The following is a 112,012-nucleotide window of genomic DNA, read 5'->3' on the forward strand; positions in this document are numbered from 1 at the left end:
TGCCTTTAGGCGCCAATGAATTGTCACACAATATGGCTAACCCAGGTCCCACAGGAACTGCACAGTGTCTACTCAGCTTCCAAGAGATCAGCCGAACCAGGCAGAGAGCAGAGAGGAGTGAGACAGACTAGGAGGAGTGACAGAGACGCAGAGAGTGACAGAGACAAAAAGTGAGTGACACACAAAAAAGAAAAGAGGGACGGACACCAAAAGAGCAAGTTATTGAGACGGACACAGAAAGTAAGGGGGAAAACTAGGTGGGGATGTGATGAAGGGATGAGGGAGGGTTGACAGGATGGAGGAGGAAGTGTAGACAGTAGAGAGGAGGAAGGGGGAGTGGAGGAGAAGAGGAGGATCTCCTGTACAGCATGCTGTCATCCACGGACAGCTCCTGGGACTGTAAGAGTACAGTGAATAATGGAGTCAAGGTTCTTTCAGCTTTGTCTTTATCTCTCAATATGGTGCTACACACTGGAGCATTAAATTTAAGAAAATGATATAAGATACATAAATAGTATGCACCAAATCACCACTCCACCTGTTTGTCTGTCACTTGTGTTATTCATTTTGCCCGGGTGGATTTCAGATTTGTTTGTGTTATGGTGAACAAATCCCCCTCCGACCACCCTTATTCACTGAGAGGGAACATAGACGTGCTTTTTAAATACAAATGTATGCAAAAGTATTTTAAAGCTATTAAATATGATTAGATAGTTAATGAGTACTAAAACCAGACTAAAATTTGTCTCAGAATCACAAAGTACAGGTAATGTGAACATGACCACACTGTATGTTCATGTTTGTGTACACTCTACTTCAAGAAAGTAGTTCAGCCCATGACGTCATGATAGAGGCAACAGCCTTAAAGCAAAGCTCCCAACTGAATACATAAGTGCCATAAGATGAGCTCATCCAGCAGGCACGCCCAAAGTAGTAGCAACGCAACAGCGTAAGGATGGATACCGAGAGCAGATCGCAACCATGCTAAGGCTAACTGCAAGGACTATATGGAGCTTAACGAAATCCTTGGTGAGCTAAAAAGGATTAGATGTGAAAACCAAGAGGGACACACTCAAACCAAAGCCTCCCTTGACAGACTAGAACGGTCTATAGAGAACGTAAAAGGTCAAATCGTGAAACATGAGAAAAGACTGAATGAGGTGCAAAACAGAATCGGTGCAGCAGAGGATGAGGACATGAGACAGGGGCAGGCTCTCCGATATCTGCTGCGCTGCGAGATGGAGATAACTTCAGCGTAGTTTCTTGACTTCACTGCTGAAGATGCTGTGTGCCACATGGCTTGGAGCCAGAAACAGACGGTGTTCAAAAACAAACCGATATGATGATTAAAATTAATTAAAATGATTAGCTGGAGAAAGAATGTAGAGACGACAGGTGGCCATTCAATAATGGCAGCACGGGCGCTCTGCCTTATTTCCATCCCAGAGTTAACTTGTCACACATCTCTGCCATGTTGTTATCGGGAACTGGTCATAATATGGTCAAGAAAGTCTCATCTGTTCCTACATTTGATTCGTTAAGTTACTTTGTTCATTTTCCTACAGTATATTCTGGGCATAGAGACAACTCATCGTGGTGTCCTTTAGTATTAATTTAAGTTTCTCACCAACATCAGCAGTCAACCACGCATCTTTGCTCACATCATTTGGCAGCATGGACTGTCTGTGTATGTATGTCATTAATTGAGGCTGCTTGCTGTTATTCATTTGTTTGTGCTGCTCTGTGGTTCAGTAGCTCCTGATGCTAAAGTGGTTCTGGTAACCAGCGATTGGCGACTTTGAAGAAAGGACTGCAAATAGCTCTGGCTTTATATACTTCAGCTCAGACGAACATTACCATTGCTTTGTACAGTATGGGATATGTTGTATGTGACTGATGAAGTACAGCGAGTGAAAGTGAGACAAATCTTCACTTCCCAACGTGTGACCAACACACTCAGAAAAGACACAGCACCAGTGACTTCTATACAATAAACAATAAACCTTGCCCCCCAGTTAAAAATACTTCATAAAAGCAAGCAGCGGCTCTTAAAACCAAATATATGACCGTGAAACAGACAGTGCTGCACTAAGTAGATCTCTTTCAACTACATTAAACTGAGTTTCTTTGAATCGTTGAACCCTCTGTACTGTACAGAACATTAACAAAATTTAATAAAAGAAAACACATTAACTGTGTCAGTATTTCCAATTGATCCCCTCAGCTGCACTGTGAAATGTTAACACTGTTGAAAAACAGACCTGCACATTGCAACGGTCTTTAAAAGACACTCACTGAGAGAAAAAAGCTTTTTGGTTTATTCAGGTGAAGGCAGAGAATCCAAACGGTCTTTATCATACACATCCCCCATGTGCCAAACATAATATTTCCCCTCTGCTGAGTAAATGCTACACACAAGCACGGGTTTGTGCAGCTATTCTTTTAACTTCACATTGACTTCCATTCATTAGGACAACCTAACCATAGAATATCCCACTAGGGACGCTATCGATATCAGCCTGATACTGGTCAAAAATCACTGAATTACAAACATTACAACATTACAAGCACAGACTGTAAAAATGAAAATAAAAAGCAGTAATAACACTTCAAACTTAACAAATTTTGTCTTTGGAAGCAAAATAATGGTTACATTTTGTTTTTAAAATAGTGATTATGGCTAGATGGTAAACTCATACACATTAGTTACACTAATAAACTTAAGTTATTTAAAAGATGTAAAAAGACTGTATCGGACTGATGTTGGTATTGGAAGACTCTTAAGACTGTGATATCAGTATTAGTATCGAACATCCTTAATTGTTAACCTTAACCATAACCAGTTATTGCAGAGTGTATTGATATGTTAAGGACTATTTTTGTTTTATATATATATTCACATATACCCTTGCATAGATACATTCAAACCATGTGGACCCAATACTTAAATGCTTCTTTTTTCGTCATTTATGGTGTGCAAGCATTACATGTTTGTGTGTGATTCTCCCACCCTGGGTGGAGGCCAGAAGTGATGATTGTCTGTTGACCACGGGGCTATTTTAAGGCACTGTTTAATTTGTGGTGATTGATTGTGATAATTAATTTGCCGTAGGTAGATGATTGTGGTAATTAATTTGCTGCGGCTTGATGATTAAGGGTTGCTGGTGTCCCATTGTGACCAGCGCAGTTTGGCCGATTAGCACCTTTTGCTGCCACACTCATTTATTGTTAAGAGTACAACCTTGTTCACAGCTGTGGCTCCGTGCCACGGTCTCCCAAAGCATGTGACCTCAACAAGAAAAACTAGTAACTGAACCTAGACTTGCAAACTGTATGTTCTCAAAAATATTTGCAAAAAACTTTATGATCATGATCATTCACAACAATTTAACCTGCAGTTGAAAACGTTTCCACAAACACATTTGAAGTAACGTCAGTATATTTGAAGCCAGACTTTAAATCTATTAAGCACCTGCAGATACCCTGTGTCTGCCATATTATACACATCGTGTCACATGCTCCTTTTTCGCATTATAGCAATAAAGTACTTCGAATCAAATTAGACCGCTAATATCTTTAGTGTTTTACACATTTTACAATGTTCTCCCAAATATTGGATACCGCTATAGTTGTCCACAATGGGAGACAATGTAGTTTTAATCTATTTTCCATAAAGTCCTCAATACATTTTATTTCATATACACAGAGCTGGCATAAATATTGCAGCTTCCATCCTTTATTTGGTTCTTATTCCCCGTAGTCTCAGCAGGATTGGTGCGGTGGAGAGCTACTCCATCCAACCAAATGAGACTTGCTGCTCAAATGAGAATGAATGGCTTTTCTAACAACGATATTATTAAACACACAGCAGTGGTGTTTCAGAAGCATTAGTGGGACTGATATGAAGTTGTTAGGCTGACTGGTGGAAACAATGAACTCTGGCTAACATTATTAATCGTAATCATAAATCTATTTCTCATCTGGTCTATCAAACAATGAGTTAGGGGAAACCATGCAAGGTTTTCCATTAAATCGTGCAACGCCACACAATGGGAGACACACAATTGCACACACTGACAATACAAAACGAGGAGGCAAAATGGCAACGTTTTTATGTAAGAAATTCATTTAAGCATGGCCCCAGATGGACTTAGATTTATTGGTTTCTTTATCCTCAAATGGAAAGCAATGCAAAGAGGAAGAGTGAAAAGAGTGTTCTCTGTTCACAACGCATGTGGGGCATATTTAAAATGCTGTAATGAAATTAGAGCAGGGATTTTGATTATCAGTGCTTTCAGGCTACATCTCCAACAACAAATGAATCATTAGAGGGGGTAGAAAGAAAATAACAATTTACCGGGCTTACAAGCACTGTATCGCTTTCTGAGAAACAAGCATGCATTCATAAGCATCCACTGCTATTTGCTTATGGTTTGGAGAGACTGTTAAAAGTTCTCATGCTGAAACAGTCCAGTGCATATCCAAATGAGATTTACATGAGGTGTGTAAGTATGTGTGGTGGGTAGGTGGAGGGGGAGACTTTCTTTAAAAATGATCAAACACCACTTTGAATTAATACAATTGAAAATCCAGTGCTCACTCAGGAAGAAAATGGAACCCTATGAAACTATCTTTTGTATCATTTCATCCTTGAAGCCACTCAAATTGCATGACCTCATACTAAAGACTAACCGAATGTAAACTACTTTCCACATACACAACATTTAAAGGCTTATCTATTATGTTATATTCATCGTACTGTCCATAAAGTACAGTATTTTTGGAAAGCACATTTCCTATGTTATGTACATTTATGGTGATAGAAACAAAAATTATGCCATCAAATTTGAAATGTATACTCATGCAGTACAATTTTTGTGATGTCCTAATCCTCCTTCTAGCACCACCATATGGCCAGAAAGTGACCATGCTTTGAGTGTTTTAGAGTCACACTTTTCTTGCTTAGAATTAAAAAAAAAAAAAATCATTACACGTTACATAACTCAAACAGAAGGAAATTCAAGAAAATATGGTGCTTGGCAGTCATTTAAACTTAGGAGACCAAAGAGGAAGCTCATGTCTTTATAAATTATCAAATGTAACAGCTTTATAAAAACGATGGCTTTCAGTCTTGTGTCTTCATTCACAACCTTTGAATAAGTATGTTTCTCTGCATATTCTGTGTTCAAAATTATGAGGACAGAGTCCATTTAGATTATTTTTGCAGTTTGTAACTTGTTCTTTCACAGCCGTTCTCTAAAGGTGCTGTTTGCTGGTTTGTCTTTGTCACTTTCACTGACTATTTCTAAATGTTGAAGGTTTTTCATTACTGTTGCTACGACCAAGGAAAATGCATTGTTTACCTATTTTGCCAACACTGAATACAAAGAAAGCAAAACAGCTCCTGTATCCACATCTGCTCCACAAACAGCACCAAAAACAGAACCTTTTGGTGGAGGTAGTACAATTTCATGAATGTCCTATGATATCACGACTTTAATACAAATAATCATGCAGCCCTGGAGTTTGACTGATGATCATAACTAGCGGCAACATTTCCATCAGATACAAAAACATTTAATAGGTAGATATATAAGTTAACCCATTCATTTTCATATTACTTGCCAACATCAGGCCATCATGTCACCATATGGTGAAGACCATGCAATGGCAGACAGCCACAAACCTTTCAAAGCAAATTAATATTCTCAAGGGCAAAATGTAAATGGTTACTTAAACCTCTAAGAATGGAACACATACCATGTAATTACTTGCAAAACACACACTCAAAAGGCATGCAGTGACAACTTATTTTGCTAACACTTTTTGCTTTAGCGTCACTGATGTTGAATCAAATAGAAAATATACTATATTGCACAGGTACCGTGTCACAGACAGGTTTATTGTTCCGTTTTGAAACTGAGAGGCCGCTCGACGACCAAAGCCTGAAAATGGTATCACTTCAAACAAAACTCTCCTCACCTGTTTTTGAGAATTCCTCATTAGCCATGTTCATGAAGCCATTCCAATTACTTTGCTAAAGTTGTTCCAGCGTTTTAAACTGACTCTGGATTATGGACTAGCATTTAAACTTGAAACTGGCCTTTGTTTGACAGCAGAGGTTTGCAGTGATTCAGGTGAAAAATGTCAGACTCAGATATGTGCAAAATACCATCTGTTCAATGTCATTTTAAGACCGTGTGGGGAAAAAAATACACTGCTGAATGTAATGCACATGCACATGAAAGTATGGACACTGCCACACACACACACCCTCATACCTCCCATTACTTGATGAGGTTGTTATGATTAATAGGGGTGAAAATCACTTGCAATCTAAGAGGCCCATTTGACTCTGCTAACTCGTTCAACGCACTCATCACATGCAGAGAGTCCAGCCTTTGGTGCTTAATGGAGCCCTCATATGGGTTATTGATCAGGCGGACCGCAGCTAGATTAATTTATTCTTCCAATCAAGCTTTAATTAATAGCAGGACACTTGTAAGACCCCCATTAAAAACCGTGGTCATTACTCACCGCAGGAACAGGGGAAACCAATAATCAAAACATGGCTGATGCTCCCATATTCAGGTTTCAGCCCAATAACCAAGCCCATCAGTTACGTTGTTAAACATTAAAAAAACATATTACAAAGAACAATTAGAATTAAACTATTTGTTTTGATGGGGAAAAAAATACAAACACAGAAGAATTTGGGATACATAAAATAAAGCCGAAAATGCATACAGACTGCAAGAATGAATGGAAAGATGGGGGTGGAGAACAGAGATAGCTGGGGGAAAAGACAGCTAAGAGGTTGCAGCGTGAACCCTGGAAGGCCATAAATATCTCATGTTGCTGTCCATGCTCAGAATGATATGCTAAAAGTGGATATTGGAAGTTGATGCCATTAGCAGGCAGGAAATAATACCGTACTTACACACAAAGGAAGAGAGAGAGAGAGAGATAGGCCTTTAGTCCTAGCAAGGAACGGAAAAGAGAATGAGAGGAGGGAGAGCTTAACAATTAGCGCTCATAATGAGATCAGGGTTATCAGATGGCTCGCTGGTCACGGCTTATGAAAAGAACACTAATTCAGTTTGTCTCTTCCACTCTTCTGCCTGCCCTCGCTACTTGCTAAGGGGATGAAGAGGGAGAGGACGAGGAAGTGTGAGGAAATGTTCATATTAATAATAACTCCTATCGCATATGCCAAATTATTTCTGCAGTGCAGGTTAATTGCTTACATTGGTTATGGTAACTGCAGGCTTAAGGGAATGATCACGGCAATCTTATTCTCACCTACTATATCTGCAGCTGTGAGACGGCATCTAGATTCATATCTCTCTGTTGTTTCTGCCCATCGCACGCTATTCCTCTAGATTATGTCAACATAATTTCCCTGCTCTTTTCTTTTGTTTCCTGTTTACTTACATACTCTCCTGCTGCCTATAAATACATCGAGCTAAGGTTCTGGGTGCACCTCAGTTGGAGCTAAATGAGTGTAAACAGCAATGACAGGGCCTGAGACAGATGAGTGGCATCACTGAGGGAGGAGGGCAAGAGATGGATGGAGACACAGACAGAGGAGGTAAGGACAGAAGAAGACGTCCACACACTCCTCTTCATAGAGTCCCCGGTGACAAACAGCAGCCTGAGCTGAAGCCAGATGATAAACTGAGCACATACAAACACTCCGATATGAACACACAAATCAGTGGCATGTGTGGAAACACACACACACACAGTGTAGTGCATTTCCATTTCAGACTTCTTCAGATTCTGAAGAGGACAGGATAATGTTGGGGTGTTGCCACGCCCTACACCCACAATCCTATTCTCATCAACGCACCTCATCAATGGAGACCAATCATTAAGACTGATTAGGAGACATCTCAGTGTGAAAGGACCACCACACAACCCATTTATCACCGAAGCACACACAGACTAACACACACAGCAGAAAGAACACACAAACACACACACACACACACACACACACACACACACAGTGTGAGAGAGAGAGAGGAAGAGGCTTCATCCATCACCCCCTGTGGCTGGTCTATCTGAGGTCTCTGTGATTAGTTGTCCTGCCTGCCTGAATTATGATGTTAATAAGTCACCATTAGTTCTTGTGTGTCCACACCCACTTCACACGTGTGAATGAGAGTGCATGCACACACACGCACACACACACACAGACGCACACACATACCGCACTGGCCGTCGCATTTACGATTGTGAAAATTACAAAAACAATCACCCCTGTTGACTGCTTACATTATTTCTTCAATTACAAAAATCTTTGAAAGCTAAATGAAATTGATTGTAGGTATCACATTAAGAGTGAGTAAAGAAAAATGATTCATCATAAACCTGAAAACTAACAACATCATTTTGAAATACTATTTTATTATCCCAAAGACCTTTTCTGTTGCAGAGATTTGAGCTTGTCCTGAAGCAAAACAGTCAAAAAGCTACTATATAATTAGATGAGCGACTTTCAAGGCTCTGGTTGTGCGTATGCTGGTGTACTGCGTCACCCAGAGTAACTTTGTTGAGACATTGTTAGTTGATTACAAATGAAATGACAAGATTAGCCACAATTATGCATGATAAACCTTGTTGATGACAATGTTTTTGTTCACCTGCAGCAGTACAAAGCAGTATTGACCACAAGAGAATAGCTGACAACACTTAATAAGACACAGCAATCATGAAAGTAAAAGTTGTCACTGTGGGTGTGAGAGGGGAAAAACAACAGCAACCTATTCAATGTAGAGTACAGTGATTCCAAAAATTGTAAGAAGGTCATTAGAATAAAGTCATATTCTATTCCAGAATTACACAAAAACTGCAACCTACAGCCAAAACAAGTACAATGTTACTCCGCAAGGTGCTGACACAGCTGTGTAAAAACACTGCAAAAAAAGTGCAAAACACCAACAGGTCTGAGCTAAAACCTTGCACATACAGAGATTCACAAGCATTAATACATGGTGGCCGTATAGAAGCCATCATCATCAGCCAGATTTGTCTTTCTCCAAAATCAAGACTATACAATTGATAACTTCATTTATATGAATATAGCTAATGAGAGCAATGCAGCCAAAGTTAAACTGAGGCCAATGTCTGTTCACAACAAACTTTTTAGCAGACTGAACATATCCTCCAACAAACAAACACTGCCACAGATCCAACACTGCCACACCAGCCAACACACACAAAAGAAACTAAATAAAAATACAACTGACTGACTTTTACTTACAGTTTGTTGTTGTGTGCCATGTTTTGGCACTGTAGACTGCAGAGGTCCTCCATTTTCAGTTTCACCTGCACCAGTCTGACCTTAAATTACAATAATCATGTAATGTAAATGCAGAAATGCAATGTAAATACAGTTGTGAAATAAATAATTCAATAATTCGGCTGCACTCATACAGTTAGTATTTCAACGGCAGCCAGTTGAATCGCCTCAAAGATACGACGGTTTTGGGGTTAAAAAAAAAAAGTTTACTATTGTGGTTAGCTTAGTCTGCAGATAATGCTTCATATTAGCAAAAGGTTTCTAACAAAGATAACACACATTCTTCCCCCAAAGCCGCTTCCACAGAGGACACACTTACTTATCACGACACTTGTCTCCAAAGTTGTATCCTGTCCTGTGGAATTTGGAGTGGGAAACTTGTTGTGTTTGTTGCTTTATTGATATAGTAGTTAGCTAAATTAGCTGGCTCCAAAACGTGACAAGACTCCTCTTTTTGACTCGACGTCAACAAACCTTGTGGTTGTGATTCAAATCTGTGTGGCTCAGATGTTGTAAGTCGATGGGGAATGGGATTCTGTCGACTCTCGGTGCCGAGGTTTACCCCCGAATGGACGCATGGACTTTCAAATGAGGTTGCGGTGGATGCAGTAAGCTACACTTGCAGCCCCGTGTTTAGTCCGCACTTGTTTACATCTTGGAAAATTAACTGTGCCGAAGTGTCTCTTGACAGCTCTTGTTTGCTGTGCAGCGTGATGTGTGATGACAGCTGTCTCTGAATTGTTTTTAGAATGACAAAAACCTTAAAGTGCAGTGATTCTCGGGCAAGTTTTGTTCTTATGGTGAGCTTCTCTTTTCTGGCTTTTTTACAGACTGGTTTCAGACAGCAAAATAATGCAATCTGTCTGTGAAGATCCTCTGTCACCCAGGCCATCTTTGGTGATGAATTTAACTTAATTAATATTAACACTAATATTAATACTAATATTATTTTTTGGCTATGATACAAATCCAACAGAAGAGGCCAGAATGACAGTTATGGCCATTGGTGGCTATAAAATATGATGATGATGTGGCCTTGGTCCTATAGGGCTGAATATTTGAGCAGGATGGGTCAATAGTGATATGTATCGTTGTTGTTTGATAGCACATCTGAAGATAGCCCCAGAGAAAATCTATAGGTAAGGGCAGTCTATTGATCAGCACATATCTTATTAAGTGTTGTGCTGATGACAACTAAATATGTGTCACTGAAATATAGACAATAATGTTACTCATCTGAGTAAATCAATGGGTAATTCTCTTGTGCCTTTTTCAGTTTGGTCAAATTCTTAATTATGTATCTTTAAGCTAAGTAAACCAAGTTCACAGTACATTGACTCTAGGATAGTTCAGGAGCATTTTTATTTTGAGATTTCTGTAGGGAAAACTGCTTATTTGCACATCAATTCCTTATTGTACACGTGGGATAATCTGACTAAACTCTTTTTGTAAAATAAATGTTTTGTTTAAGAAAAAAAAAAGGAAATAGAATTGGCTTTCCAGTTTTGACTCGTCCTTAGAGCATCAAACTTTTTCTTTCAGATTCAGATTTTGATTACGTGCCTATTTGAGCTGATTGACCGTGATACAATGCAACAACTTATTCATAATCAACAAAATGCTATTTGAATTAAATTGAACATATTGCTTTTCGAGTGAAGATTAATTTCATCTGTTTAGCTTTTCCGGACCCAAGGGTCATTAGCCACCAAAGTAATTTGGGGAAAATATTACAGTCATTACGTTCTAGTGGAGATTGTAAAAGGCACATAAGGTGATTGCAGGAGGCAAATTTGGTCATAAGGTTGCTCTCCAACGCATATACTCACTGTGTTGGACATTATATTTGCAGAATAATTTAGCATAATACTAAAGGTGCATTATGTGCTTATATAATATAGTGTTTATTGCTTTCAGCTCTTTTGAAAACAAAAAGAAGAATCTGGACTGAAGTATACACTCACCAGCCACTTCACTGGGTATTTTGATCAGCACCTGCTAAACATGGCAGCAACCCAATGCATTAAGGCGTGCAGACATGGTCAAGACAACCTGCTGGAGTTCAAACTGAGCATCAGAATGGGAAAGAAATATGATTTAAGTGACTTTAAAAGTGGCATGTCTGTTGAGGCCAGATGGACTGGTTTAAGTATTTCAGAAACTGCTGATCTACTCGAATTTTTACACTAAACCATCTGTAGGGTTTAGAGAGAACGGTCTGAAAAACAGGAAATGTCCAGTGAGTGGCAGTTTTTCTTGATGCCATAGGTCAACGCAGAATAGCCATAGAGTGTTTCGAAGTGATAGAAAGGCAATAACTCAAGTAAGCACTTATTACAATCAAGATATGCAGAACAATGCATGCACCACACATCAAACCTGGAAGCAGATGGGGCACAGCAGCAGCAGACAACCACACCGTGTGCCACTTCTGCCATTTTATATGTGTCATGTATACCCAACAGAGAGGCAGGTGAGTGTATGAATAGTTTTCTCATCTGGTATAAGACAAGCACCTCCACTTGTTTCTCCATCTAGGTTTCTTTCTCACCTCAACTCAACGGAGCATCTGGATCTTTGGAGTTTGAGCAAGGTGTTGAAATTTCAGCAAACCTGTGAAGCCTAAAGGTAAAACGAGTGTGTCACTGTAAAAGGAAGCTGCAATTTCATTATCGTGCCTTGATGCAGTGTTTGCAAGTTCTGCTGACATTGTTAAGTCACATATACGAAAACACACAGTACAAAAAAACATCCATTATTCAGTTTCAGGGTTTTTTTTCTCTGGCACACAGAATTAGCCAAGGTTAATGTGTGTGCTTTAGCTTCGAAAGAAAATGGATAGCACTGTGCACGGCTGTGTGTGGAGGAGCACGGTAGGGTTGACCATTTTCTCCTCTTCTGTAACTTCATTAAAGAAATATAAAATGGCAGGCCATTAGGGCAAAGGCATTCGCCAGCCTCTTATTGAGAGATGCTTTTAGAACAATCTAATCCTCCACAAATTGTATGGCACTCACACTGCACACACACACACACTCACACACACACACACACACTAATCTTCTGAATATGACTGAAGATCTGTTAGCTCAGTGAGGGCTGCAGGAGGAGGAGAAGGGTGGCACCACATTTGCACAGTGATAAAGTGGCACCTCAAACGTGGCCGTCTGCTCTCCCTGCCTTCTTATTAAACAAAAAGAAGGAGAATGAGGGATCAGCAGACCAGCACAGCCTGTAAACCAGAACTTTTTTTATATCAACCTCCCTCTCACCCCCCCTCCCCCCGCCTCTCTCCTCTAACAGCTTTTACTGTATATTCTCACCTCTGTCTCGATGCATGCCTACATTTCTCTTCTCCTCCGCGAGAGGAAGTCATTCTCTGTATGTGGTTATTAGTATTGATCTAAACGCCACGCAACAGCTTTTTCCTGCTGATTTTCTCTCATTCCCCCGCCCTCCTTCCCCTTTGTACTATACATGCTTTAATAGCCCCACCACCACCACTGCCCTGCCCCACCCATTCATGTCAGCTCTCTGGCTGCTCTGCAGCGGCGTTTTTGTCGTGCTTTCTCTGCCATATCTGACTGATTTACTGGATATTGTGGTTTTAATACTGCCACACACACACTTGTGCACTCAAAGTCACCACAGAAAAAAATAAATTTACACTCGAGTGCTGGCCTGAACATTTTATTGACCAATATACACACACGTACACACACACACACCATGGAAACAAACAATCTATTATTAAGGCCATATCATGAGGTCTGCTGGCTTGCTGTTGCCGAGTCTGTTGTTTGCAAAATTATAGTAAAAAGACCTTTTTCAAGATTGACAGATAAAAAATAAATCTGCTATTTTTACGTGACCTTGCGGCTACAAACCCCAATGCATTTGAATGAACTCACACATTTGCACAGTCACTACAGCACAGTGTACAACTGTAGGGAAGCTGTACGAGTCAAAAAGCTCATGATCAGCCCCTTTTATTATTAATGAAGCATTTAAATAACACAGGTTGAGGCAGGTGTATTATTCATGGGATTAATCACTTTATCACTTACTGTAATCACTTCTCAGTCCAGACAATGCAGCATGCACGCACACGTGTGAGCTGTGTCAAAATCCATGAGTTTAACAACAAGATTCCGTGTGTTGTGATTGGTCACTGCCTCATTGGATTTTTCCCTTTTTAATTCCAGTAAAGAGCTCAGAGGGGTCATTATAGGGTAATTAAACACTTTGAATTTCTATCAATTTCACTAGAGATAAACTGTTACTACCCTGAAGCTATGATGTTAATCCTGCCACCAATGCAATACATCCTTAGGCTTTTGCATATTTAGTGCTATATGCATGTCTGTCCTCTGTGGCCCCGTCTATTAGTTTTGGCAGCCATCAGTAATGAAGACACACTACATAGTACCTAATGGCTTGTGGAAGGGATGTAAACAAGGTCAGAAGAAACAAAAAAAACAAAGAAAGAAGAAAAACAGCACATCATAATGAGGGCAAAATAAAAGAAAACCACCATCATGGCCAGGCACTAACTTGGCACACAGCAGCAGTGACAAACAAAGTTATTTGTAAAAAAGAAAAATGGAGCGTGTGGCTTGTTCTGGGGGGAAATCATTTTTAGAGGTACGTCGTCTGCGGCTCAAGCTTGGCCTGGTCTCTGTTGTTGAGAGAACATTGTGACTGTCTCGCCCAAGCTTTTGTGCCACACAGGAGGACCAGGAGGACACATTGAAAGAACAACTTATAAATAGAGGGCAGCAGCTTCTGGGGGACACAAACAAGGACAGTCACTCTAACAGGACATACTGACACAGTCGGGACCAGAAGAGAACAGAGAGTACCACTGTCTTGAGTGTCTCAAACAACTAATAGAAATGTTCTACTTAAGGTAGTTAAATCGATAAATGCCTTATTAACAGTTTACATGTTTCTAGTAATCACGCAATCATCATCATTTCCTCAGTGACACTGGAACATTGTGGCAGCAGTAGAGAGGTTTGACTCACAGAGGTCATAATATAATATGATCGATTTTGCGTGTATGATTTAAAAAAAAAAGTCTTAAATTCCCTCAGGTGATTTTTATTTATTCATTTATTTATCGATTGATTGCGGATTTCAATTTCATATCTAGCTCATCTAAAAACGGTAACATCTTAGTGAATCCACCACCAGTTCTCTCATTTTGAATTTAAAAGCATTTAGTGAGATGAACTCACTTAGTGTAAAGTCCTTCTGCAGCTCATTCAGTGCTGCAGGTGTATAATTTCAAAAAGTTCTTTTTGTCCCAGTTTCTGTGCAGACTTTTGAACGCAAAAAGACACACCGAGCTGAAAGACGGGACACAAAGATCCACGATACAATAGATACAGAGAGAGAGAAATGATTATGATGGCATAATTGTGGCAATGAATGACGAAGAATAAAGAGCACAGATTGGAGTCAAGTCGTAATTGTACAAGCCAGTTTCTAGCCTCAAGGCTTTTTACAGTCTGCCCAGCATATGACACTCTGTCCTCAGACAGTGGAGTGAAATTGAAGTGAAAATGTGTGGAGCTCATGGTTCCTCAAAATCAAAATGTCTCCATGAGAACAACCTGGTCAAAGGACATTTTCTGATCAATACCACTGACAACCAAGTGGAAGGAGGAGAGCAGAGGCCCATTAACATTCAGAACGTTCAGTTTTCACATGAGGAGATGTTGGAGTCAAGTCTTGCTTTGCATTTTTGCTCTATATATTATGCATTGTACTTATTACTAACAGCTACACAAGACATGCAAAAGCTAATTACTAATGTGGGAGGTTAGGGTTATTTTAAATGATTAATGCGGGATTACTTGTTACAGTGTAATTTGTGAACAGTTGAAGTAGTTCACCTATGGCCTGAAGCCTTTGAGTAAATATTCTTGCAAGGAAAGGAACGTGGTTTTGTGGACCTTTGATGTTATTAAAACTTCTAGGGGCGTGAGGCGTTCCCTAACCCTGACGCTGAAACACTATTTTTCGAAAACGCCTCCCAGAGTGGGAAAATCTAAAAATGTAACCTGGATGAACGGCAAGTGGAAATAAATGTGCAAAACCTTTACATGACTCTTCCTTGCCTTTTATTACAACTAATAAAATACATGCATTCTGCTTGCATGGTTCACTACTATCATATACAGAGAAACGTCGGCACTAAGAAAAACTGTACCGTGACCGATTGTGGCAGCCTACCACACAGCAAAATGCTGAGTTACATATTATCGGTGTCTCATTTGTACTTGTTCTCGCTCTCAGCATCTCCCCCCTCTCTGTTATGGATATTCAGTTGCAGGTTAATCTGCGCTGGATATTAATTACCGTCTCCATTAACATTTAATAAATACTTCCCAGGTGGGCTTACTGCTGAGTGAATTGAGAGCCTTATCAAATATTAGGCCTTTAATTGGCCTTTCACTCCAATGAATGGCTTTTTAATTAGCTTGCAGTTATCACCCCTCCACCAACCACAGGGCCAGGATGATCAGCAAGTGCAGATGTGCCAGTTCTGCTGAGTGGGGGCATCTTAATGACCTGAGGTAGGCCACTCGTTGAATACTCTATTCCTGTGGCCAAGGGAGGAATGGAGCAATCTGTGGGTTGCAGGCCGCAGCCAGACAGTAAGTGATTGTCTGGTAATAGAATGGAGATCTGTGGGAATGGAAAGGTTACAGTTTTTCAATAAGAAAGAGATATGGGTGGTTGTGAATGCATTTAATGTGCACATCATGCGTGCACGCACAGGCACGCATACACACACACACACACACACACATAGCGTTTGCACAGAGGAACTGATGTCAAATTTACACAGACATTTACATTAACATCAAATTGACCACTTAAAGAATATAGTCAAAAACGTTCAAGTCCATAAATCATGTGCCCACATGTACATTACACTAGTTTGTGCTTAATGCTGCGCCATTAGAACATTGTGTTAGTGACAGGGGTCTTTATTCAGTCTTTACCGTCCTTATTCTGTGAAAAACCTGTTTTACACGGAACAATTGCCACAGGAAAATGTGCTATAAATATACGTGTGTGTGAGTGCTTTGAATGTAAAGACACCTGACTGTTGTTGTGTCATAATTAAACTACTTTTGCAACAAATGGAATTAGAGTTTGACTTTTTGCCCTGATGGCTCCACTCTAGCATTCTCTTGGATTCACCAAGCAGCATGCTAAACTAAACAGGAAGGGCAATGCAGGGAACCTCATTACACGAGCAAGCCCAAGCAAGACACTGAATAACATTTAAAACTTTTGAGCCTGTTAGACTCTGATCTAGGACGGCAGTGGAGTGAGGCAGCATTAGTATAGCAGGAAATGGGTGAGGGAGGAGTCTAATTTTAAATGGACCGCTTTGGTGAGAGAATGACTGCAGTTGGAGTGTGATTAATAGCCGACTATCAGCTGATTACAGCTGGGCTGTATAACTATAGTGTCTCATATGAACTAACACAAGGCTTTGTTTTCAAAAACCAGAGTTCATATGATGGGCAGCAGGGGGGACAAACCTGAACAGATACCCTGCAGTCCAGTGTACCTGACCTGCATGTATCTGCAACATGGGGGAGAACAGACAAATCCACAGAGCAAATAACTGAGCTGAGCTATTTCTCCCCTCATTAAATTTCATTATTCAAATATTAATCCTTCACTTTGCTCACTATTTAATTGGTGCGGGTAATGTCATTGGTTGAGTACCACCCGAGGAAATATTGAGCTCTCACCATTTTCACCAACGTTAAAATACAGTGATGTAAACAGGTCGAACTAAATCAACTAGACTTTTCATAGGAGGCAGATTTATTATTATTATTATTATTATTATATAAGATAATTTGCTCCCTCATCATCATCCTTTTTCTGACGTATACTTCAGACACTGGTATAGTGAAATAGATCAAGTTGGAGTTTGAGATAAGGTGACTCTAATTATTATTATTATGTTATTTGTTTATTTATTTCGTTATTTGTTTAATTGTCTACCCATTCTGGTCAAAATTCCTCAGCTCCACTCCAATTGCATACCCTGGTATACACAGTGGAACAGGATTTCTGGTTTTCCTTCCAAGTACCACCAACCAGAGGCAGTTCGTGTACCACTTGTGGTACATGTACCGCAGTTTGAGAACCATGGATTGAGCATCTAACAGAGAAAAATTCCACATGTAATTTTGTCAAAATACCACAATTGGCAAACAGGTCTAAAACATACAACAGTCAGAATGTTTTGTAGTATATGGAGATAAAGGTAAATCAAACCCGCCTACATCATTTACAAGCAAAAAAAAAATCACACCACAATCATTTTACCCACTTCACCCCTTTTCCAAAAGCTCTCAAGTGAAGCATTCTTTTTTTTCCCACTTGAAGCAGTAAGGAGACTTCCTCCCTCCCGCTGGGGATGCAAGGTGTGATGCAACGCTGAATCACTGCCACGTCCACACTGCCACCAATTATTATACATACACATACAACCAGACGCAAACACACACATTCACATCACTAGTGGAGACACAGCGTGAGAGAGTGACGGCTGCCACCGACACTTAAAATCACACAGACACCATTTCAAATCTTTGGATGTTTGCAGGAACACTTTCACACGTCTACACCCTCACAGACAGATCAGTCAAAGTCCCCTCCTGCTTTAATTAGCATACGTGAAGCATAATGATGTTAGAAAAAAGGCGTGAGAGACAAAAATCCAGGGGGGAGGACACAACACACAGCACATATCCAGCAACTTCTTTAACCAAGCGAGGATTTGCTGCTTTACCACCACTAATGGGATCATTTGGTTGTATTATCTGGAACCGAAATGAGTGTATCCACTTTATACCCTGTAGGTTGAAACCCATACAGTGCTGCCATTATATTCCTATAAACCCACAAGGACCCTAAATACATTGGCAGATGTTACTTGATGTTCAGGCAATATCACAGTTGGTGAAATAAAGTCCACAGTCACTCTGGTTCTTAAGCAGATGACACTGACTTTAAAACAGTGCCGAACAAACCCCAGAGAAAGAGAGAGGGAGAGAGAGGAGGAGGCTGATGGGTTCCTTTTGGGAGCTCAGGAAACATATCTCACATCTTTTGCCCAAGAGATCACGTCTTGTATAAAAAAAAAACACAGTTGGGATGAGGGAGGTTTGAGCTTTAGGGCTGAATATATAATAAAATATGCAGGCTTGCACTCCAGAATGGTAAGAGCTCCCTCTAGAGGTCACCATGTACCGCATCAGTTTGCTGCTTCCTCCCTCCTTGATTCACTTAGTTCCTTTGTAGCTGTCATAATGATGGAGATTTCCCCTGGTCCGGGAATTTGTCTCGATGCATCTTGTAAACAGCGTCTCACCGCAGCACCGAGTGATGATTTCATTTAATTACAGTGGGTATGAAATGCTGACATCACTTGACACCATGTGCCTCTCGGGGTCCAGTGGCATGATGATCTCACACAATAAGAGAGCATCTGGGGTTTTTTTTGTTGCCATGACCCCTTTCTGGTTCTTCACCTTAACTTTGTCCTCTTTAAAACAAAGACACTCCTTCATTCGCAGTCTTTGTGTCTCCTCCACCCTTCTCTTCACTTCCGTGTCTGGTCTGTCAGTCAAACTCACTGTCTTTTTCCATTCCTTAGACTTAAAGGAAGGGAACATTTTCATTTTCATTAGCCACTCTATGCAGGGGTGCTGAGGCGCACACAGACCAATACAGGTACACACATAAATTATTAACACATCTATCAGCGTTAATAGACTTGTCAGTTACTTTACAGGCTCAGCCTGTACACTTCCTCCTCAAACTTCCTCTTTCCATGAAGAACACCACCATGTATACTATTGTTAACATTTCAGATGGTTTTACTTGTGTGCACTGAGCTAAATCTCTTTTTTCTACTTCACACTCTTGAGATCCAGCGTCGCTGTTGAAACCGTAGCTTCCCACCTACTGCATGTGTTCACTTAGCGGAGAACAGGGGAACAGTGGTCCTTTCCTTTGTCCTCCCTTTGTTGCCCCTCTCACTTCTGCTGCCCTGCTCCGATGCTCTTCCCTCCCTCACTCTGGTCTTTCATATATAATGCATGTTAGACAAACAGACATGTCAGAGCCACTCAGATGCATGGCCGTCCCCTCATTACTGCTCCGTCCAGGGAGGGGGGGGGGGGCAGGGGGTCAGGTCCCGCAGTCCCCCGGTATGCAGCTCGGCTCCAGCTGAGCTACAGTCATATGCGTCAGACAAACAAACTGTGCCTTCAACAGGGAAAAATCAATGCTGCTCCTGCACCAGAGTCTATTAGTTCAAAATCATTTTCTCACATAAACTCAGAGAGAGAGGCCGGCGACGAGAGAAGAAATAATGGATGATTAAATCCAGAAGAAGGTGGGAACACAACTTTATGGATGCCAACAAAACAAACAAAGCACACTAGTTCTTAGAATGGAGTTTGTTTGTTTGTTTTTCTCAACTCAGGTTTAAATTGGATATCTGCAGGTGACTGTTGCTGCTTCATCAAGAATTTGTCTGTCTAAGTTTATTTTGGAGCTTTATATACAGTGGGCTCCACAATTCTACTCCCATCCTGCAAGTGCATTGTTAAAATGCAAACAAAGCACTGCTTGAGTCTTCAGTTCCCTGTGGTTCAGAGAGCTTAAAACTGTCACAGAGTCATTTTCCTTTTAATTCTCCTTTTATTTTACATGTCAAATCTAACTCCTCTGTTCAGACGTGAAGAGAATACACTGCTCCTTTGTGCGTCTCTCTCACACACACACACACACACACACACATGCACCGGGAGACAAGTACACACTACATATTGCAATGTTCCAGGTGCAGTTGTCTGTAGACTGGAGCCACTGCCACATATAAACCTGCGTTATTGCCCATCAGAAGAGGGAAGCGGTCTGATCCTCGCGCACCGCCACTACCACAGAACAAATGGAATATATCACTTGACAGAGAGTGTGATGTGGCCTGAAAAGCTTAGCACTGTGAGTGGGATCACGCCCCCATCGAGTAAGTTCCCTTTCTGCACGCCAAATATGGTCCACTTGTGTGATATAATGCAAAATGACTAAAGTGCTCACTTTACAGTCACATTACATTTGCACTTGAAAACCCACAGACTTTCAGCGTGTGTATAATTAGGAATGCACTCAGTTGCGTTGCACATGTTGCAGTCACAATAAAGATATTCTATTCTATTCTTTTCCTTGGCTTGGGAGGTCAGTGCTCCTCGGGTTTGTAAAACACTATTCACATTGTATATCCCCAAGATCAAATGTCATATAATGCAAATTTATGGCATAATAAAGTCATTAGAAGTACATAAAGGTGGATGAATTGTGCCTACAAAGCAATAGGAATGAACGATGGTACTCTTTCGGGGAAAGTGAAAAACGGGATTTATTCAGACAGCTAATGCACACAGTGACTCAGGGTATACTGGGTGTGGATGAAATGGACTCAAGAGGCTTTTCCCTTCCACAGAACGCAAAATGTCTGTCCAGGAATAAGATATTGATCTGTCATTTCCCAGAGCTGAAGCTGAGTGTACAGGCTAAGCAGACATGTGAGCAGAGGTTGTTGATAATTGTTGTCCAGCAACAGTTGGAGGGCATTTCTCTGAAATGACACAACGGTACATCTACATCATCCACGTCACCTTGCATGTTCCTGTCAATACACCGTCAAAAACCATCAGACTTTACAGCAACACATCCTGCGTGCAGTATTAACTATTATGTCTGAACTTCTTGTTCAGATGAAACAAACCAGGCATTCAGTTTTAACTCTAACAGTAAAGAGTATTACTTTGTTAAAGGGCTCAAATAACTAACAGTAGGCAGTGCCAGTAAGTACATAAGCAATAAGTTATATACAAGATTTAAGGAAATGCATGCAGTTTTTTCATTAAATGTAATGGATTGAATATATTAGACATGATAGTTAGGTTAATGATACTGAATGTGCATAAACTATGGGACAACTCAGCATCTTAAAGTTGAGATATAAACTATAATCATGTTTCTTGTACAGTACAAACTGTTGTTACCTGATTTATACAACCAAATTATAATTATATATGTGTAAATTGCATGAATTACACAGTTTATTGTGCCTCAAAATAAACAGGTGCAAATATATCTACAGGAGCAAAGATCACATGCAGTCAAGGCTGAAGTCAAATATATTTAACAGTAAAAATAATGGAATTATTTCTCAATGTGTCCTCATTAAGCTTTACTGCGCTTCTAAAATGAATGACGCTATCAATCACGATAAAGATAAAATTAAATAAAATAAACCGGCCACATTTCAGAGGTGTACTGCAGGTATAAATCTCAAGTGACGTTTCAACCCAGTTCCAGAAACTGTGACACAAGTTGTCAAAACTCCAAACAAAGCAACAAGATGCCTGGCGAGTGACTGAGGTGCATGCAGTGCTATAGTGAGGCAGATAACACCAGCTGATCAACAGATTATCATGGCACTGATGTCCAGAGAACAAGATTATAATAGTTTGGGATTTTTCATGTAATATGGAGTATTTGCCACGTGCCAAATTCAAAAAGTTCATAATCAGTAGTGTCATACAAAGATGACACTACAAAAAAGAAGTTTGTTAGGACAGATGATCAACAGCCTACAAGAAATGAGACTGAAGTGCAAAATGTGCATCATGCTGCTGAGGTTGGATATAGTTAGTGTGCAGTTGTGTAAAAAATAAAATATATAGCCAACAGACTAAAGACACATATAATAACAATAAAAAAATAACCCTCATGAGACACATCACATTGCTTGTGAGCCAGGAGTCTCAGGAGCTCAGAGGAAAAACATGAACAAAAATAAAAACCAATAAACACAATAAAAGACTAAAGGTTTGATTTACTTAGATGAACCAACTCAACCCAATGAACCACATAACCAACGTTCTGTCATTGCATAGCCTTGTGTCCCACATTGCAAATTATGACATTTGTAAAAAACATTTTTTATTATGAATGAAAGAAAAAGCTGTCTCAAATAAAACCTTTCAAAATTGCCAGCAGAGGAAATGAATAAACACACTTCATGAACCCAAAAGGATTATGTATGAAATTCTGAAGGTGACGTAAAAGAGTATAGTCACTCTGAGTGAACTTGTGCTAGAGCTTCATTAGCTGCACTTACTCGAGCAGAAATGGTGCAAAAATGAAGAATTCGCTGTCACATGAAACAAATACATCATGGAAGCCTTAACCATCAATGGCAATCTTCTGCAGATATTAGACAGCCATCATTTATTTTGTCTGTGTGGGGATATCTTATCTCTTTGACCATGACACTGGTGGTCATGAAGTGTCAGTCATCACCAGCTGCAGTACCTTAGTGAAGTGGAACTGCATGTCTTCAGACATAGAAACACGTCTCAATGGCTATAGAAGAGATCATGTGAAGGTCACCAAGGTCACTGCTATAAAAGGAAAAAAAAAATTCTACTTTAAAAAGTAGGTTAAGAATAAGATGCGTCAGAGCACTGACGGGTAGTACAATACTTCCACCTAGTGGTTATAATTGGTCATGTACACGGTATGCACCCCAGCCATCATGCAACTCCACCTTGTCAGTGATTCATGTAAACTACACATAAAATAATGGGGATTGTGGGCTATGATATCTCGGTGTTGACCCCCTTATTGATTATTGTGATCTAAAACCAAGAGGATGCTGGGTTTTTTTTTTTTAAATCCATCAAAAGGACAAAATTGAAAGTTCTCCACAGAACATCAGATGCAGGTGACCTAACATCAGAGAGTGACAGTGGTCACCACCATCATATGTTAAGGACTCATCATTGCTCATTACAGAAGCCTTTGTGTGTGTACCTGTATTTATATCTTAGACTTAGATTTAGGTAAGGGTCCATGAGGTGTCCTCACTAAAATACTTGTCTAAAAACAAGCTTCCATTACGCCATTTACTTAACTGCAATGAGCAACTTTCACAGACAAATCTGAACTCTGCATGTATCACAGAATGAATCACACATTCACGGGATTGAACCAGCGACCTTGCAGGCACAAAACCAATTCCAGTCAAAGAGTGGGCTCGTCCGGGATTTGAACCCGGGACCTCTCGCACCCGAAGCGGGAATCATACCCCTAGACCAACGAGCCACATTTCATTATCTTTCATTGAAGTATAAACTCGGATCGCTGGATCCAGAGTTCAGAGTGCGGAGTGTAGAGTGCATCGCTAGATGTCACTCAAACCTCACAGCAGGCTCAAATGACTGCAGTGTCATCACCCAGCCACTGGGTGGAAGCACACAGACACAATGCTGCTGCAGCAACAGACATTTGAATGCGATAAAGAAGGAGAAACAAACAGCGGGAGCGGAGGAATGAGAAGATGTAGACCACGAGAAAAAGCGATGTTTTTTCCCCCTTCGTCAGAATAAGCTGTGTTGTTTTTGTCGTAATTTGCTGTTATTGTAACTGGTAAGAGTCTCACGAAGACACTCCGTGTTCGTTGCATTCATGAAGCTAAAAAGAAAACAGATGCAAACATCCACAGTCAGGAAACCAGGAAATGGCGTTTACTTGTCTGTTTAAAACAATGTTATCTCAGTTATCATGAACTAACTTGACATCAACATATACCTCCAAATAATTATCTGGAGCTGAATTAATTAACTGACACATTTTTAAATGATATAACCAAAATTATTTGATTATTAATGATAGAAGGCAACAAAACCAAGCGGAACGGTGACAGATAATGTCATATACACTTAATAATTATTCTGTTATTAAAGTTGCTGTTATGTGTATCGAGAGTGGGGAAAAGTCATTAGTTACAGCTTTGTAAACCACAACAATCAAAATCTCCTTTCTACGCAGCCAGAGATACAAGATGGATAATGTCTCATGTAGTTAATGTTTGTTTTTAGTGGTGCAGTTAAACTGTTAATGGAAAACGAAATATACCTGAAGCCTCTCCCAGGACACTTCAGCCTTTGACCCACTGGGAGGACTGAACTCCTTAAGCTTACATGGACGTAAAATTGAATTTAAACACAATTATCTGTTTTATCTTGTATACAACATGACAGAGGTTTGTGGTTTCACAAGCAATCAGTAATTGTATTTATACACAGCTTCTTGTTCACAATCTCCCAAAAACTGCTGTCAAATTTACTGTAACTGCCTGGCATTTAGATATTTATTTAAATGTTTTGACAGAGAGGCCACTGAGGTCAAATATTATATCTGGACTGCAGTAGCTGCACATTATTCATAGCTACAATAGTAAGAAAACAGCATCCTGGAGGCACTTACTCTTTGGCCTTGGAAGTGTTGCCTCAAATAAGTAAAATGATTTATTAGATTTTACAGCTGCATTAAAAAAAAAACTAGGATGCATTCATCATCAGTGTTGTTTTTTTCTTTTTTCTCAGGAGTTGATTTAAGACGTACCCAGTCATGGCCGAGGAACCTGCTGCGGAAATCCAGTTACTCAGAAAGCACAAGGCCAAGCTGATAGAAATCCTGAGTAGCGATGCCGACTTTGTGCTGCAACATGCAGACTCTCGCTGTCTGCTGTCCCTTCATGGCTATCAGCTGGTGAAAGCTTGTCATATTCCCAGTGTGAAGATGACAGAACTTCTGGACCACGTCATCCAGAGAGGGCCTGAAGCAGCACAGGGACTATTAGAACTACTGAAGGACCAGGCCTTACAGGAAACCTTTCCACTGCTTAATTTTGTTAAGGATCTGCAAGTCACATTGCTGTCCTCAGGTAGGACAAAGTCTGTTTAATAGTTTCAGCAATGTTAACATAATGTACTTTTATGTCTGTTTAATGTTCAACTTTCTGTGCTGTTTATACAAAAAGAAACAACAAGGAAGAAAAAGCCAACAACAGAATTACAAGAACCCATTCCGGCCAAAAAGATCTGCAACAATAGTGAGTGACACCGCAAATAAAAGTGTTCCCCTTAAAACACTGCAAGATCATGACCTGCTTTATCTGCCTCCGTCTCATTGCACAGGCTCCCACATAGTGACAGAGAAGCAGTTGATGACTGCGGCTCGAGCCATTGGCAGATCTTGGCGAGAGATCGGCAGACTGGCTCTGGATGTTCCCTCTGTAAAGCTGGAGCAGATTGAGGAGGATCATCCTATTCATGTGGAGAGAGTATTCGCCATGCTGCGCTACTGGCGAATCAGCCAGAAGGAAAAAGCCACCACAGCTCACCTGCACTTTTGTCTCAGTCAGGACAGCTGGGCACTGCCACCTGAAGGAATTGATTTCCTGTTGGAGACGGACTGATTTTGCTGTCTGGTACCTGCTGAGATTGGCACTCACGTTTTTACAGGAGAGACTGTATATTTCTCAGCACATAGACCGTTGATTCATATCATGAACAACATTAAGAGATTATTGCATGGGATCAATCACTGTTAATATTTGATTTAATCATAATCATAACAATTTCCTGATATTGCTACATTTTCTGTGAATTGTGTCTGCAGTAGTAGTTTTTACATACAGGTAAAAGCAGTGGTCTTGTCACTGTAAGGTAAATATACTGTATGCATTTATTTTATTTTTTTTATAGTTGCACTCAACTTTTTATGAACTGAAGGTTCAGCAGATATGCTTAAAAATAAGTTTTTAAACTGGACACAAGGACACCATTTGAAGGAGTTGCACTTGCTGAGATCTGCTTTGAATTTCATTTAAATCACATTTCTTCCCCATTCTGATGCTTAGAATGGTGCTCAGCTGGTCATCTTGACCATACATTTTTGAGGTGATGCCAAGTGATTGGAGACAACCGACAGTTGAAGTGTTTAGTGTGTGTATATTATAAAATGTACATTCTTCCATAATTTTGTCCATCAATTTCATTGTTCTGCACTGTTAAAAACCATTGAAGTAACCCTGGTGCAGAAATGGGAGGGTTCTTTTAAGTTTTAGTAAGTTTTTACAGAGATGTTGTAATATTGCAACGTTGGGCCTAGATGAGAGCAGAATTTCTGTATTTGCACACACACACACACACGCACACACTGTCAGAACAAATAAACACGACAACTAAGGGATAATTTGCAGTGTGGATTGCTTACAAATCACAAAGTAAATATGAATAATTCTAACACAACAGTCATATTTCTATGAATCATAATTTAATAGGCTAATAAAAAAACTGAACGAAAATTTGGGGGGAAGGCCCAGGACATGCTGGAGGGACCCGGATAAGTGGGAGAAGAAGACGACAACAACTTTGAGTTGTTCTTGCCGTGTCGCAGCGTCTTCACTGGGAAATGTGCGACCATGTCCTTGAGCACATCCACTGATGCTCTGATGCACATGACCTCTTCAGAGCAGTCACGGGTCTCTGTGGTGTGATTGGCCCGAATGTCACTGATGATACTGGGCTCCCACTGCGTGAAGATGGTCGCGCTCTCCTTGGTGTGTTACTGTTTTTTGATTGATTTTGTATGAATAAGATGAGAGAAAGATGAATTGCAATGTCAGACATACAGTAAAAACTGCAATTAGTTAAATATTGAATACAGTAAATAACATAAATGGATTCTTACCAGGAGGAGAGAAGATGCTAGTTGTGCCTGAAATCTCCTGTTCAGAATCTCTTTCTTGGGAATATTGCACGCTTTGCAGTCTTGTTTGTAGAGGAGCCAGGCGTTGATCACGGCAAGGATGCAGGATGGTGTGCCAGAAGATGTAAATGTACCAGTGGCGCGATTTCATCTGGAACTTGTATTTGGCTGCAAATGAAGGTACCCACAATGTAAGGCCTCTAAACCTTCATGTAGGATTTGGTGGCTTTGTTCCAGAGCTGAATCTTTTTCACAGATTCTGGGCCAGCAAAGGATGACACAAGAGTGTCTGCCCCGTTTGCCTCCACTCTGATGTCAAAGCCTTCTCTCCCCCCTTTCTTTAAGCTCTTCTATTAAAACACAATTAGAAATTGTGAATCATTCAATACATTATATTTCTAGTAGTAACAAGTAAGTCTTTCTCCATAATATGGAGGGAATAACACTGTGTTATGTCCCCATGTAATGTGCAATGTGCTGCTATTTTGACTACCATCCTCATCCTTAATAAGCAAACAATAAGACCTACTGACTATGTAAATGTGGTCTGCAGGTCTGCAGCTAATGGTGATGTTGTAATTTTTGTAAGTTTTTGTAATGAGATTCTCAGTCATCCAGGTCAAAGATACCTTCAGTAGTTGCTTGAGTAAAGTTGATGTAATAATAATAATACAATTTATTTATAAGGCACTTCACATCAGCACAAGCAACATATGATGATAAAAGCATGTCATTTCATCTCTCATCCAAAAAGCCTTCTTTAGTTCTGACTAAAATAAGTTATTACAGTATATTAGTGGTAGGTGGGAAAATCCTGGTATTAGGGTCTGTAGGCTGGATACCTGTCTAGACAGGCTAAATACCTGGATTTTCCACTACTTAGTCAGAACTGGGTGAAAATGTAGCAACTATTGAATTTTCAAGTTTTCCTTGCTGACTGTATTTGTAGTTGGTCATAGAAACTGTAAAGTAAAGTAAATCATATATATGTTTGTGTGTTTCCTTCTGCTCTTTAACCTGAACCTGGTGTTAGATAACTTTAATTTTTATCGGGGACAAAGGTTAACTCCCTCCTTCTGTGCCTGTTATTCTGCATTGCTCTCTGCATTTTCACCTCCTATCCAGTTCCAGTATCCAGCTTTGCTACTCTGGACTGGAAGTGTGGATATGGCAGACCTATTTCCACGTAAGTACAGTGTCCTCTAGGGGGGCGGGTCAACCCCCAGTATTGGATCGATACTAGCTTGATGAGGTTGATGCTTTTGTTAAATATTCTTTTCTTAATGAAATCTTCTTGGGCGGTTTATGCGAGAACAGACCCCCTCTCAGTTCTGCTTGCACTCTCTCTGCTCCCCCTCCCGCTCCTGTTTCCATCTGTTTTGTCACATGACTCAGGCGAGCAGAGCTAGTATCAGTTCTAAAGTTGGCTTGGCGGCAGAAGGGAAAAGAAGCATTGTGTGGACATATTAGACCCCACAAAAATGTTAAAAAAAAAGAAAGTTGTTTGGTACTGTGGCGACACAATTAATCTCTATAAGCTACACAAGAAACAGAACTTAAAAGTAAAAAAAATACTATTTACCTCACTAGCTGCATTCAGATAGTGTTGGACAAGTTACTTAATATTATGTAATATGTTACATTATAATATGATTCTCTTTTGTGTTACATTTAACAAGAAACTACCCAAGTGTATGCATGTGTATATAGGTCGGGTTGTGTTTAAAGGGTTCAAGGTCGTTTTAATTCAAGGTTGTGTGTTTTACTTTGTTGTTGTTGTTTCTCCATAGGCGTTTGACCTGAGGGGGTGCTACTGAGCCCTTTTAATTGGTTATTTTGCAAATTACATTACTTGGAACGGAATTATATTATATAATGTTATTTTTGGAATGTTTATATTTTGTTCATACAAAAAGCGTTGTTACACAACTGATATACAGAAGAGCAAAAGATTGTGCTCAAGATTCACAGCCACGTAGCAACATTTCAGAATATGTGTCCGTCAATTTAAAATGTCCTCATGAAGCACGATGACACAACCGAGGTTTGACCAAAGTGCTGGACATTGATCACATCAAGAAAACAGCCAGACATAAAACAATAACCAATAACCATTATTATATTGCACCACATGCTGTACACGACACAATAAAACACACACCCAGACTATAATTCGCATTATACGTTTTTACGAGATAGAATTTGTTCTGAAATTTTACTCCTTTGTAGTAAATCTGAAATTCCATAAGGTAAATTAAGGCTGGTCGGCAGAGAGACATTCCGCTGGTCAGATCTTGTATAATTAGAGTGCCTGATTAAGTCCCTGGTGACAGCAAGCATCCATTGTTATTGTTTCGGCTTTTATTCTTCCTGATATTCCACTTCCACCAAAGGTTTGGTTTGTCTAAGCGTTTCGAGAAACCATGGCGACAAAAATCGCGGAAGATTTCCACAAATATACCACTTTGTCTAAATACTTCAAGTTTTAAAGGTTCCATCCACCCAAATTGGCAGCAAGAAGTAGGCATGGTCTACTTCTAGTTCTCTCTACCACTGTGTTACTGTGGGACGGTTTGTCTTTAATCCACGACGTAGAGCTGACAACAGCAGTTTCAGGAAGAGTTGACTCCATGTCGGGAGTGGGAGTGGTCTGAGAAAGATATGATAAGGTGATCCTTTATTAGTTCCACATTAAGGACATTTACAACACAACTCAAACCACTTCCACTTGAAGACGGTCGTCGTGACTGAGAGGTGAAATGGCACAGGCAGGAGTTCAGCTACAGAGAGAAACCTTCTCTTGTTCCATCTGTTTGGATCTTCTGAAGGATCCCGTGGCTCTTTCCTGTGGACACAGCTTCTGTATGAACTGTATTAAAGACCACTGGGGCTCAGAGGATGAGAAGAGGATCTACAGCTGCCCTCAGTGTGGAGAGGCCTTCACACCGAGGCCTAAACTGAAGAAAAGCACCATATTAGCAGCTTTAGTGGAGGAGCTGAAGAAGACTGGACTCCAAGCTGCTCCTGCTGATCACTGCTATGCTGGAGCTGAAGATGTGGCCTGTGATGTCTGCACTGGCAGGAAACTGAAAGCTCTCAAGTCCTGTTTGGTTTGTTTGGCCGCTTACTGTGAGGAACACCTCCAGCCTCATTATCAATCACCATTAAAGAAACACAAGCTGGTGGAGCCCTCCAAGAACCTCCAGGAGAACATCTGCCCTCGTCACGATGATCACGACACAGTCTCAGCTGCAGCAGAGAGGAAGCAGAAGCAGAGAGAGTTGGATCTGACAAACATCTCACTGGCTGTGGCTGACGTGTTTTTTTTCCTGCCAGTACCAGAACCAGAGACCAGAGCTGAATTCTTCAGATATTCACAGGAAATCACACTGGATCCAAACACAGCTCACAAATATCTGATATTAACTGAGGGAAACAGAAAAGTAAGATTCAAGGCGGAAGATCAGTCTTATTCCAATCACACAGACAGATTTACTAGGGAGTGGCAGGTCCTGAGTAAGGAGAGTCTGACTGGACGTTGTTACTGGGAGGTGGAGTGGAGAGGAGGAGTTTTTGTAGCAGTGACGTACAAGAACATCAGCAGATCAGGGAGTTCAAATGAATGTGGATTTGGATTTAATGAAAAATCTTGGGTTTTAGTTTGTGAACATAAAGGGTTTTTTTTTCTTCACAACAGGAACTGGATTAAAGTCTCAGATGATTTGTCCTCCAGAGTAGGAGTTTACTTGGACCACAGAGCAGGTCTTCTGTCTTTCTACAGAGTCTCTGACACCATGACTCTCCTCCACAGAGTCCAGACCACATTCACTCAGACTTTCTATGCTGGATTTCTTTGTCTTTTTCCTGGAGCCACAGCTGAGTTCTGTAAACTCAAATAGACCTGAGTTCTTTCAGGAGCAGTGAGTTCAACTCTGTATTTAAATCTTTGACTTGTCTGCTCGCGTTGCACTGATCACCTGTCAGTCAAACAGGGTGGTTTTCCTTGTCACTTTGTAAAGACACAAATCTATAATCACATTTAACATTTGTCCTTGTTTTTCTGTATCGATGTCAGATTCTTTGATGTTTGGTCAAATTGTCATGATCATGATGATCATCAATGAGGAAGCCATTTGTTCTTTTCTTTTCTCTCACATTGAGGTGAAACAAAGTCATTCAAATAGAAAACAAACCAACATCAGACTTTGTTTGTGTCTCTGAGTATCCATCCATTGTTGATGATTGTATCATATCATCATGTTGTCATTGTTTTATTCCTTATATCTGTGGAGTATGTTTTAATCAACCAGATTATTGTTATTTTTCTTTGTTTCCATGTTTAAGATTAAGCTGAAACAAAGTGATTCTTTTTTTTCTTCCTAAATAAATAAAACAAATAAATAACAAAGTTTGTTTCTGTCCCTGATTATTAATAAATATAAGATAAGATGTTGCTTTATTCGTCCCACAGTTTCACAGCAGACAAAAATCACAGCAAGTTAGAAAATAGAAGATAATAGAAAGAAGGTAAGAAACTAAGTTTTCAATATATATAATACATACAGTATATACAGGAAGACAACAATAATAATAATAATTAAAGCTGCAAGCAGCGTTGTGCGGACCACCACCGCCCCCGCCAGCAGGCCGGGTAAGCCCTGTGTTCTGGATGGGTCACTTATCTCACATGTGAAGTTTAGTGTAGATTGATCAATTCAGTTTTTGTTTGGACAACTTCTGTGTGCAGGTGATGGTTTATAGACGTGTTCAGGGAGGGTTCCTGGTCTCACATGTGAAGTTTTGATCAGATTAGTCAATGTATGGCAATGTTACGGGTCACTTTCTGCAATTACAATAGGTCCTCGCACCACTGTGTGAGTGCTCGGGCCCTAATAATAATAATGATGATATGCAAGGTAGACAAAACCTGATTAACCACTGAACCCACAGATTTACCATCGTTCACAAGCTGCCACATTCAATTAATTGGCCATAATGCAGATGTGAGTCATAATCTGACTGTATGATCTGTCACATGTAATAAATATTAATTTATCTACGGTTTTAAACATCATGATAAAGTCTCATCCAGAAAATAATAATAATGGAATCCGGAATTGTGCCTATATAAACATTCTCAATGATAATGTAGTCAGGTTAACATCATATTTTAATCCAATGTGGATACTGTATCACTTGACTTTTGCAGACACGCAGGCTAAGGTACCAGCTGATTCCCGTGACCTGAGTGAGCCTCTCATTGACCACGCTGAAGGCCAACTCTTCCTGAATGAAACCTTTAAAATCATAGTGGAGGACGTGCTCCGCAAAGGCACGGATGTCAATGAGAAGGTCCGCCGTGAAGCCAAACTCCACACAGCACTGACAGATTACACTGACTGCCTTGAACACATCTCATCAGCCATGTTTCTTGCTGCAGGTTTGTGAGTGGAAGGAACCAGAGGAGCTGGCTCTGCTGCTGGACCTGGAGCTGAGGTCAACGGGCGAACCCCAACAAAGGCTCCTACAGAGGGTGAAAGATGTTGCCAAGTACAGCGTCAAGACAAGTGAGACTGCTGGTGACAGTTAAAACATTTGAATAGTTTGACCTTTCTATATTTGATATGGGCCTTTTTTTTGTCTTTCTATGCTTCTTTCAGGTCACCCACGTTTTTTAAACCAGCAGTATGCTGGGGTGGACTATCACTCCTTGTCTGGACGATTTCTCAGTGAGGCTCTCAACACTAACCTGTAAGAAACACAAAATACTGTGCGTAATTTAAGTGTAGAAGCACATAATCACACCTGTGATACAAAAATAAAAGATTAAAAAATAAAGCTTAAAAATGATCCTATATTTCCATTGCAGTCACACCTATGAGGTGGCTCCTGTGTTTGTGCTGATGGAGAATGAGGTTCTGAGGGGGCTGCGTCACCTGGTGGGCTGGACAGAAGGTGACGGTCTTTTCTGGCCTGGGGGGTCAGCCTCTAACATGTGTGCCATCAACCTTGCACGCTATCAACTTTTTCCAGAGGTCAAAAGCCAGGGGCTGTTCGGTCTCCCTCGAATGACCATCTTTACATCTCCAGAGGTCAGAATATTCTGTTCAACACTGCACATCCGAGGGAACAAGATTACAGATAGAAAGCTGAGCATTGTAGAGGCTGTTCATGTTTGTTTTACCATCAGTATGCTGGAAAAACTAAAGAGAATTCCTCTTATTTTTCCCAGAGCCATTACTCGGTAAAGAAAGGAGCTGCCTATCTGGGAATTGGGACTGACAATGTTATTATGGTGAAAGTGGATGATAGGTAAAGTATTGCTCATTTTAAGAGCTGAACAACTGATGTGTTAATTAATTTAACAATACATGTGATTGATTGTTGTAACTGATTAATAACTAATTTAAATGGGGGTTAAGTTTCCCAAAATCATCTGATTTGAAATTTAAAAATTTTAGGCTTGACATTTTTATCTCAGCTTTATAGCATTGTGACATTTAATATCTTTAAGATTTTGAATGTTGGTTTAATACAATAACCACTTTAAAGATGACCTTTCCAATCAGATTCCACTGTCTAACATTTGAACCCAAATTTAAGAACAAAATAAAAAATAATCATGTTGCATCCTTTAATTAACTGATTATGAAAATAAAAATTTGCTTTTAATCTTATCACAATGATGCATTGCTGATATTCTTTGTACCTTCTTTCTGCAGAGGGCGTATGATTCCAGGTGACCTGGATGAAAAGATAACGCTGGCAAAATCACAGGTACGTTTGTTTCTTTACAAATCATCCAATCAGTGATGCTTTCTCTTCATTCACTCATGTTGTGTCGCCCAGGGTACAGTGCCCTTGCTTGTTAGCTGCACATCAGGGACCACAGTTCAAGGTGCCTTTGATCCACTGGACCAAATTGCTGATATCTGTGAGAAACATCAGATCTGGATGCACGTAGATGTGAGTCTCCCGTGTGTGTGTGTGTGTGTGTGTGTGTGAGAATCCATGTCTATCGACAAGCCTTGATTTTGTGTAAGCTCGTCTTGTATTCATTAGAATTTCAGAACATGCTGAGGCTTGTTTGTTTTGTCATGTGTTTTAGGCCGCCTGGGGAGGGAGCGTGCTCTTTTCCAAGCAACACAGACATTTAATGAAAGGTGTTGACAGGTATTAATATGCAAAAGATGCATTTTACACAGTAAAGCTAATTAACTATGGATGTTGTCTGACAGAGGGTGTGTGTGTGTGTCTATGTGAGATCAGAGCAAATTCAGTAGGCTGGAATCCACACAAGATGCTGGTGGCTGGCCTGCAGTGCTCTGTCTTGCTGCTAAAGGACACAACGGTCTGTCCTCTCCCTGATACGCATAATAATCTTTTAATAGTTTTTTGCTTGAAACAAAAAGGAACATTTGACAGACATTTATCTGCCTTGTTGTTGTAGAACCTGCTGAGGCAATGCCACACAACCAACGCCACATACCTCTTCCAGCAAGACAAATTCTACGATGTCAGTCTGGACATTGGGGACAAGTCTGTTCAGTGCGGCCGTAAGGTGGACTGCCTTAAGCTGTGGTTGATGTGGAAAGCTGTCGGCACTGATGGCTTGGCACAGCGTATAGACAAGGCTTTTCTGCATGTTGGGTAAAGAAAGCTTGCAGCTGTAATCCCATTGTTTTGTTTCAGCAGAATTTGGCTTGGATGGTTAGGTGTAAAGTGTTTGTATTAGTCTTGCCAAATAGCCAAATAACTCAAATATCATCTTTTTATTTATGTATTTATTTTACAAAGACTTCCAGACTGAAAGAGTGTTATATTCCGCTGCAGGTATCTGGTAGAGCAGATGAAGAAAAGAGAGGGCTTCCATCTTTTGGATGAGGTAAGTAAATGCCACAGGCATATTGAGAAACACAAGTCATTATATGTGAAACAGTGATGAGATTTCTGTATGTGCCTCCATTAAAAGCCAGAGTTTGTGAACGTTTGCTTCTGGTATATACCACCCAGTCTGAGAGGGAAGGAAGGGGATGCAGATTATCAGGACAGGCTGGCTAAAGTAAGTTTCTATTCACACATGACATGCACAAATTCAACCTCCTCATGAGGTGTGTTTTTCAATTTATCTTATATGACAAGTTGGTTGTGTGTGTTTTTTCTCTCAAAGGTGGCTCCTGTTATCAAGGAACGCATGGTGAAACAAGGCACAATGATGGTTGGGTACCAACCTCTGGGAAACAGAGTCAACTTTTTCCGTGTGATTGTGTTCTCGCCCCTCGTTTCCCAGAAAGACATGGACTTCTTTCTCAATGAAATTGAAAGACTTGGGAATGATTTGTGACTGAAATCACAGCCTGATTAGATCATTTCAGGAAGCTGTCATAAAAGAAACTAAAGTCGGTTATGAGTTTTGAAAATCATAGACCAGAATGTTAGTTAGTTCGTTATATATGATTAATGAATTAATTCATAACATTATATGTAGATGGTGCCGGATCCGCTTTTTAACTCAATATCTAGTTTCATATCATTCTCTCCTGGAATGAGCTGACAATTACTATTACCTCTTTCATATGCTGGCTTATCATCTCATCATCACTCATCTTCACTGAATAATAATAAACACCTTCTAAAAAAAAAAAGCAGCGAGTCCTTTTCTACAAACGTTAATTCTATTTGCTCATTTCACAATCTTTATTTCCACTCATTTACGTAAATATGATGTCACTCTATAGTTATTACAATGTTTCAAAATGATTTCATTTTTTTTTTTTTCACTTTTTCCTTCTAGAGTTTCAAAGAAAAATAACATTATATTTCAACAAACAAGGGTTAAACTATCGCATGATATATTTTGTTGTATAAAGAAAAAAGTCTAGATAGATAGATAGATAAATAGACAGACAGACAGACAGAGAGATCGATAGCTAGATCCTCCCTGTAGACTCAGTAGATGGCGCTATGCACTTTTAAACTTGGTGTGGAAACCGCAGCAAAACACGTAGAAGGAGAAAAAGACCCCGCCGCCACGACCTCACAAACATGGCCACCAATGTGAGGAGTCCCTTTGCACACACGTGACCGAGTCTCCGACCAATCACGGCTCCTTTCGCACAGTGCTTCCGGTGGTGTTTCCTGTCAGTGTTTGTAAACTGAGGAAAAAAATTGGAAGTGCGACAAAAAAGAATTATCTACTAAAGTCACAAAATTGGGAGGTAAGTCGTTGGGTTTGCAACACATTTCTACTGGAGACTGTTGATGTATTTTATAGTCGTGCACTCGTGTTTCTAACACGTATAACCGGGGAGAGGGCTGTTTAATTGTGGTCGGTCGGCGCGGAGCCCGCACGCCCTGCCTCCCTGCTGCTGCCTGGCTGTTGTTGTGTTTTTCTGGGGCGGGGGAGGATCCGGTCATACAAGAGTTGTCCCACAACCCATCTGCTAGCCGACCAGCTAGTTAGCTAGCTAGCTAGTTAGCCTTTTCTGTTGCGACTATCTCCGTATTGCACACTCCACAATACTATACCTGTATATATGCGGTGATCCAGTGATACAGTCGTAGCCAGATTAACTGATAAATACCAACGGTTCGTAAATAAACATAGTCTGAATTATTAGCCAGCTCACTGATGCTAAATGTATTATTTAATAAACAGGTCTGTATTACACGGGCACAGGACTGGGCAATGATTCAATCACAATGTCTAGTTTCTTAAATATCAATACAACTAAGTTTCAATATTTATCGGTGTAATGTTTGTTTTTGGACACAACACATAATTGCTGTCACTGGTTTCCCCCCAAAATGTTTCTTTGTTTACAAGTTTTACTTGTTTTCTTTCCCTAACCAAATTTAAAGGCCACAATCAATTGGGTTTACTGTTATCTGACAATTATCGCAGTAATTGTCGATATACATATACAGTATTATCACAATAAGTTGATCGTAATGAATTTCCATCATAGGGATAAAAGGTGGCAGAAGGGAAGCCTCCATCTTTTCACATATTCCAGGACCTTGTTTCACATTTCACCTTTAATGTGATATTTTTAATCCAAAACTAGAAGATGTTCAGTGTTCTGTGCTATTCAAGCAAAGACACCAGAGATTATTTCCACTTAAGGAAGAAAGGACTATGCTTGGAATTTTCAGTTTATTTGTAACATATTTCCTCAGCCTATATCTATAGCATTTAATCTGTTTGTATAAAATAACATATGTTGTTGTATTTAATTTTCAGATGCCTGAAATAGAATTATCAAAATACTGATACTTAGTTACTAATCAATGTAAAACATTTGTATCAGATTAGATACTCATTTGCAATCATTACTAGCAGTGCCAGTCGTCTGTAATGTTAACAGATAGTGTTATTTGTATAACTTAAAATCTCAGATTACAAATATCATTTATTTTAGATATATTTTCCCTGTTTTTTTATCCTTTTTTTTCCCTCTGACTTATGTGTTCTTTTGACTTGAGGTGTGCGTCAAACCACCGGGGCTGTATCACCTATTAAATAATGGATATCACCTGGACTGGATATTAGGTGGACCTACATTTCTAGTCATAATGTTTATCCAGATTTGGTCCTCTGTGAAATCTGTCTGGGTTCCCAGCTCCTGATTCCAGCATGTAAAAAATATTAGGCTTATGTTTTCATGCCTCTACTTTCAGACTTCAGCCCCTGATGATTTGGGTGGGTGGTCTCTTCTATCCCCCTTCATTGTGAGTGAAGCCCCCCAGTTCCCCCAAACACACACGCATTCAAAGCACGGCGATGACACACCATTCCAACAACTCTGTTCGAGACCATATGAAATGGGTCAGTTGAAGTCTTCATGTCCAGAATCACCCCCTTGGATTTAGCGTGTCCTTATGGCAGCTCATTTGTCTGTTAGTCCCATTTCTCAATCTACCCTCCTTCTTCTCCCTGACTCCTTGTCTCTGTCAGGAGTCCGGCATCCCCTCCCTTTCTGCTCTGACATGTTGTTTGTTTGTGTTGCCAGGCTGGGTTGCTGGGCTGTGAGGCGGTGCTGTCCAGCATGGCCCTGATGCAGGCCAACAGCATCCCAGGCCAGAAGAAAATGATGTCAACATTGGGCCAGGGGCACAGATCCAGTGCTGAGAGCCAGCAAACCCACTCGCAACACAGTCCCAACCACCATGGGCACCAGCTTCACCATGGACAACCACACCACAGCCACATGGGCCATCCATCAACTGGGAGCTGTCCACCTCTGGTGAGGAAGATACCAGCCACAGCTCTACGCTCATCACAATAGATTCTTACCTTGTTTAGCATGGAAATGAAAACGGAGGAAGGCACTCAGAAAGTTGTTATTAATATATTGATGTTATGTAGTCTAAGTAAACTTTACCAACTCCAATTCTGTGATAGGACTCAAAAGGAAATAGTTATACGTTTCAGTGGCATTGCAGGATCTGAATAAGATCATATTTGGGGATATTTTAAGTTTAACACTATACAGTAGTCATACTATAAATGAATTATGATTTTACTATACTATATTACATTCCGACAATAATATATAGTTTGTGTTTTGTTGTTGCACTGATTAAAAGAATGTTACAGTGGCAGCTCCAAGCTTACCTTCTAACACTGATGTTTTGCTTCCTCTAAAAGCTAATCCGAAAAGATGGTGATTATCACTCATCAAAATTGCTGGATGGAAAGGATATGCAGGCAAACCAGAACATGCAACCCAAGAAAAAGCACAAGAAAGCATCCAACAAAGTTAAAGAGAAAGTGGAGGTAAAAGCTAAAAGCTACACTTACTTACACATTCAACTATCTAGTTTTAATGTTTTTAATTAACTTTAACAATTGTGTTTTTTGTCATTTTTGCCAGCATTTACTTCCACCAGATTTGGATGACCTCTCTTTGAAAGTTCAGAAGAACTTCATCTGTGACCACTGCTATGGAGCTTTTCGGAGCAGCTACCACCTCAAGCGACATATACTCACACATACAGGTGAGATCTCATGGCACATTTCAGTGTGACCATGCTCCATTATTAAGACCTGTGGCACAATGAGACGGATCTGGGTGAGCTGCCTCCCTCTTGAAGCAACCATCTATGTCTTTGTCCACCACTATATTTGTGTTGCACGTTTGGCCAAAACTCTGAAGAAAAGAAATACAAATCAAACTTATCTTACATCCACTTAAATATGCTTATGAATCTTGATCAATACTGATAAACATTCCATTTGTGGTTGTTCACAGGGGAAAAGCCATATGCCTGTGATGCGTGTGACATGCGCTTCATTCAGCGTTACCACCTGGACCGACACAAGCGGGTGCACAGCGGAGAGAAGCCGTACCAGTGCGATCGCTGCCACCAGGTGAGTCATCCAATCACTTATCACAGTGAATAATATGATTCCAAGATGTACAGAAACAATGTTTACTCACACTAGGCATTTTAGACAACCTGCATTGTCAGAATGTGCAACGTCTGTAGTCATATGTTTGGATCATTAGACCAACAAAGTGATGCTCGTGCTGAAACTAATCACCAATCGATTTCTGTCTTTAAATAAGAGACAAAAAGCTGCAGTTAGTTGGAGTATGCAGAGTCTAAAGTCTAAAAGAAAAAGAAAGAAAGAAAGAAAGTCTGGCCTCCAGACTTAAGTTTTAGCCACAACATTAAAAACTTTACTATTAGAACAAGTTCAATAAAGTTTATAATGGATCTTTCTCACAGCAATCAAGAGGGAAATTGAAGTCAAACTGAAAGACAGCTGAACACACTTTTGACACACTGATCGTCTAAGAGGCAGATGGTTGATCGCTCCGGCAATTAATCTGGCGCTGTGACCCCCCCTCTTCCCAAACTGCAATCAGTCTGTCAGAATTTCTTGCCCAATTTGAAAACGAGTCGGTGCTAAATAAATGCTTCATCCTTGCATCGTGTCTCCTCGGCATTGTGTGTTCTTTGCGTTTTAGTCGGAAGGTTTGCTTTCTTTGCAGGATCAGCATTGTTTTCACTGAAACTCACACCTCTCTCTCTGCCTTCCTTGCAGAACTTCTCGCGGACGGACAGGCTGCTGAGGCACCGACGGCTCTGCACAGTTGGGATGAGCAAAGAGGAAAACCAGTACTCACAGGACGCTTCTGGCCATCCAGCTTCCTGGAGCCCCTTACAGCCTTCCAACAACCGTCTGACTGTATGACCCCCTGACTCAAACAGAGACCCCACAGAAAAAGAGCAGTCTGTTGAACATTGGAGATGAAACAGTACTGTAACCCGAGAACAGATCTGCTTAAACAGAACCCATCTTTAGTCCACTCTCACCAGCTCACTCGGCTTAATAGTGGATTTGAATTTTTGTACTTTTTTTAATTTATGGTTATATTCATGTTACACACAACAAGATTACAATTTATGCTGCCTTTCCATCATGGTACGGTTTGGTATGGTACAATTCAGAATGGTAAAGCCCCAGGTCAGACTTGTGTTTGACTTGAGAACAGTACTTTTAATTTGTAGGCGGGGTGTGAGCTGGGCCCGATGACCGCATAGCGCGACATTGTACCGGCGCGACTACAACGAACTCGACAACAGACGACAATGGAGGAGCTCGGTTTGTGACTGTTTGTCTCAACACGACATCAAGCTTTGTATGAGAATAGACTGCGGGCGTTTGCCTCAACGTCTGATAGCAACAGTGTGTCACAGCTGCCAGTCTCGCTCCATATTGTACCAATTTACTCTGGTACAATAATGGAATGATGATATATGTGCCATACTGTATCAAACTGAACCTTTTCCCTATGGTGGAAACATGGCATTATTCACAATTCTGGACAACAGGTCAAGTCATTATGGCAATAATTGAATGAAACACACACATCTCCTTTTTATCTGAAAGGTTGTAGGGATTTTCTGGCAGTGCGGTCAAGCCATTTCAAGAATGTTTGACTGCATGGACTGTCGAGTAGTGACTGTTCTGTTTATCCTGCTGATGTGCAGTCGGCACGGGCGTTGCCTGCAACTACTTACGGACAGTTCAGTAAAGGACACAAAGAGTCGATCAGTGAAATGTGACAGCAGACTTGTGGTCTGTGCTGCCTCGAGGAAAACGATTCGCCACCTGTCCATCGCCGTGCTGTGTGCTGAACGTAACACCTACAGTATACTACACTAAAAAAGACAGGTGCGAGGACACTAAAAGTTACAGAGATGCTCCTGAAATGTTTAATTTTCAATTAAGTGTTGTGTTAAGTAAAAGGTGTGTGGCTATTATTGGTACACGTCCACTGCTGTACCGTATTTCAAAGGGGCCATGTCGTGACTGTTTTTAGGTGACACCATTGAAACACCGTGAAATTTTGACAGGTTTGTTAGTTATAGCCCAGAATTCTTTGATGCCCTTGAATACATTGAGTGAGCTTGTTTTTTAATCATATTAGCTGGATGTAGGAGCCACCTATCCGTGGCAGTGTACTGTAAATTCAGTGCGTTGACTGTCTCTGTTTTCCTAGAAACCTCCCTCAGTCTTATTTTTTTCCCCTCTGACTGTGAAAGCCTTGCATCCCGTCAGAGGTTTCCGTCACCCTGTGAAATCTCATCATAACTGATTTTTGTAACACTGTTCGCACACAGGTGGATCGAAAGTAGAATTAGAGCCCAAATAATCTTTTCTCCAGATACCTGGAGCTCACCACTTCATTTCCCATACTCATGAAATTAGCCCCGGCCAGTTCAAACTGCTTCAAGTGTAATTTATCTCATCTGAAGATTTTTGGAAGCCGATCTCCGTCTTGACCTGACTGAATGTGATCCGAATACAGTGCCATAACATTTCGCCTCCAGTTTTCACCTTGAGCATCTTCAGTGAAGATGATAATTGTACTTCATGGGAAAAGAAGGTCCACATGGCATTTTCTATGATTACAACCTACAGTGTTGCTGTATGTTAATGCTATGGGCCTCTGTAAGATCAAGTCAGTTTGTAAACACTGGACTGAAGATGGTAGCTCAATTGTAAAGGAAGTGATGAGTTTTAACGCTTGTTTTCTGTTTAGACTAAAATGTGTTTTACAGTAGACTGGTAGTCCTCTCAGACATCCAGATCATGTCAAAGGAGTTTTTTTTATGACCCAACACTGACTCGTCTGCTGTTTATTGAAGTTAATATATATTTAAAATGTATTAGGCGTAGAAAATAGTACATCCAGGACCTACATTCCAGAAGCAAATCAAAGTATTTACAAAGTTATAATCCTTAGTCTGATCATTTTTTATGATGACTGAAAAGGCCCTGATGAGTTAATGTTCAGCTTACTTGTAGGAATAAAGTACGAGCTGACAGTCTTAGTGTAGCAGCCTTGAATAGTCAGCATATTTTTTTACTTTTTTCTTTTGCATGCATTTTAGCAACTTGCATATATGTATATTTTTGTTAAATTCTTTTTTGTTGTTGAATTCTTGTAAGGGTGTAAGGAAAAGACTCAACGAGAGTTTTAAATTTGAAACATTTCAATACAAGGCTTACACTTTTGAAATATTCTTCATCAAATATCTACCTTTCACTCATTTTCTACAACGAAAAAAATTAAGTTCAGTGGGAACTTATATAGATGATGAAATACTCGTAAACCATTGTTCCCATTGAGATTGAAATTGTGTATTTTAGCCTGTCCTCAGTCAGCTTTTGTTACTTGTCCAAGGAGTTTTTGAGACTTTGAGAAACATGTAATGCACCAGTCATGTCAGCAGGTGGCGTCAATGATCATATGGGGCTATATTGTTTTGTTTTTTTCTCCATAGCAAAAGAATGAAGACGTAGAAACAGTTTTATATGTTATGTTTGTTTTTCTCAGATTGGTTGTAATTCAGGATTAGTCACAACGCTCTGAATAAAAATAGCTGCAAGTGATGAACATGGATGAGATAGAAGCATTGTGTTAATGTGTTACAGTATTACTACACAAAGACAGGTATGTATACAATAACCTGTAAGACTGATATCAAGAAAATAATTAGCTGTTATCACCACTATAACTTCGGTCGCCATGCTATAATGAAACAAACAAAAACAACCCAGCGGATTTATGCAGGTTCACAAATCAATACTCATTGTATTAGTGTGCAGACAAACACCAGTATAAATGAACCACGTTTAACAACTCCATATTTCTCACAATGGATTATTTGTGCAAGAACACAAATATTTTTTAAACCACTGTTCAGCAAATACAAAGCTGAGCCAAACAGCATATATTAACACGCTTCTTTGGTTGATAAGAGCGTTAAAATAATGAATAGCCGTTGGAAATGGTCAGTAATGACCTCTCTTTAATCGGGTAACACGAGTGCACAGCAATACTAAAGGCTTTTTGTGTGGTGTTCAGTCTTCTCAGCCACAAGAGGGAGGTGTGTGCCAGGGTACCGTGTGTTTGCAAGCTTCAGTGAGGCAGTAGAAACAGACGGTACTTGTCTGCGAGGCCTTCTTTTGTAATTGTTAAAGCCAAAAAACAACACCTCATCAAGATGCTTCATCTATTAAAGTGTCATTGACATCATGCCTCAGTTATGTACAAAAACTATGAGTGAAAGAAAGGTCTATTTTTAATGAGAGAAAACCCTCAGGAAGCACAAACGTGCCATGGCTGCTCAATCTGCCACACATGGCTCAAAACCAAAGTCACATCATTTCAATCCCCAGAAAATGTTCACAGACGACAGGACAAACACAGCCAAACATGACCTCCTTGGCAAAGGCAATAAAATATCATGAATTCACAACAGTCTGTCCTTTGTTAAGAACATTTGTTTAAATGCTGCTGTGAAGAAGTATTATTGTGAAAGCGGGCAATCACACGGACATAACCATCTGTGTGGTAATCACTGGTACTCACATTCTTCACGCAGGAGCTAAGAATTTCTTCAAGTACGCTCCCTGTCATTTTCCCTGTGAGGGTATTGGCACATTCGTTGTACGTGAGAAGGTGTAGATCGTGCCCTTTAGCACCTTCTCCTTTGCTATTGACCAGTTCTTTAATTAAAGCATTAGGATAGGCAGGATGAGATCAGCCTGAAGGCTGCTGGAAGTGTGCGTTTTCCCCCCCTGGGAGACATCCTCTCCCTCTGCAGCCTGATTTACAGCACCCACCGGCCTCTGGCACTTAACAATGGACCTCCTTAAGTGAGGTAGATGGGGAGGAGATCAGAGAGGGGAAGATAACACTCCATCTTCATACACAAAGTGCTGAAAATTTAGGTTCGAAATCATCTCTGCGAGACAGACTGATCATGGAGTCGGTCCGGAGGTAAAGTGTAGGAGTGCTGCCTTGTGCTCAGTGTGGCTCACTCCATCAGGTTAGGGGAGTGAGCTCTAAGACTGATGGTCACTTCTCTACATCCTCACCTCTCCTGTCAGAGGGACAAAAAGGGCAGAAATCTTCCCCAACAAAGGGTAAATCTCCTCTGACTGTGTGTACTGTGTGACTCTGTCAACACGTGGTTGGTTCAGAGGTTTACAGAAACATTCTGTCTACCTAAAAATGTTTGGATGCCCCCCCCCACGATCAAATACATCACAGGCACATGGCGAATGATTGAAACCCTCCCAACAATAGCTCCTGCTATCTCCTTCTCCCCGAGGTGTGGGAGAGCCTTTTCATCTCAGGCTTTGATTAATAAAGGAATCACTGGTTGGTTGAAAGCAAGCAGCGATCTGCCCCCCCCCCGAACATCCATCATGGCTGTGACAGCCCACCTCTCTGTGTTAATTAGCGGTGATATTTAAGCTGTCTGAGGTGTTCCATGGCCGTCAGCATGGTGGTGCTACTCATTAAAATTTCAATTCATCTGCCCGTGGTTCCTCCCATATCCCCATGTTCTCAAACCTTCACTCAGAAACGGCGTTCACTGCAGACTGGAGATTAAGACGTGGCAATGAGTGAGAACACAACAGCTGCAGTTTCCTTGAGACGGAAAAAACAGGAACACGGCAACCGGCGAGAGATAGCATGGGAATTTGAAATTCAAACAAGGGTTCAACTGTGAACATAACTCCACCGGTGCACCCACTACTCACGAGCATGCATTTTAATGTACGTCCGACTGTGGCAGCGTGATTATAAAAACATCGCTTTGACTTATCACACCTGCTTAATAATTACTTTCTATTACATAATTACTTTACACTGCCATCCATTTAGATTTCCTGTCAAACAATGAGCAGAGAAAGTGTGACAGCATTACTTATTAATGTTCACCAAATACTGTAATATTCTCCAATACTGGGGGCAATTATGCAGAAATAAATGATGCATGAACTGAATTGTGGTCTATGTGGAGACCAAACGGCGCATGAGAACTTCAGTTACAGCAGAGTGAGGCAAAAGGCAGCCATTTTACAGGAGTCTGACTTAAAAAGGTAAAGGGCTTTCAATGTGTACATAAAGTCGGTGTTTAATGTTCTGTTGGTTCCAAGTTGTTGTCAAAATCTACTAAAGCGTGGACGCTCGCACAAAGTGTCTCTGATGGGAGATGTTCTGTCACGTCATGCTTCAACCTGTCCCGCGTTCAGAGGCCTGCCACTATTTTCTAATTAGTGTAACTCAACAAGATTAATGAGCCTGTGCATATCATTCCCAGAACTGAAAACAATAAAACACCAGAGCAAAAGCCATCACCCACTGACTGGTAACACGGGGGGAAAGAAAAGTTTGGCCTACTTTCACGTTTTAATATATTAAAGTCATGAATATTCATACATGAAAATGAACTCCCAGTGAAGTTTGCCTTTTCAAAAGCCTTCAAGAGAGAAACGGGTATTAAGACGATCCTCTTGGTTCAGCCAGAGATTTTATGTGTCTGCAGGCAGCTCAGCAGTAAATAAAAAATGTCTGTATTCACGTAACAATGCAAATTATTATTTCGTAATAGTCCACAAAATTTGCTGTCCATTGATTTACCTGACTGACATGTGTATGTCTGTTTTTTTTGGTTCCGCTGAAATTACCTTTAGATTTTAAGATCGTGGTTTTGTTGCATGCAAGCTCATAGTTAGGCTCATAGTTAAGCTCATAGTTAAGCCCCCGCTCCTTTTACTGTTATTCGTGACATCTGTCCGTTTTTCTGCTATGACGAGTCAGAATAATTGCTGTGAAAAAGAAGAGCAAGACAAGTTTTTAATGCGCAATACCACAACAGACTTAAAGCCTTAAAGACTTTAAGACAAATGTGCAACTTAATCCAGTCCAGGCCGTTTGTAGCTCGTGACCTTGAAGCTGCGGTGCATAGTTTTAAGTTGTTTTTGTTGCTGCTGAAGTTATTATTCTCAGTGTTGTAATGTAACGAAGTACAAATACTATCAATGTTACTCGTTACTAGCAAATACAATAGTTTTGTCATTCACCCATTCACACGCTTTATCATGGGGTTAAGGGTCTTGCTTAAAAACACATACAGACTAGCAGGGCCAGGAAATTGAAGGACAACTCGCCCTACCACTGAGCCACCATGACTCAATCCTTACTCCTCACTTTAATACTTTTACTTGTACATTTTATATCAGAAGTACTAATACTTGTAAATGATGGTGTTCATCTGGAACACATCTGACATTTGAATGTAACTTTCATTTGCTTATATTTAAAGTCATGCACAACAGTTTAAACACAAACCAATGACAACTCTACGTCGTAATCCATCAGCGTTTGTAATACTAACACTATTATTAGTGGACGATTAGTCAACGACGGCCTAAAGGCTGCCGAGTGTGTGTGGGGCTGTAACCCTGCCATCTACACCTTTGTTGAGCATCTCCCGTGTGCATGCATTTACAAAGGATCAAGTTCAGTTGTGTGGGACCTTGTTGCTAAGATTTATTTGGCCCGAGCGTCGTCCGCATTCCCCTTGACAGGATGGACACCCCGCCGTCCTGCCAAATGGATAAAAATCACTTTCCAACAGAGGTGCGTTTAGCCCGGACAGATACATTAACATGTGTTGGCCTCATGCCACACTATTAATCTGCAGCTTGTTGGGGCACATTTGGCCTGAGCTGCTTCTCCCGGGAACAAACCCACTAACTGTGATGTGAGTCATGAGTGGAGGCACCACTTCACCTCAGACTTCATCTGGTTTGCTTATTTGCTTTTCTCTCCGACACGTCATCCTCTTAGCGAGCGACCTGGCATTGCTGATAGTCTTTTAAAAAGGGGGGGGGGGGGCAACATGCAAAGAGGAACGCCCTCAGTTCACTCCCGACAAAACTGCTCTTTGATCTTTTATTGTAGGCGAGGATGCACCGCTGTTAACGTTTTATGTGGTTTGGGATTCATTATCGTCAGCTGATGGATTGTACAGGCTTGGCCGGCGACTCCATGTTGTTTAGCTTGAAATGTTCAGTCAGCTGTTGAATGAATTCTCCCAGGAATCCTTCTTTTTGAGAGCAGTTTTCTGATTGTAGTCACTTTCAGAAAACATACACATTTTTGGGCTATTTTTAGTCATAATATGAGCATCGGCTCTCAGTATCAGTCAGTTTAAAAATAACAACCCCTGTTTGATTGATGTCCATATGATTCTGCACAGATATTTAAGGAGCTCAGAGAATGAAACCCACAGACTTTGACTCCATATGTAACACTGCCAGAAGGTCAAAGTTTGTACTTAGCCTGCACAATATCTCATCTCAGGATCAACGAGGTTGATTAGCACATAATTTGGTACAGATATGCATGTCGAGACTCTATCCCGCTGACCTCAGTGACCCCCTGACTTTTATTATATAGTCAACTTGGGGTTAACATTTCTGGTTTTATGTTGGATGGATTGTCGAGACACTCACTGATGTTCAGGCTCCAAAAGCGTTCAAATAATCTCAGCGATAATGTGACATTGAGCTCGCAGAGTCACAGTCGCTGCACACCTAAAATATAACGTCCAAAATCTGTCTTTTCTCAGAGTCGTCGTTTCGTTGCAGTCTCACTTTCACTGTAAAGAGTCCAAATTTGGACTTCAGATGTGCTCCGTTCTCACTGCAGCCACGACATATTTATGAGGGATCCATTTATGTTCCACAGACCAGAAACAAGCTTTGAAATAAAAACATCAGTTGCCTCTTTTGTATGAGTTAGTCAGAATATTGACTCTCAGCAAAAGCCTTTTTTGCCCCTGACCTCAAAACTGCTGATTTGGTAAAAGGAGCCTCCCTTACAGTACAATTACGCCAGTCAGAATTACATACCGAAGACAGAACAGCAAAGACAAATTATAGACAAAAATTGACCATAATCCTACAGAAAAGGACCTCATTTAAACAGTTAACTCTATACAGGTATATTTGTCTAAACCTCTTCTAACGCGCCGCCAAGCGATCCATCATCCTCCAGAGTTCAGAGGGATCATTTCTCTTTCAGATGTAAAAACCTGTTTTCTTTCTCTTACATGGCACATTGTCAGAGGGCATGCTGTGTGACCCCGAGTTATCAAGTTCACGGGAAGGTCTTTCATGAAATTATGCAATCCCGCTTGACAAGGCAAGCCCAGGGCTTTCCTCTTGTCTCTTCATTTTCAGACAATTTTCCACTTGAGCAGACGACCTCGAGTGTGAAGTGAAAGAGTAAAGAGAAGGATCTGATATCCAAGGGAAACGGTGCATGAATTCACTCGAGGTTGATAGACAAGGCAGGGGCAGCCATGCTATTTACCCTGAGAGATTTCCATGGGTCAAGGTTGTTACAGGACCCACATTCTCACTCTTCATGATCTTGTCAGGACAGACTGTCAGGCTGATAAAGAGATACACTGCAGATAGATGACTGCGTTGCACGAAACGCCGGTGCTGCCACTGCCGCGGCGTGCAGACACACAAGTCAGACCCCAAAGTGACTTTGGCAGTCGGCTGCTGTTGATCAGTCATCAGTCATTTAGGATCCTCTGACCTCAGAGTCAACCAAACAAAAAAACCACAAAAAAAAAACCCTGCGCATCATGATAAATGTGAAATGAGAGGATAAAAGAAAGGCAGCTTAAACTGATGCACATGACACTTTTATGCAGAACATCCTCACTGTGGATGTGCAGTGTGGACGCATACAAGCTTTCCATTTCTCACTCTCTCTCTCTCTCTCTCCGTGGTGCAACTGAATTGTTCTCTTTGGTGTTGACATAATAGTTTTTTTTGGGCCTGAAACCTAAAGTGTTTTATTATTTTTACACATATTCTGTGTTCCTACTCTGCTTGCACAAGAGGGTCTTTTCTCCTCTCATGACGTCAGCACCATTATACTCCAGTGCCACCTCCCTTCAGGGATAAGATTTTACGATTGCAACCTGACACCATTTCTGTGTCCTATAAGCGACAGAGCTGTAACTCACTTCAAAGGCAGGAGGCATCAAATCACAGTGCGCCCATAAATTCACCTGCCAAGTCTTGGCCAATGGGAAGCCAGCATTAAATCTCCGCTGTCACGCTGGCGGCCAATGGAAAGACGATGGCAGTAAATCTGTCAGGCCAGCGTCTGTTAACCAGTGTTGTGGTGAGGCTGGGGAATCCACTGGGAGGGTGGAGAGAAAGTGAGAAAGAATAGATGACAGAGGGAGGAGGGAACCAAACGGAGGGTTCAGAGGTATGCCACAGAAAATGCTTTTCTTTACATTCTTAAGCCCCTGCCACAAAAAACATTAACTCATACTGTAGTAAAACAGCAGAGGGCATGCCGAGGAATTTTTTTTCGTGCAAAGCAAGACTAAACATGGCCCAGGAAAAACGAAAGCAATTTGAGTGATGGGTGCAGAGAGAGTTGAATAACAGCAACAGCAACACTCATTAAGCTGTTTAGCAAGCAGGAATGTGTCTGATGTCGACTCTGTACGATAAAAAAGACAGGTGGCCCTACTTCACTGCTCGTTTGCATTTCTAGACCAACATTTAAGTGCTGACAGCAGTAGCCTCTAACCGTCCTGACACAGCAACAGCCTCAGTGCGGCCAGTAGTAGCAGCAGCAGCAGCAGTGTCAGTGTCAGGCTCCTGGCTACATGCTGCCCTCAGGACTGCAGGCAGGAGGTTAGTGAGGAGGGGTCGACTAGGGTCCAGTTGAGCACATTCAACCAGATGTGACCCAGTTGTGCAGCTTCAGAGGATGATGGAGTTCCCCCTGCGGCACAGCAAACCCGAGCAACCACGCTGCAGGATTTTCTTTTGCCATCCCACCATAAAGAAACAGAATATGGCCCTGCTGCACACAGCCCATGCCAGCTTTGACCAGAGTATTTTCACACCCAGAGCGCTTCCACTATCACTCTTCTAAAGTACGCTTTCAGTAAAGACGAATGCACTGCATTGGTACAGGAGGAACTGCGGGGAAAACAGCAGAGGGAAAACGCATCAGGTAGAATATTTCCCCGATTAACAATGCCCTTGGTGGTGCACTTTCATTATCCTATCAAAGTTGAGCATTTTCATGTAATAAATCTTACAGGTATCATAAAATAAGTGGTCCTGCAAAAGGCAATGCTATTGCAACCGCAAGAAAAAAGCTTTCCCTTAACAAAGCCCACAATTTTTTCACCAACCTGTAACGACATCCAATAAACCAGCCACATTTGTGGTGACGTTTTTATCTTACATCAACAAAAAAATTAAACATTAGCATCAGAATTTACAGTCATCTTATGTGATTACTATGAATGCTTTTTTTCCCCTCTTCAGAAACATAAACAGTGCGTTGAATTATGGCAAAGGCAGGCAGGAGTGCAGTGGTGGAGGTGTTGTTTTTGGCTGGCTTTCCCTGGAGTGGCCATGATTCTCTATTCTATGGGAATCCATAAACAGACCCAGAGAGGGCAACTGGGGCCATAAACCACATCAGACTGTTGAGATGCTGTCGAGGCAAAGGAAGCAGGCCTGGGCCCATACCATCTCCACTCAGCATGCACACACACACACACTCACACTCACACAGCCACATGCACTCTTCTTATCAGCCTTTAATGACCTACTTTAAAAAGCGATGTTTACTATGATTCTGAAGATCTGGTCGTTTAGTTCATTTTCACTGAATTAATACAGGCGCTGATTTGCTTTAAAAACAGACAGCTATTCCACATTTTATATTAATATCATTGTCAAATCTTAGTATCTTCGACTCGGTGGTGGAAATGTGAGAGTGGAAGTAAAATGGCCCCGTTAGCCGTGTAATTTTAACACACTGGGTCATTAAATATCATGTGGGTCTTGGCCTTTGTCCTGCTCAGACAACGTAATGGCACTTCCTGTAATATGTTTACTGTATTGGATCCAACAAACTGTCACTGTTCTCCCCAGCGTTGTTTCTCTTTAAAGGGGCAAGGCATTGGATGGGTTATCAGGCCCATTGACTATGACATAAAGACTCTGTAAGCTTACAGATGATGATAATTTATTGACTCTAATTCACATAGTCCACACACACACACACACACACACACACACACACACACACAGAGAGAGAGCAACTCTTTCACTGTATGCATCGATCAATTACGAGGCTCTAGCCCACATGTCTCTGACAATTTTACTGCATGTTATGTACGGCCTATCAAGGCATGGCGTTTCAAACCGTTATACTCATTCCTGTATAATTAATATAAATTACCTTGCTGGTTTTTATGATGGTGCAAGTGTAATTAGCGGATGAAAGAAAGTCACTGATCTGCCAATGTTGCTGTGGGGGTATATAGATGAAGAGTGAGGGTTTGGGCAGGCGCCTTGGGTGGAATCTATTTTAACCCACTCTCTTCCTCACTGTGCCCTTGCTGGAATCTCATCTAATCACATTTACTGCCGTCTTCCTCTCAAAACCTTGTCCTCTTTAACCTTCATGTTTCTGCCTCGCGCTGACACCACACACCCCTCACACGGGAGCTGTCCTTATTAAACCAGTAAACTGGTGTGATAATCAAGTCCATTTATAGTGATTACCTTCCCCTTCTCTTACTGCTCTTTCTCTTGTAAAAACACGTGACCAGTAGCACCAAAATGGCCTTCGTTCGTGTTATCTCTGCAGCCATAAAGACACAGATTCAAGGGCTGAATCAAACTGAAGCAGAGCCAAGACTAAAGGTCAACGGGGAAGAGCCAGTAACACTTTCATTAACTACACGGCTCCTTATGTACAGTATGTAAAAAAACAAAACAACACAATTGCATATGAATCCAGATACAAACACACTGTTACCTTGTTTTGTATGAACTGCCATCTCCTAGTACGACACTATGATTCAAAGGTCATGTGCTAATCATTCATTTAAATGCTTTAATACATATGGACTTGGTCTGACCTTGAAACATTTGTATTTTGTCAGAATCAGAGTAATGTATTCATCCCCCGGGGGGGGGGAACTGGATACATTGTATATATCTAACTTGAGCTGCTCAAATTGAAATCAATGAATTCCTCTGGCATATAATAACGAAAGCATATTTTCCTTTGACACAATTGGCCACAAAACCTTTAGTATGCACACAATCCTAATTAAATTGCAGTATTTGTGTTGTTCTTCCCCCTCAAAGTGTCTCGGATTGCCATGACTGCGCTTCAACAGCCCATTTTCCTACAAGATTTAACCGACTGTTTGCTAGTGGAAAAAAAAAGTACGAAATTTCCCACAGGGCAAATATAAATGGTCTGCACACCATTTCTGCTGTTGTGTTGGATCCTTTTCACAAACGGCTCCAGGCCATCAACATCTCCACACCAAGAGCTTTCACTTCACCTGGTCCAAACAAAAAGATTAAAAAAAAGGAGCAAAACGTCTTAAATATGGAAATGTGTGCAGAGGCTTTAAACAGTAGAATAATTACATTCAACTGTAGCCAGCAGACACGCCACAACATGCCATATACATCAAGATGAGGTATCTTGATAGTAAAGACAAGGAATTTAAAGACATGATCAGTAACAAGAGCCGCTGTCTAATGTGGTTCAAATTAGGTACGGTTGGATCAATTTACCCTGAAAGCAACACAAATCTCTGCCTGCACAATCTACCCTCGAGTGATAAGCATGAGAACACATGGGGATAACCTCACTGCTAGAAAATATGCAAATGTATCATCTCTTCTCCTGCAATATGCATCAGGTACGAACATGATGTACTGCTTATTCTCACTTCCATTTCTCTCTGGAGTGTATTCTTCATTTGCATTAAAATGAGCACATGACATTTTGTGCGTGGAGGTGGCAGTGAAAACGTGGAAGCCCACAATTCATGCTTCACACAGTGGCGCTCTACAGAAGAGAAACTAATTAAGTATGACTCCATAAAACTTATCTGCACGTGACAGTACACAGTACGGTGAAAGCCGCCGATCACAGCTGCTCAAATGAGTCTCCTCTCCTCTGAGCCTCTTTGTCTGCAGCGTTTGCTCACCTCAACCTCTGCACTGCTCTGGAAAGACCAGGAGATGGAGCCCTTGCTCTACCATCTCCAACTCTTCCAGTTCCTGAAGAACAAAGATGTAACAGCTCTAAAATCGGGGAGGGGAGCACTAAGACTTCGAAACCTACCATTGTAGTAAAACACAACATACACTGTGTGAAAACCAATAAAAACATTGTCCAACATATCACGGCTGATTGTACGAGTGTCAACAAACATTTATTAATGGTGTTGGATGACAGAGATATATAGATGTATAAGAACCAGTGGTCAGTGGTGTGACTACAGTACTAGTTGTTCAATTTTAAGCATAATATTGATGTACATTAAGTGACATAATGACACAGCCTCAATACTGAGTACATTAAACCAGAGGAGGAGACAGGGTCCTATCAAAAGGGAAACAATTCTGGGGATACAAGGAATGTTGTCATAGGTTATGAGGTTTATAAAAGTTTTACACAGCAATACACTGGATTAATAAACACCCAGGTCCTGTAATTAAAAAAAGAAAATACAACAAAACAGTCCTGCCCCCGATACTGGAATGTACAGAACATCCTTTTATCAAGTGGATCATCTGATGCAAGCCAACATGAAACAAAGTAATTGAAAAAAAAAAATCAAACTTTATCAAGCGCAAGTCCTGGGAGTGTGACTGGACCTTCCAGTGATACTCCTCACAGCTTTGATTGAGGAAGTGGAAAAAAAGGGAAAAACAATCAGTGCCATGAAGACTGGGCTGAACAGCGGCTCACTGGTGGACTGATGCGTGAGTGACTCTATCGTAGAAGTGACCACTTGATCTGTTCTTTGGCAGACTGAAGGACCTGTGGAGTACAAATGTGTTATGTGAGGGAAATTCAAAACCCATGATTAGTCTTTAGCGCTATTAGATATTATTTATCACACGCATTGAGCCATTGAGATAATTAAAAGTCCAGATTATTCCACAGTGAGTTTGTCTTCCTGATTCTAATGAAATGTGTCATTGGACAGATGATAATGCGTCCACTTCGGGGGCACTGTTCTTTAGAATTGAGAGTAGCGTCAGACTGTGTACACGTCTGTCTTGATGTTGCCAAGTACATTCAAATAGATGTCCTTCAACTCACAGACTCCAGGGCCTTCTTTGCCTTTCTCAAAGGCGTTAGACCAAGCGGATCTCACAAAAAAACACATCATTTTAAGCGTAGAATACAAAAAACCTTGTTTTCAAAATATACCGTATATTTAAATTTAATTAAAACAAGAAGCATCTTGTTTAGGTAAAAGCAGAGAATGGAAAAAGTTGCATATACTTGCTAAAAAGAATTAATCAAGAAGGATGAGCTGATGATGGAAATGAAGAGAAATATGTAAGGCCTAATTAATCATCTTAATTCATTGAATGAAAGCTGAATCATAACCATAAAGCATGGGGATCGGAGACGGCCATTAATCACAGCCAGAGGAGGGATGGCGGTAGCCAGTCTCAGGCCTCTTAAATGACGAACATTAATCAAGAGGAGCACACACATACACACGCGCACACAAACACACACACAGGGCAGACTATAAGAAGTTAAACTTAGGAAAAACTGTTTTCTGCGACTTCTTTCCCACAAAACAATTAGTAATAATCACGTACACTGTCATGTGTATAGGAGAATGCAATGTATGACAACAGAGAAGTGAGTGATTAAGCAGCGGTGGAGGAGAACGATACTACATCAGTGCCCTTGTATTCACAGGTTGTGAAGTAATGAGTTTTAACAGTCAATAATCTAATGGAGCTTGTAAGCTTTATAGGAGAGAGAAGATCGAGGCAGTGACATTTTTCTTACCTGTGTGACTGTCTGCTCTGTTAAAGGCACATCCTCCCCCTAAAGGAGCAATTATGATATGTTACGTTACAGCTGACACACCCAACATTATGCTTCACTCAGTAATTCAGAGCGGAGAGGAGCTTACTCTGAGAGCCACGCGGTGCACAACTTGCTGAGGGTCACTCTCCAGGATCACCCTGTGGGGGGCAGCAAAGAGTCACACCAATAGTGAGCAAAGGAAGAGGGGACACATCTACACCAGTTCTGTAGTCATTTGAACAAAAGATACATACCCTCCATCCACAATCTCATCCACAGCCAAGAAGAGTCCCTCCATGTTCTCCAACAAAGCCCTCCTCTCTACATTTTTTCTACGGAGAGAGACAAAAGACACTGTCAAACTGAACTTTCTGAAGAAAGAAAAAGTTTTTAGAGATGATTAACAGCTGTTAAAACCTACCTCAACATCTGACTGAGCGAATCAAAGAGGCAATTTAAAACAGCCATAAGCATAAGCTGTGGAAAATCAAACAATACATCAGCATATGTTCTTGGCTAATGAAGCTACACTCCAGTGTCAGTATCACATGAAAAAACAATTTTTCAACAAAAAATAGAAAAAAAAAATAGATTAACAGTTTATATTTGCATCTGTTTGCTTTTCTACAGCCAGATACGGAGTGTCAAAATGATGAGGACATGACAAAAATTGAAACAAGAGGTAAAATTGCTGCACAGCTCCAAAGATAATACATGCATCTTTGCATCTTTCTGATTGACCAATTTACCAAAATTAATTGACTTACTTTTAAAGATGTAAATGGTCTTGAGATCAACAATTTTAATCTTTGTTATGCAATCCTTGTTGTTGTTTTTTTAAATAGAGCTTTTGGCAATTCATGATTTGCCCATATTTAGATTATCTTTTTCATTGCTTTTAAATTGTTTTTCATTTTCACTAATTTTAAGAGAGACCATGTACTTTTAATCAACTGCTTTCTTAGGTTTTATATTGTTTTGTCTTACCACTTCCTGTTAAGCACTTTGTATTTACGTGGTTTTAACCGATAAGCGCTTTGTAACATTGTTGAGTATTATATAAATAAAGATTATCACAAGTAGAAATTACATCACAAGCAGAATTACAGAGGAAGTCATTTTAAAGTCAAGTTAAAATTGACTTGAAAAAAAGACAATATGAAGATATATAATTAATTAAGTCTCATCAGCACAGATGGTTATCCCATTGCAATTATCTGCACTCCTAAGTTGCTTCTTAAATAACTGATAAATCCATAAACTTACCTCATTTTCATGAGAGCTTCCAATCACATAAAAGAAGAGGTCTATGTTGCTCTTGTAGACAACAGTGAGTCCCTCGAGTAATGCTATCTCACCTACGGACACACAAATAGAAAAACGTTTTTTTTCTGTGTCAATAGAAATGTGCAGAGGAAACTAAAGTGACTGTGCATAATGTAATGAACATTTCTTACTGTCAGTCCTGTGTGTTTTGTTAAATATGTTCTTCTCAAACGCCTTCTGCTCCTTCACTGTTGGGTATGTGTCATCGTAGTACTGCAGATTGATTGAAAACAAAGGTGTTATGACTACGATCCGATATCATACTTGAACCAGTTTTAATGCGGCTAATAATCTAGATTTCATTATCAACACACAAAAAAAGTATGTTATTCAGTCTCAGTATTTTTTTTTTTTACATCAAATAAATGCAGTGTCAACTTTTTATGGCATTACAAATCATTTATCCAACTGGGCACTAATCTAACAATACTAGAAGTAAATGGTATCTACAATAGTATTACTTGTAAGGCTCAGACAATTTCAGTTGAATAGCAGACTGCAAATTACAGCTAACTTAAGATCATTACAAATCACACTGTGTGACATCAATCTAATAATCTTGGGTACAACATGAAGTATGGTGTACGTAGAATGTTCAATGGTGAATTGAACTGAAGGATCAATTCAAGTTGGTCAATATTTCAGCTTTTAATTCAAGATATTTGAATCAGAATACGTTAAACAACCTTCCGTTTAAACCAACCCATTTTTAAGTAATCAAAAATATTGAAACATGTGACCTACAGGTGATTTTCTGTTGTCCAGTTGTGTCCAATTATACTTATTACTCAAACAATAAATAGCAGTTAATGTTCACTGAAGCCAACATGAAGACCAGAGAGCCGTCTATGGGAGAGGACATGGGTGAATTTAACACAATCCACCATTTACAGAAGACTTTAGGAACAAATGTACAAAGACTACACTAGAAGACACAAACCACTTATTAACAATAAGACTAGGAATGAGCCAGATTGGAATTTGCCAAAAAGGTTTAATCGTCCTGGGACAAAGTTTTATGGACTGATGAAACAAAGATGAACCTTTACCAAAGTGATGGAGAGAAAAAAGATCTACTCATGATCCCAAACCAACGAACTATCCTGTTTAACATATCATCATTAATGGTGTAACACATGAAAAATTAACTCCAAAGCCTACAAAAACATTTTGTCTGCCAATTTAAAGAGCGATGCAGCAAAACTGATCGATGATCCCTCATTGGCAGCAAGGCAATGAACCAACACACAGCTTACTAAAGAAGAGACTGAAGGAAGAAACTTCCCTGAAACAAACAACTAAAAGAGGCAGGGGTGAAAGCTTACAACGAAGGATGCAGCGTTTGGTGACATAAATAGGTTGTGGGCTTAATGCAGTTATTGCAAGCAAAGGATTGGCAACTAAAAATAAAGTATTGTTCATTTTAATCTTATCTATAATTCCATCTGTTCCTATACTTTTGCTCACTTAAAAAAATGGTGCTTTGTTACAAACAAGGCCATCTTGTAAGTTGTTTAACATACCAGGAAATAAAAGATGAAATGCTGATCTCTGTCTTTCATTCATCCTTTGAATGTTTTTGGTGTACAGCAAAGATAACGGCATTGGTCTTATTGCCACAATACTTTTAGAGGCAACTGAAAGTAAGATAAAAAAAAAATTAATAGCAGTTATAGTAGCTAGTCATAGTGGTGAATTATCACAGCTGCATGAACTCATTGGGACGTCATCCTATATTTCTGACAATGTCAGACATTTTCCTCAAGGCACCTTTGTTTGCAAGACACGTTGGTCATCATCTTTCATCAGGGATGACCCTGATGAAATTGCAAGTGTAAATCGGCTGGTTTAATGTAGATACAGTCTTAATCTAAATTTCAATAACTAGCATTGCCATATTTTGAACATTTTAATATTTTGTTTCTAAGACAAACTGACATGCTCACTAATCAGAAAATGATATTCTCTCTGATTCAAATTCTCATAGCAGAACAGTTCAGTACAACAGTCAAATGCATTACAATAATTTATCTTTTAGAAACACTGGTCACATATTGAGTCTGGCTCATAGTCGGACATGACTTGAAGGGTCAGCGTTGGAAAAGTAATTTTACTGCACAATGGAATAAATCATACCATACCTTGGCATAAAGCCGGTCTCCATCGTTGTCCAGAATCAGAACTGCTTTGACAGTGTATAAGGATGGTTCCTGTGAAAGTAGCAGACACAAGCACACTGTTATTTTAGCTGCTACTAGAACAATTCTACCTTACAGCTTTCCAGTTAACGTATGTAACTGTCACCGTGTTATGACACCTTTATTTGTGTGTTTTGGTTACAAACGGAGATAAATGTAGTGTAAGAATAGGGGGAGCTTGTTGATACTATCATGATTAAAGATTTCATATCTCGGTAGAGAAATGCATTACACCACTCCTCACCCCATGGACACTGTGGAAATATGGGGAGCATAATGGATTACAACTATGTCCAGAGCTGTGAAGTAGCACATATCGATGGGTATCATGAGTTAATAAAACAGCTGTATTGAAATAGCGTCGACTCATGGATCAGATCAGTGACTACAATCAAACATATGTTGTCAAACACTATACATGTTATAACAAAATACAACGGGCAGCGAAAGAGGCTCACAATGTCCGCTCTTCGGTGACACAAATGTAATTATTTCTACATTCAAAAGGCAGACATGACACTTCCACATCACCAACAAGCGCATATACACGGAGCTAACTTTACCGAGGCTAACTGTTTCACCACCACCAGCTAACTCGACAACTAAACTGCCTTATTTATCTACGGTTGAAGAAACCACTCCTAACCAAACTGTCGTGCACAATGTTTTAAGTTAATGTTCGAATGAAATATACACTGTATAGAACAAATACAGGCATAAACATTACCAGTATGGGAGAATCCATCTTGTTTCTTGTTAGCAGGCTAGCAGTGTGGCTACCACAGACATACGCAATACGTAGAGTAAATGAGGCTCTTTCCTATTGGCTGATACAAGTCAATGCGTCATACGTTCAGAGTGCAAAGAGCAGTTTGATGCTTTGACAACTACGACAAATATTTGGTCAATTTGTGGTCAAACATTGTGAAGTGAACTGTAAAATATGTAAATTCTAATTTCTTTACATTTACCAAAACAATACATATTTGGTCTACAATGTTTAAAATTCCTTAAATGATTAAAAATATGTATTATTAATAGATATTATAGTATACTTTTAACCGTTGTACCATGCTCAGTAGAAATATAAGTTATGAGTGCATCTATACATTTTCAAATAAATGTAAATATAAATAAAACAGAGTAAAGTATTTGTCAAACATGATTGCAGTCAGTTAATGTGTATAATATGTATATAATCATCTACCCTCATCACTATAAAGTCCATAAAACATCCTTTTTCATGCTATTTTATGCAAGTATCAAAGTTAAGACATAAACGGTGTGGGCCTTTTTTAATATTCCTTTCAGTAAAGTGTCACATATATCATGCATGGCCAACACAATTACTCAATGTAGTAAAAATGGAAATTAAATGGCACTGAAATATGTGGTTACGTAAAAGTGCATATTGTGCAGCATGGACCATTTCAGAGCAATTGAGTAATTGTTTCATTCTTTATTTTAGTGCCCAAACAAATAAAAAAATATAAAAATGTACAATTGCAGGGGTTCATTAAATACTTTATTACATTTTAATTACTTTCAATACAAAGGAAACAACTAAATTTTTTTGACAAAACTATTCTCTGAATCCACCCTAAAGAAATCAGCATACACAAAGGACATTCTACTAAAAAGTACAGCCTTTATTATCATAAATAGAACCGTGCAACACAAATTAAACTGTAAAAACTGTAATCCTCAATTTGTCTGAATTCACACATCATACACAGTCTGTCTTCCTGTAAAGTATCATTTAATGTGCTGGTGTTCAGGGCTGATTGTAAAGTTCATGAACACCTAATAGCTGAAATGCAGTGGATCAGAATTATAAATGTACATAAGTACTAGATTGTGCCTATACATGTAAGCACAGGACTTCAGTAATTGTACTTACTGCTAGCATCCAAACTCTCCAAACATTTATCACAATAGTAAAACATAACTGGCTTATTTTGCAATTCCCTAACTATTATGTTGCCGATGGGACCGAGTTCTTCTTTTTTTTTCTTTAGTTACAGTAAAAGGTTTTTTGTGGGGGAGTGTTTTCTTTCCCAAAACAAGGCTCTAAGAATAAATGCTCTTGTATACTGTGCAGATTGTAAAGACACACATTTGTGATTGGTCATATTGCGTTTAGTTATTTAAACTTTGATTTCAATCTCCTGCTCTGCAGTTGTTAAAGCCATTATAATGAACAATCATAAATGTGACAACTCAGAGTGGTTGTTGTTTTTGTATAATAACAAAAAAATAACCCTCATTTACAAAGATGTTCTGGCTTTCTGTACTCATCAACATCTTTTTCAGGATCCTCCTACATTTAACCAACTCCAATTATCTCAGTTCCCACTTCTGGGAAGCATTTGGAAATCCGGGCTGATGGGGATTTCCCTCTATCGCCCTCCATAAATGACATCACAGTTTGACCTTACTGTACGCTATTTTTGAGCTTAGGTTTCAAATAATGCCGAAATATATACAGCTTTGAAAGCAAATGGTGTGTAGCAAGTATTCCAACATAATATGGTTTAAGAAATGCAAGCCATTTTCACTTGTATTCATAATAACATGGCAGGCGACTATAACATGTTGCAATACTGTACGATGTTTACACAATTCAGCCAAAAGATTTCGAAATGACCCTGACTGGAGGGGAAACCATATACTGCCTTGAATGACCTCATATGAGGTTTTAAGCTTCTCAGATATAACTGTCATCACTTATCTGTGAAGTCAGACATATTCCTTTATGTGTTTCTTTTTTAAATAATCACCATGATTATGACGACGAGCAGAGCTGACGATGGAGAAGGTGAAAGTTAACAGATAAATCAAAATGCTAAATGACATGTAATGTAATGTAAAAAATGTAGTATATGAACACAACAAAACACACTATTCATTTATGAGTGTTAAAATGTGTGCACACAATATACTTGTGCGGCAAAAATGTTGTGAGTCTAGTGATGTTCTGTACGTGTTTAGCAAGTGTCCTGTGAATTACTCACAAAGATGAAAAAGTTGAATTTCATAACATAAATTGACAGAAAGGATGAAGTAGTGTGAAAGTAACCACAGCAGTTACCAGTTCCCTTCCTCAGAACCAAGTGGTCCTTTTATCAGCATTAAGCAGAACTTCCGCCAGCCAACATCCTCCTTCCCTCTCTGTGTCTCAGCATCATACACAGAACAAAATCTGCTTAAATGTTTAATTCTGTTTCTACATTGGCGTTGCATGAATATAAAATAAACTGACAAATGAAGAGGTTATCAACAATAATGAAGCAATATGTTGCCATTGCAAAACATCTTTATCTAAACATCTTAGCGATAAGATACGGGCCATATTCAGAAGAATGATGCTGCATATTCAGGTTCCTCATTTGCGTTGTTTTGTGTTAAATGTGTTACCATGATAATGAGCAGTTTAAGGAACATCAATGGAAAGGTCCCTCAATCTAATGCCTGCCTATTTCCTGGAACATATTTACCTACAGCTCAGTAAAATTCTACAAATGATTCAACAAATTTGAATGTGCATCATTAATAGTCAGAGAGACATGCTGTAGGTTATGTTAAAGAAATGTAAAAGAGCATCATTGCCTTATATATTGACATTTCAAAATGCATGTTAATGAAAATAAAATAAAAAATAATAATAATAATACTCTATCTGCACTCTCTATTTTTTCTTTCTTTTCCCAGAAACAGACTCCAAAATATCCCCTTTTTGATACCACAACCCAGCACACACACCGACACACACACACACTCATTTTGTTTAGTTGTGAGGTGGTTTTTCCACTCAAAGCTGATACAGCTTTCAGGATGTTAGGACAAACCAAAAATGCCACATTCCTCCATCTTTAATGAACAAATAAAATGCTATGGAAATACATTACAAAAGAGGGTGGGGAAACAAAAACCAATATTAATTTCTGACTGGATCTTACACACTCTACCGGTAAATTCAATGGTCATTAAACTGAAGTGAGTCCAGCAAACATGTCCGATCTATTTTTGATGTGGAGTTGTTCGAGGCACTGAGGTGCAGAACAAGAACCGTCTGACAGCGCGGAGAGGTTCAGGCAAGCTGGAAAGCAGAGATGTCAAAGACTAATTGAAGCAAACAAACACAAACAGGGAACGTGGGCGTTGACCTGGGAACTGTGTCCAGATTCAAAACCACTGTGGTCACAGTAATAACAGGGTGCTCTTTGGCATGCTGTGGCAGTGGTTGAGTCAGGGGCTGGGTGCTAGGAACTTGGGAAGTCCCTTCTTTGATTCCTGGTAGACATTCACCTTTCTTGACTCTGTCAGCCACCTACTTTTCCATCTTAGAACAATGACGGAGAAAACATTTTGATTTATGTCTCCGTGGGATGCGATATTGGATTGGGTCAGACAAACCCTCCATGTTCTCATGTCTTTTGAATATACATAGCCTTGTTTAACTTGGAAATGTACATTTATTTCACAATTTTTTAATAGAGAAAAAGTCAGCGCATTCCTCATATTCCTTGTTTTTTGTTTTTTTTTAAATAAACAAATGCCCAAACTTGTTTTGTTTCATATATTTGTGTTGCTGTTGTCAATCATTCATTATGTGTGCGTGTCTTAACACGCATGCAATGTGCTGGAAATTTGTCATTGACAGCATTAATTATGGCCAGTTCATGAAGAATAAACATTACGCCGTTCCAGGGCGCTTATAAGTTTGTCACCTCTGCAACTGTTTTATGAGCACATGACTGCAGAGGAAATGCCTTTAGAACTTTACATGTTTCTTCATCAGAATAATAAAAAATTGAATGTGCATTGCTTTATGAAACAATAAACGTGCAGCATGTCCACTCTCCATGAAAGGTGTTGCACAATACAGCAGTTCTACATAACACATAGCCTTTGTGAGTTCACTGTGCACAGTGTTTCAGATGAGAGCAATGAGGGGATTTTTTTGTGAAGGATTTTAATGGTCACTTGCTATGTAAGACACGCTCCCCTCCATTCTCCCCCTGCTCCTCTCTCTCCCTTGGTGGTTGCTCTGCCAGATAGAGGAACAATGTAGTCTTTCTTACCTGTCGGAGGGTGTACATTCCATCTTGACTAAACTAAGTCTCAATACAGCCTCCAACCCAACCCTCACGGAACAAGGCCCTCAATGCAAAGCCAGCTCTGACTCCAGGTGCTCCACATCACACTCCTCATACCTTTCGTTTGGGAGGATTTGAAAGGACACAGTTTTTGTACGGTTTGGCCAGGACATAAACAACCATCCGGCTAGTTTTCACTCAGTTTTAGTTCTTTAACCTGACCGTTTTGTTGTCATTTAAAAAACGACGTGCTTATTTTTTAAAGTAAAAGGGTATATACCTACTTTACTGTTGCTTGACAGCATGATTGCCATGGTGAATGCCAAACTGTTGGTTTGTGGTTTGTCATGTGGGGAAAAGGGAAATTTGGAGGTTGGGGTGCAAGTGTGCTATTAAGGATACAAGAGCGCAAAAAACTGTGGTGTGGGTGCTTTACAGGAAGATTGCATTTGTCTTCACAGAGCCATCCCATTTGTGCCGGTGCCTGTATGAGTACATGAGTAGCTGAACAGAGACAGACAGACAGACAGTTGAATAACAGATAGAAGGAGCACAGATCCTGTATCCTATAATCTCATGTTATCTGCTAAACGCGAGCAACAACACATGTTAAGGAAACAAATAGTGTCTTTTTTTTAGTCTTATCACCAGGATTGCACTTCATGTAGTGAATTTGCTGCTCTTTTTTTTTCTCATCACCTGTTGAAGACGCAGAGAATGCTGCTGAGGTATGTTCACTCACATCTTACTGCTACTGATGTGTCAGGTTAAGTCGTAAACCCATACTTTTATTTAAAAACTTGATTATGTTTATGTATATGTAACAGTTTAACACTATATTATTATGTAACAAAGTTAAACTACTGGCAATGTAATTACATTATTGTAAATTAAGTAATACTACTTTTATATAGAACTTTAACACCATATATTTTATATTTCAAATACATTTTAAAAGTACACTTTGCATATTATTATTGAAGTCTTTTTCTTTTTCATCTAAGATACAGCAAACCATCACAGAGTTATAACAGGATATAACAGGCATAACTGCACGTTTAAACATTTAACAATAATTCACATGTGGCAGGTGGCATAGTTCAGTATTATGCAACAGTTGATTTTGCAATCCAGTGGGAGGGAATAAGAAGTGTATTTAAATGTATTAAGAGGACATGGAAACACATCAGTTTTGTCTTAAGATTTCAAGTGAAGTTTAAGTTGCAGTACAATACAGGGCAACACAAAAGTCATCAATTAATAACTACTCTGTGTGACAAAACCTGTTGTAGGAATGGACTATTTATAAACTTTATTTTTAATTCTAATTCTTAAATAAATTCTTCTGCATTGCAATATGACATCATAAGAAAAGCGTAGTCTTATAGTCTCATTAACTCCACCGCTGAATGACATGCTTATTCAAAAATGATTGTATATCATCTTATACATGTACATACATCCTCATTTTTTTAATTAATATTGTTACACAATAGGAAGCAATATAACAGATGTGTGCGGATAGGGCATATACTGTATAGCAGCAGCATCCCTAGTGCCGCTGTTAAATTCAAGTTAATTACATGTTTGTCAATGCAATGACATAAAGGTTCGTTGTCACGTCAATAACAAATGGACCAAATCGGAGCTTTTTCAGCATTCATATTCACTTTGTTTTTTAAGCAAATAAAATATCTTATTTCTGATTCATTATTTGTGTTACATAGGAACAAGTAATTAATAAGAACATTTCCTGACATTCTAAAACTTTATATACTGGTTGACTTCGGCCTGAAGTCTGTGAATATTCACCCATACGCCATATTTTCCATAGCAGCCGTCAAGCCTTAGTCTGCCTTTCAAAGCTGTTTTCCCGTAGATTGTCTTATCAGGGGCTGGCATAGCTGCACAGCGGGACAGCTGATGGGAGGAGTCAACTCAACTGAACTCAAACCTCAATGTATTCCAAAAGAACTTACACAACACCCAAACAGTCATTTATTTAGCACCAGCAGGTCTATAGAAATGTAAAGTATGTATTACAAATAGATGTTATGGGCATGCTCATGACTAAATGGACCATATATCTAGTTTGATATTACTTTTTTTCTTTTTTTTTTTACTGTTGGCTTAAATGTAGGATTTTTTTCTACCCAATGTTTGGTGTCTTCAACAGGTTGACTTTGTCCAGCAAGAGTCTCTCCTGAATGTGTTCAACAAACAGTAGTGTTCTCCCACTGAGGAGAGCCTGTGAGGTAGGTCTGTGTATGTTGGAAACTACAAGACACAACGCAACTTTAAATAGACCTGTAAATGACATGCTAGGATTACTTAATTTGCTTTTTTATTACAAGGTATTACCAACTCCAGGCAGGGTGTGTGGGGGAGGGCCCATGCCACCTACTTTCCCTGGACCCAGGCCTCATGGAGCTCCACAGGACGCAGAAATTGATGTAGCTTGGCAGGAACTGATGGCCATCTCAGAGCTCCAGGTAAATCTAAAGCACTGACACAATTAAGAAACCTGCATGTCTTATGTCTGTGTCTTATACCAGATATGCTAGTTGCTCAGTGTTGTAAAATTGCAGTCAAACATTCAACTATACCATCATGTACAGAAGCATAATAGTTTGTTTGGCTTTCAAATGTTGCCTTTCACAGTAAAACATGTCATAGAAAAATGGATTATGATATAGACGTGGGCTGTGGGTGCTTTTAACACACAAGGATTATTTATAAAACAGATTAAATTAATGTATAGAAAACCTTTTCAATGCCAATGTCATGTTGAACAACTGTGCTATATGATACATATTTTTATATTATCTCTCATGCGATGACTGCTGAAACATTATTACATACTCGGGTGATATGGACAACAATGGCCTGTTTCAGTAATGGCAGGATGAAGAAATTGTGAGAGGGGGCAAGTGCTGTAAATGCTAGTGGGCCCCTGCACCACACAATAGACATCTGTTTCCAGGTGAAAACTGATCACATCTATGAAAGACCTTTATGGACTAGGGGTGGTGTGCTGAAGTGGAAGTAAAATACACTGTTTGACTAATTCATTTTGACAAGTATCTTCAGGCATTTTACTTCCACGTTGATCTTTGTGCAAATTCCTGTCCCTCAAAATCACAATCTAAGGCCTTTAATTTTCTTTTCTTACAGCAGTTTGAAGTCCCTGCAGACGGCTCCTATGTAGCACCACAGTACCAAACTATGGAGCCCATGAACCCGATGGGAGGGTATGAGATGGCTCAGTCCCACTCTGTGCATCCTCCTGCTGCGTGTGATCTCAGTTCCACTGTTCCTTACAATGGATGTTACTCCGAAGAAATGCCCAAGTATCGGCAAAGCAGCCGAGTAGAGTCAATGTTCGGACACTCTGAATATCAGCTCAATCAAAGAATGCATCCGATCTCCTCTCAGGCTCTGCCTTCGCTCATTAGGGAACAGATAAACATGTCAGGTAACAGTCAGGGACACAGGACAGCCAACGCTTGTTTCTCTCAGGGTATAAGTCAGCACATGATATGGACTAATCATAGACCAGATGTTCACTTGACTGATGATCCAGAGTCAGACTCTGGTCTGTCTCTGGGTTCGACTCCACCTCTGGCCTCTCCTGATAATCCTGTTGGTGGTGTCCCTGGGTACCAGAGTGTGGACATAGGTATGACGTATAGTGATAGCGAAGTAGACCACATTGCAGAACAAACCAGAAGAGCACATGTGAATTACTCAATGGAATATCCGAGTCCGTCTCAGTCATATCTACATTCAGTTTCCGAGCCTAATTTTTCACCCCAGCCCTCTTCATCTCTTACACAGCCCAATGAACTGACTGCACAGTCCATGAAACAAGGACCAGCTGCCATTCTGAACAACCTTTTTATTGACTCTGGAGTGTCCCGCAGAGGGAGCTCACTGCATGACATCTATACAAAGCCACCAGGAAGCACCTCTTCTCCACTGAGCAGAGATCAGCGGCGGGCAATGGCTTTGAAAATACCCTTCCCCATTGACAAGATCATCAATCTCCCTGTAGATGACTTCAATGAGCTTCTGACACATTACACCCTAACAGACAGTCAACTAGCACTGGTCAGGGACATAAGACGAAGGGGCAAGAACAAGGTAGCAGCTCAGAACTGCAGGCGGAGGAAGCTTGAGAGTATAATTCACCTTGAACGAGAATTGAACCAGCTGCAAGCCCAGAGAGAGCACCTGGCCAAGGAAAAGATGGAGTTCCAACACAACCTAGGCTTTATCAAACATCGCCTGACAGACCTCTATACTGAAGTCTTTTCTCATTTGAGAGATGAAGACGGACAACCTTACTCTATAGATGAATACTCCCTACAACAAACCCCTGATGGTAAAATTTATTTGGTACCTCACAGATACACCAAGTGAGGAACAACGCTGAAGAGCTAGTGTCTTCATTCATGATACTGCACAGTGTTGTTTTTCTAGTGATTAATTCATGCATTTGCAGCTTTACCATAACTCTTTCAGTGTAAAAATGCATGATTGATAAACAGCAAAAAAACTATTGTTTCTTATGAATATACTTTATTTAAAAAAGAAAAGTATAAAAGCATTTATTTTTAAAAAAAACTGCACAGCAGTTAAAGGGTAAAAAAAAAACTTCAGCACCAACATGATTGTTCAACCTATGGGTGGGGGGGAAACAGAATTGGATTAAAAAATAAACATACATTTATATATAATGTGCAATGATTTGCAATCTGTACCTGATCAGGCAATTGTCAAAACATGAAAACCAGCCTTTGGACCTTGTGTAGTTACCTAGAAAGCAAAAAGAGCATGTAAGTCTTTCAAGTATTTGTTCTGTTAAAAGCATGCAATTTTTTGGAGAACATCGAAGCACAATTATGTGTCCAATATTACCAGTCAATGGTGTGTAAGTCAATAAAATCTGTTTGCACAAAATGTTACGTCATTATTGGGGTACAAAACTTACTACCAGCTACACGACAAAAGCAAGATACTGTATACCATCAGTAGTTGAGAAGGCTGGTCTTACCTACAGGCAGTACTTAAGCCTTTTGGTAGCTGCTGCCTGCTAGCCTCAGGCTTCTGTTCTCACTCTCCCCTGCTTCAATGATCCTGGCGGTGGTTTTGCTACTTCTCTCCCTCAGCTGGCTTCCATGGCTAGCCTCAAAGACTTTGCATGTAAGCTAGCAGTCTCCAGATGATCTTTGCAGAACTTGGGGTAGTTTGTGGGCTCTGTATGGTGATTGCGTTTGTGCACAGCTGCCCATCCCCCACCCACTGCATGCAACATCCCTTCCCAAATCACTGAAGAGGCTAACAAGACTTAAAAAACTGAAAGTTGGTTTATTTCAGCTTGATTAGATGCAGTTACAAATAAAAACCAGACTTAAAGAAAAATCTACATAAAACCTCAATGGAATGCTTGCTTTCCAGAAACAATTTGAAAAAAAAAAAGAAAAAAGAAAACATATTTAAACGAAGACCCTCCATGTTTTATCTACTGTACATCTCTTCTTGCAGCAGCTGTAACCTGCCACAACTGTTTGGCTGAGCAGATTTAGGAGGAAAACCTGCAGCTGCCCTGTCCCTTCGCTTGCTCTCCTCTCCTCTCCTTGCTCTCCTCTCCTAAGTACTCAGTCCTGTTGAACAATATGGGACAACATTGTTAACCGTGCACTGACTTTAAATAACCTGAGATCCAGAGTGATTTTTATATCTTTATCTGCACTTTACGGTTCCCTGCAACTACAAACTCTGGTTTTATGATATAAAATTTTGGGTGCGGGTATGAGTTTCCTTCTTACCGTTCACATCTCAAAATCGTCCTTGACGGCCATATCCACCATTACTTGATCCACCACCACCACCACCACCATAGCCACCTGGAATAGAAAGGGGAAAGCAAACTTCAGTTATTGTGCAAAACAAAATGGCAACATATATGACACTTGTAGATCTACACATACCAAAGTTCCGGCTGCCACCACCACCGCCGCCGCCTCCAAAGTTGTTCTTCATTGGGCCAAAGTTAGAGGCCTGGGGGTCGTAGTGGCCCATGTTATTGTAGTTGCCACCCCCGCCGCCACTACCACCTCCACCGCCACCACAGTTACCTACAAAGAGAAAAAAAATATATATAAATATATACACATACACACAACACTCAGCAATTCTCAGTGGGACAAAATGTCTATACCATAACCATTGTCATATCCATTTCCTCCGTAGCCTCCGCCGCCGCCACCCTGGTTGTAACCTTGGTTGTAACCACGATTGCCACCATTATTATATCCTCCGGGACCACCAGGACCACCTCCTCCATAGCCTGCATCAAAAATAACCTTTGAGCACATAGCCAGACTTCCATGAAGAAGAAAGAAAGTCTGTCTACTTACCACCATCCCCTCCATTGCAATTGTAAGGACCATCTCCATATCTACCCCTACCACCGCCGCCACCACCACCGCCGCCACCTCCACCACCTAAAAAAAACAAAAAATTGATTAAGACAAAAAGGGACAACTAGACAAAGTTACATACATGTTGAATTATGACATTTCTCACTCTGATTGAAGCCTCTATCATAATCATATGGTCTCCCACCTCCAGAGCTGCGGCCTGAACAAAAATAATGCACCGTTAATTTAGGAGAAGCACTAAGAAATGTATCAAATGATCACCTTTTCTCGGAAAAAAAGTATACCTCTCATACCCATTCCTGTATTCTGCATTTCCTGCTTTGTCAGGGCCTTCCTCACTTCGCAGTTGTGAAGGTTGATCGTGTGGTATTTCTGGACTGTGAAAGAGTTGAAGTATTAAAAATAAAAAAACAAGACTTTCGATTCATGACAATCTGAAACAGATTTGTAGATTCATACTTACTGACTATCCTGTCGACGGCATCATGATCATCAAATGTGACAAAGGCAAAGCCCCTCTTCTTGCCGGTGTTGCGATCTGTCATGATATCAATGACTTCAATTTTGCCAAAACGCAGGAAATAATCTCGCAAATGTGACTCCTCTGTATCCTCCTTGATGCCCCCAACAAATATCTTTTTGACTGTTACATGTGCACCTGGACGGTTAGAGTCCTGAAATAAAAAAAAAAACAAGCATAAGTATGTACACTTTAAAGCACAAATACTATTTTGTGTAGAATGGCATAATCCTGTCAACAAACCTCTCTGGAAACGGCACGCTTGGGCTCAACCACTCGCCCATCAACCTTATGGGGACGAGCTTCCATAGCATCATCAACTTCTTTTACTGATGAGTAGGTTACAAAGCCAAAGCCCCTGGACCTCTTGGTGGTTGGGTCCCTCATAACCTGTTAGAAGAAGCTTAATTATGTAAACAATTCAAATTTTAGCACTGGTGCTAAACTTAATCCTCCCCCCTCATGTTGAAACATTCTATCATGTTAGAAATACACCTTACAAAATACAAACTCATTAAAAGGCAACACTTTACCTATAATAATCAAAACAGTTGTTTGTCTACAGATCACCAGAGATCTTTAATAATGACTTACCACACAATCTGTAAGGCTGCCCCATTTCTCAAAATGGGCCCGCAAGCTCTCGTCTGTGGTCTCGAAGCTCAACCCCCCGATAAACAGCTTGCGCAGTTGTTCCGGCTCACGTGGAACCTAGACAACGAACAAAGAACATCAGGGTACGTTCATCAGAGTTGAAGAGCAACAATGCGCCTGGTGTTCGCAATGTAGACTCGCGATCTACAGCGAATGACTCATTGCATCAATTCCACCCTGCGTCACATCAAAACTATGAACGAGGTGGAGGACGACGACGTCGCCGCCATTAATGTTAGCCGACTGCTCGGCCCGTGTTCGGTTATTCTTGACTCAAGCTACATGCAAACACTGGGTTATTAAAGTGAGACACTGCAACTAGTGCACATTACGTTTATAATAGGAAGCCATTGGCGTTTGGTGTAAAATACAGCCGTACATAATCCGCATGAACAAAAGGCCACGAGGAGTAGCTGCTACAAAATGGCGGCGTTGCTATACACGATAGCAGGGGCAGAGCTTGTGAAAACGCTGTCTGCATTTTTTCCCTGACTGCATGCGCCTGATCGTTAACGGTGCACGCCGATGTACTAAACTGGAATGGACACCCACATACAACATTTTTCGATATTAATACTCACATCTTTTGACATCGACATGGCGTCTCAAACCTTGACACTGCGTGAACTGCCCGAATCGAGGTGCTCCGCTTAAGACTACACTAGTCTACAACGCAACAGAACAATAAATAGTAAAGATACACCCATTTCATACTATGATTGGTCAGGTAGTTCCCGCTGCAGTCTGTCGTCGGCAGCAGACATACTCTGATTGGACCTTAGTCTGTCAATCACTGACAACGTCCAATAGCGATAAGTGGGCATTTCGTGGTGGTGGGGAAAAAGAGTCTTGTTGTTTTATGATTTTATATGAGATGATATTTCTCGGGCTCTGATTTCAGATTGGTAAACATATAATGTGCACAAATTATTGTTTTCGATATGACTGTGTGGCAGCAAGAACAGCACATCAAGAATTATAGATCCTCATCTGAACGAGTCTGACTCAAACATTCATTAAAAACATACAACTGCTCACATATCATGTGCATCTTTGATACGGTATTTCATGGATCACATTAAACCTGTACATAGCTGGAAAGTGTGGCTGGGGTGGTGGTAATACGTGTAATAATGAAAACACAACAGTTTAGTAGGTCATCAGCTGAGCATGGGGCGGGTACGTTCATTGTGCGCCTTAAACGCGCGCCAAGCGCACAGCAGCTTTATGTGGACTAGGCTAAATGCTAAAGTAGCCTCAGCGTTGGTCGTTCAGTCTACATATCCCCGAAACAAAACGTGCCATCGCTGCGGATAACCGGCGGTCCACGCACCCAAAAGGTAAGACGTGTTTTACACGTCAAAAGCAAGTTCACGATGCTGCAGGTATTGATGTACGTGTGTGGTTTTTGTGTTAAATCGGCTAGTGTTAGCTCAATGAAGCGTTAGCTTGCAACTACCTGCTTTAGCAAGGTTGCTTTTCATGTCTAGCGTTTAGCTAGTCTCTTAGCAAACAAACCTTTCCCTCTTTTAATTGCGTGCATTTATTCAAGTTGTCTGGCGGTTATTCAGCGTCATGTGCATCCATACGAGTCACGCGTTACGCATTTTGTGTTCAGTCGTCTATTTATGGCAAGTCTTTCTTCATTTTACCCTGCGTGCTGCACTTGAATGAACGACAATGAAAATATGATGGAATGTGGCTTGGTAAATCGGGGATGGTTTCCATTAAAGTACACCGATCTATGACTACAAGTTCCTCCTTTGTATCTGACATTGTGTAGTTGCTGTTTTTATTTGGCAGTGTATCAATGTGTACTCTTTATAATGCTAGCTTCAATGTCGTTCCATCTTGCACAGGGAAGTACCTCTGGCCTGCAACAGCGTAGTGTTAAACAACAAACTTTGCAATGGGCAAAAAGTCTCGCGAAGATGACTCCTCATCCTCTGATGAAGAAGAATATGTTGTGGAGAAGGTGCTGGACAGGAGGGTGGTGAAAGGCAGAGTTGAGTTCTTCCTGAAGTGGAAAGGATACTCGGAGTAAGTTTCAACCTATTACCATGGTGCAAAGCAGTACAAGCTCCAGTGTAGATAGAAGCTGCTCTAAAACAACAGCTGAGTATCTGGTCTGGCCATTTTAGTGGACTAAGAGGATATTTAAGTACACCATCTTGAGCTTTAAGAGACTGTAAACAAAAATCACATCATTATGAGTTGATATAGAGCAAGACTCGAACCTGTGTTAACTGTAGCCACATTCAAAAACTAACACAACTGGGTCATTCTCAGTCAGATGCAACATGAACCCAGCACCAGTACTTTTTCTTTGCTAGATTTTTGCTTTTCTGAATGTTCAGCATCTTGAATATGAACATTTACAGTTTCTTTGCTCCATATAACACAGAAGTAATCAATTAAATAATTGAACATTACAAGACATTTAAGAATCATACTTTTGTGGTAAGGCAAACACTGATGGGCATTTTTCAATGTTTACTGACATTTTATTGATTAAACAAATGAATCAAGACATTAACTGATGATGAAAATAATGATTGGTTGCAGCCCTAATATTGAGCCTTCCATAGTTCTAAATTGGCTAGGAAAAGCGCGTTAATTCCAACAATGTTAACATCATGGTTAATAACAAGTATCATCTCATGCTATTGATTTTTCTGCTGTGACACTGACTTGTTACAATGTGCTCTTTCTCAGGAAGCACAACACATGGGAGCCAGAGAAGAATCTGGATTGCCCTGAGCTTATCTCAGAATTCATGAAGACCTACAAGAAAAGCAGTAGCACCAGTGGAAGCTCAACGCCTAGCAGTGGGGGCAAAACAGGCATGCCCTCCTCAGGACGACCCAAAGACTCAAGTAGCTCAAAGAAGAGAAGCTCAGATGATGAGGAGGAGGAAGGTGGAAGTAAATCAAAAAAGAAAAAGGAGGTGTGTGATGTTTGTTGTTTGTTTGCATCTTGCTGTCAATTTGAAGCACAATGTGGTAGAGCAAATCTGTATTAGTTAAACAAAACTTTAAAAGACTATTTCAATAGTATATAGTAAATTGTTTTGGAAATGTAGATTTCATGCATGTGTAGGTTTCCCTTAAAATAGCTGAGGATTATCCAATATCTGAATAAACTTAAATGCACAGAAAATTTCAATTTTCTACTGATGCATTTTAAGGACCTTCTTATAAATCTTCACTTTTTAATTCATTGTCTGCCAATGGGGAAACTCACCATAATGATCCAGTTGAAGAAAAAAAGAAAAGAAAACAGTGCCCTGAAACAATCTGTATATCAAATTGTTTACATGTAAGATTATTTATACAAACTTAAATTTTGTAAGAACTTGGGATGGAAAGTGAAAGCCTGCATAAATTGAAGTGCAACTATAAAAGTGGATTTTCTGTGCTGTCTTTCAGGATGACATTCTTGTTGCGCGTGGATTTGAAAGAGGACTTGAGCCAGAGAAGATCATCGGAGCAACTGACTCTTGTGGGGACCTAATGTTTCTTATGAAGTGGTAGGTTTAACTTAAATTTAGTCCCAACTTTTTTGCATTAAGTTTAATTGCAAATGTACCACAAGCTATACATTAAATGGTATTGGTGGCTATGGGAAATTTCCTCTTTTTCTTTTCCAAACAACAATATTTGAAAAAGTAGTTTGTCCAGTTTAGTGAAACTGGCGTGTGTGTGCTCTTCTGGTATCAGGGAGTCAACCGTTGGCACTAATGGTGCTACCTGAAGTAATTTAACGGCAACTTGTCATGCATGGTCATTTAAAATGCGTTGGCCCAATGTGCCAATGGTCCATTAACATTACTAATAATCCTGACGTTGAATTCATATACCTAGAGTACCTACATGCACAGTCCTGAATGCATTTTAAAGCCAATATTTGGACTTCATCTCTTGCAGGAAAGATTCTGATGAGGCTGATCTTGTGCTTGCCAAGGAGGCTAATCATAAGTGCCCTCAAATCGTCATAGCCTTTTATGAGGAACGTCTCACCTGGCATGAAGACGGTGACAAGAAGGAGAAGGACGCTGTCAGTGCATGAGTGTGTTACCTCAGGAGGAAATGGGACCTCCTGTCCTCTTCTGCAGGGACAAGCTTGATTCAGACATTTTTCACACCCAACCTCCCACCGCTCCTTTTTACCATGTCCAACAACAGAGCACAAGGGCCCCAGACTGCTGAGATGAATCCATCTGACAGGAGGAAAAGCTATAGGGGACAAGGGTGAAATGTTACTGGGGGAGGGTTCCTGCTGTTCTGTCTGTATTCTTTTACCATCTTTTTTTTAATGTCATTACACATCTTATTTTAGTTCTTACAGGATGTGATTTAAGTTGGTAATTATGCATCTTCATGTGCAGGTGGTCATGTCTAAAGAAAATAGTCTTGAGGGCTAGCGTTGGTACAAACTGGGCATGAGCTTGTCCTCAATGGGTGCACAATTCCTGACCAAATTCAAGCAGTGCACCCCCCTACATTCAAGAACCCAGTTATGAGCCTGTAGTATTGATATTCAGTAAAGCCACAGCAGCATTTTCTCACTGTATAATCACCTCCTTTTTTTTTTTTTTTTTCGTAGATTTTCGATTTGTACCGTCTCCTGGGGTATAGTAACTTTTAAGTTTGCAAAATTGCAGGGGACACCGGCCAATCATTGTCCAATAATGTAGTGATGATATCCTTCATTTTATAAATGTGTTTTGGTTTTTTTTTAATCCAAGTTTTTATGAATTGTAAGGTGTGTTTTTAATTTCTTTATGCTATCACCAGTTGACGAAAAGGACAATAAAACAGTTCACAGAGTTTTGTACCTGGTTTCCCCCGTGTTCAGTGTTCTCTTTGGACCAGTCTCGGTTTCGCAGGTTAGACAATCCTTGGTGTATCCAGATGAAATGCAACCAGCATTCACAGCAGCCGGTGAGGTCTGCCACCTTGTGGCTAAAATGTTGGACTGTGTGACCCAACCTATGGCAACCCTGCAGTTTTTGACACAGATTACAAAAAATATATTTTTAACAGGAAAAACAGATAGGAACATTTGGCATGTTCTTGGTCATTATTGTCATGATTGAAAAAAAAAAAGAACGTTTTCTGAATTGTGTTGTGACAGTCATCACTATATAACCCTGTTGGACAATGTCACTACCTGCCAAGTGGAGGTCAATTCTCGTTCACAGTTTTATATGCTGTGCTTAAACAGTGACTCTTGGGACCAAATTCATAATGTTGAACTGAAATGAAAATGTCCCCTCTGTATTTAAGCTATATCAGATTTTATGTATGAAGGCGTCTTCTCTTCACATACAGTGCAACATCTTTTAGACTGTAAAAGCTATTTTCATTCATTAAAATATATTTTGTCCTCTCTTGGGGTTTGTCATTTATTCACAGGCAGCTTTCTTTTTTGTTTCTTTTTTTTTCTTAAAGCACACTAATGTGTGAATTAACTGTTAAAAGCATGTAGACACTAATTGCCTTTAATAAACCTTTTTTTGTCAAAGTTGATGTCGTTTGGCTTTTATTTTAGGATTTGTCTGGAATTTAAATTGAATTGGTGAATAGTAATGGGTGAAACAAGCAATAAATAAGCCAAACTAAACCTTAAAATCGGGACATCTTCTAATATTAGCTGGAGAAAATAACTATCTGTCCTGGGGTGATGATAAAACAAAATTAAGTCGCAAATACCATGAGACCAAAGCTGTTTGCATTCTCTGTCAAAACAACACATTTTCTTTTATGGTTTCTTTATATTGAAGAAGAGCACCAGCTGCTCTCACCCAGCAGATGGCACTGTTAAATAACACCAGCTTAAAAGGTATCTACTTCTATGCAAGTTATTCACAGTTCAACTCATAAATTAGCCTATTCTGATCAGTCCTCACTATGCTGGCTTCACAGGGACATTTTGTAATGTTCATTACAATGTTCATTTTTAATTTTAGTAGGGTTTGAAAGGCTGGAATGGATCAATAAGAAAAAGTCATTAAAAACAATCTGGTTAAACACCACAACACAAAAATACTGCTATATGTGAGGAAAAGCTTATTTCTATCCATTTAAAATTGACAAATAGAAGAAGGCAACACCAACTACTTTCCATTAAATGGGACTTGACGTGCGAGGACAACCACAATCTGTCTACCAAAACAAAACTCTGAAAATTTGTTATGCACAAAAAAAATGTGACGTTTTTACTACACGATGAATAAAACAGATGTTGCATAAGAGTAGTGTCTCAGCTTCTGGGTACAAGTACAATATATAAGTATAATAATCTATAGTGAATGTTGACACTAATCCTGGCTCTTCTCTCACCACCCTCTTTTTCTTTCTTGCTGCTTCTCACAGAGACTCTGTCTTTCTAGTACTCTCTGACACGCACGCGCGCACACACACACACACACACGCACACACACTGCTGCTGAGCTACGTCTAACGTGATGGAATTTTCCTAGCAAAAAGGCTTTTACACTCCAAATGGAATGCAAAGGTCACTAGTAAATTTCCAGCCCCTGGGACCATTAAGCTGGGCAAAGGGAGCGAGCAGCAGGCTGTTTTATGGAGCCTGGAGCTGTCTGCTGACAAACCTGGGCCAGAAGGTTTGGTTGGGAAAGCCACAGTAGTACTCATGGGAGCTCTGCCTGTGATATGTGTGTGGCAAATACAGATGTAGAGGCAGTTCTGGTCCGCGGTGAACCGGCGCGTAGAGTGAATCTTCATTGATGCCAAGCGTCTAAATGAGGAAAATCACATATGAGCCATTTGTAACGAGTGTGTACTATCGTCTGGCAGGGTCAATAGGGAGCATTCGGTGCCTTGTTTAGTTAAGTGTCAGCGTTTACAGATGCACTCGTAGATTTATTTACACCGCACTTAAGTATGATTTGATATTTTGACGGAAGCATCTCCATCCATCTTTTGTTAAACTTGCAGTATCTTTTAATGGGAAACAATAACACTGTTGTCGATGTCGACATCTATCTTGCAAAGTCTGCTTTTCAAAATATAGCTGCAGCTTTGGTCTTATTTGTTTGTTTATTTATCTAAAACAGCCTCCTTGCACTTCAAACATATCCCCTCTTATACCAGCAACTTTTAGTGCAAATGAGCTCCAGTGGGTATTGCCCACGGCAGAGGTGGGTCGTCCTGCAACACATCACACCAAATGAGTGTCGGGGGAGCTACTGTGCAGCTGTGCTGAGGGAAGGCACTGCTGCAGTGGGCCTCATCAGTGTAACACAGCTTGTTCAAGGATACCACTAAAACAACAAACAAATAAATGTGCACTCATACAGATACGATGATCACACAGCACCATACATTACATCCTTGTATATGGAAAAAAAAAAGAAAAAAGAAATCACCGAGTTTGGTTTCAGGGAAACTGTGAAAAATCTCTCCAAGTGTCGTAAATCAAGAGTATCACAGAGGCCAGTGTAATACGATGTGGCCTTTCTTGTGCTGTGATCATGGAGACACAGCTGCCAAACAGCTGTGTCTCCATTTCCTTCTTGCAACCAGACGTAAAGGTTTGCAGTGATGACGGGCGCATCATCTCTGAGCACAGGCCACTGATCTGTGTGAAGGTGATTGCGATGTGATGCTCTAATTTGGGTGGCTATCACACTTAATGTGCAGTAAAGCACCACAGACAAAGCCTCTTCCTTCTAAATGTCCCTCTCGACTGCGCCATGGCTCTCACTGCCGACACTCTGCTGGCTGTGGTTCCCCGTCGTCCCCCCAACTCCTCCCTTCATCTTCTCTCCCCACCAGGAGGAAAGAGTTATAGCTGCCATAAAAGGCAGGTAATGCATTGTTAACTAATTCTGTCTGCTCAGAGCTGATATATCCTCTGCTCTAAATCTCTATGCTTCCAATAAAATGCAAATGCTAATGCTTGCCCTCCATGAGCTGATATCATTTTTAACAGGCCAGAGGTAAATGCTAGAGAAGGGTGGGTTGGGCCGGCAGTAGTCTGTTACATGCTGGGGCCTCTGAGCCTTTATGGTACATTCTGTCGCAAAAGGGTCGTCCACAAACGAAACCACGCACCACTGGCCAACGCTGTACATAAGTGTGCGGCTGTACTGATGCACATGGACGGCAAGAGTATTGAGCTTGGTAATTTAAAGCGAGTGTGGTGTCTCTGTAATTGAGGAGCCAGCACTTGAAGCATTTCACTCAGTAGTCATTCACCATCAAATAACAGCGGCCAATTTGCCTGTGGATGCGATGCATCATTTTTCCATGTTAGTAGTAGTGTCATACTTCATGTAACCTTGGGCTTCTAAATATTGATCCACTTCTAGATTTTCAATTATCCTGTGCCGTTTTTCTGCCATCTGGTAAGGACTAATGATTTGTGTTCCTTCATATCTGGAGGCTTGTCCAGTAATTAGACCATAAATTAATTTGCGGAGAGAAAGCAAAGAAATTGTAGGCATTAAGTAAGTCCTTGATGGTTAGAGACAGAAAATCATAGGAAACCACAGCACAGTGTTTTATTCACTCAAATGAGATAATTGGATTTACAAATTCCAACACCGTAACGTTTCTGGTTCCCGCATGTGCCGCTTGTATTTAAAACCACGCTGGTGCTAGTGATTGCTTATCAGCCAGTTCTTCAATAAAAGACGAGAAATCATCCACTGACATAATTATATCTAATTACTTTGCAGTGCAGCAAGCAGCACAAATGATTAGGAGAAATGGTTTATATTAGTGTCAAAATGTGTGTGAAACTTTGCAGAGAAATGTGTTGTGAATCCATCAGTGGATTTTAAATGACCCCCCACGCAGGCACACAACAATTGTGCGCTCCAAACCCAGCTCTTATTTACAGCACAGCTCATGTAGAGGTACTAAAAATTCAAATGCATCTTGATTGATTTTAAATTGGGAGTATATGCTCGCCTGCAAGATTAGCTCATTGTCCCCTGCTGCTAAATTACACATAGTCATTGGGATTGTCGCTGCAGTGTGGGAGCATTACAACCGCAGCACTCTTTGCCATGTGGAAATTCACATTAGACAAGCCTAAGTTACTCGCTTACAGCAATTACAAGAAAAAATGTGTAACTCAATGGGCTTTTCTTGTGATGGAAAATGCTAAATCGGCAGGGTCTGAATTTAAATCACACTACATATATTGTGTGTATAGAGAATGAGGGATGGTGACTGTACGACTGTAGGTGTAGTGTACCTGCTCTACATGACACCTTGGGTGTTGTTAAGCAAGGCCACAGCTGCCAGCATACTCTGATCATATCTTGTGGCGTTTGAGAGGCAAGGTCAGCCAATCCAGAGCCCACCTGCTCCCCTGTTCTCCATCACACAGTGTCTCAGCCCTGGCCTCCCCGAGGAAACACGCCTGGCTGCTGCACCGCAACAGACAGCATGTGTCCCTGAATTTATGATGGCGACTTATTGGCGGCCTTTCAAGTTAAAAGTCATCTTGAGTTTCCCAGTCTAGCCGAATGTGTAGCGAGCGTTAATCCATTAACATTCAGAGCAGACACGTACTGAGGCTGGCTTTCTGCCTGCCCTGAGCCCTGACAGTCTTTGACCCACCGGTGACCACAGCATTCTCCTGCCTCTGCTCACAGCCATAGGCAGCCTCCACATAACACAGAGTCATAAACTAGGTAATGTTACACTGTATATGAATGTGCAAGTTTTATATGCTTGAGGATCAGTATTCAAGGCTTATACAGTAACCCACTGGGACAGCCTCCTTTTGGAAGAGGTGGGAAAAACAAAAATCACATCTGTCCACGATTGGACTCCACACATCTTACATCACAGGTTGTAGTCTTTCTATTTCCATCAGAGATTAGAGTTCAGAGAGGCCCATGAAATCCATTGCGATTTTCTGTCGTAGTATTTATTTCACTGGGAGATGTTGGAGTTTACATTAAATGATCCACACGTCCCAATCATTTTGGCAGAACTTAAAATGCAACACAGCTTGGCCAGGCCTCAGCACAGTGAGCCTTCAATAACACGGGCCGGTCTGTTGCTGGAGGTGGCTTCTGGACTGATTATAGTTTTAGTGGCTTATAAAAGCCTTGATAAATACTTTATAAAACTGTGTGGCAAAACAAATCTAACACATAAAGGAAGTCATAGATGCTACGCCACACAGGATAAAGGGGATCCTGACAGGTTCTTGAATTGGCTTTATAATTCAGTGTAACAACCGACATCCTTGTACGGGCCTCATCATCTGCTGAGGCCAACAGGATACGTTAAACACAGTCAAGTGCTCACAGTCTAGTCCATTACACTGATTAGCAGTAAACACATTTGTAATAAAACTCAGTGAAATAGAAGAGGACAGTCTTTGTACTGATTCATGGTTGAGTCTTGGGGACATATAATGTGTCTAAGGTGTCACACTTCTGAGGTTGCACAAGTGATGCAGGGCTTTACTTAAAATCTGTAACACATACACACCAATTTATCCAAACAGCTCACGTCTAAACACTGAGTCCTTCATCTCAACTGCCGGCCAAAAATAAACCCAGCGTGATGGGGGTCCAGAATGTGCGAGAGAATCTGGGAAGCAGAGCAGTCCAAACAACGTCTTCCTACCTCACGGACAGAGACGCCACCCTCTTCCCTCCTGAACCCTGCCTCTCCCTCGGCTCACTGCCACTCTACGCTACACTTTATACTGTCAGTTTGTCTGATGTGTTTCCATTTATAAAGCCCTGCTGCTGTCGAGGCTAATGAGATATTTAACTTCATAATCATGACAAAGGAGCGGGGAATTAGCAGCTCCAAACGAGTTCAAAGACCGGTTCTCAGTGCTATGTACCTGAGTGCAACACAGCTAGAGTTATAGGGACACACATTCCTCTGCGAGATGCTTTCAGCTTATGTTTCTAATTATATACAGTATGTGATTATGAACTCTGTGTGTATGTGTGTGCATATGTATGGTTGTGAGGACATTCTGACATTGTGTGAGGATATTATGACAAACACCAAAGAGCTTTTCATGAGTTAAGACTTGATTTTAGGATAAGGTTTGATGTTAAGCATCTATGTTAAGCATCTATCTGTCTATATATCTAGCTATCTGTCTATATATCTATCTATCTATCTAACTAAAGTCTTCCCTCCAGTTTTAATGCACTTGTGTTGCCCCGATCTGAAATCTGTTCCCCATGAACATTACATAAGCATTACTAGACGGTTTAATGAGCCATTTTAGCACAGCTTTCTTTCTCTTTCTTTTACATCACGCAGTGGGTTATTAGAGGAAGAGGGATAGGAAGGAGAAAGAGAAGAAGAAGAAGAAAGAGTGTATCATGTGTTTTCACTTTTGACCTCTTCGCTGTGGCATGTACACACCTGGTTCAGTTTAGAATGCTGTTTCTGTGGAATAGCTGACGGCAAACCGGCTAGTGGTTTCATCTGGGGAGAGGAGGTCCAAATGTTTACACCACAGACTCTCTCTCAAAAGGTTATTCTGTGTGTGTTCTTAAATTTATTGTCATGTCAGCAGTGAAGAACACCACGTTGCAGGCGCAAAATCAAAGACTCTGTGTCGGTGGTGAGCCAGGTAACCAGCGCTGAGGCATCCAAGTTGAAACCTGAAGCAAATGCTTTCACCTCAAGGCAACATCAACAATCTTGTTAAAGAGGAACGTTTCGTGTAGATGTTCACAGGCCTAGAAAATAACCGTTGATTGTTTTGTTTGCAGGGCTGCATTACTGGGTTTTAAATGGCGTATTTTGGCCCCAACTATGTGAAAATGTATGTCAGATGTCCTGACTTGACGATGGGAAGGGCAAAGCACGTCCACCTCAAACTGGGCTACTCATCTGTTTCCTATTGGAGGAAGTGATTCTAGCAGGAAGGCAGGCTGGAATTGAAGAACAGTAAAATGAGAGTAAAAGGGTAGAGAAACAGGAAATGACAGTGTGACCCACTGGGCCTACTTACTACTTTGCCAGAGCCCCCTGGCCACAGCCAGCCTACTGGGCCAGCAGTTTCCATCACCTGCTGCTTCTAGTCCCCCCACATAAATCCAGGTGCTCCTGAATAAAGCTCTCTTTCTCCAAGAGCCACGGGACGCCAGGAGGAGGGGTGGGCTGCACGCCAGAGGGGCTGTACTGCTCCAACAAGGACGCTCTGCCTCCTTGTGAGAACATGTCTTGGAAATTACTATTGGAAATACAGCTAAGCTACAAGAGGCAGAGAGCTGGGGATTTCCATCAGCCCCCTGACAGTTGAAAGCTTATTCATTCTGTCGTCTAATTAAAAGACGCTCAGCCTTTCAATATAAAGTTGCTGTGTCGCATTATAGTGAGTGTATCCTACCTGCCTGATATTACAACAGGCCTGGTCAACCGGGGGAAACGCGAGCCCTCTCAGCTCCTCACTGCCCCCTGCCATGCTGGATGAGCGCTGCAGCCGCTGAGCTGATAAACCCAAGAAATCATTCCGGGCTCCAGCCAGAGCTCCTTACAGTACCTTCAGCGCTCCCTGGTGATGGATTAATGCACTGTTGTTGTCACTTTATTGCCATTTTATTGCCCTGGTGCAATTTACCAGGCTTTATGTGCCTCCGCTGTCCGGCGGAGAAATGCACAAGCGCGTGAGGCCAACATTCCAAGACAAAGGCCACCGCTCATCCGATCACTGCGCATGTGCACCTCACTCTCTCTCTCTCTCTCTCTCTCTCTCTCTCTCTCTCTCTCACACACACACACACACACACACACACACAGCTATTCTTCTTGGGACACTGCAGTAACTTTCATTTAAGTGTGTGTCTGTAGTCCAAACAAAGCGTTATCTCTACCCACGAGGACTGCTGGTCCTGACAAGGTCAGTGTTTATGCCAGAACAGGTCCTAAAGAGGCAACACATACAAGTACTCACACACACACACACACACACACACGCACACACACACAGAGAGAGAGAGGGAGAGAGAGAGAGAGGGAGAGAGAGAGAGAGAGAGAGAGAGAGAGAGGGAGAGAGGGAGAGAGAGAGAGAGAGAGAGATGGGTTGGGGTGGACTAAATCAAAAATACGACTCATTCAAACACAAATGGGGCTCTATACATGCGAGCAGATGAAAGCATCACCACTGAATCTTTCAGCTGCTTGATGGACTTCTCATTCCCGGCTGCTGTTTTACACTCTCACCACCTGAGGGCAACATCACGCAGGCTGCCTGCAGCAGCAGTCTGATGCAGCACCACCAGCACTTCTTCAGATAATGTTGTGTTAGAATATTTATACGCCTCCACCATTTCAATGTGTTCGGTGCCCGAGGATTAAACTAGAGAGAACGTAATCATCTGCATTCAGATATAGGGTTATTGCTATTTCCTTATGTTGCTCTAAATCCTATGTCAGGCTTTACTTTGCAGAAGCCTCGGTTCATGAGCGAGGCCTGCCCCCCCTTTCTTGACAGGATAGTCTAATTTTATGGATTTTTGATATTTTGGATATTCTGCTGTGATATTAAAGCTGTTAATCCTCTCAACGGTCACAATTTCAACACTTAAAAACACAGCAAAACACATTCCACATCTTTCTGTTACAGGTTTTAAAGTAAACACACACACACACACAGAGACTCACTCACAGCTGCGGATCTCAGGTTGTTGTTGCAACATGTGAAGCAGCTCTGTAACATCTCTTGCCAAACTATTATCTTTATCGTGATGTACCTACAGCCAACTCATTACGCTGAATACAACAGTTCCTGGTTTGCATTCTTTATTTTACCTGTTATTAGTTGAACATGATACATATTAATTTAATGGCAATCTATAATTTAAACCTATTTTTATTACTGGTAATGGATCACAGCAGTTGTTTGTTGCTTATGACAGACATAGAATGTGATCTGAGTGCATTTGATATTTTAAGACCTAATGAACAAGCAGATACATTAGGCCAACCTCTGTTTGAGAGGCAGTTCATGGCAGAAAGCTGCCACCAGAGGGAGCACAGATGCTGCTAAATCCAGAGGGAGCATATGATAAATAAACCCTGGGACTGCAACTTAAAATATGTCTTTTTTTAATAAATACAATATTGTTCTTTCACAAGCATGAACTAATTATCATTGCAGATACATATCAGCACCTATGAGATTATTCAAACATCAAACAAGCCCCCTTTTTGTTCATTTGTGCCTTTAAATGTATTTTATGTCTCATTTAGTGGGTTTGGCGTGGGGGCGTTGTGGGGATGTATGTCTGTGTGTACATTTCCCCAACATCTGCACTGCAAAGTACAATCTTTGCAAGGACCTGTAACCTCAGAGTCTCTTACACCCTGAGAGCTGCTGATCCATCACTCTTAATGGAAGAGGATAAGTTTCAGCCAGTGAAAGAGAGAACAGACAAAGGCAGGGGGCGATTTATGGCAGACGTAGAAGTGGAACTCCTGGCTGTGGACCTTGATCTGTGCTGGGCTGTGGCTACAGGCTAGGCTACGCCCCAGGCCAGGGTCACCCACATGCACTCTCCCATGCACATACACACAAACATATACAACATATCTGCACATACATTACTCCCGGCCCGAGAGAGCTTCAATCCCCACACCACATCCCAAAATCCAAGCATTTCTCACAAGCTTTTGAAGTCCCCCTGCCCCCTTCCTCTGGCCTAACTTTTGGACGTCTATCTTCTCCAGTGAGTGCTGAGCTCTGCATGCTGAAATATGGATTGGATACCTGTTACATGTTAGCTTAGTAGATAGCCACGGTGTAAATTATGTGGGAGTCTCTGGCCAGCCTTATTTATGAGAGGCCTGTCAGGTGTTAAGGTGTTGGAGTGAGATGTGCGGCTTTAACTGTTTACTTCATTGTAAATCAGGTCATACAGGCCACATCTGTTTAGAAAGTATATGTTTACGTGGTGTGCGCCTGTGTTTTGGTTCCTTGTTTTTGCTGGAAGACTCGTGAGTTGTGATAATGTCAAGGCCTGGATGTTCTGTGAGAAAGTGAGGGTGTGTCTTGTGTGTTGATGTGTTTGTGGTCAGACTGTTTTGTCTGGAGGTCATCACCACTGGTACAGATGGGTTGAAACACTACGCTATAGTTCTAGTTATTGTTCGGTCTGTTTCACAAAGATATTTTTTTTTATAGAACCCCTAAGACTTTTCCTGTTTCTTTTGTGATGTCCCTGTCCGTCTTTATCTCACCCATATCATGTAGATGTGGACGGCTGTGAATGTAGCCCATCTGAAGACATCAGGTATCACTCAGCAGGTAGTTAGCCCTGTCACTGGATGATGAATACTGGCTCTCAGACAGAGGAACTGCGGCAAACAGGTTACATAAAGCCTGTATTTGTTACCGTTATTTCCCCACGAGGTACCACCTATAGTGTGAGCTGTGTCTCGCCCTCGGTTTGCCCCATTGTCCGTCCTCAAGCTCGTCCTTGCCTCGGCACAACAATGGCATGAGACTCAGCTGGAGCATTTTGTTTCTCCTAAGTGGGAGATCGTTGGTCCTTAAAGTGAGACCAAAGGGGGAGAAGGGAGTGCAGAGTGGAGGGGAGATGATCTGAGTTGAGGTTGAAAGGGGTTAAGAACATGAGACAGAAAACTCTGGAGAGAGATCAAGAGGATAAAATGAAGGGGCGGAGAAGAGGAGAATCAGAGAGAGGAAGAGAGCCAGGGGATGATGTGCTGGAGGCAGGTACATCTGCATTCTCTCCAAACCTGTCTTGGGTGTCTCTATCCCAGCAGCACTCACTGGCAGATTTATGACCTTTCTTTATGCATGTGTGTATGCATGCATGCGTGTAGGAGAAAAGGGGATAAATTGAGAGAGACAAGAGGTACAGGAGGACGAGTGTATCTGTGCAGAGGGGAAGGGCGGCGAGCAAATAGCAGCCATGTTACATTCCATTGATATCACGGGCCCCCCCTCAACCTCACAAGCTTTGCTATATTTCATGCCTCCTCCCTCTTTCCCTTTATCCCTTCCCTTCTTCCCTCTTGTCGTCCCACTCTGTCTTATCACCCCACTCTTCACTCGGTGCTCTTGGCCCTTCCATTGCTCTGCTGGGTCCCAGGCTGTAAAGCCCTCTCAGAGGGAAGGGTGTAAATCTGTCTCCCTGTCTCAGGAGATTTCCTGGAGCTCAGCAGACTCAACAAAGCCTAGCCAGTTGTGTAGGACCAAATGCTTCACGCACACACACACACACACACAGATAGAGAAAGAGAGAGAAAGAGAGCAGAGAGAGAATACACTCAGAAAAAAACGTATCTAGTGGATAATCCATTCAGAAAAAAACAAGCATGTGTTTACTCATTCAGTCACAGACGCTTGGCCTTGTGTTGGATGCTCCTGTGAAAACAAACAGGTATGCCCCTTCCTTGTCTAGCCGACTGCTTGGGAAACCAGTGTTTGTGTTTGTGTGTGTGTCCACAGGACACCCTACCCCCAAACCTTTTGTCCAAAGGGGCTGTCCAGACAAGCTTGTTGTCTCTCTTTACCCCCGCCCCCCCTTTTCTTTTTTCTTCCACTTCCCTCTCTGCTTTATTGCACTTGATTCTAAGCGCGTCCATTCCTGAGATGGCTCAGATAGCAGCTGAAGCTAAATTGCCCGTCATAAAGCATCTGCAATAGCAATGGAGCTCTCAGGGTGGGACTGCTGCAAGGGGTACAAGGCAGTAAAGGCTCACTATGAAAATACAAGGTCCTCTTTTAAAATCTTCAAATGCGGAATATGAACTCTGTCTCAACATCCACAAATAACGGGGTCCTTCCTTAAACATTAAATGATTCCGTTGCATGATCGATTTCCTGAACGTCCCCTAAATCAGTTTAATGTATCTAATTTTCAGGAACATTTGGCCATTTGAGTGTGTGGGTTTTGGAGAAAAGTGACTGAAAATCAAAAGTGGAATGATCTAATGGTATTTCAGGATGCTGAAATGCTTCTGCATGTTACTACTAATTACTCACTCAAGACAGGCTAGTTAGAGTGAGATGCTGTGATTTATGGGGGAGTCATATATTTGGCCGTGCTATGTTTCTGTCAGATGGTTGACAGATAGATGACTGCTGGGCTGTAATTGGCCTTCCTGTTTGTATCCTTTCTCATGTCACAACAAAGGCACTTCCCGGCCTTGACTGTAGAGGGTGCACACGTGAAAGTGCTGCCTTGTGTGGGTAAAACAACAACAGATTTTTTGACAGGAAGAAGAAACAAAGGAGAAAGGAAGGATGAGGAAGTAATGCTGAGGTGGGAAAGACATTAGAAAGGTTATTGGAATGCAAGAGAGAAAGCCGGTCAGATCACTTGTGTTTCTGCAGGGCTTTGTATTGACTCATCTGAGCAAAATAAAAGTGTTTGTGTGTGGCATTTGTTGCCAGAAGTGTCTCATCATCCAGCCAAAATAATCATCAGCGCTGCCAAATGAATCTCTACAAAGATTTGGTGCTGTCAGCACAGCACCGTGGCCAAAAGATTGAGAGATAGAGACACAGCTCTGTTGTGTGTTCCAGTGGGAAAATCCCTCTCTGCTTCATACTTGCCGTGTGTTCTATCAAGGCTGTACTATTATTGCAGTGGAAGTGACTGTGAAGGAGAGGAATTCCAAGGGACCACAGGAGCAAGACAGGGCCAGCCGCCTGCTTGGCAGAAGGCCTGGTGTGATCATCATCTGTGGGAGGAGTGACGCCCCTAACTCCTGCCTCCTCCTGCCTCCCAGCTAGCCTTGCCCTGTGACAGATGATCCCAATGACAGCAGGACGCAACAACCTGCAATTGAACATTCCCCCATGATCTGTCAACGTCCACGGTGGCGTTTCACTCTCAGGAAAACACCCATGGACACATGCACCTTCACAGACACCCTCCCATTAAGTCATTCCCCAAGCATTAGAAGAATCAGGGCCTGATACGCCTTCTCATACTTGCAAAATACCTCAAATAACTGCTGCAGGTGTCTTTTGAGGTTTGTAGTGTGCGTGACTTGCTCTTGTTCCGCATTGGGCTTATTCTCTAAGTTGAAAACTACTAATTATTGCATTGACTGGTTCCTTTGTACAAAAGAGTGTTTTTCGGCTGGCCCTCATTTTGAGCTGGCTCCTGCTATTGCCGTGGTTCTCTTCTTTGTCCACAAGGTGTCACCTTGCCCACAAAGAGCACATGGCTTCAAGCCTGATGGGGGCTTTATTTTCCGCTTTGATGGCAGTGCTGTGGTGTATCACGGCAAAAATGAAATAGGAAAAATGAAAGTAGGGCATAAATGTGTTTGCTGCATACAGGGCTTAATGATGTCAACCTTGCCAGTACATTAGGAACAAAGGCAGCAGAGAGAAAGGCACTGAAGGACAACTCACAAACAGGTCCAGAAATAAAAAAGGGGGACATAAAGTATGAATGGCAAGCCTCCTCAATGAAAAGCAGTTCACGTTTGTCAAGGTGGAGATTTATTTTCCAAGCAACTGGCTTTTTATGGTCAAGCTCCTCCACACTCGCGAACAGTGGTGCTTTGTAATATGGCATGTAAAGAATGAGATTCAATAGAAGCAGCCCTCATTTGTCATATTTAAGGGGATAGAATAATGACTATTGGCTGGCTTTTGCTTGAATCGCTCAAGTTATCTTATTTTTGTGTGCAAAATGGAGAATGAAGACAAATGGACTTCATACATGACTCTGCACAGTTTGAGCTGTCATATCATGTCATATAACTTAAACCAATAGTTGGTAGCATATCATTATCCTAAGCCTGGAGCAGTAGGTAGCCCTTTGCAATGTTTCAGTGGGAATTATAAAATAATCCAGCTGTCTTAATCCAGCTGTCTTCACTTGCTTGTTGCAAACAAATGAACACTTGGTTTCGCTGCCATAAAAGCGTGGTGCAAAATTAATTGTCTCAATCAATCAATTGGTCAATTTCATAGCCATCAAGCTATGCCCAAGACCATGTGCATTCTCTACCCTTCTCCTTCAGGAAGGGCTTGGAGAGTGCCAGATGATTTATGGCCTCTGTGTGTGCTGCATACATAAACAAATACCATACACACATGCTTACAAGCGTACACACTTAATAGACAGACACTGACGGAGCCACACACACACACACACACACTGTATATGCATATTAATGTGGACGTGCATGTTAGCACATATATGCACACATTCCACGAGGATGACACACAGCAGGGGATGAGTCACACGAGGAAGCGGAATGAGCACAGAGGGAAGTCTGAGGTGTATACTAACATGCTGATGGCACGTAAATGAGGCTAAAGTTGACGAGTAGTGCTCACATTTCAGGTACTAACCAAAATAGTGATAAAAAAATAAAACAATCTAATCATCATGCATGTCAGCTCCTCTCCTACGTGAATGCAATAGGTAACATGCATGTATAAAGTTGTCTCACACACACACACATACACACGTATACTCATGCATACATGCACATACAGTAAACCCATGCATGTATATGCATATACAGTAGGAGCCAAGTGCAGAGGCTTGTTGTTAGTGTGTTGTTCCTGTGCTGTGGCTTGTGGGCCTGTCTGCAGCGCTGATCGATGGTCTTTTACTGCTTCCCCAGGATTATCGGTCGAGTTCACCGGGAGGGGAAGGCAATTCATCAGAGCACAGCGGAGAGAGAGAGGGGGAGAGAGAGATAGAGAAAGAGAGAGAGCGAGTCAAGAGGGGACAGAGAGAAAGGGAGAGAGAGAGATGGAGGAAGAGGCGTGGGGGGGGGGGGGGGGGGGGGGTGAAAATGGAAGGAAAGATAGGAGAAGGCAGAGGTAAAGGTGGGAGGAAAAACAGTGGGAGAGGAGAGAATGAGACGGAGGGAGTAAGGGGAACAAGATGGAGACAGAAGGGAGGAGAAGGAGATGTGCAGATGTGCTCATGATACGGCATCACCTGGAAATGTATAGGGAAAAGATAACAACACAGACATAGATGAATATCACAAGACAAAACGATGGAGTGCTAGGGCAACCTCAGATTGCACCCTGCTTATACTGTATATTCAGCACCAAAGTAAATGCATGACAGACATTGTCTGCTGCTATAAAAAGGGGCAAACCCACAAGTACAAAAGGAGCAATTCTGTTTTTATCGCATTCAAATGTGTGCTTTTGCATAATAGATTAATTTCATTGTCAGTGGAAGAGACACATTTCTGTCATTTGAAAGATGATGCAGAAGCAGCTTTAGATTTACTGTTCTCATGGTGCTTAGTATTAAACCACAATAAGCCTTAATAAAGTATACACCTCACAAGAATCACAAGGTGATATCAAAAGACTAAATAAATAAATAAAAATCCAGCAATTTACAATTAAGCTCATGATTCTGTGTAGAATTTGACTTTGCTCGACTAACGTGGTCCACAAAAATGGAATAATCTCACAGGCTGGAACACCTGCAGATAAAAATGCACATGAGACAAGTGTTAGCTCAGCTCCCAGAGGTTTTGACAATGTGTGCTCACATTGTTACACATTTTACAGGGGCCATAACACACGGGTTCCAGCTCATTCAGTTCACAGAATGGAAGGAAGAAGAAAAGAGGCGAGGTGATTCAGCATTACCTGCTAAACCTAAGCGAGGAGATAAATGACGAGGGGACAGAGAAGCACTGAAGAAGTCCAACTGTCTTGCAGGGAGGAGTGTGTGCACTTTTTGATGACAATGGGGATCTGCCAGGTGTGCCAGTCAGTCCACATGTCCACAGGAGTACATTATCACGAACCACACTACTGACCAATGACAGCGACAAGGAATATGAATGTCGCTACAACACTGCATGTCTTATTAGAGCTTGATTATAAGCTTTACACATGTGTACAAAGTGTTTAATATAATGTGTGTGTGCCTTTTAAAGATTTTTCTTTGGTATGAGACGTTTATGCTTGCAAATGGCACTCCGTTCCAATTTTTCTCGTGTCCCTATCTCACTCTTCACAGATAGACTACCATTTCTCTCTCTGTCTCTCACTCTCCCTCACCCTGTTGATGGATGGACAGATCATGTATATCCAATCTAGCAGTGCTCCTGATGCAGTTAGGGGCTGTGACAAGTCTCCAGGCAGGGGGGGAAACAGAGCAGAGCGGGGCCAACGGAAAGGGGTGACGAAGAGGACATGACATCTTGAGAACACACAGAAGAAAAAGAACGCAGCACAGGAAGAGAGAGTGTGTGTGTGTGTGTGTGAGAGAGCGAGGGACTGTGTGACGTGTCTACATTGCACCCCGAGTGAATGAGTGTGTTTGTTTGTGTGGAGAAACCAAACATACACCTTCTGCTCTGCCCTCTGGATGGCGTTCTTGATAGGTCAGTCACAATCCTAAATACAGTCTCCTGCAATCCACACCAGCCAGTGATGATAATCTATATTTAGACAATAATTTAGAACATATGTCCAATTTTTTTAACAGTGCCAAAATATTGCATGTATGACAGAGTTGGAGCCTTTCTTCCACAGCTACTGTATGAACCACAGAGTGTTACACATGGAGATTGATTATAGTTGTGGCTGTTGACATTCACTCATAAGCACCATGGAGCAGTTGGGTGCAGTTGCAAAAATTAGCCACTAGGGGGTAATGTTATCCTCACAGTATCTAAAGGAGCCACTGTCCTCTCCAGAATGGGTAGTGGGTGAATTCCAGGTTCACACATTTTAATATAGACTTCAGTATTATTGTGTAATTGAATATTGCAAAAATAAGTGGTTGTGGTGTGTGTTTGCTGCCTTACGTCCTGGGTCAACACTCCCTATGGATTCTTTTTGTTTGTGATGGTGATTTGTGTAAATCAAGGCTGGCTAAAATGTTTCTCTTGGAAGGCAAATATTGAAACTTGATAGGGTTCTGCAAGCCAAAAGTAAACACCAAGTTTATTTGATTGTATTAAGATTTTCTGTGTTCTTTAAGGAATTTTATATTGTTGTTTCCACCACAAAACTTATTTTTTGTAAGGTGCCATAAGTACAATACTAGTTATTTAAGTGCAGGTAAGCCGGTTTTAAACAGTCAGAACCTGAAGTAATTATGAAAAATCACTGTTTATTTTCTGCCCTCCACTAAAATTACCTATTGCAGTATCACTAGTCCCATACATGGATTCTTTAAGGATTATTTCCATCTTATAAAAAGCAGACATCATATACAATGATATGTTGATGGTGTTTTAGTGTTTATTATCAATATATCAATAGTATTATTTGTTTTCAATTGTATTATTATTTACTTATGCCTGGTGGGACAAAACTTTGGACAGTCCTCCTGTAAATGTTCACTATGCTCACTGACTTGAGATAATAACTGTTTTTAGGTTGCAGTAAATACAATAAAACATAATTAAAGCTGCAATTCATGCTTGGGTGTCAGCTAATCATTGCTTTGGGAAATTGACACATGTTGAACAACTGCATATTTTTGGTTTCAAAGGCCCCAAGGTAAGACGGCGCACAACTCTTCAAGGTGAGGAAGTTGTGTTCAGAGTTAACACAGAGAGGTCAAAGGTCAAGACCCCCCCTCCTCAACCGTATCAACTGACTACATTTTAAACACCCAGTTCCGTGCACACATGCCATTACTACTTCAACACCTACACACACACACACACACACACACACACACACACACACACACACACACACACACACACACACACACAAACGTGTTTTTATATCTCAATGAGGACACATCATAGACATCATGCATTCCCTTGCCCTTCACCCTAACCTCAACCATCACAACAAAGTGTCTAACCCTAACCTTTACTCTAACCCTAACCCTAAAACTAAGTCTTAACCCTGAAAACGCCCTTTAAAGTTGTGGGGCCCAGACAAAATGTCCTCACAAGGTCAAAATGTTCCTCACGAAGTAGAAATACAAGTACACCCACATGCACACGCACACACAAATAAACAAACTCCCATTTGTATATCTTAGTGAGGACACTCATAGACATAATGCATTCCCCATGTCCTTATCTTAACCATCACAACCAAATGCCTAACCCTAAAACCAGGTCTTCACCCATAAACAATCCTTTGTTAATTTTAACAAAACTATACAAACATTTAACTTCCCCTCCTAAAATGTAAACACAAGCACCAATTCATTTTTTGTTTCCACCGCCAACTGTACAGATTTTCTCTTTTCTCTAATGATATAATGTATATCATATTTATCATTAGTTTTGAGTATAGAAATCAACAATGTCATTATGTGAAAAAACCCCAGAAGATGCAAAAATATTTAATATATTTATCTTGTGAGAACATTTCAAAAATAGGACAAAACATCCGATATAAAGACTGAACTTCCCAGTGTTTTCAGTGTGATGATAGTCACGGAATATTCCGTTGAGCTTCTTTTTCATGCTCGTCGGCATTGCCACTGCCATGTTTGTCCTCTCTCTGATGACCTGTCCTCTCGCCACGCTCTGTCCTGTCTTTCCTCCTGCTTCTCGTCTTATCTCACCTCTTCCCTGGTCTCACACCACGGAGCAAACCTGACTCCTAGTTTTAGTTTGGTTCACATGTTCACATGAATTGTAAGTTCAGGGTATTGTCAACCGAGTGTAGCGTTTCATGGCTTGTGTTTAGCAATCTACCCATGACTTTCAGTTTTTAATTATGTGTTTAACATGCAGCAGTGTGTGTTGTGATGTTTTGTCAAAACAATGTGTGCAGTGTTCTGCAAAATGTATGAGGCCAAGAATGTGTTTATAGTTACTGTATTTAAATATGGGCTGACATTCAAGTTTCAACTTCTGTGCATTATTTTTTAATCTTAGTGTGTATATATGTATATATGTGATAGAATAGGCAGAATTTTTCACACACACACACACACACACACACACACACACACACACCACCAACAGTGTCTTTACCCTCCACGTCTCAAACGCCCCGTTGCTGTACCTTGTTCTTTGTTCCTTAATTTATACGCATGCAAGTGTTGTGTGTTATATTATATATAACACATACACAAAAATGGGAAAATGTGAAACACAATTTTGGAACAAAAAAGTCAACAGGATCCGCATTCCACCTCCATTTTAAAATTGCCGGGCAAAACAGCAGCCATTTTCTAAAATGCAGAATTGCCACCCACACCCCCGTCTCTTAATAATAATCAAATTTAGTCTCATCTTTTGATTTTCTCATCTCTCCTCCCCATCTGTGTGGTGTAACTCCTCTCTTTCTCATTCTCTCCCTCATCATCCCTCACTGTCGCTCGGCAGCTCTGAGCCATTGACCTCCGACCCCCAGGCAGGTTCACCAGCGGGTCAGGAGCCTGGCGGGGGGAGACAGGGAGAGGGGATGGGTGGGAGGTCTGTTATTGGGGGATGCCAGCTTCCTCCTTTGGCCATGGATACAGCCTTCACTACTGCTGCCATAGCAACTGGACGAGACGGCAGAGAGCAGACTGCGGAGAGAGAGCTGCTGGGATGGAGCTCTCTCTTCTGTGATCTGGCTGTAACCTCCACTGGTACACACACACACACACACACACACACACACACTGTGCCATACGTGCTTGCAAAATCTAATCAAATTTCTTATTTGCACTGCCAGCCTGTGCTGGAAAAGATTTTTTCAAGTTACAAGATTGATGGCCATTCCATGTTGGCTGCAATTAATTGCTGCATAATTAGACTTACAAGTTATTTATTGAAGCAATTTGGAGAATACAAGAGCCTGGGGATGTATAAAAACCATTTGATCACGAGCCGCGTAAACTTTAAAGATGTCCTTTTACAAGCATCATAGAAATTAGCAACACAGTCTCACCCTAAAATGTTTCCCATGTTGATAAAATGATAAATAATAATAAATTTGGACTGAGTGATGTGGTGGAACTCTCACGAGGTCAAATTAAGGTGAGGACAGGCAGTGGAGATAATAAAAATAATGTGGTGGAGGTGGTGGAGGGAGCGATAGTGTTCAGTGCATGCAGGTGTGTGAAGCTCTGAAGCAGCTTGTTTAACTCTGAGAGCCTCGGGGGTTAGGACCCAGTCCAGGTGGTGTCCCACTACAAACAGAGTTGTTAAAAAAACACCGTTGCCACTTGCTATTAATAATCTCTTATTTGGCACAGTACCCATTCATTTTCACCTTTTACTTCCTGTCTGTTTTTGCTGCCTTTTTTGTTCTCATCCTTGTTGTATCACATATTCCACTCTATTAATTTTTTCCATTTTCCCTCCATTAACTTTAATTCCCTTTACTTTTCCCTGACTTTTAGTCTCAGCGCACTCTTCTCTCTCTCTCACTTGTCTTGCCTCACTCTGCCTTTCATTGCTCAAACAAATATGATGGATGGGGCCATTGGTGTCTCCCTCAAGAATGAGCTGTGATCTGAGAGGCTTTGAACTTTGACAGCTTTAATGATGTATCTTGATGAATCGGTGTACAGTGATTTTCACTTCGTGTGACACACTGTTTTTGCTATTGAGCGCATTCTTGTTCGGGACTGTGAATAAAACTGCTATTGCAGCACACGTGTGTGTTTGTTTTTTTTGGCTCATTTCTCTTGACTTGCATTCCTCCGCCTTTCATGTTTGGTGACAATGTCAGTGCACTTGAGGCAGTGAGCTTATCTCAAGTGTTTCAAGAGGCTCCTCTCATCAGTTCTCATTGAAATAACGGGGCAAACTACTTTTAGTGGAACGTGCTGAATGCACTTACACACAGACAACACAATAGCTCACCCATCTCTGCATCGGAAATCTTTGGACACTTGTTTATGATCTCGGTCACACACACACACACACACACACACACACACATGCTGCTTTTGCATTCTTAGTGTGGTCACACACATAATGCATTCCCCAGCCGCTTACCCTAAACTTAACCATGACAAATAAATGCCGAACCATAACCTATAAATTTATAATTCTAACCCTACCTCTTAAACCACATCTAAATCCTCCTGCACACATCTGGAGCATGAGAATGAATAAACATCAAAAAGCATAAAATGGAGACAAAAATAAAATGCATTTGAATATTTTCCAAATGCATTACGTAGGCTTCCTCCTGCAGAGATGATCCCATATCATTAAAGGGTTTAGCTGTGTTGTGGAGCCATGGCCTTGCTTGTTAAATATTCTTGGAATTGACCCAGTGGCTCATTTCCAGAACACAAAATGTGAGTGAGCCTGAGAACCCAGGTTTATTCTGGTCAGTAAGCTGTTCCCCACATTCACCAATAGGTGGAGCTATGTACATAAAACAGGCGATGATGTGGCTCTGGTCAAGTGCCCTCAAGCAGCAGGAAGAGCTAATCAAATTGCCAGTGTGTCTGTGTCAATTACAGAGGGTCAACTTCATAAGAGGAATACAGAGGAATAGGCCCAAATCACATTTGCACCTGTATTCTCCCAGCAGTGCCTGGACCAGAAGCAAAGACTAGAAACAGAGAGCCGGCAGAAGCCTGTTAGTATGGCAGTCAGACACTCACGTTGATAATGATATGGAAATAATGGGTTTCATAAGCACACACACTTATGAGATATTAGACCTTTTTTTTTTTTGAATTCTATAGATAAAGGTTCAGTGCGGCTGCTTTGAGTGATGAGCTTTGCCATTTGTAGATGTTGGTGAGATGAATGAGTAAGGCTGATACTCTTACAGTGCCGAGCCACTATCTTATCGCTTCCTTTTATCGGACTGATAAAGTAAATGACTTTGCTATAGGTGTGCAACTCTTCAAATTCATTATGAGCCTGCTCAGCCTGGCAACTATCGACATGGCTGGGAGTGTGTGATGAATGCCGCATGCTCTGCTCATGGGTGTGTGTGTGTGTGTGTGTGTGTTGTCCATGGTCATGACATTCTCCAGTGGGAGATGATGTAGACAATGTAGATGATTTTGGGAGTGTGAATACAGACAGACTGGTGACCGGAGAATCCCCGAGCCTCATCCTCACAACAAACGAAAATGCAGATTTCCAAGGTTGTTTGGTTTAATGTAAAACTCGGTGAAGCTGGAATCTTAAACCCAGTCATTTACATGTTTTTAATCAAGAAACTTAGAGGGGAAACATGTATGAAGGAGCAACAGGAAATATTTTTGCAACATCTCACGAGACAGACCATCACTTATACTTTACAGTTAGCGGAAGTAAAGACTGGTTGGAGGCCTTTACTGTTCTCTACTGGCTGTTAACAGTCCCCTGTGAGTGTGTTATACAAGTGGCAAATGAGTGGAAAGTGTGGTCACTTTTTGGCTTAAAACAAATGCACAAAACACTCGTGTCCTCCACTTTAAGGCCGCGCACACTCACCTCAGTGCTGTGTTCAAAGGTAGTTAGATCAGCAAAACAAATTAGTCAATGAAGGAGGTTTGAAATAGTCCCAGGAGGAGCATCCATCTTTGTGGTGAGTGGCAGCTCTGTCAATGAGCGCCTGGACAGTAATGCACTGGTATTTGGAGGGCAATCAGTATGTGTGTGTGTGTGTGTGTGTGTGTGTGTGTGGAGACAATATCCAGCATCCTGTTGTTATGTTGTTATTGAGAATGCTGTTAAGTATGGCGGAATGGGACTGCCTTGTCTCCTGTATTAACATTATATGGAGCCTGGTTGCATTCCTCGCTCCACTTTGCTCTGCATGTGGTAGAGATAGTATCTTTGTCTCTGTCTGCACTCTGCTCATAACCGCCCATAATCCCCACTGAGCCGACCAGGCGGTATTGTAGAATCTACAGTAATAATGACGACTAATGGTAGAAATATCCATCTGTTTGACCACTAAATCAGAAATTTCGCTGAGGTAGGCGATGTATGTAATGCCCCCCAAATTTTCTGATTCATAAACGACAAAGCTTTAAGTGCGTGTCCACGTGGAATCCCCTTTTAAATGAATAAATACAGCAAGTCCCACAGTTTACCTCACATATCTTGCAGTTGATGCCGATGCTGTAAAGCAATGCAACTTTTAAGCCCTAATAGCAGAGGAAGATACTATCCGGCTTCATGCCATCACTGACAGTTAAGAGGTGATAATGACAATAGAAATAAGACATTTCTTAAGTCAGCATGCGGTCACATAGTTGCGTCCCTGGCAATTACTTTGTCACTACTGATTAATTATTTGGTCTATAAAGTCTTGGGAAAAGGGTCCAGGCTACCAGTTCTGGACATTTTTTGGGATATTTAAACGTGATTCTTTATATTTCATTGTGTTCTATTCGTTTAACAGGGGCGCTTACTTGTGACTGCGTATTACGACTGATTAATATATATATAATTTCACGATGAGCTCTTCCTTAAGCTAGTGAAATTCTGCTTTCATTTTCATAGACTGTGAATGCAATGTCAATTAATAAAATGTATACAATAAATAAATAAATAAATAGCATAGAGGCAATTCAATTCATGATACATGATCATCATTGATAGACAGATCATCATTGATAGACAGATAGATCCCTGCTGTGTGACGTCTTATGTCATATTGTTGCACAAGACAAGGGCCAACAGACTTGGATTCAGGCAAAACCTGTGTTTGGAAAAACATCCCATAATGGATGCATGGGAGACTTTTGTAAAACTCTGCAGGAAAGTCTCTCTTGCTGATTACTGTCTTGGCCAGCACTCAGACAGCAGAAGCCCCATGCCTGCAGCAGAGTGTGCCCTGCAGAGTGAATGTCCTAGCCAGTCTCCTGCATTAGTGATGCCCCTCTGGCCTGCGGCTCCACTCAGGGAGGAGGAGGAGACATACGTGGCCGTAGCCTCTGCGCGACTGTCTGCAGGCTGCAGCCACATGGTCGCACTGTAGACACTGATGCTTCCCAATAAGTGAGTGATCAGGAGACATTAGTGTACAGGCAGACACATAAATGGTACCAATATGAGATCAATTAGACAGAGGGGAAGGTCGTTAAAGCCCTGTGTGGTCAGTGGTCAAAGTGCAATGCTTGTATGTGTCGTGTCAGCTATCAACTTTCTCTGCCTGTTTGCTTGTTTGTGTGTGTGTCTCTCTGTCATTTTGTCCATGTGAACAACTAATACATCTTGGCTGTTTGAGAGTGTACATACTTGAACTACAAAGGAACAGTCAAGCAACATTTCCTTAGGGTGAGTGTAAACTCAGCAGGGTCAAACCTGCTTATATACCACGTAGTGTTTGAGTCCCAGGGGCTGCGATGCTGGGTTGTGAGTAATCGGGCTGTGTCTGTGCATGCGTTGCCATTGATTTTGTCTCGGCTCCTAGCTCTCCCAATTACCTCCTACTCCAGGCTGCCAGTCCCTTTGCTGTCAGGGGGGAGGCTGGAGACTGGGGCCTCTGCTAGCTGTTTGTTTACACTGCTAATTGCTCCTGTTGTTTCCTTTCATTAGCCCAGGCTGAGCTATTGGGTTGCCTCACACAACTAAGTGCTCTTAGCCTTCTGGTCCCCTAGCCTATAGTAAATATTGGCGATGTATACAGCACCTCCTAACATATGGCTGCAAACTGGAAATGATAGGCTCTGTTGGTGCAGTGGAGTGGTTTATACAGAGCCCCATGGAGCACTGTGCAGCTCTGGTTGTGTCTGAGTTACAGTGTGGTCTAAGTGGAGTAACACACAGAGTTGTCTTGAAGAGGAAGACCTTGCTCAGCTGCACTCCGTTTGACCCGTGAATAATTTCAGCTGAGTGTACTTGAAGTTCCACTACAGTAAATTATGTTAACTCTATATGTGTGGGTAAAGGGCATTCATTTATACCTATGCCCTATACGTGTGTAATGTGCATGTGCGCCTGACTGCATAATAGTGCGCTGCTTCCATGTTTGTGTGGCCTGTGTGAATTATGAATCAAAGGGTTGCATGGCAGAGTGAGTCCCTGTGTCTGCAGTGCCCCCTCCCCACTCATACTCTCCCTTTTACACACACACACACACACACTGCAAACTCTCATGCAGAAGCCCTCAGCATCTCCGCACACACAGCCGTGGCTCCTTAATGACTGCCATCCCTCTCTGTGCCATGTTATTAATTAGCTCAATGATCCTTGCCGATGGGACCTGCACCACGGATTAGAGCCCTCAGCACCCACACCCCTGGCTGCTGCTGCTGCTGCTGTCTGGCCAGAATAGGTGAAACAAGGCTTTTTTGGGGGGTGCGGTTTAAAAAGGAAAAGTACATATTTGCCAGTAAATATGGAATACTTTTGCTAACTTCTTTTTAATGTGCACATGCATGCCCCACAGGGCCTTGATATTCGTCCCTCTGTAATTGCACTTCTTTGTTGTGAGCAGAAGTGGTCACAAGACCTGGGACTATAGATTGTACAAGATGGGATAAATCATATGACAGGAAGAAGGGTGGTACTTGGCCCAGCGCAGTGTGCACCATGTTCAAATCCCCACAGGAGCACATCTCCCAGCACCACTTCACTCAGCTGTGTCTCAAGATTCATAGACTGGACACGGGTGCCGGCTCCCGGTGCCACTGATTTTCTCCATGTTATGGGGACCACACACACTGTAATCTATCTAAAAACAGTGGACTCCATTTTACTCGTCAGTCTTCCTGCCATGTGTAATTGCAGAGGTGTTTTTCCACTGTGTGCTGCCCAAAAATCCAACTGTTCATCAAGGGCTTACTCACTGTGGCATGCAAATCTGCATTAATATTTTTGTCAGGAGAGAAGAAAAAAAAAAGCGGAAAGAGGTAAGGGAGGAGAGAAGAGGGGAAACGGCCACTCCAGATGCCTCTAAATTGCGCAGAGCAAATGAACATAAATGTCACTGTCAAGCTGAAATGAAGAAAAAATGTGTCACAGCAGTTAACTGTGCCAGAGTCAGAGGACAACAGGACATGTTTTGCATATGAAGAGGTGAATGCTCAACCCAAAGAGACAGAGGGACGTGCTGCACCTGTAACAAATGACTGTGACCCCCCTCCCTCCACACACCTTTCCCTCCAAAACAAAAGTATAGATATGACAGACTTGCTTCCGAGTTGAAAGAATGAATACTCTGGGGGGTCATGTGGTCGTTACGACATTGCTGAGCTGGAAATATACAACTTGGCTTAATGGACCAGACTCCTCTGAGTCCACAGTCACATATTTGGATCATCAGTGGAGCAACATTAACACTTCCTCTGCTCTGCGTGTCTGCGAGCAGTTAAGTCACTGAGGGGTCTGGGCATGTGTGAGGATAGATATGCAGGGCATGCAGTCGCTCCAAGGTGACAGTGAGGTGTGTTGTGATTATTGACTGTGTGACCTCTCACTGACCCCAGCTGTGAGCGAGTAAAGGGCAGGGAGTTAGTGTGTGCCGCACCGCCTGTCATGCCCGTCAATACACTGATGAATGGAGCTGGTGGTTATTAAAGCAGAATTAGAGCGGGGAGGGGGGAGCGGGATAAATGATGGCGCAAATGGTTGTGCAGTGGAGACTGTGGAGCCGGATGGCACAGCATCAGTGTCATCAGTCTTTATTACCCTCCAGGGAACAGAGGGGGAGAGACAGGGAGCGGTCAGCGCCACGCACCCCTCCATCCTCCACCAACACCTTGGTTGCACCTCCTCATCCACCTGCTGGCCACACATTCAACTAATCCTGACACATACCTACCTGCATGCTGACTCACAGTTTATCTTCATTCATTCCCCCAAACACACTGCACGTCAGTGTTGTCTATTCCATGCATACCAACAGATGGGGACACATACATGTGGGCATACACGCACAAACCCAAACACTCCCCCTGTTTCATTTTTACCCACCATAGGCTTTCTCTCCAGGCTTCTCTGCTTTGCCCATTCCCCTCTCTCCTGTTATCCCTCCTCCATTTTCTCTCTCACCGAGGGAGTGAAGGACCCATACCACAATCAATCATGGTGAAGTCACAGAGCACAGCGGCACACTCAGGGCACTGTGCAGATAAGCTTGAGAAGAGAGGAGGAGAGAAGAGAGGAGAAGGTGGAGAAACTGGGGGCTGCACTTGGATGGTGGAAGGGCAGGGAGGGTTAGCTTTGGGTGAACAGTCAAAGAGTGGGCAAACTCTCCACCAAAGCAGGTCTGGAATGGATGGGTGAGCCATTGATGAAGCCCCCATGAGGCACAGCCCCATCACCAGAGAGCTGTGCCTGCATACAGATGTGAACATGCCATTGATATTCTCCCCATGTACTGCTGCCCTTGCTCCGCTTCGCTTCTTTTTTCCTAATTAGAGGTTTATTTATTGATACCCCAGTTAATGTCTCTCCTAATTTTGCAATAGTTCTGTCTCCATTACTCGGGAGATTCATTTGCCGCAATGTTCAGAGCGGTGACTCCACTAGTTTGTGGGAACCTCCTCACTCACCTGCCCCTTAGATCTGGCCCCTGCCCCAACACACTCTTGGATCCACCTCCTCTTTTAGTACAGCACCTGCCAAGGATGAAGTCTGTGGCATGAGGTTTCTAGGTAATCATAATAGGTCATTAAATGGTTGCTCACTTCACCTGATTTTTCATTTTAGGTGAAATATGAGTTCATGCATTTGAGTTTCAGTTTCACTACAAAGGTTTCTGTGGCTTTAGTTTAAGTTTATTTAACAGCCATTATTTTCTATCAAAGTAACAATATTCTACACAAATTGTACAAAATCCACAAATCACAAGAAGTTACACAGACATTGCAAAAACACATTTAGTGTTTTTGGACTGAAGCAAATATTGATAAATGAAGTCCAGCATGAGCAGTGCATGACAGTGATGCTTTTGTACGGAAGATGGGAATAATCCATTTAAGTGCATTACTCAACATTGGATGAAATAAGTTTATTGTATTACTTACCCAGAGTCAGACAAACTCATCTGTAATGATCCCATCTCTTTGTATTCTGTTGACAAATAGCTGTTTTGCTGCTGCTAATGCTCTAGCATATTAAGAGGGGAGCTACGCTAAAAGCAACTAGCATCTCTAGTAAGCAGAGCGGGTAGCTCTTCCCACAACTTCAAGGTTGGGTGGCCACTCATTAATCTGTATTACTCTGCTGTACTTGTTGTGCATAAATTATGATTTAATTAATTTTTTTTTTCTTGATAGTGATTCTTAACATGGTCTTGCTGTGTTTGTTTTTTTTGGCTCAGTCGTGAATTGGTCATTAAAGAGAATTCCATGATAAATTAAAGAAACAAGAGCATACCAGTATACATTAACCACCAAAGTAAAAATATATAATAGGATATATTTTGTTTTGTTCTTGTGAGAAACTTTTTCAGAGTCAATATGTTAATTTAATTTGTGGATTTGGTGAATGGCTCGACATGGGTCCACATTTTTTTATGTGAATGCCACCGCAATTTAGAAAATTAAAGGTCAAAACTGTATTCTATTTTTATTTATCTGCATTAACAAGTATCATTGAAAGAGGAAAGTTCTTTAAATTCTATTTCAGACCTCCTTGTAGCTTCACCTTGCACGACAACTTTGAATTCTTCTGTCACAGACAATCTTATTTATATATTTATTCGGTGACAATGAAAGGTAAAAATCTAAGATGAACAAAAGTCTGCCAGGTGACAAATCAATATTCAGAGGATGTCACAATTTCACCATCCTAAAGTTTTTCTGCTCCCCTCTGTAAATTGCCTAATCTTGGGTCTGGGCTGAGCCGAGCCTGACAAAATGTGTGCAGATTAACGCTCATATCACAACCCATCCAGTGACTGTTCCCCCACCAAGTATGTCAATATGAGCTGATTGGATCATCCCTCTTATTTTGAACCCAGTCGGTGTCGTCCTGCCCATCTCTTCCAGCTGCTGCTCCAAGCCCAGGTGCTGCAGCACATACTAACTCATGGATCACAATCAGCCCCCTCGTTCAACACCGCAACATCCCTGTCAGTCTCTTCTGTCTCCCCAGGGCTCAGTCTGATCCCATTTCAGCCATCACACCGACTACAGCTGCCCCTGGCGCCGCACTGGAATTGGCTGGTCTGATGACTAGTGCCAATGGTCGATAACTGTCCCTTCAATGTGAACAAAACAATGAAACTCACATCCCTGGGTATAATTCTGTGGCAGCGGCGCATGGTTGTTGTTGCAAATGTATCACTAGATTAAGAAAAGATAGGAAATGAGAACAAGATATAAAAGCAGTTCATTGGGGAATCTCTTTATCATAATGCACTAATGCCCTTCAGATAGGGAGGATGAGCTTTTGTGCAGCAGACATCAACACCAATGGGTTAACTAATGATGGCGTCCGTGTGAGTGTGGGTGTGAGAGAGACAGTGTGTATGTGCATATATACCTTTGTGCGTTAGAGTCTGTGTTGTGTGTAAATGTGTGTATGTGCCTTTCACAGGTGATCAGTCAAGGCTATCCACTCAGCCCTTCTCTTGCAGCCCCCTCATTACAACCCACTATCTCCTCTAAACACCTGCAGCCCCACAGCCCACCTTCAGCTTCTGGGCCCACACGCTGCCTTTTTTGTCCCAGTGTGGAAAGAGCCTGCCCATCACATCAATCTACTGCATTGTTTATGTTTATGTACAGGAGAGAGGCTAAAAAAGGCCCCTCTTACTGTGGGCTTTATTGACTAAGCATTAAGCGGACATTATCAGGCGATAGCCTAGTTATTTATGAGCTGGTGATAAAGGCTGCAGGACTGAGTTATGTGAGAACCAGGAGCAGGATGAAAGCTGCTCATACAGTAGCACTGATACCCGACACTTGCCTCTCTCCGTCTGGGTAGAGCGGCACGGCAAACGCGCCAACCAGAGTTGAAACACTCAAGGATTTATGGGTAGTGAATTTATGCTCCCCCATAGGTCAAACAAGGGACTGTTTATCTAGGTTTCATTGTCACTGTTCTCGTGGCACTGCGCTGCAGGTACTGAAATCTTCATATTTGCCGTAGGAGTGTAGCCAAAGAAGGGGGGGTGGGGGGGTTATTACTTCCACTGACCTTCTGAACTTAGTTTAGAATTTTCAGAGCAACTCTGCACATGCAGTTTTGAGATGTTGACATAAATAATTCATGACTGAACAGGCCCCGCCTCAACCGTGCAGTTAAATTCTTGTACAGTATTTCAGAGGTATGTTGCACAAGAGGTCGACGGCAGCCTCTGACCTTGTGTCTCAGTGTTTCCTGATTGACACAATGGAGCTAAAGACATTTATAAGACACGTATATGCAGCATGTGCTCCTGGGAGCCTCTCCTTTCTGCGTGCACACTGATGGTAAGACACTGATTTCCTTATTCATTGTTTAATAGCTGATGCTGATGTCACATTTTAAACATACGTTCATGTTCACCTCTGTATACTGTACATTGCACCATCTAATCCAGCCAAAGCCATCTTTCTCCTCAATAAACCAGGTCAACAAACAAAAAGCAATTATGTTGGGCAGCTGCCGCCTGGGAGTGGGTAATTACAGTGCAGTGTGGACAGCTTCATTCTAAACAGGTACTAAAAGCATCATTAATCATCCTCCCTCTGACACCTCACCCTGGTCATGTGACACAGGCTGCTGATGAGCTGGGGAGGGGGATCCGCCTTAGGGTGGAAGGAGCAAGACCTGATTGGCTCCTTCCAGAAGTCCTTTTAAAGGTCAGCCAGTAAGCAGAGATGACCTGCCAATGACCTTGTATCACTTGACCCCTGAGGGCCTACTGGGTCACTCTCTCATATCAGTTGGAGAGCAGGCTGTGGAGAGGCAGGAGGAAAGACGAATGACATTGGCAGAGGGAAGAGGAGGAGAAGAAAGGTGCAAGTTAGAGGGAAGAGCACACGGAAGGTTTTCGTGGAGAAGCGTTGGGAGGGGTGAAGATGAAATATAAAGCAATAGGTGTGAGGTTTGATTGAGCACCTGCTCTCTCTCATTTTGCATAAAATGGCTGATAAAAAGGTGTTTTCTTTTAACAGCAAGGCCAGTCCTGATGGTCGCTCATCCCTACCCTCTTTCCCCCCTCCCCTCTCTCTCTCTCTCTCCCTCACCCGTCCCCACTCTCCCTTTCTTCATGTTCATTGTCAAGCTGTCCTCGTGTTGGCTCAAAGGGTTATCATATGAATCTAATTCAAGAACATCTGTATGAGGAGCAAAAACATCTGTGTTTGTTGTGCTATTGCTGTTAGTCATCAGTGTCGACAACTAAGTGGAAAGTATTTGCAAAAAAGCCTTCAGTATTACACACAGAGTTACTTTCCAGTGCCGCCACTGCAGATATCACATTTTTTGGGCCGTGAACACGAGAATCAATCGTTCCTGGGATGAAATACAGCCAAGATGGTGCCCGACAGAGACTTGATTGAGAAAAGTTCATGAACTGTTCGCTCACTGAGCAGACTGACACGGATGGCTGACTGACAGATGAAACGCACAGACGAATCTGAAAGACAGAGCGCCAACGTCCTAAAAACGATACGCATCCCTTTCTCCTCTGCCCCCCTCTACCTCCGCCCCACCCTTTCAACCCAGCTCCTCTTCTCTTCTCTCTCCATATGTCTTTGAATCTGTCACTATGGCAACCTCACCCCAGGGGCAGAGGAGGGGGGGAGATCTGCCTCCGTTCAGACAAACAAGCATCAGAAGGCTCATTTATGAAGGTTTGTTTAGGGATTGTACTACACTGATGAGAGGTCAAAATGTGCATTACTGCACACGTGTTCGGACATTAGAGTGTGTGTTTGAGTCTATTTACAAAAGACTGCGAGCGACATCTTGACAACCACACGTGGTTAAAGATGAACTGTAAACACTTTCAAAGGAAGGACTAACATGTCTTCATTTATGTCTGTGGAACATTATCACTAATATTTTGACCCTATCAATTATTAGATTAACACTTTACGTCACAGTTTAGTAACGAGTAGTAGTAAACGTGTGTGGGACATAAGGAAGGGTGCATTTTGTAAGCAATATGATATTAATATAATGTGTTAATAATGAGTTACTACCATCCTATTACCATATTGTTACCGTACTATAGTACCATAAGTGTAACCATAATTACTAATTTAATGACTTTTAGGCCACTGGTAAATTTCCATTGATATTTTTAAAAGTACCATTATCAGAAAATGTAGAGCACACTGGCAGCAGCACAGGACCGGTGACATTAAATCAGTAAATTATATTTATGACATCATTAGCATAGCTGGTCCTAGGTTAAAACTGATGCCTCAGATGCTGTATCAGCATATTGTAAAGGCTCATTGCGTTGTTTTTTCTCTCCCCTTTTCCTTTCACTTTGTGCTCGTCTGCAACTTTTGAAAGGGCAACCCAAACTAGTGAGTGGAGGGAGCCGCACAGGGGAGGTCAGGGACAATCAGATATGGAGTGGGGCCACCTTGGTTGATTGTACTGATGCCGCATGATGCCAGGGTAGGTGATACGGACGGAGCTATCCTTGCACCACTCTCTCTGACACACTGCACCAGATGTCTCCAGAAAAGGGTAGTTTTCCAATGCAACAGATTCACAACCTTGACACACTTTCACCTCTGCATGCACCCCTTTCTCGCGTGTTTCCCCTCTCCACCCATCCTCATGATACCTTTACATTGATTCAAAGCCCCCTCCCCCCCCTCCTCCCTTTTCAAGAGCAAATTTCCCTTTGCAGCCAGAAGTGCTGAGTGCTGCTGTTTGTTTTGTACACACAAATTCGCTGAGGCTGTAAGCTGTCCCCAAACATCTGCTCCCTGGAGTGGAGCAGGAGAGGAAAGGCAAGGACTAGATTGGTGTGCATGTTGTTCACTGTAGCTCTGTCAGAATGTGTTATGTACGAGTGTGTGTGCGCATGAATGTGTGTGTGTGTGTGTGTGTGTGTGTGTGTGTGTGTGTGTGTGTGTGTGTGTGTGTGTGTGTGTGTGTGTGTGTGTGTGTGTGTGTGTACATGCGTGAACAATTATTCAAATAGGTGCTTTGTATCTTTCTTATAGCACTTAATTTGTAGCACATACAGGAACAAAACAAATATTTGTGTAATTGTACTCACAACCGATACACACACACACTCACTCGCTCCAGTGCACACAGGTGCACACATTTCTTGAAATGACCACAATTGTTTGATAGTCAAATTGTGTGAATGAGAGTGAATAGTGGAGGAGCAAGAAAAACTAATAAAATGGGAGAGAAAATTCAAATGAATAACAACAACAACTGAGCTTCATATATTAGACACAGCTTACATTTATCAATTGATTTCATTCCCCTGAGCTCTGGAAAGGATATTACATGCATATTATGCATTAAGTTAATTTTAGGGCAACTAGGCATTCATTACAAGGAGCTCAAAAGGAACCCACTTGAATGTGTTAATTTGAAAAGATACTCTAAAAGATCTGTAAGCTTGCTCATGCCACACACACACACACACACACACACCGCTCCTCATGAGAAATAACAGAAACTGTCGATTGACCAATTCACTGTAAACTGATACATCACTTGTTTCACTTTAATATCTCAGTTGAGGTGTTTTTAACAGAAATTATAAACTTTCTTTTGTAATGATTGAATGGATTCATTATAACTGAAATGTATATAATCAATAATCAATATAAACAAATGCATGCCTTTAAAGGAGGTAACGATAAAAATAAAAAAAAAACCTCAACATGTTCAGTTTTGAGATGACTCCATTGTGCAATAGATCTGAAATATTGTTATTATTTCTCACATTTACCATGTGTTTTGTGGTGCATGAGCACTGCACAGCTGTCACTCTCATCAGCCCACAGTGTGTCTTCAGGAGGGATTTACAGAAGAGCCCAGATTCATCAGAGTGGAGTCACACTCAAACGCTCTCAAACTAAATGTCAGGTCTGAACAAACAATATGGTTTCATCAATTGAGAGGCAAATGCAGAAGCTGCCACAGAGTGAAATTAAAGTCATAGTTCACTAAAAAAAAAAATATAAATCCAACTTTTAGTTTTAGTTTTACCCTCATCCCATGCATAAAATGCACACTTAAACACCCCCATCCATTCTTGTTCTGTGTCCATGAGTGAATCTATTGTTTTGTAGAAACTGTGATTAAGTCATTTTGGATTTATAAAAAAAAAAAAAAGAAAAAAAAAAGTGCACACCTGCTGCAAGCATCCGCTGAGCACACTACAACCTGTAACTCCAAGTATACCTTGTGGCAAGGGAACATATTTGCACGAGATGATAAAAGAGTTTCTAACAAGGTCAACTGAACACACTTCTCAGCAGGTAATCTGGACATGAGAGATTATTTTTGTATTCACAAGGTTTTGAATCATTTGTTTGTTACATTGATTGTTTGCTCTGTTTAATCGTCGTCGTTATCGTCACAGCCTTCAAACGTGTGTGCACATTATTTGCATTGAAACACAGCCACGTTTGATTGTCACACTTTGTTCAGCATATACCAATTTGTTCTGTTTTGCTTTGAGAAGGCAGCCTTAATGGTGTGTGTGTGTGTGTGTGTGTGTGTGTGTGCTGTAGTTAAATGTACATTTAAAATAAACGAGGTTCAGCACATTATTCAAGCTTGCATGTGAAATCACTCTCATATAAAACTTTTAAATGTTTGTACTGTCAGACGCTGCAATGTTATATTTCTGTTAATATTAACGATTTAAAAAAAAAATTATAAAAGATATTGTTTGGGATGGATTAATGTCTGAAGTTTTAATAAATATTCAAGCAGACATGTATGAAATATGTAAGGGGGGCGTGTAATGAATAGTTCTATTTTTTGTTTACACTGACATGGAATCATATTAAGTGTTAAGTAACTTTATTATTTCAACTTTTTCTATTAAAAATAGCTCTGAAGTTTATATCTAAAAAAAAAAAAATTGGGTGAAAGGAGTTTATAAAGTGAGCCAGTGGCATGTTTTTAGCTTATTAAAATAAGAGATGGGGCAAAAATTGGGTTAGCTCGAACAAAAAAATTCATTATATAGCCTGGTATGGAATTATAATATGAGCAATTATCATATGGCCTGGTCGCTCTCCTATTCAGCTCGATGAAATATTATTTTGTGGACACACCACCGAGAACAAAAGCGCTTGTTGGAAGAAAAGAAAAGATAAAAAAAACAAAAAAACAAGGAAAGCTCAGAGTTCGAGGTTACCCACATGAATGGTGCGTCTATCTGCTTGTGAGCCGCTGACCGGGTCATCGTTGTCCTGAGGCAAGACACGGGTCAAGAGGTGAGGGGTGAACTCTGGTGTAAGTGCATATATTAGCTTGGCCTTGCAACTCCTCCATATTTTATCTACGCTCACGTTCCATAAAGGATATGCTGCACGTTCTAAATGATACATTGTGATTGTATTTATAAATTATATATATATTTTTTCTTTTTTAATTTCTAAGCTATAACCACCCACGTGCTTAAAGTTAAACGCCTTGTTATCATTAATATCCCCTTTGGCATAAGCAGCCTTCACATCCCGTGCAAACACCGCTAATTGAAAGCTAAATAAAAATATTCCCACACATGAAATGAATGTGTCTGATGGAGCGTGTCTTGATATTAAAAGAGACATTAACGTGATAGAAGCACCTTGTGATGGCGGGA

At 41.1% G+C, this 112,012-nt stretch overlaps 8 protein-coding genes and 1 non-coding gene across 13 annotated transcripts; 6 read left to right on the forward strand and 3 right to left on the reverse strand.

Annotated features, from left to right (window-relative positions):
• Positions 1 to 23,461: 23,461 nt before the first annotated feature.
• On the reverse strand, positions 23,462 to 23,533 carry trnap-cgg (transfer RNA proline (anticodon CGG)). Its single transcript has one exon. It is a non-coding gene; the product is annotated as a tRNA-Pro (tRNA).
• Positions 23,534 to 23,728: 195 nt separating this feature from the next.
• On the forward strand, positions 23,729 to 26,459 carry zgc:174906 (uncharacterized protein LOC571548 homolog). The gene is made up of 4 exons (XM_058643325.1): positions 23,729 to 23,857; positions 24,817 to 25,157; positions 25,254 to 25,325; positions 25,411 to 26,459. The coding sequence occupies exons 2-4, from the start codon at positions 24,842 to 24,844 to the stop codon at positions 25,689 to 25,691; spliced, it is 669 nt and encodes a 222-aa protein (XP_058499308.1). The 5' UTR covers positions 23,729 to 23,857; positions 24,817 to 24,841; the 3' UTR covers positions 25,692 to 26,459.
• A 1,600-nt stretch (positions 26,460 to 28,059) lies between these two features.
• Positions 28,060 to 35,633, forward strand: csad (cysteine sulfinic acid decarboxylase). The gene is made up of 14 exons (XM_058644244.1): positions 28,060 to 28,172; positions 32,196 to 32,338; positions 32,427 to 32,553; positions 32,647 to 32,737; positions 32,856 to 33,078; positions 33,219 to 33,298; positions 33,709 to 33,763; positions 33,836 to 33,952; positions 34,095 to 34,159; positions 34,256 to 34,337; positions 34,437 to 34,636; positions 34,820 to 34,871; positions 34,959 to 35,048; positions 35,157 to 35,633. Exons 1-14 carry the CDS (start codon positions 28,154 to 28,156, stop codon positions 35,328 to 35,330), a joined length of 1,518 nt encoding a protein of 505 aa, XP_058500227.1. The 5' UTR covers positions 28,060 to 28,153; the 3' UTR covers positions 35,331 to 35,633.
• On the forward strand, positions 29,506 to 31,403 carry LOC131469260 (tripartite motif-containing protein 16-like). Its single transcript, XM_058644245.1, has one exon. The coding sequence runs from the start codon at positions 29,746 to 29,748 to the stop codon at positions 30,883 to 30,885; it is 1,140 nt and encodes a 379-aa protein (XP_058500228.1). The 5' UTR covers positions 29,506 to 29,745; the 3' UTR covers positions 30,886 to 31,403.
• A 376-nt stretch (positions 35,634 to 36,009) lies between the features above and the next one.
• On the forward strand, positions 36,010 to 42,909 carry znf740b (zinc finger protein 740b). Of its 2 annotated transcripts, XM_058643784.1 has the most exons (7): positions 36,097 to 36,204; positions 37,667 to 37,814; positions 37,999 to 38,232; positions 38,637 to 38,765; positions 38,863 to 38,986; positions 39,241 to 39,359; positions 40,041 to 42,909. In XM_058643784.1, exons 2-7 carry the CDS (start codon positions 37,770 to 37,772, stop codon positions 40,188 to 40,190), a joined length of 801 nt encoding a protein of 266 aa, XP_058499767.1. In that variant the 5' UTR covers positions 36,097 to 36,204; positions 37,667 to 37,769; the 3' UTR covers positions 40,191 to 42,909. The 2 variants fall into 2 exon arrangements, with proteins under 2 accessions (XP_058499768.1, XP_058499767.1); XM_058643785.1 differs by lacking the exon at positions 37,667 to 37,814 and having other exon boundaries at positions 36,010 to 36,204.
• A 10,686-nt stretch (positions 42,910 to 53,595) lies between these two features.
• Positions 53,596 to 59,598, reverse strand: copz1 (COPI coat complex subunit zeta 1). The gene is made up of 9 exons (XM_058644259.1): positions 59,500 to 59,598; positions 58,716 to 58,784; positions 56,706 to 56,787; positions 56,515 to 56,606; positions 55,670 to 55,725; positions 55,503 to 55,580; positions 55,355 to 55,406; positions 55,228 to 55,266; positions 53,596 to 54,231 (listed from the first exon to the last, which is right to left on the reverse strand). Exons 1-9 carry the CDS (start codon positions 59,515 to 59,517, stop codon positions 54,184 to 54,186), a joined length of 534 nt encoding a protein of 177 aa, XP_058500242.1. The 5' UTR covers positions 59,518 to 59,598; the 3' UTR covers positions 53,596 to 54,183.
• Positions 59,599 to 64,210: 4,612 nt separating this feature from the next.
• Positions 64,211 to 69,364, forward strand: nfe2 (nuclear factor, erythroid 2). 2 transcript variants are annotated; one of them, XM_058642731.1, is made up of 4 exons: positions 64,211 to 64,599; positions 66,048 to 66,126; positions 66,226 to 66,363; positions 67,046 to 69,364. In XM_058642731.1, exons 2-4 carry the CDS (start codon positions 66,079 to 66,081, stop codon positions 68,291 to 68,293), a joined length of 1,434 nt encoding a protein of 477 aa, XP_058498714.1. In that variant the 5' UTR covers positions 64,211 to 64,599; positions 66,048 to 66,078; the 3' UTR covers positions 68,294 to 69,364. The 2 variants fall into 2 exon arrangements, with proteins under 2 accessions (XP_058498714.1, XP_058498715.1); XM_058642732.1 differs by lacking the exon at positions 64,211 to 64,599 and having other exon boundaries at positions 65,274 to 66,126.
• hnrnpa1b (heterogeneous nuclear ribonucleoprotein A1b) lies at positions 68,494 to 72,230 on the reverse strand. 3 transcript variants are annotated; one of them, XR_009241707.1, is made up of 12 exons: positions 72,073 to 72,230; positions 71,432 to 71,548; positions 71,081 to 71,227; positions 70,781 to 70,991; positions 70,611 to 70,694; positions 70,463 to 70,516; positions 70,294 to 70,380; positions 70,095 to 70,223; positions 69,865 to 70,011; positions 69,703 to 69,780; positions 68,635 to 68,689; positions 68,494 to 68,553 (listed from the first exon to the last, which is right to left on the reverse strand). XR_009241707.1 is itself a non-coding variant. In XM_058642734.1 (11 exons), exons 1-10 carry the CDS (start codon positions 72,088 to 72,090, stop codon positions 69,713 to 69,715), a joined length of 1,056 nt encoding a protein of 351 aa, XP_058498717.1. In that variant the 5' UTR covers positions 72,091 to 72,230; the 3' UTR covers positions 69,222 to 69,537; positions 69,703 to 69,712. The 3 variants fall into 3 exon arrangements, 2 of the variants coding, with proteins under 2 accessions (XP_058498717.1, XP_058498716.1); XM_058642734.1 differs by lacking the exons at positions 68,494 to 68,553; positions 68,635 to 68,689 and adding an exon at positions 69,222 to 69,537 and having other exon boundaries at positions 70,101 to 70,223; XM_058642733.1 differs by lacking the exons at positions 68,494 to 68,553; positions 68,635 to 68,689 and adding an exon at positions 69,222 to 69,537.
• A 437-nt stretch (positions 72,231 to 72,667) lies between these two features.
• Positions 72,668 to 76,334, forward strand: cbx5 (chromobox homolog 5 (HP1 alpha homolog, Drosophila)). Its single transcript, XM_058642735.1, has 5 exons — positions 72,668 to 72,831; positions 73,351 to 73,531; positions 74,207 to 74,438; positions 74,920 to 75,020; positions 75,418 to 76,334. Exons 2-5 carry the CDS (start codon positions 73,401 to 73,403, stop codon positions 75,557 to 75,559), a joined length of 606 nt encoding a protein of 201 aa, XP_058498718.1. The 5' UTR covers positions 72,668 to 72,831; positions 73,351 to 73,400; the 3' UTR covers positions 75,560 to 76,334.
• The last annotated feature ends 35,678 nt before the right edge of the window (positions 76,335 to 112,012 follow it).

This window comes from Solea solea, chromosome 11 (assembly GCF_958295425.1).
Source record: "Solea solea chromosome 11, fSolSol10.1, whole genome shotgun sequence".
Taxonomy (NCBI): Eukaryota; Metazoa; Chordata; class Actinopteri; order Pleuronectiformes; family Soleidae; genus Solea; species Solea solea.

Excerpts from the sequence above, each read along its gene's own strand:
- cbx5 (XM_058642735.1), top strand. The coding sequence starts at position 73,401 with ATGGGCAAAAAGTCTCGCGAAGATGACTCCTCATCCTCTGATGAAGAA. Across the intron at positions 73,532-74,206 it reads AAGTGGAAAGGATACTCGGA|GAAGCACAACACATGGGAGC; the intron begins GTAAGTTTCAAC and ends GCTCTTTCTCAG. Across the intron at positions 74,439-74,919 it reads AATCAAAAAAGAAAAAGGAG|GATGACATTCTTGTTGCGCG; the intron begins GTGTGTGATGTT and ends GCTGTCTTTCAG.
- LOC131469260 (XM_058644245.1), top strand. The coding sequence starts at position 29,746 with ATGGCACAGGCAGGAGTTCAGCTACAGAGAGAAACCTTCTCTTGTTCC.
- csad (XM_058644244.1), top strand. Across the intron at positions 34,637-34,819 it reads AAGGCTTTTCTGCATGTTGG|GTATCTGGTAGAGCAGATGA; the intron begins GTAAAGAAAGCT and ends ATTCCGCTGCAG. Across the intron at positions 35,049-35,156 it reads ATCAGGACAGGCTGGCTAAA|GTGGCTCCTGTTATCAAGGA; the intron begins GTAAGTTTCTAT and ends TTTCTCTCAAAG.
- znf740b (XM_058643784.1), top strand. The coding sequence starts at position 37,770 with ATGACACACCATTCCAACAACTCTGTTCGAGACCATATGAAATGG. Across the intron at positions 38,233-38,636 it reads CTGGGAGCTGTCCACCTCTG|CTAATCCGAAAAGATGGTGA; the intron begins GTGAGGAAGATA and ends TTCCTCTAAAAG. Across the intron at positions 38,987-39,240 it reads ACATATACTCACACATACAG|GGGAAAAGCCATATGCCTGT; the intron begins GTGAGATCTCAT and ends GGTTGTTCACAG.
- copz1 (XM_058644259.1), bottom strand. Across the intron at positions 56,788-58,715 it reads GAGACCGGCTTTATGCCAAG|TACTACGATGACACATACCC; the intron begins GTATGGTATGAT and ends ATCAATCTGCAG. Across the intron at positions 55,726-56,514 it reads GAAGCTCTCATGAAAATGAG|CTTATGCTTATGGCTGTTTT; the intron begins GTAAGTTTATGG and ends GATTTTCCACAG.
- zgc:174906 (XM_058643325.1), top strand. The coding sequence starts at position 24,842 with ATGGCCGAGGAACCTGCTGCGGAAATCCAGTTACTCAGAAAGCACAAG. Across the intron at positions 25,158-25,253 it reads AGTCACATTGCTGTCCTCAG|AAACAACAAGGAAGAAAAAG; the intron begins GTAGGACAAAGT and ends TTATACAAAAAG. Across the intron at positions 25,326-25,410 it reads CAAAAAGATCTGCAACAATA|GCTCCCACATAGTGACAGAG; the intron begins GTGAGTGACACC and ends CTCATTGCACAG.
- hnrnpa1b (XM_058642733.1), bottom strand. Across the intron at positions 70,517-70,610 it reads AATGCAGAATACAGGAATGG|GCCGCAGCTCTGGAGGTGGG; the intron begins GTATGAGAGGTA and ends ATTTTTGTTCAG. Across the intron at positions 70,224-70,293 it reads TTGCAATGGAGGGGATGGTG|GCTATGGAGGAGGTGGTCCT; the intron begins GTAAGTAGACAG and ends TTTTTGATGCAG.
- nfe2 (XM_058642731.1), top strand. The coding sequence starts at position 66,079 with ATGTGTTCAACAAACAGTAGTGTTCTCCCACTGAGGAGAGCCTGTGAG. Across the intron at positions 66,127-66,225 it reads CACTGAGGAGAGCCTGTGAG|GTATTACCAACTCCAGGCAG; the intron begins GTAGGTCTGTGT and ends TTTTATTACAAG. Across the intron at positions 66,364-67,045 it reads TGGCCATCTCAGAGCTCCAG|CAGTTTGAAGTCCCTGCAGA; the intron begins GTAAATCTAAAG and ends CTTTTCTTACAG.